The sequence below is a fragment of the Plectropomus leopardus genome, chromosome 19, assembly GCF_026936395.1.
Source record: "Plectropomus leopardus strain MGB_pleo_1.0 chromosome 19, ASM2693639v1, whole genome shotgun sequence".
Taxonomy (NCBI): domain Eukaryota; kingdom Metazoa; phylum Chordata; class Actinopteri; order Perciformes; family Serranidae; genus Plectropomus; species Plectropomus leopardus.
Window position 1 is genome coordinate 8028779 of NC_142194.1, and position 108488 is coordinate 8137266.

Consider the following 108488-nt stretch of genomic DNA (forward strand, 5'->3'; position numbering starts at 1 on the left):
AGGCTAAATGTGAAGTTAATGAATACATCCTCTCTCCGTGTCACTGTTATCAGTGTGACGATAAAACATTCAAACTGAACGAGCGAAACGCTTCCAGACTTCACTGTCAACAAATGCTTTAGATTACAATTTGTGAAAATATTTTGAACTCATGGAGAACCAAGGGAATACTTACTGGGTACAAGTGAAGAAGTACAAATGTTTAGAGCTAGAACTAAATCACTCTGTAGGCACTTTTTAAGTTACCAAAAACATTTTAAATTCTTACATGGAACAAAAAGGAACCAGCAGATTTAGCTGACTTTATATATATATATATATATATATATATATATTTTTTTTTTAGTAAGTTTTTTCATTGGTAACTGTACTTTTCTAAAAATATCAGGTTTAAAAACATCCACGTCTTTGTTTCTTGACTCTAAACGCAGAAAATGTCAATAAAAATGACCCTTTCTTACAAATCCTGCTCGGTATTGTGGACACAGACAGCTCCTCCTTACTATACTTTCCTTCCTTCCAAAAGATCAGATATTTGTACAGGAAAAAAGATCAAAAATCCATCTGTACCTGCGTAAATCCAGGCTTCATGTCAGGCCAACAAGCTTGTCTTAATTACAGCGGTGTGCTGAGCCCCTTCTCTGCTCCTCAGCCATGAAAAGACGTCCAATTACCTTGAACTAAAAAAAATACGGGATCAGTAGCAGAGCGGAGGATTAAATCAATATTATGGCCCAATCTGAGGCAATGCTCCAGTAACAAAGCAGACAGTAATGGAAAAATCAAAGTGCTCAATGTTTGGACTCTCCAGCATCACTCATCTGGCCTCCTGAATGGACTCTTATCTCGTCATGACAACAGCACAGAGAAGAGTAATTGCCATGGCAACAGGTCACCTTGAAACAGAGTGTCTTATCTTTATCGAAACTTGCTTCACGCGACGCAAGATTTAAGATGCGCGGTGACTGCGACGCCCTCAGGTTCACCTCACCCGACAGAAAACCTTGTGAAGAGTTCAGAAGTTGTCACGGAAGATGTGAAGTTAAATAATAACATCATGGCCGCTCGTTTCAGTCCGTGTTTTTGTGTCAGTCACCAGCTGACATGTGACCCCAAACAGCAGGAGGATATTCCTCCAGGACGCTGCAGCTGACGACTGACCTGCATCTGACGAGATCTGAGAAGGAGGCTTTGGTTACAGCTCGGTCACAAAAAGATGATGTGGACATTGTACGTTTCTGCAAACTACTGACATGTTAATTTCTCACATTTTATACATATTATATCCAATTTTCTAAAGTGGCATACTGTAAAACTTCAATTAATAGTCCAGACCTTTATTTTCCTAAATCACTAAACTCAACAGGCGTGTAAATGGGACGGGCTTTAATTTCCTTTCACCTAGGCAAATGGCTGTTTTTTTTAGATTTTTTTTTCTTTCAGAAACAGGGGAAAAGGTAATGAGCAACAAATTAAGAAATATCCCAGAAGTTAGAAAGAAATCTGTGAAAAGTAAAAAAAAAAATTATTTGAAAATTTATCCAAAAAAACGGAGAGAGAAAATAAAACAAAAAAATCCAAAGTGAGAAAATACTTTAAAAACATTTTAAAATGATATTAAATTAGTACAATAATTTCAAATATAGAAATATGAATATCCACTGGACAGTTTTACTTCTTAAAAAATGGTCTTCATCTAGTTATTTTTCATCAGTGAATCAGAGAGGGTCGTCAGCTGGCGAGCATCTCGTCATCCGTCACCTGCACCTCATCAAGACAAAGTCAGCTCATTTATTACATAACATATTTGTGGTTTGCAAAAACGTAAAGTGCCAACATTTTCTTCTACACTCTCAGAAGTGAAGGGGCTAAATAGAACCATATAGAGTTCTATGGCCTTTTTCTTTAAGAGAACCATTTTTGTTACCCTATGGAGCCTTTTATTAAGGATCCAACTGGAATACTTTCAGAGGGATCTATCTAGAACCCCAGCATCTGTGGAAGGTTCCACTCTACGAGAGGTTCTACAGAGAACCCTTCTATCATGTAATGATTCCAACCAGAACCCTATATCTTCTCACTAGAACCCTTTTATATTCTAAGGATTTCATCAAGAACCCACCAAGGGGGGTTCCAAAAATAGTTATTGACTACATTACCCATAGATCTCTCTTCCAATAAGCGTGATTTACGTTCTTTGTGCTTCTGCTAGTCTTACAAAGAACCCTTAAAGAACCCTTTTTTGGGTTGTTCAGAAGCAAATGGTTTTGGGTAGAACCTCAGCCCTACAGGATGAACTATTTTGTAACCTTTATTTCTAAGAGTGTAGGGTCTCGGCTGTGTTACAAAGTAAATAAGTGTATTTCGAAAAGTGTCGCACTGTTTCTTTAAGACCAGCAGTCACACGGTACATTATTTTTCCTCTTTACGAAGCAGATCTGGGCGGAGAGATGAAGTCTCTACAAAGAACAGTCACACGTTCATGTTCATCCAAAAAGGCTCTTTAATTGGTCTAAGTGATTAATTACAGGGTGAGGGAGCCAGGTAATATAGATACTAGAATAGCTTTCAATTACCTCATTTAAATTTGATCACTGAACAGTTAGAGGGGATGAGGGAAAACAGGGGGGATAATGAGGGAATATAAAAGAGTGGAAATGAGAAAGTGACGAAAATCTTAATATAGGCCAACCGATAGAGTTAATACAGTAATAACAAATATTTAAGTAAATCGGCGACAGCTTTACAAAAAGAAAAATGTGCTAGAAGTGTGATTAGAAAATTTTAAGAGTGACTATAAATTCCTATCATATGTAGAATACATGAATATGACACTATCCAGCCTGAAATAACACATTTTTGTTCTATATTGATATAGTATTAAGATGCAGAATTTATTGATGGTGAGGCCCTGTGTGATGTTGTGCTGTACTGCAGCCTCGGACTGAGACCCAGTGAGGAACAAGAGTCCATGGTTTAAGACACCTAGTGCTGGTCAGTGCTGTCCCAATACTTTCGTCATTTTGCAGATTGTGTTCATATGGACTGCTTTCAAAAAATCTCTGCTTCCTCTGACTCATCGCTTAAAGACGACTTGAAGGGTTTAGCTCCAAAACATTATAAACCTTTCAAAGGAGTTACCTGAAATTTATAAATGGATTTACCAAAAACGATCATTTTTATTCTAGAAAACCGCTGCTCTTCTGTGTCTGGAGTAGGGATGTTATTTTCGGTTAGTCTTGGTTTAAATAGCCTGACATCTAAAGTTTTGAACCCTAATAAAAGTGGTGTGATCTCTGTTGAAAAAAGGCAATTACTAACGCAGCAAGAAATGTCACACAAATTGCAAGATTTTGTAGATTTCAATTTTTTTAAGCTAGGGGGAAATGTCAAAAAATGTATTTCTATATTTATTGTAATAATAATTTTAAAAAATATTTTATGGACTTAACCAGGTAATTTCCTATGTAGTTTGTTTCGTACTTTTTTGTTTATTTTCCTTTTTTTCTTATTTATTTATTTAATTGAATGTTTTATGATGTAAATGCCTTTTACTTTAGTTGGTTAACTGACAGACAGCTAGCTGCGTTAACATGTGAAACATATAGTGCCCACCACCTGGTCTCCACTGGTGAGTTACTGTTAGCCAGGGCCGCTCTGCACTGCTGATGGGAGCCAGCTAATGGCGCTGCTCATGTGCGATTACCGTTGGTAATTTAGTCTCGATGGCGGGATGAAGTTACTGTGGAAGAGCTTTGATGGGGTCGAAAAAACATGAACATGAACATGAACAGTTTCCGTCCAAGCCCCACCCGAGCTCGACCCACTGCAGCAGTTTTGGGCTGGAGCCGCACCTGTTTGGAAATGGAGGCGTATTGTTTTGTTCTGAACAAATGTATCTGCTCACAGGAGGTGACAGTAAAATAAAAAAGGTAGCAGAAAACATCCTGAGGGTTCGACCTGGCCTAAAGCAGACCAGAGGTTTGGCAGTGGGCACTATGTTTCTGCATGTGTTCTGTCTCCTGACATGTGTAACATGTCAAAAATGTTTTCAGCGTTCAAACCGATTAACAGTTAACTGTTGAAATCCCGAGTCTGGAGTTAAAATGTTATAATATTACATTTTGGAATTAAACTCTTCACTTGTTAGTCGCAGCTGTCTTCACAAATCTTGCTACAGTGGCTGCTTGTTTTTTTTTTTGGTGGCTGTATTTAAAGAGACAATCTCTTTTTCCTCCGCTACTTCGCCCAGCTGTAAACAATTCATCAAACCCGACGACACCCCGAGACTGAATCCCAACCATCCACGATAAAATATACACAACACACACACAGCATGAAAACTCTGGTTATAGTTTAACCATGCGCCAACACCGTGGACGGTTGTAAATCTTAGTGCACATTAAAGCACGGAATAAACACACAAGCGTAGGAAAGTAGCAAGTGAGTAAAACCTGCCAGCTCCAGCTTTCCACAGCTTTCCAGCATAACAGTGCAGTCTTCTTATCTTACCGAAGTGTACATCAAAAAAGTCCTAAACGTCTGTAAAATCTGCCGACCCAAACTTCTATTTTTCACCACAGTCACATAGAAAATAAACACTTCAAGTCATGACTTCTGCCTGTTACATTAATCTAACCACCATTTCTAAGAGTCTGTCACTCCACAGTATCCATCTTTTTTTTTTTTTCAGGTCCACTCACACCTCAGACTCCAGACTAGACACCCGTCGCCAGGGACGGAGTACGCAGGGGCTCCCCACAGGCTGCCCCCCTGCCCCCTGACCTCCTAGGGCCTCTGATCCAGTCTGGGACCCCTGATAGATCCCATAGGCCCCGTACACACTGTCCTGGTACAACAGAGCCCGCTGGCCTCCACATCTCCCGCCGCCGCACGCCAGCAACTGGCACACTGGGCTCGGGTGTCCGCTGGAGGCTTGGCTGTGGTGCTGCAGGTCCAGGGGCCCGTGGTAAAGCGGTAGCCCCGGGTACGAGTTCAGGTAGTGGGCGTACTGTCTGCTGAGCAAGCTGGTCGCTCTGCGCACCATCCCCCGCCCTAACCCAGCCCCGTGCCGCACCGCTTCTCCGTACGTGGGGAGGTGGGTGGAGTGGGAGTAGCGCAGCCTTTGGCCCTTGCGCCCGTTCGGCCTCCGCTGGTCCTCCCGTATGTGGAGGTAGGCCTGGTTCCGCGGGAGGCACAGGTTGTTTCGGAGGTGGGCCGGGTTGTGGGGCTTGGCGGGTATGGTCGGTGTGAGGATGCATGGGAACAGGTCCGGCAGGGTGGACGGTGATTGGCTGGACAGTGACGACTGAGACTCGTCCAGCTGGCGCATCTGCTCGCTGCCCCAAGTCGCTTTGAGGAAAGAGGGGCGGCGGTGCCTGCGTCTCCCTCTCAGCACCAGATCCTCTGGGGGCCAGGAGCTGTAGTTCTCCACCCGGGGACACACCCCCTCCCCGGTGTAGATGTTGTCGACGCTGGGGGCGGAGATGTGGTTGGCTTGGAGGTGGTTGGCTTTGAGCTCGCTCATATAGACGGGACTTGTGTCGTTCTTTTCCTGTGTTCTCCCGACATCGCCGTCCTCGCCCTGGAAGCTTTTGGACCTCCTTTTTCGTCGGGAGAAGCCCGCTGGGACATGCTGGTTTTGCGGCGAGGAGAGCGGGTGAGAGGCGTAGATGTCAGGGAGCTGAAGATCGGTGTAGGGGATGAACGGCGAGTGAGGGTGGGTGTCTACGTAGAGTCTTCCTGTCGTCTGGTAGTGGTGCGGGTGCTGATGAGGCAGCGGCTCGCCCACGGCCAGGTGCGGGCTGCTGAGGCTGGACACAGGAAGCGGACGGTCATACAGACATGAAGTGGAGCGAGTCGGGAGCGTATAGCGCAGCGGCGTGGGCCTGGTCACGCCCCGCTGCTGTTTCAGAGAGGTAACAGCAGTCAGAGGCGGACTCAGGGAGCAGTGATTCTCCGTAACATACGCAAATCCGCCCGGTACGGCCTCAGTGGCGACTTGCGGAATTCGAACAGGCAAGCTGCCGCCATGACGACTCAACTGCTCGATGGTCTTGGTGGCGTTGTCCAGAGAGGTCTCAACGTTGGCGGTGGAGACGAGGTCCTTGGCAGTGCGAAGCATCTTCAGCATGTTGGCTTGAGCGTAGTTGGAGGTCAGGTCAGGTTTGGCCAAACCAGATGAGCGCCCAGGATCCTCCACGCCGTTAAAACAGCTGTAAATACCCTGAGAGACAGACAGAGCGACAAAAGAGGAGAAATAAAGAATTAGGAGAGCACAAGAAGTAGTAAAAATGTGGAGCTAGAACAGAAGCAGCAGTCAAAAGTTTGGGCATTGAAAATAAAATTTGGCACTGAAAAAAGCTCCAATAGATGCCCCTTTTGAATGATTTTCAAATAATTTAAGACATGTCATTCTGCATTTTAATGAAACATATCCTGTGAGGTTTGTAATGATTGGACAACCAATCTCTGATTTATAGTCTGGTTTGTGGTATGCCACACCCTTTATTTTCATTTTTAGTGCCCCCTAGTGGTCTATTTGAAAGATATTTTCAGGATTCGTTTTAGGTACAAGTTTCAGTTTGATGTGGGTAATATTTTTTGGGCAGCATTTTGAAAACAAATTCTAATCACTGTTGAAAATTTCACATCTTTGATGTACAATCCTATAGGACATTTGTGAAAACATTTCTAAATGAAAATAATAATAACACATTCACACAAAGACAACATTGTTTCAGCCCTTCGGGCTTGAACCCCTAATTAAAATGAAATAAATTTCAATTCCTGTGTTTTATTTTTCAGTGGAACTTTTTTCAGTGCCAATGCCTCCTTTCTCAAAGCAAAATTTTACTTTCAACGCCAAAACTTCCTGTCACTGTTCTCGCTCCATATAAAAGAGACAAGGAGAGAAGAGGCGTATAAATCACCTAATCGTTTGTAATTAAATCAATGGTTAGCCACAAACTGTTTAACCTTGAATCAACCTAGCGCTCCTGAGGGGACGATTTCACAGACGAAATTTCAACCAATTTGTGCATCTCAAAGTGACGTTCCACCTCCTAACTAATAAAAACCCCACTGGCAGTTAAATAAAAAAATTCATTAATTTCTCATTTTATCACTGAGGCAAGACTTAGTCACAAATTCATTATGCATTCTCCCGGGACTCAAAGAAAAACAGTTTAAGCTGAGAGGATTGCCCCAATAAAGGCACAAGGACACAGAGACGCCTAAAGTCCCGTCTCTGACTGCATGGACAAACACGGAGCCAAATCCCATGACTGCTCTCTGCTTACAGTTGGCTGGGAGCTCCTGAAAGAGCCAAATTTAATTTGGCCCTTGGGGCCGCCCCGTACGGATTAATGATCAGATAGTCATTTAGCCGTTAATCTGATAAAACTCCAATCCAGGCACAATGGTGTAATTACACAGCGGAGGAGGCTGGAGTCCATAGACATTTCCCCGGCTGCAACTTGAGCCACAGCGTTACGCCTCAGTAACCACATCCCCAAACAACGGCGTCGACACACTGGGTACTGATTCAGGCTAATTGCAAGTGAACATTAAGCAATCAAAGTTAAATGCTGAGTAAACAGCAGAATTAGTGCTGCTTTTTTTGTTCCTTTTATCTCTCCCCTCCCCTCTCATTCTGTATAACAATGCGGTGACATTTGAGCTAATAATTTAACAAGGCCCTCTAATGATGCCGTGTAATTACATGCAAACTGTGCTTATTTATCATCACATAAAAGCCCCTTCATGTAAAACGGCACATTGCTATGAAAAAAAAGCAAACAACGTCAAAATAATCAGCCAATCTTTCAATCACTCAACTGAGCTGATACTCAACAGATCCAATTACAGCCAGCCAATCAGCCACTTCACTAAATAATCAATGTATAATCAGCGGAGCAGTTTCTCCACCCGACTTCCATAAACCACGCAATCAAACCAGCCGAGTATCCATGAACAACATGCTCCCCTGCTTTTAAAAAACAACTAATCAATCAAATGACTAATGTGCAAATCTCACCCTGCTGATGGCTAACAGGAAGTCAAGTTTGTGAGACTTGCGGAGGGCGTGTCGCATTTTCCAGTACAGCAGGTGTTCCCAGGCAAAGACCAGCAGGCTGAGGCCCATTGCGACCAGCAGCATGTAGAAGACGCCCGCCATGTTGTCGATGTCCAGCTTGCTGCTCATCACTTCGTTCTTCTCGTTCTGGCAGATGCCCGACAGCCACACCGTCTCCAAACGCTGAGTGTCTCCTGGAGGGACACAGAAGAAAGAGAGAGTATGAGATGACCGCACAGAGGAAGGATGAGAAATAAATGACTAACCTGAAGATTCGCAGCAAACATTGAGATCTTGAATGACAGATGTTTGATCGTCCAATTAAGACGTCCCGATATGGTTAAAAAGCAGGATTTCCCACATATTCATTTATCCGTTGTAGCCTTCCACAATTAAAATGTTCCATAACATGTTCCATGTTTCCATAAACAGATTTTCTAATTTTGGAGCTAAGAATCAAACAAAAGATTGGCACACATTTAAAGCTCCTAATGAATTTTAATTTTGCAACGTTTCGATAAGAGATCTTCGTATTTTTGGAGCTCGACCATTCATTAGGAGCATTGTTGAAATATATATATACCGTTATATACGGTTATGCATCGTACCTCTCAGAGCATGGAGTGCACTCTGGGTACAGATGGAGCAGCAGAACGTCAGTCGGATTGTAAGTCAACCGTTCATTACACTGAGTCTAAAGTTTCCATTCACTCGCAGCAGCTGCTCCTCTCGTCTATTAATCCAGTCTGATCAGATGTAAACAGATCAACAGATCAAATATCAACCTTGCAAGTCACAAACTGCTGCTGAGGAAAAAAAAAACTTATGGAAAGCTCCACCTGTGCTGTGTTCATGGACCCGTTAAAACCATTGAATTTAGAGAGGGGACACAGAATGAAACAAAGGGACATACATGCACTTAATAGAAAAAAAACCAAACAACTTTGCTGCAAAGACATAAAATTATCAAGATTTTCCTTAGCGTCTGGATTTTGGAGGCATGTGAAAAAAACAAAGTTTTCTTCACAAATTCAATATAAAAGACAGGGTGAGTAATTGATATACAAATGATTATTTTTGGGGGGGATGGGGGTTAAAGACAGTAGTTAAAGAGAATCTCCAGAGTTTTGAAATTACCAAATATGCTGATGTTTGGGGAAATGTGTATAAAATGATGGAGAAAACATTTACAATGTCTTTCCATTCTTTGGTTCTCATATTATTTCACCCCCTTTATTCTCTCTGGCTCAAAGCACCTTTTGAATGAGAAGTATTTACAGTAGCACATCTCCATTAGCGATTATTACCACATAAACGACTCCTCCAGGCCTCTGAACAGGTGGCCACCTCTTGAGCTGCATCCTCCCAAGTAGCCTTCAGGGAGCACGGCCCGTTTTATCTCTCCGTTAGCGTATGTTGACCATAAACACATTACTTCTTATATCATCATGGAAAGCTCAGAGAGAGACCGTGTGTGTGTGTGTGTGTGTGTGTGTGTGTGTGTGTGTGTGTGTGTGTGTGTGTGTGTGTGTGTATGTGTGTGTGTGGGGTGTCCTCTTAAGCTCTCAGAGGAGGGAGGATATTAATTCCACACCGGCGGCCGTCATGGTGAGTGTGTTTGTGTGTATATAGGTAGCAAGGATGTGTGTGTGTATGTGTGTGTGTGTGTGTGTGTGAGAGTGTGTAATGGAGATAATCATATCCCTAACACTCCCTGTGGTTCTGCAGGATATTAACTCTTCCCTGTAAGCCTACTTCCCTGCTGAAACAGCACGTACTGAAGTGGACTAATGCCAGTTCCAGGTTTCACATACAGCGTCAGCAAGACAGACAGAAATAAACACAAAAAGATAAAACGCAGGAAAGTGTACAGTAAGTGTGTGTGTAGGTATGAGTTGTGTATTGTGGATCACCGTCTCCGAGGAACTGCAGCAGCCCCAGGTCAATAGGCCGTTTCCAGCGGGAGTCCTTCTGCAGAGCGATCCCGTATCCTGTGGTGGCGAACACTTTCCCGCTGCCGATGGTCACCAGCTTGCAGCCTTCATCCTTCCCGGCCATGTAGTTCAGAACAGCGGCGTCGTAGATGAAGGCGTCCAGCTTTCTGCATGCACACAGATCGACTTGGTATAAGGGGTTGTTTTTCTCTAACAAAGTTCAACAAGTTCTTTCACACATGTTGGAACTGTATAAGTGTGAATTTGTCTTAAATGATCCTGCAGTGTCAGCGGTTTTGAGTGTTTTAACCTTTTAAAAACAAATGGTGTAAACTTAACATTGCTGCTGCCCACTTTCAAAAGTTTAACATATTTCAGCCTGCTCTTATTCTCAGGTCATCAAACACCAACGCTTTGTCAAGCCTCCTGCCGTGTGATTTGGACACCTGCGCTCTTTAAGCACATTGCATTAACGGTTTGTGTTGCATGCTAGATATGACCAAAACAGTAGTAAATGTTGTCATATAGTTTTTAAAATACTGCAGTTTATTTAACCAAAGTAAAGCCAGGAATAACTAAAACTAAAAAAAGATGTAATTTCAAAAAGCTGGGGTAAATAAAAGAATAGCTTTTTAAAGGGCACTTTGTGTAGCCATGAATTTAACATCATGAAATCAAAGCACAAAGTTTTAAAGTTGCATCATTTCAATTCAATGATAATTTAACTGAGACGAATTAAAGCTCCGTGAGGCCTGTTCGCTATTTTAGTTTGCATTTATTGATGAGCAAATGTCATTAGAGGATTTGAATGTCTGCAGATGTTTGGTCATAAAACCACAGTACTGAACTTAAATTTTGACCCACGTGTTGTGCTGTGGTGACAATGAACGTACCAAAATTATAATTATATTAAATTATATATTCTTCACCAAATCTTATGACAATCAATCTTGCTTAGATGTTTCAGTCTGAATCAAATGGCTGATTCTTCATCCTGAGAGCCGCACTGCTAGCGTGGATAAATTTAAAGGTGGCAAAATGCTCAAAATACTGTTTAGTATCTAGAAAATCTTGAGTATACACAATTTGTAGTTAATGGGCTCAAAAACTGCACTTCAAGTGTTTTGATCTGGGTAAAGTTTGGATGTTTGACAGCACTTTTAATACAAAATAAGCTGCACTTTTCATCTAAAAATACACCCATCACATTGGCATAAAACACAAATAGATGCTACAACACAAAGAGCATCAAATCTCTGCTGTATCACCCAAATTGTGATCATCATTACTGTAGCGCCCTGTGTCCTCACTGACACGACGATCAGTTAAATATAAACGCTTATCTAATTATGTGATACAGTTAAAATGTCAGTGAAACTTTACCCGGTTTTGAGGCTTTCTAGAGCTTCTTCCACCCCCTTCTGGTTGTACTTCATCATGTGTGTGTGCATGTCGGGGTAGTTGCTGCGGATGTTCCTCTCCGTGCTCCCGTTTGGGACCGTCCCGAAGCGGAAAGGAGGGTAATGCTCGTGTGGTTTCTGGAACTGTAGGGAGACAAAGGATGAGAGGGAAAGAGAGGGGAGGAGAAGATATGAGAGATGAGGAGAGGGAAGTAAGAGAAGAAGAGGTTTGATGTGGAGAAGAGGGGAAAGAGAGGGAAGGAAGAAAGGATAAAAAGGAAGGAGAGGAGAGAGACTGAAGGGAGCGAGAGCAGAAAAGGGGAGGGTGGGTAAGAAGAGGAGATGACAGAAAGGAGGAGGCAGTAAAAGCAAAAGATGAAAAAGATGGGATGTAGTGAGGAGAGAAAAGATGTCAGATAAGAGGGGAGAAAAAGAAAACAAAGACGAGGAAAGAGATTTAAAAAGGAGAGAGGGAGCAGGTAGAAGAAAGTAAAGATATGAGTGAGAGAAAGAGGAGAGAGAAGGGAGAGTTGGATGAGGGAGATAGAGGAGGGGAAGGGGAAGGGAGGCAGGAAGAAAGGGAAGAGGGGACAAGAGGGGGAAAGGAAGCAAAGGAAAGGAAAGAGATAAAAGGAGATGAGAAAAGAGGGGAGGTAGAAAAGGAAACAAGATGGCAGTTCAGGTGGAAAAATAATGAGAAGAAAGAAAAGAGTTGAGATAAAAGGAGGAAAGAGGGGAGGAGATACAAGGAAATAAATAGGCCAAAGAAGAGGAGCACGAAGAGGAGAGTTAAGGAAAGAGGAGATACAAATGGAGAAAAGCGGAGAAGAGAAAAGAGGGTAAGAAACGAAACAAGGAGAAAACAGGAGGAAGAAAAGAAAATGGAGGCGAAAAGAAGAAAGGAAAAAAGAGTAGCAAAGAGGTGAGGAAACAAGAAGAGGAAATGAGAAAGGGGGAGAAAAGGAAAGAAAAAGAGAAAAGAAAAGAGGAGATAAAAGGAAAGGACAGAGAGAGATGAAAGGAGAAGAGGAGAGGAGAAAAGAGGGAGGAAACGAAAGAGAGGAAAGGGAAAAAATTGAAGACAGGAGATGAAATGAGAAAAGGGAAGAAAGGAAAATAAGGGAAATACACAAAAGAGGTACAAAGATGAAAGGACAGGAAAAGCAAATGAGAAGATTTCAGGGAAAAAAAAGGGGTAAAAATGAGAGAAATAGAAATGATGAGCGGACAAAACAGTAAAGTAGAGAGAGACAAGGAGAGAAGAGGAGAAGAAAGGGGATGAAAGGAGTGGAGAAAAGAGAGAAAATGACAAGAAAAGAGAAGAAGGGAAGGAAAGATAAAAGGATGAAATAAGACAAGAAGAAAGGAAATAAAAGGAGCAAAGACAAAATGAAAGGAAATGAGAAATAGTGGAAGGAAAGGAGAGGAAAGAAGGATAAATCAATGGAGAGGAAAGAGAGAGGAGAAAAGAGGAGATGAGAAAAGGGGAAGAAAGTGAAGAGAAGAAAAGGAGAAAGGAGGAAAGCAAATGAAAAATAAGGGGAAGAAAGGAAGGGAAAAGAGGGGAAAGGAAAGGAAAGGAAACCAATGAAAGGGGAGAGGAGAAAAGAGAGGAGAGTCGTATAGGAAGTAAAATAAGAGCACAGACAAGATGAAAAGAAAAAAATAGAAAAAAGGAGAACAGAAGAGCAAAAGGAGTCCAGAACAACAAAGGAATGAGGGAGAGAGGAGCAAAGAGGGGAGAAAAGGAAAAGAGATGACAAAAGAGGAGAGGAGAAAGTAAATAAAAGGAAAGGAGAAAGAGACAGAGGAGCAAAAAGGGGTAGAGAATGAAGAAATGCGGTGGGGAGGAGTAAAGAGGACGAGGGACTACTCAGTTAAATGAAATCCATTTTGGAGTCAGAGTGATTTAATCAGCAGTCGGACTCGCTGCTGTTTGACCGGCCGGGACACCATTCAGCTCACCTCAATTAGATTAAATCTGATATCAACCGACACAGTTTGAATCATCCCGCTGCCCACACATGATCCTAATCCAGTTCAATCTGCGCCGATCGAAGCTGACGCATTAATGCGGGCTGAGGCAGAAACACGTCGGTTCGAGCTCAATTAGACTGTAAACAGGAATGATCTATTCATCTTACGCTACGGCATTGACCTTTTGAGCCGAACGCGCAAATGAATGGGCCAATCAGAGTGTGAGCGTGTGAGTGGGTGAGCGTGTGTGTTAATAAATTCGCTTTTCAGCTGCAGCTGGAATAGAGTCAGCTGAGGTGTTTTTTTTAAGAATCAGCTGTTTGAACAGAAGCTAAATGAAGATTAGAAAATAAAAAACATGGTCTCATTTTTACAGTCCACCGTAATACAATACTCACACGTTCATGTGGACACTGACAGCAATATTAGTCGCTGTAATTGTTTGTCCTTTATATTCTGGGAAAGAGGTTATTTTCAAAAGAATTTTCATGTGATGGGGAACAAAAATACACTCTCCTCGATTGGCATAGAAGTAAAAAGTAAACTCACTATCATCACGTCAGAGGACGCACACTTTTGTTTCCTGGAAATTGTCACATTGACGACGACAAATCTTTGTTGACATCAGTAGAAGGAGAGCTGGTTAAACCTTTGAAACATGAGCAAACTGGCTTGATTTCTTTAAAAACATGATAAGGCGGCAATGAGCAATGACACTTGCAAGAAATTAGTAAAAAGTACAAGAAAACTACCTGAAAATTAGTTTGAAAAAAAAGAAAGACAAAATGATTAAATAATAATAATTATTATTATACTTAAAATTATACTGACTTAAAAAATACTTTAAAAAATACTTCAAATTGTATTTCTGATCACTATAAATACTGTTTTTCTCTGGCTTTTTTCTTTTTTTTCTTGATCTTTTTTAATGCAGTTTTCTAAGTCTACTTATTTTTTGCAATTCTTGGAACATTTCTTACCAAGTTGCTCATTGCCTTTTTTTCCATGATTTCAAATCAATCCAGTTTCCCTGGGGTTCAAAGGTGAAAGGTGTCTGAAAGCAGCAGAACAAAATTGTGCAATATAAAAAAAAACTTTGCTCAAGGCATTCTTGAGATACTGCATTAACAATAATGTGACAGATGAGGCCACAGTGACCTTGACCTTTGACCTAGGACAACCATATCTAGGGAATTTGGGAAATCCTTGAGTCCAGGTAGACGTGTGTGCCAAATTTGAAAAAAAAAATCCCTCAAGGCGTTCTTTAGTTATATCATTAACATGAATCCATCAGATGAGGTCACGGTGACCTTGACCTTTGACCTATGACCACAATAATTTAATAAGTGCATTCTAAAGTCCAAGTGGACATTTGTGTCAAATTTGAACAAATTCCCTCATTGTGCTCTTGAAATACTGCATTATCAAGAAAGCAACAGACAAGGTCACGGTGACCTATGACCACCAAGTCTAGAGTATTAGGGAAATTCTTGATTTCAGTTAAACATTTGTGCCAAATCTGAAAAAAATCCCTCACAGCATTCCTGAGATGTTGCATTAACAAGATAGATACACACTCAACCTGAAACATAATACCTCTGGCCATGGCCAACAGGGAGGCCTAAAAATAAATAACAAATAAATAAAATAGATCTTTTGAAGGGGTGACAGACTAACACATTGACTGTAATATTTCATGGCATTCATTGACAAAATGAAAAAAAATATAATTTGCTTTATCCTGCAAACCTGCCAGATGTGATCCCAGCCAGCGTAGGACCTAAACCCGCCTAATCCTGCTGTGTAGGTTCTCAGAATTAAGGGGCAGCTGAGGTTGTGTTGTGCCGGATAATTTATATTAGTCCCTCATGCTGTGGGACATAATGCATCTGCATAAAGTTAATATAGTCAGCTAATATAACCATACATCAGTGAGGTGGCGCTGCTGCTGATCCCTGCCGGGGAGTTGTTTTCGCTATCTGTGGCGAATGAAATGCTTTCTTGTAAAGCTCCTCCGAGGCCCTATTTCCAGGTTTAGTGAGTGTGTGTGTGTGTGTGTGTGTGTGTGTGTGTGTGTGTGTGTGTGTGTGTGTTTGTGACATATTTAAGTGGTAGAGAGAGTCAGTGGGTGTTGTTTTTCCTCTTGTGGCTCGACTGTTTTTAATCGCCTGACATTTGGCGGTCTTGTTTTAACAATGTGAGTCGGGAGATGGAGACGGCACAGGGGGAATATTGATAGACAGACCAAAATACTGACAGGACAAGTGGAGACTCAGACACCATCTGTATTGACAGAGGGCGGTAATTGATTAGTCATTCATGCCACTGGGCTCCCCACTGATAGGAAAGGGACAGAGACATTCACAACAAAGTCCTTTTACTTGACTTCATCTTGAAGGCTTTGGGCAACTCTTTTGTCTCTCTTTCGTTCATGGTTTATTAGTCGATGATGAGTGATGCAGGGAGAAAAGACGAGACGATGTAGCTGGATTTAAACACAAAGACGGGGTTTGCTTCGTATCTCCCAGCGCCACAAAAACAGCCCGCTTTCTTTTTTTACGTCTGTGTGGACTTTCAATAACCGTCCCGCCTCATAATCGCTCTGAGGTTATTATTGTGAGTGTTGTTTATTCAGTCTCTTACCTTCTTGTCAGAGAGCCCGGACACTGTGTCGATATATTGCTCCTGGATCATGAAGGCGGCCAGGTTGGCAGTGTAAGAGGCCAAGAATATGACAGCAAAGAAGGCCCACACCAGGACCATGATCTTACTGGTGGTGCCTTTAGGGTTTTCAATGGGGACTGAGTTGTTGAAGACAATGCCCCACAGCAGCCACACTGACTTCCCGATGGTGAATGTTGGACCACCAGGAGCTGAGGAAACACAAGGAGGAGGGAGTCAGAGAGGCTGTTTCTGTGTAACTTAGTAAATAAAGTAAATGTGAAGAAATCTTTAGCTCAAAGTGAGAAAAGAAGGGGCTCTGTTGAGGAATTTCTTAAAAGGTCTGGTTCAAAGAATCATATCCAAAAAGAAAGTATTCAAGAGGTGTGTCATAAGATACACTCAAGACAAAAACACTGATACTCTTAAAGTTGTTTTCATAAAAGGGGAAGGCAACAAGCAACTTAACAAGACATGGCCAAGGCAAATTACAACAAAATAACCTGAAAATAAGCCAAAAAAAGGGGGGAAAAAAACGACAAAACAAAATAACAAACAAGAAACTAACACATAAAAAGCGCTGGAATTATAATATTTATTTTATATATTTTACTATATTAAAAGAAGTAAATTGTAGCTGTGTTCACAGTTCATTCTTTGTAGAAGTTATTAAGAAAATATGTTTGGTGAAACAACCCTTTAAGTCGACAGTTTTTGCCATAGATGAACCAACCGACTGTTAGGTCACATATTTGTTTCTACGCGTTCCCTCATCAAGCAATGTCCACTGTTCGCCATGTAAGTAGTCACGATCCATCTCACGCCTTTCTGCAAACTTCCAAACAACAGAACAATTTCACAGCCTCAGCCCGTTTTCCATCGCTCTCTGCCACCGCTGCTCATGTGCAGCAACGGAGGGTGCCACCGCCATCAATCACACTTCGATTAGCGTGGCGACGAATGCTAATTAAAACAGGAAAATGACCTTTCGGACTCAGAGACGCGGCACGCTCTGTCAGCGCTGCATTCTGGGATTGATTAGCTCTCTCCCCAAAAAGCCTGTTGAGGAACTCTTAACGTTGCAGGACGCAAATTAAGTACATTTCATGGATCTTTGTTTCATATTTGACCGTTTCTGGCTATTTTTTGGTGCAGCAAATTAAAATTTTGTCTGTGCCAGAAAACAGCAGACAATGAAAAATGTGTGAATTAACAAAATATAATAACCATGGGAATTTGTGGGATAAATATGGACGTTTTAGTGATCATCCGCCCCTCTTTCATTCACTATACTCAGGAGGAAAAATCTCTACCTGCAAAAGTGAAACAAAGAGGTTTAAAACTCACCTTTGGCGCTGACCAGACTGCGGTTGTAGCCGACTGGACTGAAGTACTCAAACACAAAAACTGTCACTGCCACCACGGTCAGGCACATCACAAACATCATGACCCAAACCGCCGGGCTGTAGGGCTCTGGAGGAGGAGAGGAAGTGAAGGAACAAACATACAGGATTAACGTAAGGCTCTTTTGTACTTCCCGCTTCTAAACCTCAGCCTGTCATGGGGGTCACCATATGTGGTAGGAGGATAGCAAGATGAGAAAATGAGAAGACAGAAATACACTGTTCGGGATTTTGCGCTGAATTTTGTTGTTTGGGGTTTTGGAAAAGGGATTTAGGTGTGTGTGTGCAGCACGTAAGGGGATTTAGTTGTAGGCTACAGTTATCGGCGGGATAAAAGCTTAATGGGAAGTTTCCTGAAGCGTCGGCAGAGACAGAACTCGGTTAAGTAGGCCATCCTGGGAGAAAGTGGTGAGGATAAAGATGGCAGACATGCACTATACATCAAACTCCAGGATAATAAGTGTTAAGATGGGTTTGAAATGAAGCTGTAGAATTCGGTGGGAACATTCGGGACGTGTCCCTACAAACTTCCAGCAACTACCAAATATTTTTATCATTTTGACAACTAGAATTACCAAGTTGCACTTACAGTTTACATCCATGTCTGTGAAATCATGGATGCTTCACACACATCTTCCCCCCAGCAGCACAGAAGTTTTATGAGATCACCATGACCTTGACCTTTGACCTTTGGCCACCAGATTCTAATCAGGTCATTCTTGGGTCCAAGTGGACATTTGCGCCAAATTTGAGGGGACTCCCTAAAGGCCATCTTCAGATATTACCTGTGTATACCTCTGGGTCATCTCTTCTTTTGGTGCTCATTACCTTCCCATGGTTTTGAATAAATAAATGGAGCCCAAGTTTCAAAAATTAAATAAATAATTTGATTGGATTTCTCTCTTTGCTGAGAAAGTTTGTGTGAAACAAATTAATAGCCCATCCCATATAGACGCCTATCCCAAATATAAGCCTGTTGAGTTCAGTGATTTAAGCACTTAATAGCCTGGGCTATTAATTGAAGTTTTATGGTAAATAAAGGCATTTCCACCAAAAATTGGTGCATAAAAAGTAACCGGAATGCAGAACATGAAGTGTTTGATACTCTATGTGACACTATATGTGAACCCCCTGGTTGAAACAAAACCTGCGTCCTTGGTTTGATCTAACATTGATGTGGAAGAAGAAGCAGTTGTTTTATTTTTACCAAGGAAGGCAGATGGTGAAACTGTCCCGTTGCTGCGGGCCACCATAACGCTGATGCCTGTCTCAACAAACGGCACGGAAAAGTCGATGATCTCCGAGCGCTCCTCATTGATAGTAAGAGAGCCGATGGCCATGTCAGCTCGTCTGTACACAACCTGAGAGAAGAAAGACAAAGACAGAAGATGAAAGTAGAGCGCTGTGGAGAAACAGTGAGGCACTGATACTGGGCAGCAGTGTAACAACATACTTTCCTGTATTTATTCTGCATTCAAACCAAACTATTTTTGGTTACTGTATAATTCTGTAAAATAGACCTGAGCGAGTTTATTTCATCACAACAACTTCACAGCGTCCCAGAGGAGAGGCTGCCAAGCTTTTCTTTGCTGAAAAGAGAGCAAACTCTGAATTTCATGAGCAATATTTTTCGAACATGGAAACCTCAATGCAGCAAACACTTTGTGCTCCACACTGAGGCGTGACTCTAATGACGACCGTCTGCAGAGAAACGAAAAAATATTTGTCTCATCATTCGAGCATCCAGAGAGAGAACATGCTGCATCTCAGGAGCCTCACTTCCAAGCCTGCTTTTCTGAAAAGAGGGAATTTTTGCAGGGAGGAATATGTTTTTATAAATGTAGCACACACACACACACACACACACACACACACACACACACACACACACACACACACACACACACACACACACACACACACACACACACACACACACACACACACTGCAGATACAGACCCAGAGCAAAGCGCCTGCAGGCACAGAAACACAAGCAAGAAGGCTCTCCTGAGGAACACCTGTTCAGGGTGTTTCACTCTCAGATGCAGCTGCATTTGATGTGGCTCTGTGTGTGGGAGAAAAGTGTGTATTAGGCTCCGTATGTATATGCATGGCCTCACACCACTGACCTAGATAAAAGCCATCAAAGAAACTCTCTCGGCCACGCAACGCTCCTGTCACTTAAGACACTGTGCATCATTACTGCTATTCCCCGAAATGTACTGGAGTGCAGAGGTGGAGAGAACGGTTCTGCTATGCAGGTTTCCGAGAAGTTATAACACTACATCTGTGTGACAGCGGTACAAATTACTTTATATTTAACAACTACAGCATATATAGGCTGATAAAATATGGATGCTGTAAAAAAAAAAAAAAAAAAGGGTCTGACATTTGCAACCGCCACAAGCAAGGGGACGAAAATGGGGAAGGGACCAAAAAGGGACCAAAAAGGGACCAAATTCTAACCTACAACCATCAATAACGATGCCCACACTATGGCTTTAGTCAACTGAAGCACATCTTTGTCAACCTAAATTGTACCTACTAGTCTTCAGCCAATCGACTGGTCAATGTGGTAAAAAAAACCTGCAAGTTATCTCTGGATAAACTAAATCGCCACAATACACTAAGTTCTCCCTTCTTGATGGTGTGTGTCTACTTTTTTTTTTATTAAAAACGGGGACTATTAGAGGGTGATATGTAATGGGAAATTCTTTCGTTTAGGTATGAGAGAGTGTTGACTAACGACAGATTTCTTTATAAAGTTATCTGCTCCTGGCACATTACTGCAAGTGTTTACATTACATAGCCTACACTACTACATGTAGCTACATGCTGTAATTACGAAATAATGTTGATAACTGATGTTGTTAATTTCTCACCTATTTCAAATCATATGCTAAAACATGTCCCATAGTAAGAATTTAGTTTTGAAGCTTTCATTGTGTTTTTCATGGGAAAAAGTGCCACTATATGCAGTCATTGCGTGGTTACAAGTACACAGTTACATGTAGCTATATGCTAAGATGAGCAAAACATGTTATCTATGTAGCAGATGTTTTAAATTTTCCCCAATTTTGGATTATATTCCTACAGGAACTTGTCTGGTTGTGTAAAGGAGCTTTTATTAGTGATTTTTAATATTCATATTTTTTACTTTTTTTGCTAAATTTAGTTGCTACAGTAGGTACATTTTTAAAAGGTATTCTTTAGTTTCCACATTCTTAAAAATTATAACTAGTTTTTATTTTTAGTTATTCTTGACCTTAAAGGGTTTTAGTGTTCCTAAAACCATGGGTCAACATTTCTTGGTCAAATCTAGCACACTGCACTTACCTCTAATGCAATTAGGGCATTTCATAGCCTAAAGCTGCATTTATTTTCGTTAGATCAGTGGATGAACACTAGGCTACTCAACCAAGCAACTCCAGCTGCTGTATTCAGGGATTTGTCTTTCTTTAAATAGCCCTCAGTCTCACCTCCCCAATCATGCCGTTCCAAGTCCCACGGACCAGTTTGCCATGTTTCCCGTTGGTAACCAGGTAGAGGTCATAGGAGAACTTGATGGTGCGGGACAGTTTCTTCAGGATGTCTATGCAGAAGCCCTTACAGCACAGTTTGGTGTAGGACTCTGAGTGGCCGATGATGCTGCAAAAGGATGAGAAAAAGCAGTGTCACACATAGAGTAAAATACTATTTAACATCTTGTGATCAAAAGCAGCCTCTCTGGCAGCTGAAACTATCTTTAGACCAAAGCTGTTGTTTTTGCTTTGTTTCAGAGAGTGAGTGCTAAATAGTCGTGGGCTCTCATACTGACAGTGACCATCGTCTACGGCAGCGAAGTGAAGGGCAGGCGATGGTTGGTTCATTAGCTAAAATCAATGTCTGTTAACAAGGTGTCGATGGAGACGGAGGAGATGCCGAAAAATTGCAAACACACACACACAGCGGCAGTGTAATAGAGCCCAAAGTGGGTGGTTGAGTGACTCTGATGGCCTCTAATCAAAGGCCATTAAGGTGTGAAGCATGTGAGAGACACTTACTTCCTGTCTGTGGCCTCGCTACTTAATGGGGTGTGGAAAAAGAGAGGAGAAGGACAGGAAATGGTGAAAAAATAGAATTAAAAAAAACAAATAAACTGAAAGAAACAATGAAAGTTAAAAGACGACAGACCAAAAAGGACAAAACTTTATGGAAACTAGAAATAACGCCACAAAGTTGTATGCCTCCGTGCACCAGTCAAGATGCACTCACAGCTGACATCCATGTCGGTGAAAGCACACACGATCTATACAACTTTCAAGGTGGACACCCATGATTATTGTCACCAATTCAGTATCTGATCAAATGTCTCCTCTTCTGTTCCTGAGATACTATGTTAAGTAATGGTCAGAAAGGTGTTTTTGCAGAACATTATGATGTCACAGCTGACCTATGACCTTTTTGGATACTAACTTCATCATTATAACCTATGAGACATTTGTGTGAAACTTGAGCATATGAATTCATAAGTCATGGCCAAGAACATGTTTTATGAGTTCATTGTGACCTTGACCTTTGACCATCAGATTCTAAATATTTTATTCTTGAGTCCAAGTGGACATTTCTACCAAATTTGAGGACACTCCCACCTTTACTGCGTTCATGAAAATGAGATGTATGCAACTTCAGAGTGACCTTGACCTTTCATCACAAAATTCTAATCAGCTCATTATTGAGTCCAAGTGAATGTTTGTGTCAAATTTGTAGAAATTTGCTCAAGGTGTTGTTGAGATTCCATTTCACAAGAATGAGACTAATGTAAGGGCAACCTGACCTTGACCTTTCACCATCAAAATCTAATCAGCTCTTCCTTGAGTCCCCTCGAACGTTTGTCCCAAATCTTAAGGAATTCCCTCAAGGTGTTCTTGAGATTTTGCATTCAAGAGAAAGAGACAGAAAAGATCACAGTGACATTCACCTTTGACCTTTGACCACCAACATCTAGTCAAATTCTTGAATCCAAGTTGATGTTTGTGCTAAATTAAAAAAAAAAAAAAATTCTTTCAAGATTTTCTTGAATATCTTGTACACAAGAATAGATGGGACGGACAGATAAACCGAAAACATAATGCCTCCAGCCTCCAGCCTCAGCTATCACTAGCACAGAAGCATAAAAATAACATAATCACTAAAAGAAACACTAAAAAGTTAAAATTAGAATGATCAGAAAGGATGAAACTTCCTGGGGAAAAAAAAAAAGGTCTGTATGTATGATTGCGATAACCTCAGCATGTGTCAGCGTTAGAGCAATGAAAAAAAGAGCATGTAAGTGAATAAATGAGCGAGGCGTTTAATGAAAAAGAGTCAAGTGAGTACTAAGCATTCAAGTTGATTATTTTCAACAGCTTAAGAGTTCATTTCAGGCAAATTTTAAGTGTTTTTGAAAGGCTCACTTCTTTCACAGGAGTCAATAGCTCTGATAAACGCTGCGTTAATTAATTGCTGCAGGAGCTGGCCACCTGTCGTCATTATACACACTCCACTAACAATACACACACACATAAACACACTTAAATTGGGCCGTCTCTCTCTGCCACACACACACATGTAGTACAGTATCCTTGGAGGATTAGCAGCAGTTGTGTTGTGTTGAGTGTGTTCTCCATAAAATGCCCCAAAACTGGTGCAGCATGGAGTGAGGCACCATGAGGGAGTTAGACCGGAGAGAGAGGAGGATTCTCAGGTGAACAGCAGACAGGAAACACACGGCGATCAACCACCAGACGTGGCCTGACAGGGCGGCAGCTTCAGTTTGGAGCGAAAGGAGGGCAAGAGCAAAGGAGGACAGATGGAGGAGGAGGAAGGAGAGGAGGGGGATAATTGAAATAACCACCACTGTGATCACGTAAGAATGACGAGGGAAAGTTAATGTCCTACAGTCAAAGCAAATGGGGACACTGTCATGTTGAATTCCTGTTGCCACAAAGATGCAAGCAAACTATTGTCCAAAAAAATAATTTTATGCTCCTAGCATGACAATTTATCTTAATTGGGCCAAAGGGACCACACCATTAAAAAGAGCCCCAGAGTCGGACCGAAAGCACACAAAGGCTGCATCCAAATGTTCACACTTAACCGCAAGTGCAGACTCGTGGACTATACAGGCGGAGAGTCTGTGAGCACTAAGGGCCATCCAAATCCCGATTCACCCAGTCCACAAAGGGCCTGAAGCAGACTTTCTGCAGACCTCCGGAGTGTCTGTTTGGGATACAGGCTGCACTAGACTTTAAAGATTTAATTACCAACAGTTCATAGTGATACAAACATAAAGTTGTTGTTTTTCCAACTGCCAACATAAACAAACTTGTCATTGTATGCCTCCTTTTGTCTGTCTAGACTCATCATATATGTAGCGAAGACTTTGAGAGAATCCAAGAAAGGGTATTAGGTGTACCTTTGGTGAAGTGTTGATGTTTCCAACACATCTTTAAGTTGGCATCACAGAAGATTTAACCACAATGTCACCAAAGTGTTAGTGTCACCAATCATGACCAAAATTCTCCCCTTCTGTTAATGACTTATGACATTCAATAGTAGCCATAAAATATTATAATATCATATATTATAATAATATATAGTGAAATTGACATTTAATCCTAGATATAAAATGTCATGACTTCACATTTGCGCGATTTTTTGGCATAATTAGCATAATAGTTCTTGAGTTATGGCCAAAATCGTGTTTTGTGGGATCACAATGACCTTGACCTTTGACTACCAAATCCTAATAAGTTTTTAAGAAATACTGTCTAGGAATTCATAAAATGGGATTGACAACCCAAAAACAAAATGTCTCATATAAACATACAAAAAAAATAAAATAATAATAAAAATAATGAATGTGTATAACAACAGCTGAACTTCGGTGTTTTTTGCTAAATCATTGCAAAGTTTTCCAACAGTTTTTGTGCTACCAAACTTGGGTGTTTTCAGTCAAAACATGTTTTTGTTTAACAACAATCAAGTTATTAGTGCCTTAACAGAACCACACCTTCATCACAGCGTTGTTAAGAAACCTAAAGTTTGAATGTATGCAGTACAAAATAATAAAACAAAATGTAACATATCCATGGTTTACAAAAGTGTATACTCTGAAAAAAATTCTGGCAAATGAGTTGGGTCACCTGACATGTGGCTTATTGGCTATCACCGACCATAACATTTAATTTTTGCTTTTTTAACCTTGACCATGATCTTTACCTCACCCTTACTATGGTTTACTTGCTAAAACCAAAATGCTTCTTTAACATTATACATAATTTCCAGATATTGTAGACAAATAACAATATAATGTGTTTGCTTTACACTGATATAAAACAGAAAAAAAATCTGAGAAGCAGCAAATTTTTGGCATTTCTGCTGGATAAATTGATTAAAAAAACAAGCCAATTATCAAAATTCTGAGCAATTTCATGTCAACAAACAATCGGATTATCAACTAATTTAGCATCTGTTTAGTGCATGTCATGCTAAAATACAACATAATATATAAAGTAGGATTTTTAGAGTGCAATTCCAGCTTTTAATCGGCGCAGAGAGGTAGGCTCAGCTTTCTGGCAAAGGAGGCCATCATCTGTCCAAAGAAAGGATTTTTAATGAGCAAGACAAAAAGTTCTAATCACGCTAAACATCTGCTCTGCGGGGAAGCAGACCACACAGCAAGATTAACTGATTTATATAGCAGCAGCCCTCTCTCTACCCCTCTCTCTTTCCTTCTCCCTGTTTGTTGGTCAACGTCCAAATGGGACATGCCAGCTTGAGAGAAATGGTGAAAGAGAAACAGAAAGCGGGTAGGATGGGATAACATTGTCCCATGCTATGACAGATGTCCCCATGTTGGACAGATAAATCTTCTTTACTGGCAATCAATGTGCCATCGCACCCAACAACAGCCGCTACATATCTCTCTCTATAATTAATATGCCAACCATGGTCAGCTCTGCAATCTGCATGGCCGATACATACACACACACACACACACACACACACACACACACACACACACACACACACACACACACACACACACACACACACACACACACACACACACACACACACACTGATACATGTGGAGTCACTGGAGTGAGCATGAACATGGCATTTACAGCTTGGATAGTTTGTTTTCTGTTGTTGGGGTGATTAAAAGTTGATCAATCTGTGCACATTAATTTTTATAATGGATGTCTAATAATTCAGCACAAGTTACGGTGCTACATGTGGGGCTGACAGGGTAAAAGTTACCACACAGTCTATAACATCACTTTCAGTGTCAACACTAAAGCCTGGCATTCCCGCTGTACCATTTGAGCTTGTTTCTGACCTGATTTTTGAGCTGCATGTTTCATTTTAAAGGCAGACTGAATTTCATCGTCAGGCCCTACACAGCTGAAGCAGAGCCATGAGTCGATTCCCCAAAATCAGTGGCCTTTTTAGTCACTCAATACAGTGTATACCCAGGTAGTTTTAAAGCTTGTCTCTGCAACTAACTTTCTAGCTATTGTGTGTGTGTGTGTGTGTGTGTGTGTATGTGTGTGAGAGAGCAAGACAGAGAGCAAGAGAAAGAGAGAGAGAATCAAAACTTGGACTGATTCTTTTAGCAGAAAAATAGACTTTTAAGATCTTTGTTTCTACATACTCCGTACTGTAAAATTATAAAAACTCACCGTTTTTTTTTTTGCATTGCTTTTTTTATGAGTTGAAAGAAAAGATTTAAGGCTTTTTTCTATCTGCACAAAAAGACACAAAAGACAAATCAAATTTTGTTCAAAAATGTGTTAAAATTCAACATTAATGAGTACTTGTGCCTTTGCACAGACAATCTATCCACCTGACAGGTGTGGCATATGAAGACGCAGATTAAACAGCATACCTGTCCACAAAAAACTGCCTTGGGATGGTTACAATGTAATGCCACTCTGAAATGTGCAGTCCTTGATCTTCTGTTTCCTCATAAAAAGTGGGAGCAAAATCAATACATATTTTTGTTTTTGTTATTGTATGTTTTGTGAAGCAGTTGTTAAAAGTAGTCCTGGTTATACAATAGTATGGCTCTACTCAGGGGTAAACTTCCTGCTACAGGTAAACAACATAACAGCATAAATACATAATAACATGATCAATATCAAGCAGAGAGCTCCATCGAGAATTAAGTTAGAAATAATAAAACTCCAGAGAGCAGAGAGGAGCTACAGCAGGTGAAGGTCGGGGTGAACCCTTAAATAAATTACCAAATCAGTGCGGTGAGATGTGGTGGGTGCAGTGTTGTTCACACTTCACATGAGCTCAAAGGTCAGTAAACACATATTAAAGTGAACTTGCACACATCCATAGTTCACAGTTTTAAATTTTTTAACTTAGTTCACAGTCCTAAAAGCTGAACTAGTTAATTTCATTATTTTTTTTCTATCGTTTTAAATTTGTTGCTGATATTCTGAGTTGTTTGTTCAGACCCAGTGGACAAAATTTGCATAAAAATGAGAGTTTTTTTTCTGTTGGATTAATACTGCGCTCTTTTATTGCATTCATGCACAACATTGTGTGAATGTGGCATTAATAGGTAAAGAACTGGCAACAAATTTCATGTTTTGTCTCTTCTATAATTCCTCAGTCTGTTTTCATCTGCAGGTTGACAATTAAAATGCATTTCTATGCCCTTTGACGTGTAATATCGATGCCAAAGTCACCTTTTAACGTCTTTATTAGACCCTCCGGCTTTCAAATAATTGCAACGTAAACTCATCCGGGCTAGTACTTAGAGCGGAGGTGGACACGTTGAATAAAATTGTACTTTGACCAGAATACCGCAGTTTGTGTCCCACGCGAAACCAAGGGTGGAGGTTGCTGGTTGTTGCACATTGACATCACTCACATGATGTATTTAGGTCACATTATGTTATGTAGAAAACATACTTAGTTTTAGCCAAAATATAATCATTTTTCTAAATCTAACCAGGTAGTTTTGTTGCCTAAACCTATCGCAATAGTTTCAAAACATGAACCACAGGTTGAAATGTGTTTGCGTCACATAGAAATGCCAAAGGGTGCCCTGTGCGTCACTATGAGACGCTAAAGGGCATGACAAAGAATTGGTATTGGACAACCTGGGAATTGAAACAGGTTGGATTCCTGCCTCGCTTGCTATGCTGAACAAAACATGTCCTCTGCACATAATCACACATGATTAATCGACCCTCAGAAGGAGTACTTTTCCTCTGGTGTGCTATACATCCACATACCAGAAAACTGCTGAGAAGTCATTACATAAATTGATTTTATGCAACGCCTGTTTCCTTAAAGTCCATAATTCAAGCTGTCTATTGGGGGAATCAAATCTCAGTTTCTCAGGCGCTGTTAGTTATTGTCCACAGAAAATGCAACATGAAAGCTTTTAGAAACCTTGTCTGACTCTGGTCTCAACGGATGTCTCAAAAAATCTTAAAATATGCACACACATCCTAAAGAAACCCATAAAAAGACTTTGTAATCAAGAATTAGCATTTCATTTCCTGACAATGACGAACAAAGAAAATCACTTGAAATTATTCATTAACGCTAACTTGGCGGATCCAAGAAGAAACACAGTAATACGTCTGTGATCAGAAACGTGTGTGCCACCTCTGACTGATTATTCCAACATTATTGACAAACAGCAGGTCTGACGCATCACACTTTGTCTCAAATGTCATTCACAAAAGAACTGACTTTTAAATGTAAATGAGAAACTGCAGACAGAAAGCTCCTGAGGTGTTACTGGGTGGGAACCTCAGGTACAAGTTTTTGAGCAAAAAAAGAATCTGTTATAATATTCAATAAAAAGAAATCCATCTGAATAAATAAGGTCCAAAACTAATATCACATGCACACTTAGGGGTTCAATCCAAAATCAAATTTAATTTTTTTTTTCTGTAGTACTATTTATCAATTTAGAGTGTTTTAGTGTGAGTTGCAGAGTGTTGGAGATATCAGCCATACAGATTTCTGCCACTCTTTCTCCATTATTATGGAAATAGATTTGGCTTGTGAAGCTCAAAGAACCAAATAAATAATCCACAAACCTTGTTGTAAACCTTAAAATTTCATGTAGGAACTATTTTCTCTCAACTGAACTGCAGCCGCCAAACATATCGCAGAATTACGTCTGCATCTACTGTTAGTTCACCTAGCACCACTGAGCCCGCTAATGTTACAGCTTTGCCAAAGACGGCGCCATTAAAGTTTACATCTCGCGCTGTCACAAGCTCAAGCCACTCGTCCATGAGTATATGCACACTTCCTTCTGCGTAGTAATACAGTTGGCCAACACATTCTCACTTCTAACTCGTCACATAGCTTGATCAATGGCCCTACACTTCAAACTGTGACACTCTAGGTCCCCCTTTAGCATCAGGTTTGGACGCTTAAGGACAGCATGTCAATTTCCATTTGTTACATAAATAGTGACTTTTCAAAATAAACTTGGAATGTTGGCTTCCTCATCAAAACTACTTGGGCTTAGGCATCAAAACTAGCTGGTTGGGTTTTGAAAAAAGATCACAGCTTGGCTTAAAATAACTGCATTTGTCAGTTAATGACTTGTCACATGATGTATGTGATGTGACACATATGCCATGTTATGTTGCATAAGAAAATGAAACAAAGCTCAACATTTCACATGGCACACAGACACCAGTCTCCTAGGTGAAAGTCCTGTGTCCGTTTGACCCATTTGACAGCCCAACCTACGTCAAACGCTCTTTATGCTATGTCACTGCTGCCTCTCATACAAAGGCTAAAGAGTGCCCTGTGTGTCAGAATCAGACGCTGATGCTGTGTTGGCGCATCTATTTTGGCACAAAGAAAAATGTTCCATCATGAAACTACTCAAAACAGGGTCTGTGGATTTTCTTGAGTAACTGGATCATGATTTCTGGATGGAGATGTTTGTTTTTTTCTGTTCTTCTCTTACATACCACTACAAGTAAGATCAATAATAGGGTGATCAAATAATCAATAATAGCAATAGTGTTTACAATAAATCTGAAATTTGCACACAATAAAGACAGTAAGTTAAGTTTCCTTTGTCAAATTAGAAACAGGATATAACTGAACAAGAAAAGCTTGGCTCGGAGTGTTTTAGTCGTACTTTGAGCTCCCATTTTTCATCTCAAAGAACATTCACTATTGATTTTAGAAGGATTTCAGAAATACCTTCACAGATTTGAAATGAGAATCAATTACAACCAAAATCGGTTGTAAAATATATTATGTGTTTTGTCAGACAGCCTTTGTTGTCAGTGTGGAAACAATAAAGCTAAAGTAGTTGACACTATTTTAACAACAGAGTGCAATTAAATTTATGACAGGCTTGAACTTCTATTGTCTGCGGTTGTCTGAACATAATGAAGATGCTGCGTATTCCTGACAAGCACCAGTTGTAGATAGTCAGAGGTAATAGCTGTTTAATGGCTGTTTTCTGCCATGCTGCAATCTGTGTTTGACACCAGAGGTGTGTTTTTAAAGTGCTTAGACACTCAGCACACACAATTACTCTGTGTTTAATGAAGTATGGAGGTTTGCAATGTCTACTCAGAGCTAAACTGGGGCAGAGACACAAAGAGGGAGGGTGCAGATGTCTGTGTGTAGGACTGGGGATCATTTGAAATGTTTAAATACTCGCACCCATATGTTAGCTAAGTTTTTGTATCTGTACTAAAATGACACTTTTCATTAAGAAACACATTATATATTTCTCTTATATGGAAGCCTGGACCCTTTTTTCCTCAGGTTTCCTACACATTCATTTGTTTGTGGTGACCTGCCATGATTAAAACATCTGCTACCACACACAGATTGCCCCAGGGATTAAGTTTTTTCTGTAGGATGACGTGGAAGTTAGCATCACCCTGGTTCCCTCGTAAAAAAGCCTATTTGACTTTTCTGTTGGATTTTGGATTAATATAGAATATAAGCTCTGTGGTAAACAAAAGTTTGTGATACTTAAACATTTTGTCCACCATAATTTTCAAAAGTGAACATTACTTTTATGATTTTTGAATAATAAATGCCATCACAAGAAGTAAAAAAACATTAGGTGATAAATGAACTACACTACAATTGCATGATTTAACGTTGCCACCACAACAAGGCTACAAAGTCGAGTTCAGTGCAATGACACTCTGAAGTGTGGGGTATTTACTGACATATTTTATGTTGTAGAAAAAAAATGTCAAAATCTCTTAAGCTTGTGTTAACCACAGACCTTATTTCAGGCTCCTAACCAAAAAGCCATTCAAAAAACCCATAGACTTTGAGACGAGGGAACTAGACGGCTCTCTGGGTTTTAGGACTCATTACAGGGACACTCTTTATATTTCTGGCACTGGACCCATTGTTTAGGAGCGCTGCTGGCATATACATACCATGCAGTCATTAATTGCACCTCTCAGAGCACAGAGCGTAGCCCTGGCACAGACGAAGCAGCAGAAAGCAAGACGCTATGAAAGTGAAACTTAACCATTCATTGTGCTGTGTCTAAAAGTTTGCTTTCACTCCTTCAGCAGCAGCTGCTCCTCTCATCTATCAATCTGATTAGGTCTGACCAGACTGACAGATCAATTATCCACCCCATGAGTCAAACTCCTTAAACTGCTGCTCAGGAAAACAACAACTCATGAAGCACTCCACCTGTTAGGTGTTACAGACCTGCAAAACGTCCACATTTACACACAACACACACAAGACAACAAAAAGGGAACCCTACCACCACCAAACTTACATTGCAAAATCCAAATTTCATGATGCCCTCTCCTTCCTGTACCAATGCTGCATTCCATTTTCCTCGGGAGTCAGTGATGGGAATCACATCTGAGTAGACCACATTTCAGCAGTTGCAAAACCAAGACAATACCAGTTCTAGCCAGGCGAGCCATAATTAGAAACACCAGTCCATAACAACACACTACGCTATATTTCAAACACTGAGGAGCAGCTATCTTAGATTTTGAGGTTGGGGTTAATAAGGTTCTTCCAATTTTCGATTCAGAAACCAACTTTATCGGTTATTCCAGTTGAATCTACAACCCAGAACTCGGAAATTACAACTTTCATGCTCAGAGGAATGCACCACAAGAATGGCTTGACAGTATCCTTCTCTTTGTTTAAAGAGGTCAAAACTCCAGGAACATTTGTCAAAAGGACAATTTCACAGTGAGACCAACGTGTTTCGGGTTGCGGGACAGATGTACAGTGCAACACAGATGGCAACCAGGACTTAGGGGGACCTTGAATAGAGGTTGTTTTTATCAGCCAATAAAAAAGGAGAATCTGACCAACATTCAGTAGTTGTGTAGTTGACAGTTTCCCATACCCTAAAGGGTTCAATACCAAGCCCTACCTGTGTCTGCATGTCTGTGTCTATGTGTGCATATCTGTACAGAAGTATGTTTGTGTTGCTGTGTGTACCCCTCTGAGTGATTGGACTGGCGCCTGCAGGGTACTGTGTTGCGGACACATGTGCCGGTGCCCGGGTCCACGTTTTCCACCATGACAAAGGGATGTTCCTCCAGCGTGGCCACAGTGAGGTGACGGTCATCGGACACCTGCTCCAAGAAGCTGCCGTACCGAGGCCAAACTGGGTAGCGAACTTGAAGGATCCCTCGAGCGTATGTACCCACCTGGAGAAGGAAGAGGAGGGACAAAAATCATCGTTAGCATGCACGAGTTTGAATCTCAGATTTGACGTTCTCTGCATATCAACGTCTTTGCTCTTCACCTGTCTTGTCTTTCCCTACTTCACAGGATGATTTTTTTTTTTTATTTTAAAAAGGGAAATTTGCATGTGCTGACCTGGAGGAGGAGGATTAAAAGATGAAAGCAAAGTTCATTAATGTACGAACGAGGAGACTTAAAAGTGTTTGAGTAAGACATTTGGGGAAAAAAAGAGCCAGGATATAAAACAAAGAGCAAACCAACTGAATCACATTAATAATACACCCCAGCATGTGTTGCCTTCAATCTGTATTCATTTTCCTGACTGATTATTCAATTATTAATTTTCCTTTTTCAAATGAATAAACAAATTGAAATGTCACTGTTCATAAATGGGAACTGTTTAAGTGATCAGTGCTACACATACAGTCTGTGTCTAGTCGTATTAAGGGTGTTTTGGTGAGGACGGAGAGGGCGAGGGGGAAAACAGTCATTTATTCCTGCCTGCAAATGCTGTAAAGCTCGATTTTTAAATTGACTTGAGAGACACTATTGCATTTATCATTGATATGATTAATTAAATTTATCATGATATCAATACCCATCAACCATTAACGCTATGATGTAATAGTCTAGCATCTAGCATTAGTGAAGTCCATGCACCCTTAAAATCAGTATATCAGCGACAAATGATACTAAACACCACAGGCCTACATTTTGATGATGTGCTATGCTGATATCAAGCAGTGACTTGCAACTTCAAGCTACTGGTTCTTGGAGCCTTACAACATGTTTACCAGTGGCTAAACAAACTGTCATGGTTTGGATAATCATTTTTGCTAAACAAGAGACAGCCACATCACCATCGCCAAACCCACCACACTCCATTTAGATGTATTGCATGTATAGCACAACTTATGTTCACATCTATTTGGGTAACTTAAAGGTTTATTTAAGCCAAACCAGAACTGATGATGGTTGGTACAGCAGAAAGATGAATAAAGATTGTTTCTGTTGAATTAAGTGCTTTTTACGGTGATAAATTCACTGTCTATTCACATGGACTCTGGTGGTTTTTACTGTAGCAATTTTGGGGGCTCTTCCCAGCTAAACTTACTCTTTGACAAAAGGACAAACTGATCTAATCCCTGTGAATTCTGTGAGACCTTGCAATTTCTGCCCAATTGCTGCAACTTCACAAGATTCTTATTCTGTGGGAAACACTGAAGCCTAATAATAATGAACTCTGAATCCATCACAACTTTTTTTTTTGTAATTTTCACTTGCCCCTGCAATTTCATATCAAGTAAACGCCCATAAACATTGCAACAACCATCGCATTTTTTTTCTTTTTATAAAAGCTGCTGTGAAATATGGCATTTCAGGGCACAATTATCCCAAAACCACTGGACAAAAACACTCTATCTCTGTAGGGATCCTTTCAATAATGATGTCATACATTTATAATAGCAATCTGGGTGTTTACATTGGAACTGGCCCACTCCGCTTAATACTGGACCACTTTCAAATAATGTTAGTCGCTTAAACACAAAAACATGGTAGCATAGGCTCCAGGTTGACAAAAAAAATCCTTAGTTCTGGATTTTTAGGTTTATCTGATGTGCAGAAAGCAACACAGCAACTGTTCAGCGTGGTCGCAAAGAGTTTTCCTCCTTGGTGTCAAGGATGCAATGCTTTGTGGGCGTTCCCATGAAGACTGACTGTATCTAGTTATTATCTGTGTCTTTGTGTTTAAAATATTTGCTTTTTTAGAACTTTAGTAATGAGATAAAAAAAAGTATTTTGTGTGAATAAAGCTTGTTGAACTGACTGGAACTGACAGACAGATATGCTGACGGATGAAGCGATACTGTAGGGAGGTAACAGTTGAAAAAAAAAAACAGCTTGAGTTTTTCAGTGTCAGAAAGAGCCACTTTGGAGCAGAATTGCTGTATAATATCACATCACACAATGAATAATCCCATCGATGTCGGCACTAAACTCAGCGAAACCCTCTCTGTGAGTGCCAAGACTGTTTGTCATATCAACCCAACCTAATGAGCCATACTGAGCTCAGCCAGCACTGACTCACTGCATGTGAAACTCGCTCCCTCACAGCTTTAATGAGACCTGTTTTTCATACCAGCTCTTGATTTGTTCTTCGGCTCGCTCATACTAGCGCTCTCCCTTCGTCATACATGGCCGATTTACAAATCCGCATGAAGGTACAGTGTGATGTGCGAGGCGACGATTCATTTCTCTGAACCATCTGTGAATGACAGAGTCGCAGAGATGCCAGTTGTGACAATCAATCATTTCAATCTGTCTTTTATGGGATGTCTCATCCACTCATGGGGCATCCTAGGAAGAAAATCTTTCATTCTTACACTGTTGGGAAGCAGTCAAAACTGTTATTGATTACTGAACACTGGGTTAAAACACAGTTTGAAAATCTTGGAATTTTCAGCACTTCATGTAAAATATCAAATTAAATCCATTATTAAACACATATTTTTAAAACTTCTTCCCAGCGCAGCCAATTCAAAAAAATGAAGTGCTCCACCTGAAAGTACACAGCTGTTGCTCTTTTGATGGACGCCACGCAAATGTAATAAAACATTTATAGACCTATACGCCTGATTTACTGAAATTCATCTTTTCTAAATAAATGTTTTTCATCACTTCTAACAGATGCTGTGATTATGTACTCTTCTCATCAGACCTCTGCGGCTTATCCAGAATGAACCACCACTCTTCTCTGTCCACTACACTGACTCCCTGTTGCTGCTCACATCCTGTTCAAACTGTGGTGCTGGCCAACAGGGCAGTGAAGTGAACCATTATTCAGAGGACCCTGTGGTCTCTCATCTCGGTCACGGCTCTTCTCAGTGGTGGAATGAGCTCCCCACTGAAGTCAAGACAGCAGAGTCACTGCCCTGTCTCCCTCCGCAGGCTTAAAACCCACCTTCTCAGACATCTCAACAACCTTTGCAAAACAAAGACCCATCTCTAAAGCACTTGAAAGCAACTGAACATGTGTTTAGTTATTTCTTTAAAAGGAATCCACCCCAGAATTTGTTGTTAATTAGTTACTTCTTAACTGCTTTCAAAGCACAAACTGCAAGCCACTTTGGAGGAAAGCACCTGCCAGATAAATGTAATGTAAAATGTTATGTCTCCACATGTTCAAACTTTTCATGCCTAAATACATTCAGCAAGTAAATGGTAAATGGACTGTACTTGTACAGCACTTTTCTAGTCTTATTGACCACTCAAAGCGCGTTCACATTACATCGTCACATTAACACATTCACACACTGGCGGCCAAGGCTACCGTACAAGGTGCCACCTGCTACTCATTAATCATTCACATGACCTCAAACGCCAATGATGCGGTATCGGGAGCAGTTTGGGGTTCAGTATCTTGCTAAGGATACTTCGACATGTTGCCCCTAAGTACGTAGGTGTAGTACAAGTAGGGACGGGGTTTGCCTTGTTTCAAGCCGATCCAACTGGAGTGGAGCGCCCGGTCAGCTACTTCTCCCAGAAAGTTCAATAAACACCAGCTTTGGTACTCCACTATCAAAAAAGAGACTATCACGCTGTTGTAGTCTCTCCAAAACTTCGAAACGTACATCGGGTCCAGCAGCCAACCACTTGTTGTTCACACTGACCATATCCTGTTGGCGTTCCTGACGCGTATGTACAACCACAACCAACGGCTCATTCTTTGAGCCTTGTTAGTGCAGGAATACAACCTTGTGATCACGCACAAAAAGAGCACAGATAAGGTTGTTGCTGACGCTCTTTCTGGGATGTAGGAAGAGTAGTTTCTGTGTATGAAACCCAGATCTGGAGCAATCGATTCATGATTTCTAGCAAATTTGCTTTGTGAGAAGATTTCCTAAAAAGACCAGCAGGCACCTGCAACTTATCCTCAATTCAACCGCAAGACCAAAATCAAAACACCGCCCACAACATCCCAGTTCTTTAATCTCTACACTGGGAACCATACTCTTCTCTTTTTTTTGTTTGCTCTTTTAAATTGTGTTGTTTTAACTTCTTGTACAGCACCTTGAAAATAAAAATGCCTCATTGGCTCCTAAATACTTCACTATGATCACCAGCTAGACGCTAACTTTGTCTTTCTGCCATTTGGTGCTGGGCAGGAAGCCAACAGACACTTTGTTAGAGCTTGTTGATAACTGCAGGTTTCAGCCTTTTAAAGCATCTTTTTTCTCTGTGTTGACTCTACAGGTGGAGGAGTAGAAGTGAGAACAGGAGAAGGAGAAAAGAGAGGAGGAGCCCAGCAAAGAAAAAATGGTCCAAAATGCCCAAAACGTCACTCAGCTGCACCCTTCAAACATGATAATGAATAACATGATGTTAAACTGTCAGGATGTCACAATGAAGGCCTTGAAAAGAGCAAGTACACCACAACCTGCCGTCATTATGGATGAGCTACATGACGCGAAGAGGAGGGAAGAACAAGAAGTGAGAGATCAGAATGTAATGAGGACGCAGTGAAGAGGACTCAGACTTTAGACACGCAGGATGTCTCGTAGTGCTGAACACACCTGAACATGACGACATGAGGGAGGGATGAAGTGCCGGCTGCTGAAGTGCGACTTAAAGATCTACACATACACATATACAAGCCAAGACCCCAGTTCAGCACAATTACATGTCTACGTTCATACACACACACATACATACACACCAGCCAGGAGGTGACATTGATAAAGTAGGTTGGTCTTTTCCAGGCCAGAAATAAATGAGTTCAACTGTAGCTGTGAGATTACGTTTCGGGGCTCTCTGTTTAGTCGCACTTTTTCAATACACCCTCGGGCTTTGAAAAGAGTGTGTGTGTGTGTGTGCGTGTGTGTAAAGGGAGTGAAAATACTCAAGAAAATTGGCAAGGCACGGTGACGATGAAACCGGAGTTAAATGAAGGTAATAGCTTCAGCAGGAAACATAGACACATATTATTGATCTAAAAACACGCCTTGTACCCTCAAATGTCTCTACTGGTTATGTTCAACGGATTATTTTGTGATCAGTTGTTTAGGAATAGATTTTTCTCCACATTCCCTCAACCAGCCTTTTATTTTCTGCTTTAAAAAAAATGCATCTTGACGTCTCCGATGCAACAGGCGTAAACTTGTTGCATCCAGCCGGAATATAAATGCAGGTCAGAGGGTTTTCAAGCTGTAGGACGCAGAGGGAGAGACGTGAGGCAAAGGTGCATGCTGGTGTTCTAAAAACAACAGGAAGATATTGTTTTTGTAGTCAGCCCCGCTGATTTGGCTCATTTTCCAACACGGTCAGCACAGTTGGAGCTGCAGACGTGGATGTGACACGCAGCTTGCAGAGGCAATTAAGAAACATAAAGACCCTTAGTGTTCAACAGCTGTAATTTGCATAAGAAATCTGCTTTTCTGCATCATAACTAGCCAAATTTGAACGCACAGATGTGATGCACATATTCTCAGATTCAGTGTGACTTAAATTTTAAGATTTTCATTATCTCGAGTCCATAAGAGATCATAGAAAAATAGATGCTTATCAGAACTGTGGAACTTGCCTGAGAAGAACCAAAGTAATCCAGTGACAGCTGTTTGTACAACTAGGGCAATATTGTAAACAGGAACTGCTAATAGCTAATTTGGCACATAATTAAAGGAGTACTTCACCCCACAAATTTGTGTATCAGTTTCTCACCCTGTGTTTTTCTTAGTTTTTGATAATTTTCTGATTATCCTCCCTCCCTTTTAAAATTCATCTTCAGGTAATTTTCTTGTCACTTTTTACTCTTTTCTCACTAATGACATTCACAATTCTTGTTAAGTTAGTTAATTGCCTTTTCCCCATGTTTTTGTGAGAAATCAAACAAATCTACTCAGGTTTCAAATACTTATATATAAATATAAATACCTATGAAAGGCGCCTCAATGTAGCACAAGAAAATTTATGTCGATATAGGTTTCAAAGGGTTAAGTTGCCCATCAAAAACATCTTTCTGTTTGGAAAGTACTTAGTATACTACTGGATAAATGAGACTTGTATTATCCTGGGAGTTTGTAAATGGATGTTTTGATACACTTTTACTGTTGTTATACATATTATACACATTTACTTGAGTTCATCAAGATTTCTCACCATTTTTGGATTCTTCAAGGCATTCGATTCAGTAATTGATATACAAATGGTCACTTGGGGGCAAAGTATTCCTTTAATGGTGTCAATTTGCCATATGTAAACAAAACCTAACCCTAAAAACCCTGAACCCTAAAAATAAAACTTTCAGTATCTCCTCACAAATGTCACTGTCAGCCTCAATAATCTGTGGGTCCATAGTGTGTTTGAGCCCTCTGTGTCTGCAGTAAATGAGCATGTAACAAAACAAACATCTAACTGTCCCTGTGCCGTCAGTACCAGCATGTTTTGTGATGGTGCCCAGTACCTTGTCCCAGAGTCTCTCCCGGTCCAGAGCGATGATGACCATTGATGGGTTGGAAAGGAAGCCTTGGCTGTTAAATGACAGATCTCTCCTCTCCCATGTCACATTCAGCATGTGCCTGCAACCCACAGAAAGTCGTACAAAGTATGAAGCGTGCAATCAAGGACTTGATTCTAAACTTAAACATTTGCATATTCATTTACAGATAAACACACACAATGATAACCTCCTACTTCAACCTAAAGCTCCCCTGGAGGGCTTAATCTAACGTGGGAGACAGGAAGGAGCTCATTAGGGGATGTGAGAGGCAGCTGATTGGCGGAGGGCAGAGTGTTCCAACAGAGTGACTGCGCTGTCTGTTGAGGTATACATCTTTGACAGACTCAGCCTGTGAATAATGAATCCAGGTCACTTTGCATTTCAGAACATGTAAAAAAAGAGGCGTAACATACTTTCACTTCATGTCGTGCAGCCGAGGCTGAGATCTTCTATCCATGCATCACTAACATTTGCCCTTTTTTCAAAATTAATTTAAATTTACTGACAAAAGAGTGACTCACCTGAACAGAGTGTTGTTGTCCGAGTGTTTAGCCAGTTTGGTGCAGTCGCCGTGTCCCTCAGGAATAAAACCAAACCGCTTCTTGAAGCTCTCAGCCCCTTGAGCTACAATGGCAACACCCTCCCTCACCCTCTGCCGCAAGCTCTTCCTCCACTGGTCCGTGATCACGCCAATAACACCGACGGGGAAGCTGACAGGTGGAGGGCTGTCGGGGTTGCCCACGGCCTGACTGGGGAGGATCCAGATGTAGCCTGGACCCAGCAGACCCACCTCAGCTGCCTGACGGAACAAGTACTGCGCCTCCTCGTAGGAGCAATAAGCCAGCAGGACCCGGGAGTCCACCTGCAGATAGAAAATAAGTCTGTCAGAGGGAAAACAGCCTGAACATGCAGCACTGCTGGAGGTCATCAGGAGCCTGTAGCACCAGCTGTTCCTTCAAACTTCAGCCTCATTAGAAATAAAGTAGAGACTTTAAATTTACTAAGTTTGCAGATTGCAATTGATCAAATTGCACAAAGTTCTTACATAGATATTAGTTGTAAATTTAAGTAGCAGGACAGGTTGCCAGACTATCACAGAGCTATTGAAATATAGCATTCATAACAATGTTTTCTAAATGTACAATGACCTGAATGTAAAATTGTTTGTGTTTTCATTAGGTTAGAATAAGCCCCTCATGTCAACAGGTCCACTTCCACAAGAGCCCAGGACGGACAAACCAAACACTGAGTTAAGTGACAACCTCCAAGGTAAAACATGAAGTCATCACAAAAGTGCCAAAAACAGCAGTTCCTTTAATGGCAATTTGAGGCTGGCTCCATTGACCCCCGTGTTAAAATGCCCAACTTTACAGCACAAATAAACATGTTTACAGCCTGGTACAAAAAACGATTTTGGTCTCTATGGCTAACTTCAACATTCATGACCAATGAACACAGGAAGAATTTTTGTATAAATTACCAGTTTAAATGTTATTAATGCTGAAAGGGATGGTTTGGGATTTTTGAAGTGGGTCTGTATAAGATAATTATGTACAGTCAGTGTATGATATACAGTAGCTGGTGGTTTGCAGAAACAGACAGGGTGCACACTCCACAGGGGTTGATATCAAAATGTATTTTAGCTACTGTAAAAACTGTACTGTAAATGTCTTTACCTCGCCGTCACACGGCCTTTTTCTTTGACTCTAAATTTCTCCACTGCAGGTCAGCTGATTAGTGTTATCACAGTTAACTACAGCTGTAAATACCCTGTGCTCATCAAGCTAGCAACTTGGATAAAGATTATCTCCACTCCAGTCCAAACATGGTCACTTCTGGCTCTAAGATTGCAACAGTCAAAACACCAAACTCAAAAACTACAACATGGTGACTACATCTTTCATTTCATTACACATTTTCATATCTCATTATACCTGCTGCAGCATGCGCTTGCTCTTCACGTCATTGGCTCCAACAGACATTTCCAGAGAAAGGATATCCTGCAGATTCCACAAGAAATAGGAGGTATCTGTGTAGGACTGAACTATATCCACAAAGGTGTCGTAGCCCGGCAACAAGCTGGTGATCACCGCAAACTCGCCCCAATCGTATTCCTCCATGAGCTAAAACAGAGAAAGAAATAAAGAAATGAAATAACAGTACCCAACATAATGAGGTTATAAAATGTGGAAATAAAGAATCAATGCAAAGGTAAAACTGTCTTTATTGTCTTGTCTTTATGTTAACCAACAGGCCATTAGGTAAGTTCAGCTTAGCATATAAAGACCAGAAAATGGAAGTTGTTTTTTTTCTGACGTCTTTTTTTTGTGTGTGTTGTTTTTTTTTTTAAAAAGGGTTAAAATATGTTAAATAGTGTCACTGATGGGCAGATTGTGTTATCTTTGGACAGAGCAAGGCTAACTAGTTACTTCTGTGTCCACTCTTTATGACAAAAGAGGCTAAACTAACTGGCTGCTTTCTACAGCTTTATTCATCGCAAAGAGAGAATTTGGTAGCAGCCCGATAGCGTGATTTCTGTGTAATCTGGCCTTTAGTTGTGGAAATGTTCACACCACATATTGACGTACAGTAAAAGTTTTGGTGTCACAGACCAAACCGAGATTATCCCATTGACTCACAAAGCATCATAAGCGTTAAGCCCTCTGATCTCATGAGAATTTGTACAGTTTATAAATACAGATTTTACTGGTTTGTGGAAATCGGGCCAGAACTTCAGATCAAGGATTCCCCGCTGATTGTTGTCCCTACATGGTGTTAATCATCCTGAGCGGTCCCAGTTGTCAGGATTGATCCAATAACCATTTGGAGTCACAACCTAGATTTTAATCCCAAAAATGCGGTTTGATTGTCACTTACTGTAAGTCTGAAATGTGTTACTGTACCTTGAACATGCAGACTATCTGCTGCTCCAGAGACGCTCCCATCTGCAAAAAGGACGACCCCTCAGCCTGTGAAAAAAACAGAGTCTCATTTATGGATTCAGGTGGGGAAAATCTGTCATGGGGTGAAATGACGCAACAACATCTTGGGAGCTAGTTTTGCTCAAAGACGCATCAGCAGGTTGGATGTTTGCTGTCAAAAGGGTTTGAAGCAGTTTCTTGACATCGATGTACAGTTTTTTCCTCTCACATTGCTGCCATCTTGCACATGTATTTCCTTCACATCTAATTTTATTTTAAGACTGTCACACATGCTCCTCTGAAAATGCATCATTAGCTCTGAATGGGTTTCGTGCATCAACATGTTGAATAAATCAGCAAATGAACATCGCCGTTAAACTTTCTGCCACAACGCGAGCCAACTTACAAAAGGTTTTTTAAATTAACTCCTCTTCTGCTCTTCATTTATGCATCACCTTTAACATGGTTAGTGCTGCAGAAGATTTAAATTCAAACTTACTACTGCTAGGACAATGTATTTAAATAATTTGTCCTCTTGTTCAAAAAAGCAGACTATCTCTTGTTAAGCAAAAAGAACATCACTGTTAAAAGCCACGACACAGTGGAACGGCTTCCCAAAACCAATTAATTTGATGGGAACTGACAAACGGGGGAAATAAGAAAGGACAAAATTTTATGTGAGCTATGCTTGGACAATGGCACTTCAATTGGCTTTATGAAATGTTATCCACAATGTCCTCAAAAGCATTAGTTGTGAGTTTATATAAAGTACAAAGCATTAAAAATTGAGAGCGATTGCTACAACATGCAGCTGTCAAACACACTTTGAACCCTAAAGTAATAAAGATGCAGATGCAGAGTGATGTGTCGTATTAGGAGCAGTTAACATGAATATTTACATTACAGTTTCCACCTCTGCCGTTGCTCACATTCACATATAGTGCTTTGATTGTCCATATTTAGCCCCGATGTGATACAAGCGTCTCCAATCTGCAGAAATCAGTTCTGCTGCTCTCTTTCTGTCATGAAGGGGTGGTCCAGTGTCGGATGTGTCTGTGTCTGTTAGCATACATTTGCATACCTACTCGCTGTGTGTTGACAGATAAGATGGACGTTATTAGAGCCCGTTGAACCCGCGTCCTTCAAACAGCATTCAAATAAAGTAGGTTACAGGGATGAGAGGGGCTATTGGAGCGCGGAGAGACTGAATATAGACAAAAAGAGCTGAAATCTTCAACTGATAGAGATGATAAAGACCTTCTTTTTGAGTTAACTGTAAGATCTAACCTTAAAGGAATACCTCACCAACAAAATGATTATTTGTATATCATTTACTTATTACGTGCTGAATATATGATCTCAAACTAGGAGAATGACAAAATGTCCTTAATTACAATATGCATTTAAGATTTATGCACAAAGTGTCTTGTGTTTCTTCTTCTTGCTGTTGTTTTTGCTCTGTTTAGTATACTGATGCAACAGAGTGTGCTTTGTATGATGAGGTACAAATCTACATGTTATAATAATAGCTATAAAAGTAGTTTGTTTGTATTAAAAAATATGTTAATTTTCTGAAGTGAATGCATCACGCTTTTGTACTACAGTCTCTGGCCTCAAAATGACCAAAACTGTGCCTTATTTGCAGATCCACAGATTCACCATATGTGCACATATATGCACATGCACAGAATACAAAAACCTGCATTTAGGTGTTAACTAACAATGAAAATAGACTCAGAATTTAACAGATTCAACTGAATCTGTCCCGCAGTCTTGATGCCCCGTCCTGCCTTTTTCATAGATGGGACTGCGTAATAACAGAGCACGGATGGAAGATCTGAGGGGCCATAAAGTGCTGCAGGGCATAAGTGGACCTGTGATGTAAGCAGGTGCAAGACGCTGGGCTTTAATACAAGTAGTAATATTCTGAATTTGATTCAATAACAGACTGGGAGCTGGTGCAAGAGGGCGAAGATCGGGGTAATATGGTGTCTTTTTTAACGTCTGTACAGCAGCATCCTACACTAAGTGGAGAGAGGAAGTTTGGGAAATGTTAAACTACAGCGACAGACATGCATGAAGATAGAGAAGTCATGCATGAGACAGCGAAGCAGGAGAGAGAGAGAAGATAGTGTTAAACTGTCAAGTGCCATTTGGGACCAGGTCTCAGATCTTCTCAGTCTGTTCTCGTCTCAGAGGTGACTAACTGTCATATCTCCTTCCTGTTGCTCTTCCCTCTCCCACAGCTCAGAGGCTCCGCAAAGCCCCAGAGAGCCGAGCAGCCTGAGGAATACCACAGGAGTATCACAACTAGACTCTCCTTCACTCAATTTTAACCAGTTTTATCTCCGTCTGAGCTTGTTTGAGTCTCACCTCTGGAGGCTCAAACTCCAATAGACCACTGACTGGGCTGCGTACCAGAATATCTTTAAAAATAGCAGCGCACAACCATGCCAGGCTGTCACTGCATAAATAAATACTGGCTCGGGATTGGCAGCCCCGGTTAGCTATAGTGTCCCACTTCATGCAGGGTTCAGACACATTTTTACCAAAAAATTTCCAAAACTTCATTACTATATAATAGCTTTTTAAAATATATATTATTTTAAAAGATAATTCAGGATGACAACTGAAAACAGGATGACAACTGAATATTCAAAAATAATAATAATTTATGGGGGGTGGGAGTGCAAAAGGTAAAGGAATGTCAATTTTTTCAGCACTTGGGAGGGAAAAGTTTTGCGATTTCTTTTGGGTGATTTTTTAAGAAAAACAATGACAATTTTTTTCTTTAAAAAATGTTGGCTTTTTCCCCTCTTTAAACATTTTTGGCGATTTTTAAAGAAAAAAAACACTGCGATTCTACTTAAAGAAAACATTTTGGTGATTTTTTTTTAAAATCAACAAAAATCACATCATTTATCACAGTCATAAACTGTAAAAACAATAATTATCATTTCTGACCAACAAATCATGTGTCATTATACAAGTTTGTGAAATAAAATTCCATGACTTTTCCAAAACTGTCAGGTCATATTTAGTTTTCCAAAACTCTTTCGGGCCTGGATTTAGCTATTTACAAATTGCATGACTTTTTCAGTTTATTCATGATCATACAGACCCTGTTCATGTGATATGACGAAGAAGTGTTGATCATTTTGGGAAGTGCAATTAAAATCCAATTGGTTTTGTCTGAGCTATTAAACAAGCAAATAATGTGGTAACCTCCCTGGGGCCGATAAGTGTTTGATCATCCAATTAGCAGCATCTTAAATTGTGAAAACTGAAACTCAAAAGTGATGACAGATACCCCAACCCCCCCTCACAGTCATCAAGAATTACAACAAAATTATCTTCTTTTTCCACATCTAACTCTCACGCTCACATGAGAAGACAGAGTTTGCCCCCCCCTCACCACTACCACCACCACACACACTCTCGTCCTCCACTTCCCAGCCGTCTTGTTCTCACCACCTTGGCAGTGCGGCTGTCATACACAGACGTAATTAGCAGTCCTGTTGCAGGAGCGTATGGTAATGTGACAGGGAGATGGTGGACATGGTGGTTGCTCACAAACTCGTCTCCTCCCACGGGGAAAACTCTGTGCCGTACCTCCCCTCTCAGAGGAGAGACTGGTGCGGGTCAAATAGGAAGCAGGTCGCGCGCACACACACACATATAGACACACACGCGCACACACACACACAGATGCTCATTCACATCATGTGGACTCAGATACATCTCCACATGTACAGTACATGTCATTCTACACTTCTTTTGTGTCATTTTACACTTCAGTCGGTGCAAGCTTTTATCTGTCGTTGTGGAAAGGAAATTGACTTAACCTGTTTCATTTTTACTGTTTTCTGCTGTTGCTAATTCTACTAAATCAGAAATATATTCTAGTAAATTTTGTACTGTTAACTCTGCAGCCCTGGATCTGACAACCATATGTTTTGCATGTTGGGGTTTTGCTTCCAAAGCTAGTACCAAGTAGAAAATAAACAGGGTCCATACAGACATTACAAAATGAGATTCAAGTACATTTTCAAGCATTATTTTCATTTTGAAGGACTTCACTTGAAGCAACTCACTAATTTTCCAATCTAATTTTTTTGTTAAATATAGATAAAATTAAGGGTTACTTAACAAAATATTTCAGGCATAATTGTGAAAAATCCTCAACAAAACAGTCGAATCCAGAGAAAGTCTCGGTGAGAGTGTCAACGTAACCATAGAAGCTGTCTACCAATGGGCTGCGTTCAACCCCAAAATGTCTTTGACTCACTGTGATGTCTAACGTGAGACACTAGTAAAACAAAAGACAAAGGCATGCTCGTCTGCTGCACAGCTGTGTACACAGTTCTGGTCTACTGGCAATGGGAGTCTATAGCCTCCCAGTTTTTTTCGTGTTGAAAAAACAGCGCTAATTTTGGTGGAAAAGAGGTATTTAGAATGGCTCTTTCTAGAGCCAGTGTTTGGTTTGTCTGTTTTAGACTATGTAGAAAAAACATGGTGGACATATATGGTCCTATACATATGGTACATCAGTTTCTATTTGTAGTGCACACATTAAGTATTAACTGTACAGTCACAGATCTTTTTTTTTTTTTTTAAATGTCAGCTTACTAAACTATGCCGAATACCACACCATGCAGTTGACAAGTGCAGATGCTCCTCTGTTTGGTTGCAGTGCTTTGGGGTGACACAACTATATTGCTGGTATTTTTAAAGCAGATATTTCAGCGCCTTTGCACACAAAGCTAAAGTATCTCCATGGGTAGTGCAAAGAAGAATGATACTTTGGGGTTTTTTTTTTAAGTAATTTGAGTGAACTCATCCTTTAAATAGACAAAATCCAATCAGTGTGGGTAAATACATGTGTTACATGGCAACACTGTTTTTTTAAAGATGATTTTGCTGTATATAAAGTGAACATTTTGTGTCCTAAATATGTTGGCAGAAGTGCTAAACAGATTAATTTTCAACCGTGGAGGGAAACCTTCCCGCTGGATATATAATCAAACACTCCCACAAACAATTTACTTCTGTTTTGATACCCAACAGAATTAGTGGCTTGACTCAAAACTCTTATTGAAATTATTAGGCCAAGCTGTGAAGCTCGGAGGTGGCCCGACCATTAACGTGCTTTCATTCCCAGCGATAAAACCAGTTTCCAGTGGGGATACTGTGCAGCGAATCTGGGCTTCTCGTGACCTGTTTATGGAGTTTCTGGACCATGAGGCCAAGAGAGACAGATTTGAGGAGGGAGACAGAAGTACAGGAGGACAAACGGAGAAAGCGGGTCAGTCTGGTCACAGAAACTGTGATCCAATGAGACACGTCTGGCTCATTGCAAAACTTCGGTCCAAAATCACAAACAGAGTGTGACCTTAGACTGCAGCCAGGACTGAGACTGTAACTCCTGAAATATAATCTTCCGCTGACAGCTTCAAATTGTAATAAATGACGTTATACGCTCGAATACTCAACCTCAACAGTTTCTTTGCTTCAAAAATCCATCATGTGCACGCTTAAAAGGCACTTTTGTTCCTGTTTACTGGCAAACACATAAAGCTGTCGACTTTGTTTATTCCAGACTTTATCACTGTCTACAACAGCGATCACTCATTATTTAATGTTTGTTACTGTAATGAACAAAAAACTGGCTTGTGAGTGATCAAACATTTACTGTGTATTTCCTCAGAAACAGAGATTTACTGTAATAGCGCCTCACAATAATAGATAGCAGTTGTCATTTGGAGTCAATTAATCAGATCTCTTCCAAAATGTTTCACAGCAGCCATAGCCAAAAACATTTTACTACACCTTCATTATTTAATACATACTAAAGACTTAATTGGTTTTTACAAAAGCAATCATGTTCTTTTATATGTCCTGTTAAAAACTCAAATATTTCAGCTTAGTGAGAGCTCAAGGTTTTTCTGAGAAAGTCCAGTGTGATTTCTAAAGGGTTTTACGTCACATCATCTGACTGATCTTCGCCACTCGTATCCAGTCAGAGCTGCACTAAAAGTTATTCTATTGAATTCCGAAAAGCCTTTTCACAGTGAGTCAAATAAGCTTCAATCAGAGTGTAGAATTTATCTGGCACTAACAGGTGTGTGCAGTACATTTTGGGCTGCTATCTGTATATGACAGCTGTCTTACATATATCTACTGCTTACGTTTGATGCTTTTGGTGATAATGATGTCACACTGTGATTTTTTTGTATTCATTTTTTTATTTTCTATGGATGGCAAAGTCAGTTGGTTGGTAAGACCTCCAATGTTGTCCAGACTAGGAATGTCAATGGTTAACCATTATTCGTTTAAAAGTCAAGGAATAGTTTTTATGTATGTCGGTCTATAGGTTAATTTTGCTACTCTTCAGTTTGCTGCACTGCACACCATCTAGGTGCATCCGAAACAAACGTTAGCTAGTGGTGGCGATCATTCAGCAATTACCCAAACCAAGACATATTGTAGAAAAAAGTACCAAACACATTCTCATCTCAACTCGTCACATGGTGCCACTTTGTCAGCGACCTTCTGCGTCTATTTATGATGTTATAGGTATCCTAATGCGTCAACTGTTTACACTTCGGGATACCGTTACCATGACGTCAACAAATGCACATGGAAGGATGAAGCACAGTCCTTGTGTTTACATGGCAACCAACGCAGACCGTCACAATGGGTATGATTAGGCAACAAAGTTACGAAAGGTTAGGTTTAGGCAAAAGAGGCACATAGTACGATGTAGAAAAAAAACAACGCCCCCACCAGCCCACCAGCCCACCCTATAACTGCGCTCACGCTCCCTATATTACGTTGTTACCTGCATAATTGCCTAATGCTGTCCTTCAGCATTGCATGTGCATGCAACCGGCGTACAATAACACGTCTAAGCATGTTCCCATCTGATGCCGTTCAGCTTCACAACTTCACAACTCCGCAGCTTCACTTTCTTATCCAATAATGGTCACTTGTGGCTCCAAATGACAAGAATGCAAAGACCAAAATGCTAAACTGGCTGGCTGTCACCAAAGCCAACAGAAAATAAAAAAAAGAACATTAAAACATCAAAGTTTTACCACCTCCAAATGGACAGTGCTTTGAAATGCAGCACTAAACCTCACTGAGTCAACGGAGCACCGGACTACAAGAAAAAGGTGTCTTTTATTTCACATCATTTTGCATTATGTCTTAAATAGTAACTGGTTAGTTGCTTGTTAGTGGTTGTCGGGCTTTGGAAATTTGTTTCAGATAGCCGTGGTAAATGCTTCCCAACTTCCAGGACCTGTCTGTGTCTGTGCTCAGGTGCACTGAAGACATAAATCTTTAAAATGGGTCACAAATATTTGCTTTTTCTTTTCTTTTTTTTAAAGCCAAAATGATTCCCTAAAACAGCTGGGCACTGTAGTTTTTAGAAAATGTTACTCAAACAGGGGTAAGTAGTGCATTTGTTGAGGACTATTTTAAGCGTTGGATTAAATACAAACTTGGTGCTCTAGTGAATATTCACAGCTGCGGAACAGTGTTTGTGGGGCTGACTCAAAATAATCTGCAGTGCTCATTTTCATTGTAATAAAGAAACCTGTCACCCACTGTAGCAGTGTGGTTCAGTAATGTGTTTTTAACATAGACTGTATAAAAATAATAAACGTAGCCACCATGACATCACCCACTGGACTTTGGACTCACGTTTTGAAGCCTCAAGTCTGTTATTTGGCCGTTGCCATCTTGGATCTTTGGAGTGGACGTTAAAACAAGGTGACCATATTTGGACGAGCGGGTGGAGCTGCGGAGGAGCCAGGGGTGGTTTGTGGGGCGTCACATGTTGTTGTGATGCCTCACAAACAGCCTGTTCCTCAGCGTGGCCAAAACCTTAATTATGCATAACTTCACAGGTCCAGTGTGTAGGGTTTAGTGGCAAATAGCAGTGAGGTTGCAGCACATAAACTTCTCTCGTGTGCCAAGTGTGTAGAGGAGCTACCGATGGGAAAACACTAATGGCCATGTTTAAGAATTGTTTTACCTTGTCAATATGGACTTCATAACTGTTTTTGTTTAAAAAATACTTTTAATTCTGCGATTAATCGCACCTAAAAATATCAATCATTTGGCAGCCCTATACAGACCACAAAGATATTTTAGATAATAGTGTGCTTTCAGCTTTGTGGCAACATTATGGGTTAGGTTTTCCCATTTCTGTGTGGAAGATCTTGACAAGCCTGCAGAGAGCGCTGACCTCAACCTCATTCAACACCTTTGGGATGAACTGGAGCCAGGTCTTATCACCCGATATGAGTGCACGACTTCACTGATGCTGTTGTGGGTGAATGGGAGCAAATTCCTGCAGCTGGTTCAAGAATCTTGTTAAACCTTCCCAGAAGAGAGGAGGCTGTTACAGCAGCAGATCAAGGTTTTGCAATGACATGTTCAACATCATATGGATGTAATAATTTCGGCCATTCAGTGTGTCAGCCAGCTGGCCAAGAAAAAACACATACACACGCACACACAAAGAAAAAACACTCTCAACCTCTGATTCCCAACTCCTCAGAGAGACACGTTGCAGTATTTTTTCTCTTTTCCCTCGCAGGCCCTATTGAACAGTCTTTATGCCTTTTCTCAGCCGTTCCTCGCGCTCTCTCATTTCCTCCTCCTCGCTTGAGCTTGATGTGTGTTAGTGTGTGTGTGCGCTGTCTGACAAAAGACACACTTCCTCTCCTCCCTTCCATCTTTTCATCTTTGTCTCATTCCCTCCTTCCTTGTTGTTTGCCATAGAGAGATCACTGAGACAGGAACCATAAATAGGCAGCTCGGGCGGGTGCTGCTTCTTTTTAAACCTGCCATCAAAGATATTCATCATCATCAGGCTATTGATAATCAAGCACTATTGAGCTCTTTTATCCCCTAAGAGAATTATGCGCTCACACATATGTCTTTCTCCGTCCAATCCACCTGTCCCATTGTACCAGACACCTCTGACAAGCTTTTTTTTTTTTTTACCCCCTCCTTGCTAACAACAAAGGAGTGTATAAGAGGGAGAAAGAGACCGAGGAGGAGTGTGAGGAGGAGGGCTGAATGAGGCCTTCGACAGGCAGGCCTCAGAGGAGAGTGCTTTACTCTTTGTGCTATATAGAGAACTGTCACTCAACACTTTTGGGCTCGTCAGACAAACGGTCGCTCAGTATGAGAGATAACGTCCCATTTGCAAGTTTGTCTTTTGCCGCTGTTGAGCAGGGAGGTTAGATAACCCAGACTGAACCCGCCACGACCAACTCTGCAAATTACAAGCCAGACGTTGCTGATAAACTTTGCCCCGAATATTTTGGAGGCTCAGAGATACTTTACACATTGCGGATCAAAAGCACAGCTTGGGTAAACACCTCCGTGCCAATTTAAGGTGAAGCAGCGACAGGTAGGGGGAAGAGGGAGGTTATGCAAGGCAGCAAAACAGACAGTCCCTTCAGGATTTCGCGTGCTGTTTTTGTAATTGTTGTGGCCTGATTTCGTGGCAGCTTTTCTAAAAATTTGCGATGCAAGTTGCAATATTTTTAGGTCTTTTTTTAATCACAAGAGCTTGTTTGTTTGTTTGTTTTTAAGCAACAATTGCATAGGATCACATCATATGATGCCTTTTCAGAGCCAATATTGGCGTAAAAAAAAGCAAGTATAAAAAAAAAAAAAATCTTAGCTGGTTTACTTTGTCATATAAATCAGAGCCAGTCAGGAATATTTAGAAACAGCGATTTTGACAAGGTTGAAATGGGACGACCTGTTTGTAAAGCGAGTGATTGGCAGAAAGAATAGACAGTGTGCTTCTTGGTTTTACTGCCATGCGAGGGAGAGACATTGTAACTCTCATAGCTACAGTATGATAAACAGAGAAAGAAATGGGCTGAGCGGATCAGTACATTGCACACAGTTTTCAATGAAATGAGTCAGATTTGCTGTAAAGTTGTGGTGATTGGAAAAAATTGAAAGGTCGTGCATTAGGGCTGTAGCCAACTTAAAATGTGCCACTGAATTAGATTTGGCTGTTAAAAATAAATATTTGACAGTTCATTTTGTTTTCCATGAAAAGTTTAAAAGTTTAAAAGAACAGGCTCCGCATGACGTTCAGAGTGACAGCGGCAATCACGTCATATAGTACACAAGCTAACAAGCACCAACAACGGATTGTAAATGCGCAATGACTTTTTTCACAGACACTAGACTTAAGACAAAAGCCAGAGACTGCTGTAAAATATAACTACTTGCATGTCCACAGCTGCAAAGAGTTAGTAAAGAGCATTAACTGCAGCAAAATCTGGGGACCAACACGTCCCCATTAGTACACTACACAGAAAAACACGACTGCTCACCTTGAAGCAATCTCAGTTGACTGAGAGTCTCCAAATAATGATTTGAGTCTCCAACTTTCCCTACCGTTCTGAATTCACAGTGATTGGCTGAATTCGCGAGAATTGTTGCAACGGCAACATTGCAAAGTCCTGGAGGAACTAAAGAGAAGATGGAAAAGAAGAGTGAATGGTGTGTATTTTTTGTTAGTGAATGATGAGTGCGGTAGGGGGCCTCAGCCTCCTGAAGGGTCTAATTAACAGTGTAATGGGGTCCTGGAGCTCAGAGAGAGCTGAAAAGGAGAACAGGCCTCTTGCTTCTAGCCACAGCGTTAATGGATTCAGCCGGCGCACAACAGAGAAAAAAAAAACTGGATTGAAATGTGTCAAGGAGTAAAGGTGGTGGAGGGAAAGATGAAGGAATTGCGAGACCAAAGGGGAATATGGAGACAAGGTGAGAAGTGGCCAGAGAGTAGAAAGAGAAAGAGAGTAGAAAGACAAAAATGGAAAAGGAAAGGAAGTACAAGAATGCCTATTTCGCTCATGAAAGAGGGTAAAGAGAGTTATCTGTGAGGCAGTAAAACACTGCCTTCAGGCAGCTGTCAGCCAAGCTTCATCGAAGCATCTTTCCCCTCTCTCTGTCTCTCGCTCACTCACTCCCGCTCCGCCATCAAAATACAGCAAATCAATCACCCTCCTGCAGCTACAACTCCTCCTATTTAATACCCGGCTATGACGTGACATCTGCAGATACTTTTTGATTAACAGGAAGCTGATAAATACAACATGCTATGGTTTACAAATGTTGCCTAGAGGTGAAATCCAACACAAAGATACTATGTTCAATTCATTTTGAGTGCTTCCAGCATTGCATAAGTGTAGGAATGCATCTATTTGTGTGTGTTCGTGTGTGTGTGTGCGTGCTGTAATATGTGTGGATGTTCATTTGCATGTGTGTTTCTATGTGTGAGAGTTGGCTCTATAAATACAAGGTGTTGATGGCAGTTAAGCAATTAAAGGAAGGAAAGGGAAGACGGAGCGTGAGAGAAAGAAGGGATAAAGCCATTTTTGCAAAAGCGGAGAGAAAGTATAGATTAAGAATCCGTCTGGTGTCATCAATCTCCTCTTTACAATCTAACTACACAGCTCGCTGCTCCCCCTCGCCATTCATCAATGAGATACATGCTAAATCATAGCAGGAAAAACCTGCTGCTCTTCAAGAGCGCCCGGATGATTGATAGAGGCGCAGATCGCCCGTAGCACTTGTCTCCCCTCGCAAAGTTTCCTTTCCCACAACTCAGACTTTTCCCAGGAAGGGATTAGAGGATCTGATGAGGGTCGATGGCTGCAGTCATCGCTGATAATTCACCCATCTGTATTGCTCATATCCAAATATTTGCATGCAGCGAGTTGCTTGCCAAAGTAGGTTTCACCGCTCTGACCTACTTAAGTTGTTTTAAGCTGAATGACGCCGGTGTGGAAGTGCTCTGACTAAGACAGGAGGCTGTGAGCGGGTGCTGCTGCTGCTGACAGGGTTTACATCACAGGGTGTTGTTCATCTTGTTACTCGAATCTGGTTTTCTCCCTAAATTGCTAATCATACTGTTTGTTAGAAATGATATATCTACACCTCTGGGATACAACGTGCATTTATGGCATCACTACTGTATAGCAACAAAGCAGACTACTCTAGTTCAAGCTCCTGGGTGGTGATGGGCCAAAGCTGAAATGATACGATCATTATTTGGACAGTACCTTGTATGGTATGACAACTGCAGAGCCGCCACTGATGCCCACGATTGGCAGAGCTGTCTGAGTGGAGAGGAAGTCCAGGATCTGTGCCACTTCTGCCACCTGATGACACAACAGACAGATTCAGTGTTTGCATAAACAAAGTTGATTTTTTTGGACCAGTGATAGTACTGCACTACTTTTTTATCAAGCTGCACAGTTTGACTTTAAATTCAGATTAAATTCTTGACTGATTGCCATGGTGACACAACCATGCCAAAATGCCACTCAAGCTGAAAGCTCATTCCACTCACAAGTTTTTTTTGAGCTTTCAATCATTTCACAAAATCTAATTTAATCTAATTCCAGACTTTAAATTTCATATTTCAGGCTCAACTTTTGAGGTATGATGGAGAAGAAGCTCTTAAAGGTATCTGGCAAAGTTTTTTAAGCGCTATGGAGAAATGTTCTGAGGTCCTTGTTTTGTTCATTTTTGTGAACACACAAGTGCATGTAGTTTACATAAAATATAGTTCTGCCTGTGATTTCACACTGTTAAACTTATCTAAAGATGAATGTAAAGCTTTAAGAAACACAGCAGTGCCCCAGCAAAGAAGAAAACTGCTTACAAGTGAACCTGGATGTAAACAATCCAAGAGTCAAAGCTTTTATGGAGAAAAGGCGGTTTCATGAGGAAGGAAATTATTCTCTTCTTGCACAATATAGTGTGATGTATATCCATTTCACAAAGTGAACGTCTTTTCTTCCTCTTCCTGTCAGCTCCACAAATGATGTTACCTTTGCCTCTGACCTCAATGATCACAGTGCTTTTTCATCTGTGAGCTAGTTACTTCACCTTTCAGTTAGCCTTGTATATATTGTTAATAGTATTTACTGTTCATTTTTGCAAGAGACTATTAAACGTTCATCTTTGTATTCAGCCGTTATTGATTAAAATCATTTTTGTAATCACCTCAATGTCTTATTAGTCTGATTCTCAGAGCTTAGCTAACGTCAGGTCGCTATGGCTCGGCTCTTTTTTTACCTTGGTGCGTGGAGGAGCTGCCACAAAATAAAAGTGACTGCTGTGCTGACTGGCTAACTTCACCATTAAACTAATAAAAAATATATACAAGCCTACAAAAAAACCTGTAAAAATATTATTAACAATATGCACAAAGCTTATTTTGAAATGTAAAGTAACTAACTTCAGGATAAGAAAGTAGCCTATGTTATACTAAGGTCAGAAGCAAAGGTAATGTTATTGTAGAGTTGACAGAAGTTCAGTTCATAAAGCAGATATACATCACTGTACACTGTGTAAATGGACAAGTCAGGAGATAATGCTGCGTTCCATTTACCTCAAAAATCAGACGTCGGAGCACCAGTTACCCAATTTAGTTCTTGTTAATGCTACCAGTTCATAGCAGCACATGATGCTTTATTTGGTACATATAAACACTTTAGCAACATTTCCACAGATAGAGGTTGGAAAGTTCTGTGTGTACAGCTGGTTTAATGCCTCACAAATAAGAGAGAAGTGCTAATAAACATTATTTTACTATAGATTTCACCACGGCTGATGCAGGCAACAGTCATACTGGATACTGAAGTCGGGGTTGGTGAAGTTCCTCCAAAATTACCAATCGTAATTCCGACTTAAGAGGGCATTTCAGTTCAAAGGAACTTGGAAATTCTGCCTTCCCAGTGCAAATAGAAGGCACCATAAATTTATCCCGTTCTCACTCCGAACTCGTCAAATAATGCTGCTCTGTCAGTGTTTTGGCGTATAAGCGTGATGCCAAAAGCCTCCTTCTGCATCCAACTGGAAGGTGTCTGGCAGTGTCAGATGAGAGCGTGCTTGGACAAAACCAGTGTTGTTGTTATGATACGCTGGAGGACGGCACCGAGTGCATCCACATGCAATGTGCATTGGCGACGTCATTTGAGAACGCGGCTGGATGGAACTGATCGCATGTGCATGAAACACCGAAGGATAGCATCAGGTTAGAACGCTGCTGGTAACCATGTTAAATGAGGAGCACGAGTGCGCTTTTAAGTCGGGCACGTAGATGTGTCCTACAAACAACTGATTTTCGTGCAGGAGTCTAAAGTTTCATCATCACTGTAACGGCATCCTGGAGCGTGAGCAGCTGACGCAGAAAGATACCTAAAATACCATAAGTAGACGCAGAAGGTCACTGACGGAGCGGCACCATGTGACAAGTTGGGATGAGAATGTGTTGACAAATTACGTCTTCTCTCGTTACGGTCACACAGCAATCTTGTGTAGAAATTTTCCAGTTTGGTAAAACTTATTTAAAATGACACTCCTTCCCCTAGTAGGAACACTGTTTAGGGGACTATTTATATTTTTCTTTCATGATCTGATGTCACTTCTTCTTCCTTTACGATCAGAAACACCAACACCATAATTTAATTTGAGAATAGATGTACGTGCTTGACATCTCAATTATTTCTTCTTTTTTGCAGCCCACTTTGTGATTTAAGCTGACAGGACAGGTGGTTTTTACATAAAAATGTTGCCTTGTGCAGCTTTAGGAAACATGGATGTGGGTGACTGAACACCGTGACTCTGGAGAGGATGTTTTATCAGAAAACCCAAAAATGAATAAATCATTTTTTTCTTTTTACCTGAGCATCAGCGCCAGAGCCCACATCATCCTCAAACACCACGCCGTGTAGCTTCTCCGTTGCCATGGTATCGCAGAGGCGTGTCAGCAGGTCGCGGGGGTTAGTGTCGTTAACCAGCACGGTCACTGGGCTGACCACTACAGGCATGTCGACAAAGTTTTCCCCACTGAGACGACCTCTGACCTCATTCTGGTAGCTGGAGCCGCTGAACACCACCGCCACGTTGATGGACGGGTGGAGGAGGAGCGGCCGGGCCTGCAGGGGAAGCGGGGAGGAGATGAGGAGCAGGAGGAAGAGGAGGAGGAGGAAGAGAGGAGGCCAAGGAGAAGGAGGAGGGTGTCCCCTGGGAACGGCCATGTTGGCAGCCTACTGCCTGGAAAGGAGGGGTGGAGAGAGGGAGGAGAGAGGACGGGAGAACAAAAGGAAAGAGAGCAACAGTCAAACATACAAGCTGATTTACTTTTATGATGTTTTTGACATAATTCATCATAATCCGTCTGTACACATCCATCCCTTATTTCTCTCTGCTAGTCTGTCTCTCTTTCTCTGACCCTTTTGTATGGCAGTATTAGCCCTGCATTTAGACTCTTGTGTCATAACGAAAACTGTGTGTGTGTGTGATAGTGTATGTGAGTATGTGTGCGTGTAATCCTCCATAATCCAACCCCCAGTGTCATGACTGTAATCACCTCTCCATCTCAACTACACATCTCTGATTCAGCAGACACACGCGCGCACACACACACAAAGACCACAAGCAGGAAGCCAAAACTGTCACACAGGACCTCGACCCTTATCACTGAGATTACATTACATTACATTAGTTCAGCCGGCCCCTCTTCACGTGGGGTGATGTCATTGGCTGATCCACAGAGTGAAAAAGCCGCAATACTAACTGAAATCTGTAAACTCGAGTGGCTGGTGCAAATGTGAAACTCCAGTTAATTTAATCAGATTTGTTTTGATCACACTTCGAGGCAGGTTTAACACAAACCTATAAGTAAACAGACACAATCTAGTCTATAGATCAGTAGATTAAATATATGAATTAAATAAACAGTAGTGGAAGAAATTAATGATAATTAAAAGTAGCAATAGCACACTAGAAATACTCTGGTTCAAGTAAAAAAAAGTCCTACATCCAAAGTTTTACCTAGGTGCAAAACAAGTATCAAAAAATACTTTAAGTACCAAAAGTATAAGTACTCATTATGTAAGACGGTCTCTTTGAGAAAATTGCAAATTGGATTGTAATTACTGGTGCATCAATTAAAACTTTAATGTTGTAGGTAGCAAAGGTAAAGCTAATTTTTATTATTTAATATACTGCTGGGTAGCCTGTGAATGTCCTGTAGGGGATAACTGAAGTCTTATCATACAGGATAAGTTCATCCACAGAATAATTATTTGTATATCAGTTATTCACGCCTTGTTACATTCCTTATGTGAAGAAAAATTCGCTTATTTCTCATGCTTCTACAGTGAGTGCAGAATTCAAAAACAAATTAAAATTCTAATGAATTGCAGTAAAGGGGTCAACATATAAAAACAACAAAATTATGTCAATAATGATCTGCTAACAAACTCTAACAATACTTGTGCAATATAAATGTCTAATTAAAAAAATAAATTATAAATATTAATTATACGAACTTATCAATAAAAAATGGCAAAAATTTTTTTAAAAATATGTGTATGTATATAATATATAATCCAAGTTGCATTAATCCCGTTGCATCCTTACTTCTTCCCATTCGCATGTATTTTTGCTAAAATATTACGATGTGAAACCTGGTCAGACACTTGGTCAGTGGCCCTCAGCATCACAGACACTGGTGCACCGAGACACCCTAAAGCATATAAAGAACAAGACAGTCTAAAAAAGGGAAGGCAGGAGGGGAGGTCGAATGGTCAAACAAATTCCAGACTTTCATCTAAGAGACCGCTGTACATGTCCCGCGTGAAAGCAAATGTCAGTGGAGTTATTTTTGCAACAACATACTGTGCTAGCAGCATAATTAGCTTGTGACATACATCATGTGACCTATGTGACATACTGTTTGTCACATTACATTACATTACGTCAGTAAAAAATGTACTTAATTTAAGCCAAACCGTGATGTGTTTTTCTAAACCTAACCACATGTCTTTGTTGCCTAAATCTAGAAGTAAACCTAAAAACTGTGTTCATGAAACAAGCAGAAATTGTACATTTTCTGTGAAAACGGAAGTTTATATTTAAAAGACATAATGCATGGGTTAAGCATAAATTGACATGCCATCCCTGATTATTCAAAACAAAGTAACATGTGGTGAGTACTGGATATAAAACTCTTCACCTGGGATGGAAGAATTACTGTAATTTAAAATAAAAATTAATTTACTTGTTGATTTTTGTACTATTAATCTTAAAGTGAAAGTTGTAACTAAAATTCAGATAAATATTGTGGAGTATCCCACACATACACATTAATGTGTCAAATATGCATCATATTATAGAAGCTGAAGACACTGTCATATAGATAACAAGAGATATAACATGAAACCCTATGCTAAAATTATGTCCAAAAATGTCTCAGTAATCCCCTTTTTTCTATGGCCACTGACAATAATCAGCACTTCATGTTTGGTGCATTTTCAAAAGCAACGAATATACCTTCAACCTTTGCATTTGGAGTGAACCGCTTCAATCAAATGGTCTCCTTTTGAAGATCTCTCCTGATTGATCAATACCTTTGAAGCTTTGATAAAGGCAGGTGGTCTTTCTTATAGCAAATGAAGATCTCCACATACAAACACATATTTGATTGTTTTTTTTTATATCAAGTGTCGGTCTCATCTGTGCCCATCAGAGACACCATGATAATTAACAGCACCTCCCAGCTTTGATTCAAAGCTCCGTTCAAAGCAGCACTGGGTTAAATGTGTCTCACCTCCCCTCACTGTTCATGCTCCTGGCATATCAATCATTCATCTTAATAATGTTTTGGGCTCCAGGGCTTTAGGTGCCCTTAGAAATAAATATCTAGTTTGAACCTTTGAAACACAATACATGCCTGTTATTGGATACGGCTGATAGATTCACCATTAGTCAATAAAGGGTCATAACTGGAAAGATGGACAAGGAGCTGCCTTTATTAAGGATTATTTCACAGTGTGTTTTTGATAAGTATATATGTTGTGGGGAAGATGACATTTTAGATATCTGGGTTTGCAAAAGATAAATATAGTTGCACTTTTTTCCTCTTGTTATATACTAAATTATGTAATGGCCATATATTGTGCAGTGTCGTCCGCATATAGTGACATTTTTAACATTGGGCCTGTGTTTTCAAGTCCACATGCACATGGGTTTATTGGAGGGTACACATAAAACCACATCTTAAAATATGATTGATGTAGATCCCCCTGGGGAGTTCATGCAGATTTTACACACTGCAGAAGGCAGTTTTACTCTATTTCTCTTGTAAATCCTGGAATGGCTTGTTTTGACTCACTGCGCTGGCTTTAATTGTCTCCAATGAATCATTAAATCTTGATGTGAGCACAGAGCAACTGTTAACCCACCACCCACATGTGTGAGGTGAAGATTAAAACAAACAATCTCCCCACACAGCAAAACTCAAAAAGAAACAGATTATAAGTGGCAGACATGACTCAAAAAGCATCCGATTGTATTTTGAATAATTTGTGGAATAAAAGATAAATAATTAGTGCTTTAAATATCAACCTTTGTCTACAGCTACGGCTGAAAAACAACAGGTAAAATCCTCAAGCCACTCTTTCATTTACCAAATTCTGTGCATATAGCTAATTTTACAACCTGGGAGGTACAGAGTGAGATTTAGAGACAACTTGATATCCTGAGGGCTGTGAGATGTTTTTATTTAACATTATTAAAGTCTGTGGGCTCAGAATATGTTCATATTCTGAGGTAGCTTTATAAGAGAGCTGCAAATATACACAGTAATTACCCCATGTCTCTGCTATCTAGAGGAAAAGTATCTAAAAATAAAAGGTTGTGTGGAGATACTTGGATATTGGTTAATAAAATTTTACATCTAGGTTTCTTTAATAATTCAGTGTTTTTGCAGAAATAACTGTTTGAGTGTAAAATCACACTCTTCAGTGTTGCACTACCACAAATCCTTGATGAAGTTTAATTTGTTGATTCAAATCATTTTGTAAATTACTGCTTATTTTTCAACAAGCGGAGGAAACTGGGAACAGTTTGCAGTATCTTAATTGAATTTTACTTGTTATGAATCCAAGCTCCCTGCATTTGCAAAAAGATCTAGGCAAATTAATTTGGGAAAAGCTGTTAAAAAAAGAAGCACGAGCAAAAGTCATATTTTAGAAGTTATTATATAACTCAAAATATAACTAAAAGCTGGGATAGGCAGTTGTATTTTGGCATCAATGGGCTAATATCCTATAATAACCTTTGAGTATACTGTAATTTAAGTGGACAGAGAGAAAACAAGACTTCTGCACCTCCTCTTGGCTCTCTTTTCAGGCTCTAAAAAATCTAGTCTGTGACGGATGACTTTGGTAAATCATAGGTCATTTCAGAGAAAGGGTTTTCCAATTGGCTGTTCTACAAATGCAGATACGCTTGCACATCCCAAAGGTGAAAGCCTGATTTAACAGGGGAGAAATTGGCAACAAATGCCTACACTGCAAATCAACCCAAAGAAGGAAGACGGACTTATCAAAAAGATCTAAAAAAATAAAGTATGTGTCAATATTGGTGAAGTGTTTAAGAGACAAAGAGAAAATGTTGCCAGTAGTTTAGCCTTCTGCTAATCGGAATGAAAGACTCATGGTTGCAACACTAGCTAGAGCCTCAAATCACAGTGTGTCCTTCTGGCTCTCTCCCAGTCACTACAGACCATCTCACTGGGACCAGAACTGGCAGCAGCTCTGAAAACTGACCCACAGTCAGAGGCCACAGCAACTCAAATGCAGCCAGCACAAACCCCAGCCCTGACTCCCCACCTGATAAGCAAACTTTCTGTTCTGTTACCACAGTTTACACCCAGGGCTGCCACTGGCCACCAGCCTGCTGTGACACCTGGGTCGGAGGGGGGATTGCGCAGTTTGAATTTCAGCTGCTACAGCCGCCAACTAAAGATCCAGAACTACTGCAAACTCTTCTCCCATGGCGGCAGGGAGCAAGGTGGATGGGCTGTTAGGTGGCTAGCTAGCCAAGTCCTGTCTAATTTGTGGTCTAATAACCAGAGAGAGAGAGAGAAAGAGGTGCATTGAGGGGTTGAGAGTTTGCACTGTGGGCAGCTCTACAATTAACATTAATATTAAATTAATCAATGTTTGGGAGACACTGGATTACTGTAAGAAGCACATGCCTATGGCTGTTTGGTGTAAGGGAGTTAGGGCAGAGAAGGGAGAGCTGCAGCAGGAGGGTGTTTTATTCTTTTGTTGCCTTTTTCAGATTTCTGCCGACCAAGCTTTAAAGCAACAAGTGTGATCGACAAAAAAGGTGATTCTTATCGGGGGTGATTGCGAAAGATAGCAACAGTGATAGAGAGAACATGAGACTGGGCGGATCATATGACTGGAGAGGAGGTCAAAGTGTTCATTTAACAGTTTAATCTCTGGAAAAAGGCACCGTAATGGGGCCTCAGATTAGCAGTGTGTGTGCAGTGTGTGTGTGTGGTGGGGGGTGGTGGTTGGGACATTGACAGAGTGGGCGTGTCTGCTCCAGATTAGCAGCAATATAACGGAGTATGACTGCAACACAGAAAGGATGTGAACACAAGGGACACTCCACAATGTGTAGCATCGGAATTTCAATTCACAAACACACTTCAACAATCAGATTATTATCTTATCTTTGACTAATTTCAAAAATTAAATAGATTTGATGAGACGACTAACTGGAAGCCAGAGAGAGACAAACAAAAAAATCAGACTCCATATTATCAAAAATTGTGTAATCTTTAAATCCTGCTGTGTCTCTGCACTAATTTTCCAAAATTATATTCAGACGTGCAGTCAGTGGTGGTGCATGCACAGGTTTTCTATTATTGTAGAGATTTCCAGATGGAGTGCAGCTCTGCCATGTGGGTTAAACTCTCTCACTGGGACCCACGTAAGACTCTACCTACGTCAGCATCAATATGACTACACACATCCAAATTCATCCTACAACGTGCTGTTAATGAAAACAAACCATCCAGTTGCAGTGATGAATTTTGGCGGGGAGGACTGGAGAAAAGAACAACAGGATTACTGTGTGGCACTGAAAACAAGTGAAAGAAAGGCATGACAAAAAAAGTCAAAACCTGAAGCATCAGGCGTGTGCAACACTACTCTATCAAGTGTCAAAACCCCTTTACACTGGTTGGAGGTTGATTTAACAGCTCAAAGGAATACTTCACCTGCAAAATGATCATTTGTACATCAAGTACTCAACCCATGTTACGTAGACTTTAGGAAGACTTTGTTTTTCTTGCATGCCTCCACAGTGAATGAAGATTCCAAAAACAGAAATAATTCTTGACGAAGTGAAGTCACAGGGGTCCACGTTTAACAACTGAAATCTATATCAAAACGTCCATTTATAAACTCTTACACAACTTGTGCAGTATAACTCAAGCCTCATGTATCCAGTCGTATGCTCAGGGCTTCCCACACACGGATTTTTGCTAAAGGCGTGCTACTCGCCATGTTCGTGAGACGGTTTATGCAGATTTTCCTTAATAGTAAGGTTTGCAAAGTACTGAGTATACTGGATATATGGGACTTGGTTTATACTGCATGAGTTGTGTGAAAGTTTGTAAACTGATGTTTTGATAAAGTTTTGATTTTGTTAAATGTGGACCCCTATGGCTTCAGTTTATCAAGAATTTCCTCTGTTTTCTGAGTCTTTGTTCACCGTGGCAATAGGCATGCAAGAAAAAACATTTTTTTCTCACTAATTCTACCTAACACAGGGTGAGTAATTGATATACAAATTACGATTTTAGGTCGTAACCTTTAGGTAGGTTAAGTATTAATTTAAAAGTTCTGTATGTGACTTAAAAGAAATACTTGATGTTTGAGTCTCATTTCCAGGTTGTCAATTACCAACGCTTTGATTCAAATTCAGATTTACTGTATTCTTGCATCTTATCATATTAAAAATACAAAAAGAGTAAAATTCTTGGGTCTTACCCCCTTGACCAGCACGATGATGTCCCACACAATACAGTGGTATTGTGGATACAAAATAAAGTGCACAGGGGCGCCTGTTGGCTCAGTGGAAAGAGCAGCGCTCCGTATACAGAGGTTATGTCCTCGCCGCAGCAGTCGCGGGTTTGATTCCGACCTCGGCACTTTGCTGCATGTCGCCCCCTCTCTCTCCCCCTTTCACTCTTAAACTGTCCTGTCCATTAAAGGCAATAAAAGCCCCCCCAAAAAAGATTAACAAATATATATATAAAGTGCACAGTATAATATTAATACCAATATTAGAAAAAATAATCTTAGTAATTATCGTAATTATCGTAAGAGCTATACTAAAACCTAAATAAAAACACTTCATAATCATAACAACAGAATCTAAAAATATGTCAGTAAGCTTTCGGTGCCATTGATAGAAATAGAGTCACTGGCGGTTCGGTTGGGATACCAACCCAAAGCGTCTGTATTTGACAGAGTTACCGACAGATTTATGCATGATTTATTGATCAAAACAAATTAGTTTTTTCCCCTCAGAATATTACTTCATATATTCAACCTCTTGACCTCTGACAATTTATCAAATGCAACATCCCAAAAAATGTAAAATCATTTTCACTGAACTGTTGGCCTCTTTGCTGATGCAACCTGCACTGCATGCACTGATAAAAGAGTTCACAGTTGGGAGTAAAAACCGACTAACATGTCACACTTTCAGGTGTCTTTTGATTGCTACACAGTCTACCACATTTATCCAGAATTAACAACATCATTGTGTACATAATAAAATATTGTACATAATAAAATATTAAACCCTCTAATGCATGAATTATGACAACCACAGTCAGAATGTTTTTTCTTTATTTCTTTTGTTTTGTTGTTTTTTATTCCTCTTAAAGCATGAAAAAATTATACTTTTTTAGAAAACTTTTTCAAGGACATTTTCATGTCCCCGCAAAGGGATGACATGCTTTTGAGTTTTTAACTTAAGAAATATGTATTTAATAAAAATGATGTATTATGTAAAGGCTAAAAAAAAATATATCTTTTAAAATGCTGTGGTGAACTAGTGTGTTCACATACTTTAACAAATTCTAACACTACAATAAAAATATGTTGAACCTTGCACCTGACTCCTCAGCCTTTCTCCTTTCTCCTTCTACTCCTCCTTCTTTCCCCCTCCTCCTCCCTCAGTCAACTGATCTTCTGAATCTTCAGCACCACCTATCTCACCCACTCAACTGGATGTTTTTGCTGCAAAAACTGGAGGTTACCATCCGATAATAAAAATCAATTGATTTACAGCCCAAAAAGTTACTACAGAAGAAGTATTTTCAAGAACAATAAAGTTGCAGAGATAATATTAATTGTATTTTAAATATAGCCAGCAATGCATGACGTCAAATTGTAGTGGACAGAAAATCGAAATTTTCTCCCAACAAAAAATCTGTATTTTTAACAAAAGTATTTCTAAATAATTGTTACTTGCCACCTAATTTTATTTACCTGAAAGGGTGTTCCTCAAATGAAAGATTTAAAAGATATTCATTAGCTGCCCTCGAGCTGCTAATTGACACATGAAGCAAAAAAAGCTCTTTTTCCGAGGGTAAAATCTTCGGGTCTACTGGCTCATAAGGCACGTGCACTAGAGACTTACGGCGACTGAGAGAGCCCAAGCAGGTAACTTCCACCTGCAGAGCGACTAACTTAAGGTTTAGGCCTTCGCTGGCTTGAATGGTGATCATAAAAAAAGCTAATCTTGCTGCTCTTTTAGACTTTCCAAACGTTATCAAACTAGATGTCTTATATCCAGATAGTGAAACTGGTCGTTTTGCGGGAGGTTTTCATGCTCACAAAAGATTATTTACTGATTTACAGATGTAAGTCAATGGGGTTAAGTCTTTCTGGGCCAGCTGGCATCACGTGACCGACCCGGATGTTGTATTTCCACTTTTGGCCACTATGTCAAATTTGCATCAGAAGGTGGTGCACTTCTTGGGGGCTTGTTTCTGCTACAAAAAGATTTTAAAGATATTTATTAGCTTCTCCGTGTCTCTGGCCATCCTTTGGCCATCTTGGTTTTGAGATATTTGTATGGCATTTACAGCACTTGGCCAGTGGGTGGCAGTACAAGGGATGATGCACTTGGCGCTACTATGGTGGCTGATGTGCAACTTCATCATCAAAACCCTCTACAATGCATGAAAGGGTTGATGGACCACATGTTCAGCTGATGCAAGCTGTCAAAGTGCCACATTCCTCCTGGGACACACAACATACAGAAGGCAGCATTCAGTCATTTAACTACTTAGCTGGGATATGATGGGGTCCCTATGCTGAGTCCCCGGGGGGTGAAGAGAAAATGAGCAGAGAGGATCTAGTTGATGGGATGAGCATCACCACCAGAGAATTATCAACATGCCTTGAAACTTGTTTTATTTTTTTTACACAGCACCTACGAAGCTGATTTGATTGCATTAATTAGGGAGCTAGTATTAATGTAGTAGACGGCCTTCCTCTCATCAACCTGCGGCAGGCGCGGCGCTCTGACAGCTGCATGAAACATCAGGATTCTCTAGAGCCTCATTTATGCAGACTTGAGATCAGTCCACGAAATCCCAGTGTGAAAACTTAGTCTGCAGCAATGATTTCATTTCCTGATGCTGGTTTCTACCTGATACTGGAAATTCTAATTAATGCTTGACTTTAAGAGATAACTGTAGTTAGCTCTGATGACTGGAAGGTATTTTCAGTGGTGTAACAACTAATCTTTTAATTGAGTAAAAGTTGCAATACCACAGTGTAGAAATATTCTTTACATGTAATTTACTTTACAATCATACTAAATCATTTAGCAGCTAAAGAGCTGATTTTTCCCTCAGGAGTTGGTGGAGACCAAAAGAATGAGAGTATTTATTAGATTTAAGATTCATTAGATCATCAGGAATCCCATTTGGATGCTAAAATCTCTTGTCAACAAGAAACCAGTATTGTGCATGTTTACGTTTCACAAGATCAACTAGTTCAGTTAACACGGATTAAAATTAACAAGTTCATGTTTGTAGTTCACAATTTGAATTTCGAAAAGTCCCCAAAAATGAACTGGTTGTATGATACAACTCAACGTGTCTTTTTAAGTTTATTACCAATGTGGCTGTCGTTAAGACTTATTTTGTCAGACTGGGATGACACAATAAGAAAATATTACTTTAACCTTATCCTGGCCTGATATTGAATCTCTTTCTCCTAAAATGTTGTCAATAGAGTACTGCAGGGATGAACTTCATTTGTAGGCCAACACGGAAGGTAATATTGCCCTGGTTCCTGTGTCAAAAAAGGCTACAAGATTTTTCCATAGGATTTTAGATTATTGCAGATCATCATAACGGTTCATCAGGAACGCATTTTTCATCATTTTTGAAGCCTAAATTCATTTGCCAGAGGTAAATACGTAAGTTCCTTCAGATATTACTAAATTGTCCTGGGCTTGTGGACATATGGTTATTAAAATATAATTAATTGGGTAGAATATCAATATATTTCAGTTCACTTTGGATTAATGTAACTCCACTTAATAAAGCACCTCAATCTCGTTTGAAGTCATCATTTCAACAGTTACATTAACTGTTATGTGTATGACAGCAAACACACCACAGAGACACTCTGTCAGTGTCAACCAGCTCAACTGCTCCTCCCTAATTTTCCTCTTTTCATCCCTCCATTTCTGCTCCACAGGAATAGAGAGCAGCTCTCACAAGTCTGTGTACACACACATGCCCCAACACACGCACAGGCACAGCTAATAAACCTCTCCACATACACATTAAACCCACAATATGAAAAACCCCAGAGCTTATTATGAAACATATCACATAACATCTGCCACATACATTCATCATAATTAGAGGTTTTAACTGCTAACATCTCAGCCCCGTCTCTCTGTGGGGTCCTGCTCTCGCACATAAAGACCTGACAGCTTTACAGGAAATCGTTGCAGGCCGGACGTATCAGTCGAGATGAGTGACGTTGACGGGACGGGGGCACTTCGAGATCGGCTTGGCCCCCTGCCAATCAAACGTAAAGCAATCGAACTCTCTGTGACACCCAATCCCAATCTCACATGCTCCCTGAAACATACATGAAGGGATGCATTCATTCACACGTTCACACACATATTGTGTGTCAGTAGCTCCCACCATTTTTTGGCTTGTGTTCCTTTAACACAAATCACAGTCTTTCATCTCTTAATTAGTGTGTCAATGAGTTGTGAACATTTTTTTTGTTTTATTTGAAGCATTTTTAGGAACTTGAAGGTGTAAAAAAAAAAGAAAGTTAGACAAAAGTCATAAAAATAAATTGAATTTTGTGTGAGAGACATTTGTTTTTCTTTTAATATCCCATCACCCTGTCATATTGTGACCTCTAGGGGTGTTCTGAGCCCCATTTTGGCAGCCACTGGTCTACTGGTCTGTGTAACTATCCCTGCATTCATGTGGTGTCTGAATAATTCACGTGAATAACCCCTCAAGTCAATCAACAACCCAAAAAGTTGGCATAAATTTTGGTTCACAAGTTGATGCAATACATGCAGAAACACGATGGACGAAAGTAAATGTTTAGTTAATTTTTTTTGGCTTTTATTGCATAACATAGCTACGATGTGAAAAGGGGAGAGCGGGGAGAAAGAGGGGATGACATGCAGCAAAAGGCCGCAGATCGGAATCGAACCAGCGACGCAGCCTTTGTGCACAGGGCGCCTGCTCAGCCAGATGAGCTACTGGGTCACGTCATCTTGATAACGTTCATGTTGTTTTCACATTCTGACTTAAAACTCATGAACTCACCAAAATCAGAATAACAACTTCCCATCTCGGGAAATAGGACCCTCCGAGGAACACGTAAATGCAGCATGTGATGTTTAAACGTGATTCATTTCAGCTAAAGTGGTTTGCAGCCTCTGAAATAATTTCAGAAGCTTAGAAGGTTAAAGTAGCCAGTATTTAAAAAAAATGTTAGAACTGGACAAAAATCTGAAAATCCATCCTAATTATCACTTATAAACCACTAAAAATTTGTGGCGGTGTATTTTCTGTCGAGACTCTGCCCTCTGCCTGTATTGTCTTATTTCCTTCTTATTTTAGATATACGGACATATACGTTGTCTTGTCTTATGGACCTCTCTATGGAATGAGTTTTGAACTGAATTAAATCGAATTATGGGCGTGCAACCTGACTCTACTCAGGTGAGGTCGGAGTTTTATAAAAAACAAGACACCGAAAAAAAACATGAAAATATAGTAAGGAAAAATGCCAAATGAATTTCGCTGGCGAGCATTTTTACAAACAAAACCAACAATCCTGCAAAGTACACCTTAAATCATCTTATGACCCTTCAGGTTTTTCTTGTGAGCCCTGTGGGGGCCTCACACCCCATGTTGGAAACTGCTACTCTATGTTACTACTCACTTTGCAGCTGAAAGAAACATGATGCTGCAACATGATATATGTAAACCGGATCAAAAAAGCTTCTGTCACTAATGTGGAAAAATGAGACCGTCTGCGTGCAGCTCATGGGACGAATCAATGAGCATTACCAGATAACTGATACGACAGTAAAACACTGCAACTGTAACATCTATAATCCGTAAGTCATATTGAGTAATGCAGGTGTGGAAGGATTGCGCACACAGACACACTTACACACACACACTCCACACAGGCAGCTAAACCTCTGTGTGAAAAATGCTAATATGTCTTCTTACAGTCGTTCCTGTTATAGTAACAACTGGATGTTCTGTTTCTGTCAGCAGCAGATGGGAGCTTTCTCTCGAGGAAACTCTTCACTTATGAAAACTAAAAGTATGACTGCACGCATGCTGTGTGTCATATTCCCCCTGAGCTTCGTCTTGTCGAATCTATTGCTCCATATCACACTTATAGATCAGTGCTTCCCAACTGGTGGGTCGCAGTCCAAAAGTGGGTCACAAATCCATTCTGCATGGACTGCAAATGACTTGCGACCATGTCCAGTTTGTGAAAAATACACACTTTATTTTGAAGTACAGTTAATTTCCAGCACAGAGCCTTTATTTTAAACTGTGGTTTCCTGCAGTAGAGTGAATAGAGTATTTTTTTTTTTTGCTGTTGTTTTTTGGAGAACAATAGCTACTTTATAGCCCTGTTCTTGGTTTTATTTGGCCTGTTAACGTGTTGTGCATTGCTCTGGTCTTGAAGCAATAATTAGAACTTCTTTTTTTGGAACATTGGAAATTTTAAAATCCAATGGTAATTTCTGTTTTTACAGTTTCTAGCTGTGATAAATTGTCATTTTGGCTATCTTTTTTTTTAATTGCCAAACATTTTTATTTAAACATTTAAAAATCACCAAAAAAAAATATTAATAAAAATCACCAAAATGTTTTAAAGAAAAAAAAGGCAAAAGTTTTGAAAAATTACCCAAAATTTTGAAGGAAAAAAACAATTGCCAAAAAATTTAATGAAAAACAAAAAAAAGAATCACATCCAGCCCGCAGGCTCAGTAAGCATGTTTTCTTTAAAACATTTTGGTGATTTTTTTTTCTCCACAGACATCCAGGATAAGTCCCCAATGTCCTCAAATCCTAGATACACCCCTGGTTTGAACTAATTTCACATTATTCCTGTAATATGTTTTATTTAATTGTGTTTTAAGCCCACGTGTTATTTACATTTTTACAAATACAATTGAATATGTGGTAATTTCTCTTATGTATGGACCTTGGACTAATGACTAAGGAAAAATCTGGCCCCAGTGGCTGGACCAGTTAGGAACCACAAGTATAGATAAATAGCTGAACATGAATCAGTGACAGACTTACCTTTGCTTTCTGCTGTCATCCAACTTGAGCTCCTGCTGCTCCATCGCTCCCCAGCTGCTCTCCTCCAAATGTGTCTCTCTATTTCCTTTTCACCTGGTTTTCACCTGCCTCCCTCAGCACCTGTAGGAGTACGCATTTAGACCAAGTCTCAGTGTGAGTGTGTGTGTGTTTGGCAGCTTTGGATGTCTGCACACTCCCCTGGAGGACTTGACAGCGAGCGTATGTTATTCCTCCCTAAAAAATCTCTTTTCCTTCACTTTCTTTCGCCCCCTTCTCTCACTTTTGTCTTTTTTTGTTAACAAGTGGTCATGGAGGTGAGGACAGGACATCAAAAACGGGAGAGGAAAGTGAGGGAAGAGAGGACGGGTGACGGCAGACGAGAGGTGCGGGAGCCCCTCAGAAGAGCAGCCTGCGTGTGTGTTTGTGTGCGTAAACCCGCTGTGTTTAGCTCTCTGTCTGTATCCCTCAGGCTCCCTGCTGGTCGGATGAGGAGAGGAGCGAAAGAGGGGGGAGGAAGAGTGATAAAATGTCTCTTCAGCGGAGGAGCACAAACGCCGGTAACACTTCAGCAGCAGTGGCGGCGGCGGTGACGCTTCCCCGCTGTCTCCTCCTTTCTCCCCCTCTCCACCTCCTCTGTCTCCTCTTCCCTCTCCCTGCTCTGGGGTAACGGGCACGACACATCCATGGGAAGTTAGAAAATCTCACACACGGATGAGGAAGGGTCCTGTGTGCACCTCTGCATCTTTGGAGCAAAAGTTTGTCCCTCCTCTGGTCCAGTTATCAGCCCCTTATGGTACTCCGCAGCAAGGGATCCCCCCTGGTGATGACGAGCCTCCTCGGGTCCTGTGTGATCAAAAAGGGTGAAGGGAGGACAAGATTTTTTGCGCCTTTTTTCCCATATGGATGCGAGGTGATCCAGATGTTTGGTGGGAGCGTCGGGAGAGAACGGCGGGACAGATGGCAGGTCTGCGGGGTTGGGGCCGGCTGTGCACTAGCAGGTCCTCATCCTGTTGCACTGATTTGTTTTTTTTTCTCCTCTCTTTCCACCAGAGTTTCTCTCTCTGCCTCACCGTTGCGCCACCGCTCATCTGCCGGTGCTGTCACACCAGTAATCCTGCTTTCCATTTCCTCTTTAACTCCATCTTTTCTTTATCTCTTTCTATCTCCTCTCACTCCATCACAGGAGAGGCTGCATGTGAGTCCTGATGATAATGGTGTGAGGATTTAGCCTGCCTCCCTTCCTCTCCTCCCTCTCGCTCACTTCGGCGCAACCCCTCCTCCTCTCCCAGCCCACTTTTGCTCCCGTTTTCTCAGTATTATTCACCTTCATCCTGTCACGTATCCAGCCTTCTTCTCCTTAAATCACCTCACTGTATTGCTTTGCTGTTTCATTCCCCGTCTCTGCCTTTTTTCCCCCGCTTTCACTATCAACAGGTCCAAAATGAATCCCATTAATAGCATTTTTCCAGTCTGGACCCCTCGGGCTATGTCCATTGTTTATCAGTGTGAATGCATTTTCACAAAGTCAATAGCTCAACAAGCATCTCATTTACCTTGGAGTATTGACAGAAAACACACAATCCAGTAGCCTAACAAAGAGACAGAGCAAATATTGCAATTATTTTGGTGAAAACAATTAGACCATTAACCCTCTGAAACCTAAGCTTGATTTCTTTAAAAACATGGGAAGGCAGCAATGAGCAAAAAGCGCAAGAAAATTACCTGAAAATTAGTTTAAAAAAAAAAAAAAAGTAAAAATGTATAAAAATTCTGCAACATAATTTTAAATATGTATTTATGATCATTATGAAAATTATTTTCCCTAGATTTTTTGTCTTTTTTCCCTGGGCATTTTTCCATACCTTTTTTAAAATCAATTTCATGATGCACTTCCTGGAACATTTCCTACCAAGTTTCTCATTGCCTTTTTTCCCTTTTTTTTGAATAAGAAATCAAACCAATTTGCTCAAGGTTCAACGGTTTGAATACTCATGAAAAGTATCTGAAAGCAGCACAAGAAAAGTGATGTCGCTCCAGGTTTCAAAGGGTAAAAGAGGAATTTCCACCAATTTTACACATGAAGTTTAGCCAGGGTTCCTACAGCTTACTGCAAGTTTGATTTAATAGTTTTTAAGGTTTCTTAATGTCACTCAGGATGAAATTTAAGACCAATTTTACAATAAACAAAACTGATAAAAAAAACATCAAATTGCCCAAATGTTTATTGTGTCATAAAACATGGTCCAGAAAAAAAAGTTACATCTGGTTAAAACCGGTATTTACACTAATTTGTTGGGGAGTTTTTTGGCCAATTTTGCGTGTCTTACCTAGCATGTAAGATCCCACTTCACGACAAGTTTAACTCTTTGAAACCTGGATGGACATTACTTTTCTTGTGCTACCTTCAGACGCCTTTTACAAGTATTTAAAACTTTGAACCTCGAGAAAATGGGTTTGATTTCTTTTTGAAAGTATGGGACAAAAGGCAATTAGTAACTTGGCAAAAAATGGCCTGCAAATTGCAAAATTTAATAGATTTAGAATTCTTTTTTAAGCATGGGGAAAAACTATATTTATAATTATCATAATTACATATTAAAATTAATTATTTCCTTGTTTGTTTTACCCAATTTTCATTTTTTTTATGACTAAACTCTTGCTAATTTTTGGTTAGTTGCTCATTGCCTTCTTGATATGTTTTTGAAAGAAATCAAGCCATTTTCCTCAGGTTTCAATGGGCTAAGAATGACCAAAGTTTTTCAGATATGTCCAATTATTTTGAGATTTTACAATGTAAAGTCAGAAAATATAACCATTCACAAAATCCCTCTCCCCATGTCTTGCATTTTAAAGACTTGAAATACTAATTTAAGTCATTTCAATAGCCTACAAACTAAGGCCTTGTTTTTATATTATTAATTCAATACATTTTAAGACTTTTTAAGGAACTGCATGAACCCTATTAGCTTACAAATAACAAGGAGTGTTCAGACAGAACAAAAAGCAATTTTCTGTGTGTGTTATGTGCATGCTGAGACTGTTTATAAAGTCTGTATTTGCTCAAGCAATGTACCAACTGTTCAGACATTTGCTATGGCTAGCGAGCAACATGAGCACCGTGTGTGTGTGTGTGTGTGTGTGAGACACAATTCAGCCTCTGACAGATCTCAAAAACTCACAAGGAAGTTGAAAACAAATTGTAAAATGTTACTTACTTAAGTTACACCCGCCTAGCAAAGCGCTTGTTTGAATCCTCCATTAGCTTTGAGTGCAGTCATGCCACTTCTCAGTTAGCTTAAGTCATATTTCGCTAATTTTCAAATAGCTAAGTGTCATAACACGGTGGGGAGTGCCTGTAAATGAACTATGGTAAACTTACCTTCATATTACCAGCACCCATACCTCCGTGCTCGGTGTTTTTAGCTCCAGCGAACCCTTCGCGAGCGAAGCCCCTCCCCTAGAAACCACTGTCCAATTCTACGTTAGCAACCGTAACTATGCCCGGGAGGCGGGAACCTTTCAGCTTAAGCTAATATGCTGAAGTGCTGTGCATTTGGTACCTGCGAGTCTGACATCCGAAACCGAAAAAGTTTGGAGGGGGGTGTCGTATTTGTCGCCTTCCCAAAGCCGAAGACCCAAGAGGAAAGATATCGGATATGTATAAAACAGTATGGACGACCACATGAACGGCTGAATTCATCAAAAATAATTAAAAACGCCTTTGTTTGTTCCCAGGTAAGACGCTAACTAGCGTTAGCTAACGCTAGCTTTGTGTGCTAAGTTAGATAACGTTAGCAAACAAAGACGGCAGAATATTAATACTATTATTAGGTTACTATAATGCCTATTTTAGCCTAACATGTTTTCAGAAACACATATTAGTGCACTTTTTAACTCTGTGGATTTTTAAACAGGAAGTGGGCGTTGTATTGCTTCCTGTATTGTAAAAACAAGTTGTTGGGTTTTTTTTTAGCTCAAATACAAAAACTAATGTTGCATTCATGTGATGTGGGATGGTTTCCCACAGTTGGTAAGTTGTTCTTCCGACTTCATTGTGTAAATGTGTTTTGAGGTCATAAAGTAGGGAAATTTTGGATGCTACAAAGAAGCTTGGTTGCATTAGATTGTTTCCAGTTTATTTATATTTTTATTTTTTATTTTCTTTATATATTTTACACAGGCCTATTATAGATTATATTTTTATATCTCATAACTCTACATGGACAGCAGTCAACAATTATACTATATTACACTTTATATGTGATAAAAAATTGATATTTAATATGTGAATCAATTTGAAAAAAAGTTTATTACCATTGACCAAGCACTGACTTTGCTCACCATGTTTATGCATTTATGCATAAAAATGGCATATCAACACGCCACGTCAACACAACACGCTTTATAGTTAAAAGTTTGCTTGCTAGTTACAGGGAATAGTTGCATATACTAAAATATGCAGCTACTAAAAGTAAATGATAGCTACTAGGAAAAAAAATACATGTGTAATTTTTTACTGTCAATTCTTGACACTGTTTCCATGCATTTCCGCTGCTCTGAAACATAACAACTCTGCATCTCTGGTATCATAAAAAATTTCCCAATTTCCCACTCATAATTAAGACTTTGAAGGGCCGTTCAAGTGCTCTTAACTTGTTAATATGGTAAATTTGATATTTTCAAGGAGCACATGCAGGCAGCATAAGCAATGTTGATCAAACAGGAACCAAGTTCTATTATGCTATGTTATGTTATGTTCTATGTTGTCTATTTCTTTCCTTAAATGTTTTAAGAAACATTTATTAGCTTACTGAGCTGTAATTCCATGTTTTTTGTTACTACAAGGTTGCAATATAGTTTCCTCTGGGCCAAGCTCACATTGCATTAGCCATTGGGGGGTGCAGTGCATTTTGGTAGTTGGAGGTTTTCTACCTCTTGAGCAAAAGCAAATGCCGCAGTCCCTTTTTTGCTGTTTTCTCTGGTCTTATCATAAATTTCAAAACTATTTCCTACTGTTTAGACAGTTCAGTACATATGAAACATGCAGTTGTAACATATTTGTGGTTTAAAGAAATGTAGAATGCCAACATTTTCTTTTGGTGACTAACGTCCCCTAGCAGTATTCTACGTGTCATATGGGTGAAAAAGCTTTCGTCAACATTTTATGGCCTAAGTGAAGTCAAAGCTTTTAGAGTATAGAGTTTAATACAAAATTTACATTGCTGACGCTTGAAATTTTTGGGCTTCGATGTAACATCTCTGGTCTTTATCTGCTCTTGAATGTACTGTAGCGAGCAATAGCGATCCCAGCATGCCATTCAACAGTGTCTACATAACATATAAGTCACGCAGATCTCAAAAGCTTGCACTCAATATTGCACTTCCTTGGGACCTCAGCTATACAACCGCCAAGTGAGAAGTCGATCAGATAAACGGTTGTCAAGAAAACTGAAGGACGGAGACTCCTTCCATTTGAGTGAGATTATCGACAGGGCAAACACACAAGCCAGTGAAACCAAAGAGACAAAGCAAATATGACAATGAACCTGGAAGTGCTCCATCCATACAAATGTGTCTCTCAGCATTGTCCGCTGTCTGTCTCATTCACGGATCAAAGTGCTTCATTGTGGAGGCAATCATCTGCCTGAGAGGGAGCTGAAAAGCAGGAGGGTAAATTTAAAAAAAAAACCTCCAACGTAATTCTCACTCCTTTCGTTCTGCGGAGAGAAAACACATTTTTAAGTAATGTTGACTGGAATCGTGTTGACATGCATAAGTGTGTGTCTGTGTGTTGAGAGGAGAAAGTCATGCTGAGTGTGAGAGAGAGAGGAACTGTCTGCCTGCCTCTCACTTTTTTCCCTCTCTTCATGGCTTACTTCTGACAGTAATTTCACGAAGGAGAGACAAACAATTTCTCTTTGCTCTCCTCCCCTCTTTCACTCACACTGTCGGACAGGCGTTTCATACTTTTAAAGAGCGCTGTCTCTCGCAGGTTACCATCACTCCTAATAAAAGCTGTTTTCTTCTTTTGCTCACTAGGCAGCTCGGTCAGGTGACAGGCCTTTTAACACAGCGCTATAAATACAGACGAGTGTTAAAATAGAGCGTTCGAGATGTGAGACGTGTGACTGAGGCGTCTATATCTGTATGGGATGTGTGTAGTAGATACAATGTTACCTCGGATGAATGGAGTCAGACAATAGAGGACAGATGTTTCAAAGGATAGTCTCTTGCTCTCTCTCAGCAGCTGGACCGTGCGTAAAGCAGCCAGCTGAGAACATATGTTCTCCGGCCAGCGGCCCGATCACATCCACAGATTAACTCAGACTGATTCAGAGAGAAATAACATTATGTTTGCGGGGAAAAGCTTCCTGGCAAATAAGTAATCCTACAATTTTGAGTGTGGTCAAGGAGGATTTATGCTATATATGTCTTGGGAGATGTGGATCTGTTGAGAAATACTGTGTGCTGATGATATGACATTGGTTCTTCTGAGATTGTCAGCAAATCCGCCTTATGTGCAGCTCATGCAGGGAACAACGGCAGCTCTACATGTAACATACACAATGCAAAGAATCAGTATATCAGAGGTTGTCACGTGTAGACATTAAACAACAGAAAATTTACAGTTTTGATGATCAATTATTTAAAATTTTAGCCAAAATGTCAAGCATTTGAAGCTTCTCAAATGTGATAATTTGTTGATTTGCCTGTGCTATCGCTTTGTCGCTTAAATCACTGAATGCAACAGGCTTATATTTGGGACCGGCATCTAAACTATATGAGACAGGTTTTTAATTCCTTTCATACAAAACTGTTGCATGGCATAGATGGAAAAGCATGCATGCATTTAAACTTCTCTTTTGCTTTTCCTTTGTTCACTGTGGCAGTGTAGTATTACTGTCTTCTCTGGTGCTCATGAACTTAATGATGAATTGTGGAGAATCTTACCAAGCTAACAATCTGCATAGCATATCCATATTGACAAAAGTTTAAGTTCAGTATTTGTATGCGTGATCTAAGCAACTAACTAAAGTTATCTCCAGCAGGTAGCCAACAAACTTGTTTTATACATCCTATCCTAGAATTTCTATAAAAATTAACTGCATGACAACTAGACCAGACTTTGAATTGAGACAGTTGTTTATCTGTAAAAATGTGTAGCCACACCAGGCTAGTAAAAAGGACTGGGCTTTTATTTGAAAGTTTTGCAGCATTTGGGTTTTGGGACGTTGGCTGAACAAAAGAGACAATCTGAAGATGTCATCTTGGCAGAAGTAGGATACTTAAGTCACACTAACTGACTCAAGTCATGTGACTCCAGTTCCAAACTTTGAGGTCTTGTCACTTGCTTGACTAACTGAAAGAAGACTTGACTTTGATTTCATGACTTGAGACTCGACTAGACTTGAAACAGATGACTCAAAGACTTAATTATTTTGATAAAATATTTGTATTTTTCTACACATTGAGAGGTTACATTTCTTTTTAAAACATGGTTGGGTGATTTGTTGTGCAACGTGTGCAAACGTGGCAACTTAATAGGATGTGGCACACCAGCAGAGGCCAATACATGAGGCAATTATCATGGAGGGGGCTAATCCAGAGATGATAAAAATTGGGGTGTTAGGATGACGTTGTTGATGACTTTAGTATGAAGAGAACTACGGTATCACTAACATGACCACTACAGCATCCAAATTCATCTTACATGAATGTGTCAAAGCTTATGTTTGCACCACAACATTAGTATGTTATTTGAATTTAATTGTGACTTGCTTCCCCTCAACAGTGACTTGACTCGTCTTGCTTGACTTTTTGCAGCGCCTCCACTAAACATGCTTGATTCACACCACAGCAACTTAGGACCTACTTTAGACTTGAAGATTAAGACTTGAGACTTGCCCGTGGCTTGCATATATGTGCCTTACTCCTGCCTCTGCATCTTAAAATCTGGGAAATTGTGATTGGCATTTTTTTTCCAATTTTATAATATTTTGCAATTGTCCTCTTTCCAGGAGAAAACAATAGGTAGTGTCTACAAATGACACAACAACAATTTTAATTTACTTACTCTGTAGCCATTTAATTGATTTAACAAGTAGCTAATAGTACAGATTATAAGATTGTAAAAATAATCTTTATCTGCAGCTCTAATCATTTGTAAAACACATGGGCAAAAGCTTCAGCACCACGGACAGCGCTTCACAACAGGTCATTTTAAAGGCATTTGAACAAAAAACTGATGCTGTTGTTTTCCTCAGGAGGAAAATCTCCAAATACTCTGCTCTCATTCGCCTCTGCCAGTGTGGCCAATGCTTCGTTGCGCTCCGCAAGTATCTCTGCCGCTTAGCTTTTAATCAGCCCCACCTCCACCCAGCATCCACCTGTACACTCTGACTCTTCTAGGGAGAAGATGTCTGCTATCATCACTCCCCAGTCTCTCTCTCTCTCTCTCTCTCTCTTTCTTTCTTTCTCTTTATGTAGGCTGCAGGGAGCAATGAGGTCATAGCCAACATGCCCGACATTAATAATATGCTGTGCTGTGTTCTCATATCAATAAACTTTTTTGACTGTACATTATATACAGACAGAAATAACCTCACTTATTAAGTTCAACTGAAAGTGTGGAAACTAATGAGTTTTTCATAATAAAAGATTGTAACTGTAAACCTAGTGAAGTTGGTAATCATGCATCATCTCTGAAGTAAAGGATTAAAACCAAAAATAAAAGAAGAAACAAGTAAAAGAGGTGTTGACATAACAAAACAGCATAACATTTACTTAAGGTTAGATAAAAATATGCTTTTTAAAAGAATTTTAAAGAAGTCACTAACTGACTTGGCAAGGCTGAAAAGGAAATGCTATAATACCCTGACTGCTAAAGCCTGGTTCCTCTTGGGCTTTAAGCCGCAGAGGCTCTAACTGACAGACAACCAGTAAAGACAGGCAATGATACAGATAATATGATCCATCTATGAGATAGATAAAAGCCTCGCAGGGATGAAATGTCTTTGATAGTATGGAGTGCAGCGAGTTAGAATAGTCTGTGATTAAAAGCTAAAAAGATAAAAGAGGAGAAAACCTTCTGAAGTGCAGCCTAAGAATGAAACCCCTAATTTTAGAGATGTTCTACAGCTAAAAGAAGACTGAACAAGCATCAGGACAGGACAAATAAAACACAGCTCCAAGCTGAGAACGACAAAACACTTAACCATCGAGACTGTAGCTGACGTTTTTAGTCATAATGGTGGTAAAATTGAAAGAGGAGGACCTGTTATGCTCATTTTAGGTTCATACTTGTATTTAGATTTTCTTCTAGAACATATTAACATGCTTTAATGGTCAAAAAACACTTTTTCCTGAAACTGTCAGTGTTAGAACACCTGAATTTACCCTCTGTTTTAGACCCTCCATTATAGCACCTGTCTCTTTGCTTAGTCCATTTGCCAGCCTATAGAGCCCGTTTGTGAAGCCAGAAATGTTGAGTACTCCAAAGTTTTACGTTATATATACAGTATATACATAGTATGGGTCCCAACATTAGGAAATTGCCGGATGCTAACTTGCATATGTGGGGCAATTTGCATAATGTACATCATTTGCATTAACTTGCATATTTTCAAAATGTATGTTTTAAACCAGACATCTGCATATTTTAATTGAATTTGGGCTGATTTTGAATTAATTTTATTCTGAGGACGTTCTGAGAAATTCAACATGTAATATCCAAGAAACAACAAGCTAGTACTTATTTCAGTTACCTGTCAGTAACAAGATAACAGCTGCAATTACTTTTTGGCAAATTGAAAATTTCATTTTATTTGTTGCATTGGTCATTTTGAGGCAGAAACAACCTTTCAGTAGCAAGATAGGAGCTGCAATCACTTTTTTTAATTTTAAAGCTATTTACGCTGGTAAAAAGGACAAATGAGCTAAAGTCTGTCAAATATAATCACCATAAATGAAATCATGTAATTTTGATGCAGAAACAACCTTCCAATAATAGGTAACAGCTGCAATCAGTTTTTGGCAGGGTTGTATGTGTTGTGTATGTGTCTTTAAAGGTATTTCAACAGCTAAAAGGAGGTAAAAAGGACCGGAGTGGTTATAATCTCGGGCACAGAGCAGGTGGTTTAATGCAGGCTCATAAGGATAAAAGCAGATAATACCTTTATTTTTACATTACTCATCTGTAAAGTATGATAGACTACTTTCCAAATGTAAACAAGATTTTAAATATATTAAACACATACAAACAATGCAAACAACAATATTGTCTATAATCACGTAAATGTTATGCCTGTCACCTTGTATGGTAGCAGGCCAGCCATTGGGAATTTGGGCAAGAGGACAAATTTTACCAATGTGATTCCCTCATCCACCCCCATTGCGGGGGGTGTTAAAAATATTATCTGATTATCTGAAGCACCTCACCTGTTTTACATTACCCTCTTACCCTCTCCCCTCACCAAAATTTAGCGCAAATTTGCAGCATCATTAAGCTCCCTTCCTGACATCATAGCATGACGTGGTTGGTACCAATGCATGCTGTCATCTAGTTTAATGTGATATCTGGGTCTTCTGGATAGCTTTAAAACTGAACCCACGACAGCAGGTTTTATTTGCCAACTGAAGTGTTACATCACTTGTTGGAAAACCCGCTGATTTAACACTAAAAAGCACCCGATTTTGGTGGCACAATCACCGCTGAAAATGCTGCAGATGTTTTACTAAACAGCATGATCGCTGCAAATAATACAACCGATGTCTCTCTACAGACATCTGCTTTTGGTTGCAAAATCACAAAAGGAAATGCTAGTGATGTGTTGCGAAAAAACAGCCATCCACCATTCTCTCCGCCCTTCTATATATGCAATCTGAATTACGTCACTTTCGAAACATTGATGATGCACAAGAAATGTACAAATGGAATATATCAGTGGTAGCAATGCCAAAATTTCTCCCTAGCATCTACGCTGGTGAATCACTGCTCAAGAAGATGTTTAAATCTTGAAGTCAGGTCGACACTGACGTTACGGGCTGTCTGGGATACAATCAGACATGGCTCTGCGTGGTGTTTGTGTGTGTGTGTGTAGCTGTGCACACTGGTGCGGACAGATGTTTAAACAGGCAATCATCACTCAATGAGTAAACAGGTCTGAAGATTGGACTAACGTGTGTCTGACTGTGGAGGTGAATACAGAGAGTGAGGATGAAAAGACAAAAGGAAGAAGACAGAAGGGAGAGTAAATAAACTCCATCAGCTTGTGTTAGAAAGCAGCCATCAGGGCTGAATGCAGATTTGTGATTAGCCCACATTTGTGGTATTTTTATCACCCGATGCAACTCTTTGATCACAGCATTGTGTCAGAGCTGGAAGACTCATCCTGAGGGACTTTTTACCCGAAGTGCAGGTTAAAATACCAACTCCTCAGGGCTTTGCTGGCTGATCTAGTTGGCCACCGCCGGCCCGCACGCCTTTCCCAGCCCTCGGTCAGTTTGTCTGTCTGCATCTTCATCTCCATCCCTCCTCCTCCTTCTAAAGACACACTTTGAAAACAAAAATAGCTCAAGAACAGAGAGACATGAGAAGTGTCAGATCCATAAATAAATTGGTTCTTTGTGCACCTTGTTTGAGACTGGCTGACATTTTAAAGCCTGCCAGGTATTAATACCATTTCTCATGAGACAAAGATTGTATGCGTGAGTGTGCATAAGTCTCTGTGTGTGTATGTATGTGTGTATGTGCGCGCGCATATGTGTACAATGCATGTGCATGTCTGTGCATATTTTGGTGCGCTTGGTTGTGTGTGTGTGACGGGGTAGAGAAAGTGTTTGGTTGGTTTGTTATTCATGTGAAACTTCCCCCTCCGGCAAAGCTGACAGAGATTTTACTGTTTTATTTTGGCTGAAATTCACCCGTCATCCTGACATGGTCATAACCAAACAGACCTTTTTATACAGAATACATTTGGACTTTTAACAGCAGGACAAGCATAGGTATACGTGATGAATTACTGATGTCTGAATATCAGTTAACTGATATGATTTTAGATTCCTGGTACGTCGCACATTCTTCTTCACTGGCTCTCTCAGCTGAACAGACAATAATACTCCGTTTACACATAAAAATTATGTCAATTTTAATACCTCCATGCATCCTTTAAATACAGCCAATAGATAATGCAGAAAGTCATAATAATGTACCTTTTGATGGGGGCATTGTCATAGCCTGTGAGGTCATTAAATGCATTGCAACATGTTGACAGAGAACTCTTTTCACAATTCCTCCAATTCGATCCATTATGCTGTATTTTAAATGTTTTTGTCATCTTCTACGGTCGTATCATGCTTGAACTATGCTACAATCCCCGATAGATACTGCTTCTTTTCCGTAAGTTTTTAGAAAAGTGCAGATAAAATGAACACGGAGTATGGACAGGATGCTCCATCCATCTCAGTATGCATATCTATCATTGAGCATTTTTGAGCCTTAAGGGCTATATTTATTATCTGTAAAAAATTGTGGGACAAGAATTTGGTTTCAAAAATGTTCTGGTGTCTGTCCGTAGTCCGAGTAACATTGACCAACCACGTTTGATTGACTGTAAACAGTCTGTGTGGAGAGATGGATCACATTGGCCAAAATGCAGTCTCAGAATCGGCAGGCTATTGTTTTACAACGAGATGACTTTTTATCAGCTTTATTAGAATTTATCTGCATTCATTTGCAAAATGAATGCAGGAAATCATCAAAATGTCTGCTTTTAAAAAATGGTCAGTTGTCTTGTCTGTTTCTCAAATTTCAAAATTAAATGAACTTCAAGTTACATTTTATATTGATTGATTGATGGATTGATTGATTTGTTTATTTAAGTGTCATGCAATTGTACCCAGCCCACATGGGCTTATATTACACTGACGATTACAATACAAAAAGGATACAATGATAGTCACGTAGCCCTTTCTAACACGTCCACAGAACAAAATATAAATTATACAAGGAGCATTTCATTATATACAAACCAATAATAGACAATTATACCAGATGCAGTGTTTTCTGGCGTAATTTCCATGCATTTTCAATGAATCTATAATTAACAACAATTTTGAGATAATCTCGATATAACAAATGCACTTAAAAATACTCAAACAAATTAATAAAGTGAAATACAGATTGTCATATATATTTCGTTCAAATGTTGGTATTTCGCCCCTCCCTTCAGCAGCCCTACGTAGCAACAACACTCCACCACTGACCTAAATAAACCACAGAAGTCGCCTCTAAGACAATCAAATCAATGGGATTTATCAACATAAGACATGCAAACAAGGCAATAAAATCTAAAGTTTAGAGGCAACGACCAGCTGTTCTCATGTCAGAGGCCTCTCTCTGAGCACCTCCTCCCCAGACCAGGTGCACCTCGGTGAGCGTGCACCTCGTTAGGAAATGCAGCGCACCTGAGCAGAGCTTAAGGAAAGGGGAAAGGGACAGCAAAACAGAGAGCATACAACTGTGACTGGGGTGATTTTTTGGCAGGGTAATTATTAAATTGATTATTAGCAATGAAGAGATTGTGAAAAAAAGTTGCTGATTCATTGAGTATGCCAAATTTACAAAACAGAGGTAATGTATGACTTGGATCTTAGGAGGCAATGATTCTCACAGCTCATCATTGCAACAGGAGAACAGCTTGTAGTATAGTTTGGTGAGTACTGGCCCAGGCAATATTGCAATTACTTATGAAAGGAAAAATTATAGAAAAATAAAGATTGAGGGAGACTTTTGTGTTTAGGAGGGGAACATGTTCTTGAATATATAATAATGAAGCCTTGACAGTTGATCCTAAAATCAAAAATGCATACTGGGGAAAAAGTGAAGCACTTTAATGTTCGCTCATTCGTTAGTTTGCATCACATCGAGTCAGGATGAGGTGTAACAATACATGTAAATATGAGTTTTAATAAGCAGCTTCTACAAACAACATTTAAGGTTGTTTTTTGGGGGATGGACAGTTTCTAAATACTGTTTATGTAGAGTGATGACATCATACTGCTTTAACAGTAATACTGTGTGTGTGTGTGTGTGTGTGTGTGTGTGTGTGTGTGTGTGTGTGTGTGTGTGTGTGTGTGTGTGTGTGTGTGTGTGTGTGTGTGTGTGTGGTTAGACATGCTGACAGGTTTATGAGTCCAATCAGCAGAATATGGCTCTGATAACCATCCTGCATGTCCTGCAGGTACGAGCAGAAGAGAAGAAGACTTAAAGGAGGTCAAGAGGGTGCGAAAGAGGTTAAAGGCTAACACAGAGGGAGGCAGCTAAGGAGCTTTGAAGAGGAGGCCATAAAAGATGACCTAAATATAGTCGAAGTTTCAAGGTAATTTCTCCCCTTCCTCTTCAGCGCCACTCGCCCTCTCTCCTTGGTTGATTTTACGAGGTGTGGGGGTCACTGGTAATTATCTGCTCTTGTCAAACCTAGGAGGCTCAGCAAGACACCAGGTCACCTGTGATTCTGATTGAGGTCCTGGACAATCACACACACACATACACACGCACACAGATACACACATGCATACGAAGGGATGCAGCAGCAGGCGAATGTGCGGCGTTTCATTACGCTTCTGATTTGGTCATTCATCATGTCACAGCGAGGTCAACGCAGCGGCAGACACATGTTTATGTCTGCAGAGACTATGTGTGTGCCTGCAGGTGTGTGTGTGTAGATGTGTGTGTTTGTGTTGGCATGAAAGGGCGCTTTGTTTTCCTGTTTATCCTGGTCTGGTTCCTCATTCTCACCAGACAAAGAGGAAGTGGATCCATAATTGTCAGACTAAAATCAAAGAGGGGCAGGTGGGGAACATTTCTACTTTATCCTTCAGAAAATGTTAAACTCATTTGCCTTAGTAGCATATAATATAATAAGTTTTACATTTAGAGTGTAATGAGTCCAATATTTTGCTCAGAGGGTGGTTGAGACCAAATTAGAGTTAAAAGAGGAGTAAATATTGGACTTAACATAAATCGTGTGGTCTAAAATACAAATCCAGGGCTTTGTTCCCATTTCTGCTGGATGTGTACATAGTTTTTAACATACTAGCAACTTACATGAGGCAATAACATGTTCACACCAACACTATTCACCTGGTTAGCTCTTTAGGAAATTGTTGCAGCACCTTAAAAAACCCTGAATTGTTTACTTCTTCAGACCACCTCGCCAGGAGGAGAGCAGGGCAAACTGTTCTTATTCTAACTCATCAAATACTGCCGCTCGCTCAGTGATTTCTGTGTCAGACACCAATGAAAAAAGCCATTCTTTTCACGGCAGTATGATACACTGTCAGTTTATAACACTGCAGGACAACAACGTAACTTAAGGAGCTGGGAAGTCCATATTGGGCAGGAGAGGTGGATGTATCAGTCAGGCCCTTGTGCGTTTCTTGCATAAGGAAATAACTGCAAATACAAGATGTTTTACCAACATTTTGCTTTCATTTTTAAAAAGACTATGCATATATGAAACTCTACATTTCCTGTGAAAAAAGGAAGTGTATTTTGAAAGTATGTTATTTTGTGAGTTTTAGAGGTGCTTGTAGGCGAGTTAGGCTAGCAGTTTTCCTCCACCTCCAGTGCTTACGCTAGGCTAAGTGCCTCCAGACTTTAGCTGCAAGACAATGATATCAATGGGAAAGTGTATTTCCCATTATGTTTGATTGTTGGTTGGACATTGCGAGCTTTTTAGTGCAATTAAGTTAATAGAATTTGGTATTTTTTAATGTTTTGTCTTCAATTTCTCACTTAAAAGACTCATGTCTTTTCTACTGTGCACATGCAGGCCAATAATTCCTGCCAAATGTAAGTTATAAATAAAAAAGTCAAAGGCAGAAACAGATAATGGACAAAATGTACAAATCCTACCGTGCTGTGAGACAGAAAAACACTTATTTCAGCTTTAAAACCTTGCTATGTATTTATATGTTTTGAAAAGCTTATTCAGGTGTAACGGCAAACACCAAGGGCTTCATTAAAAGAGTCCAACACGCAAACATATTTTAATATATGCACACCTCGGATGAATGTTAAATGTGTTGCATAAATTCCCTCCGCCTCACTAAGCTAATGTATGAATGGACTGAGTGTGGACGTCCCTGTGAGGGTATTGTGAGATAGCGATCGGACAGCTCTGCTCAGAGACACCAAAAACACACAGACAGATCAAAGCTGCGCTCCGGCCTCAGTGCAGTAACCTCACTGATGGCACAAATGATGTTGACTGCTTTTTTATGTAATCTGTAATCTATTTGGACAGCAGATTGTAGTATGATCCTGTTCACCTTTGTTTATGTGGTAATTAAGTATCAGCATATTCACCATAAATACCCCCAAGGCCTTGCTATAGGCTCTGTTTATTAATTTTTCACATAATGTAAATAATATGAGAAACATTTGTGTAAAAATTTTTCCAAAAGATTTTCTTTTACTATTCCAGGTTTCAGTGAAGTGATGCATCTGAGTCTTTGATTCCTATCCAGCAGCTTGCATTACATTATGAAAATGTTGCCTTGATCACATTGCCATTGTTGTATCGCCACCTAGTGGAAAATCACTGCCATCACCACTAACTGAGGCTGGAGAGAAATATTTTTGCACATTGGAGACAATAATTAAGTTAAACAGAAAATCATTTTAAGGGTCAATCCACCAAAATTTACTTAAGAAAGTTTGTTTGTTAATCAAGCAAGTTTAACAGACTGATTAAAGGACAAATGTCTTTGTCCCAGACCCATACTGATTCTGTTTTTAGTATGTTCAATATTAGGAAAGTGACAAAAATGAAGTATACTCATAAACGTCACACTAAAAAAATCCTTCATTTAAGTTTACTGTTGATGCAAATGCAAAAGTGTTCAAACTGTGGACATGTAGCTTCCTCCTGCCTGCAGTTACACTGCCAGTGACATCCTGAAGACACACAGTATGTCCCAAAAGCATAACATACTTATTCTATACTATTGATTGTGATTAGTTTTCATTGGAACTACTTTTTAATCAAAGAAATAATCACTGTATGTAAACTGCTAGATTATCCAGTGCAACCAGGACACTGTTTCTAGAAAGAGACACATAAATACCATTCATCTCTGTTTTTTCAAGGGGAGACAAAACAATCTGACAACCTGGGTAAATAAAACCCAAACTATCTGCATGTCCAAATAAGTGAGCAAATAAAAGGTGAACCCCCTTTAAATGAACATATATGTTATGAAGAAGCTGAACCTTTTTTTGTTAAGACAGTCATTTATTGAGGCACTTGACACAAGCCATGGAATGTACAAATCAAATACAACAAATTCAAGGTATTTTTCACATTCTTGCATCTGTAAACATGGTAAAGATTATACATTCAGACAGTTAATTCACATTGTAGTGTTTTCCCCCCGCCTCCTGTTAATGGAGAGAGAAAAATATCGACACCTCGCTCAGAGTAGTGCACAGTACACGACAGCTACAAAACAGCAGTAGAGCCAAATACAAAACTATCACTGACCCCCTCTGTTACTCTTCACTCATGAAGACTGTCGAGAGAAGATTGGCAAAAAAGCGAAATGTAGACAAGCTGTTCATGTGCTCCCACTTAACCTGAACTGCATCTATTCGGTCATTTTCACAAAATGTGTGTAAGAGGTAAATTGCGGATGAGGCATCTAAGTCTAGCAGCACAAGAACACTTCTCTACTTCAGAAAACTGATCATTAATCAATAAATATATAAATACATTATAGTTTAAGCAGGCATGTGCACAGGCAGAGTTCAAATGTGTCTCTTTGCTTTGGCTTTTCACTCTCTGGGATGTAAACATTAGGGTTTTTTTGTATTTATGCTTATTGGCAATTGCAAAAATCTCCATTTACATTTTTTCTAATCTTGTGTCCCTGATGTCTGTGCACATACCAGCTCCGAAAAAAATATCTGAGGCCACAAAAACAAAATATTTCAGGTGTTAAAAGGTGAATAAGGCTGCTGTCCGGCTACTGTTTGTTCATAAATACAGAATGAGGTTTGAATGTGAAAGCTACAGCTCAAGTTTTCAAAAACTCGTGTTTACACCCTGTTTTCCTCTGGTAGAGCTGCGCCTCACAAAAAAACTATAAACATCCAACCTAAACAGCTGGCTCAGCTGGTGCTCACATCAGTAAGGGTTAGTGTCAATAAGGCTGTGAGTTAAAGGAATACTCCACCAAAAACAGTATCAAACACTTAACTGCCTGTTGGCTTTGCACCAAATGTGCCAAAATATGGTTGAATACAACTTTTTTTGCCGTTCCATAAACACTAAGATCATGTTGTTAGTATTTTGCCTGGGGAATATAGGACTTTAGCCCTTTGAAACCCATGCAAATTGGCTTGGTTTGATTAAAAAACATGGAAAAAAATGGGATGTAAAACTTGAAATGAAAAAATGACCAAAAAATGAGTAAGAAATTAGCAAAAGTAAAAGTAGATCACGTGAAAATTAGCAATAGATAAATAAATTTGAAAAGTAAAGACACAAAATAAAACATGAATATTGCCAAAAAAAATGATTAACAATTATAATTTTGAAAAATATTTTTAAATATAATTAATGAAGCTCTCTAGACATTTTTAACTGCTTTTTTTAAAAAAAAATCCCAAACCTACTAATTTCTTGCAATTTGTGGGACATTTCGTGCCTAGTCGGTCATTGCATTTATTCCCCGAGGTATTTGAAGCAATCAAACCAATACGACAGGGCTCAAAGGGTTAAATAGCCTGTCAAAGGCCTCTGAATACATCACAAGAAAACTGATGTCGATCCAGGTTTCAAAGGGTTAACAACCTGAGGAGGAGTTACATTATAAAATTACATAAAATTTACTCATCATGGGGTTTTTTTCTGCTAGAATTATAATCCAGGCTGTGCCAAGAAGGCTTTGAAAATCAGCCCGAAACAAACATAATTTAAAGGGACAACCTGGACCTTATTATCTCAATGTTTTCAACAATTTTTGAAATTGGTTCAGTATAGATTGAGACTGCTGCACTGTAAGTCCTTGGGGTATTTGTACTCTGTCAGTTTACCTCCATTAAATGTGCTCATTTTTGTCACTCACAGATTATTGTTATTATGAGTGTCTGACAATATTATGGAAAGGATTCCTACAGAGATACACCTTTTTTGTTAAAGAGTAAGATCCTTTTATTTAACCAGTGGTCACGTTTTAAAAAAAGGAAAAACAAAGTCTGCACACTAGACCACGCACCCGTACACATAAATATTTAATCCAGTTACCACCAATGTGCAGTTTTGAGCCACATGCTTTTTATCAAACATTTTCTCTTCTTTCATATTATCAATTATCCAGCATCTAGTTTTGTGTCATCTGGATGCTTTTGTGAACCCATTAGTCACAAAAACATGGAGGATTAGCATCCATGTTGAAAAACACCAAAGTTTCTCTTAAAGAAAATATCACTGGACGGTAAAAGAATGAAGAATAAAATACAAAACAAAGACTTTTTTTAATCTCTAGTCAAACATTTCTTCGGGTGGAAGTGTCGCACTGGAGGATTCAGGACTCAGTGATAAACAGCTGTGGAAAAGTGTGCGTATTTAGCCATATTTTGGAGAAACTGTGTTGGAAAATACTGAGCGTGGACAGTGGAGAAGAGGATTACGCTGCAGCAGACATGAAACTGGGTCTATTCAGGCCCCCAGGCAGCGCGTGTTTGACACTCTTAACATTCAGTAAGTTTCCTTTAAGGAGTTTAAAGTTGGACACAGTAAGTTGATGCTCAGTCTAAACAGCCAGCGTCCCCGAGTGACCGTTTCGTGTCATGTTTGGTATTGATGTAGTTTGTGACCTGGTGGTGAGAGTGAGGCCACATTTACACAGAGATTTCCCCCCTTTATGCTCCGTATGAGATCTTTTATCTCTGTGAGAACATAGAGAAAACCTGCCTGCTCAGACAGACACAGATTCAAACACTTGTTTTTATTTTATACTTGCGTAAAATGCAGCCGATTAGCCCGTCCCGTTCTGTGGGGTGAGGCTCTCCCAGGGACAGATGATCTCTTTGGCTCCCACTTCTCCCCGAGAGGCGGCCCTGCTCTCCTCGTCCTCGTCCTCAGACTCTATGGGGTAGATCCGGCACTCTGGAGGAATATCCACTTTAATCTGGAAGAAACTGCGGAGGGTTTGCAGAAAGGATTTGGTAAAACATGTGCCTGATATGCGTATTTGGTTGAAATACAGTGCAGGCAGAAAGCATTAGCTCTAATGCAGAACATTGGATTTGGAAATGTAAAATTTAATATGACCTCGAAGTGCACACTTTCAGCTTTGATTTAAGGGTGTCTTCCTGCACATCAGATAAATCCAGTCTCCTATTTTTTCATTAGTTTGTCTGCTTTTGTTTTCACTTGCTGGGCTTATTATTAAGATGTTTTCTTGGTTTTTGGGTTTCAGTTTACTGTGTTTTCTCCTCTTGTGTTCCTGTGGTTCCCTTTCCTCGTTTACCTCCACACCTGCGCTGCATCAGCCTCGTTAGTCCTTCCCTGCTCCTCAGTTTCAGACCTCTCTGCTCTGTTTCTCCTCCTGCACTTCACCCCCTTGTCAGACTAGTTTATTTAAGTCCTGGTTTTCAGTTCAGTCTTTGTTGGCTGTTTGATTTATTTGTGTGATTTTCAATTATTGTGTCCTTGGAACAAAGGGTGACATTTTTGAGTCCCTTTTGAGAAAAAGCAGTTTTTTTCCCAACTAGGATAGTGACACAAAAAGCACCTGTTTGGGGTTTTTTTGACAGACATTTCTGAATTTTTTGTCAGGAGAGTGGCAATAAAAGGAACTGTTTTTACAGAGACATTACTGCATTTCCTGCCAAGACAGTGTCATCATTAATGGTTGTTTTATAAAGAAGCATTGCTGTTGTTTTCCACTGAGACATCACTGTATCTCCAGTTGTTTTTTTTCACTAAGAATTCGCTGCCTTTCCAGCATCTTTTCAGCCACCAAACTGTCACTGTGTTTCCACTATGGAAAGCACCACAAAAAGTGGCTGCTTTTTGCACTAAGACATTGCTGCATTTCCTATAGGGATAGCGCAACATGTTCTCATCCCAAATAGTCACATTTGCCTCTTTGCAGAGGACTTCCACGTCTACATATTAAACTCTAAATATCCTTCTGCGTCTGCTGTTGACATTCCAGGATGGTGCATGTAAACAAATGCACATGGAGGGCTGACAATGCATGTGGTTGTGCACCACCAAAAGCTGTTTATTTACCAAAACAACGCTGTGTTTCCTGCAGGAACAGGGCCACAAAAAGGCAAATAACGTAATGCTTTTTTGCCTAAACTGAATTACAGTTTCAATTATCTTCTTATATAAAAACGTACAACTGTAAGGTACCCATGACTCGCAGAAACGTACAATGCCAACATTTATTCTGGCAATAGGGTTAATAAAATAATCAATATTAATTAATAAAATAATGTGATCAAAGAGAATCTGACTGAGCAGTTAGTGAAAGGACCGTTTTTGTGTGTGTGTCTTTTTCTCACACTCACTTTCCAATCCGTCTCGGTGGAGCCTGGCTGGGCTGATCGGGGCTGATCGGCTGAATGCGGCTGCTGGTCCCGGCAGCTGAGTGGCATTTGGGCGACAGGCTGGCGAACATGGTGGCGGGGGTGCAGCCACGCTTCAGCAGGCGACGCAGGGACAGAGCCATGCGAGACTTGGACACATTTCCACCCGCGGGGGCCCGAGCAGCAGGTTTCCCCTCGCCTTCTCCGTCACTGGCCTCCACTCGGCGCTCAGAGGCCGAGGTGCTGTCCAAGGCCACGCTGATGGGAGAGGGGCAGGCTGGGCTGTGAGCCAGGAAGGGGAGAGGGGGTGAGGCGTTGGCAGCGGGGAAGTCAGTGATGCCAGAGTAGACGGCGAGGTGGGGGACGGGAGTGGTGAAGCGGCACAGCTGTGAGGTCAAAGGGCAACAGACACAAGTCAGAGGGCATCGAGAAAGAAATATGTGTGTGCATTTTAAAAACAGGTTCGTTTAAAATGATTTTTTTTACTCAAACTTCATGATGATCAGAACACGTTCATACAGAAAGGATAGAGCATTTATAACCGGATATTAAAATGTACGGAAGCTAAGAACGGACATTTACCATTTTTTTTTTAATTTTTTTTTTTTAATAAGATCAAGTTCATTATTTTGTTATCTCGAGAAAACAAAATTGATTTTCCTTTTCGGGTTAATTTATGACGATTATAAAGAAAACAAAAGGCCAGTTTCACAAGATAATGAGATAATTTATCACATGACTTTTGTTTCTCGAGATCAGGAGATTTTCATAAACAATGGCTCATTTGGCTGCAGTATAATTATTCCAAGATCTCAAGAAAATAGGCCAATTCCTCAACATATGAAGATAATTTATCACTAGAAAACAACATTTATTTTGGTATAATTATACTGCAGTCAAGTTAGCCCTTGTTTATAAAAATCCAGTAATGTAAAAAACGCTTTTTTTATCTCAAGTAATCTGCCTTTTGTTTTCTCGAAAAATGGGCATAAATTAACCCATTAATTAGATAGATAATAAGATAATTCATCACAGATGAACACCTTTTGTTTTCTCAAGATCATTAATTGTACTGCAGTCAAGTACAATGTTGAGAATGGACATAAAATAAGTTGTAATCACAGAAAATGATATCCCAGGATCATTTGCTTAAATCCTGTGACCTAGAGAAAGCAAATGTTGTTTTCTTGTATCAAATTATCTTTAAATTCAGGTAATCTGCCTTTTGTTTTCTCAAGAATCGACATAAATGAAGCCGTTATCTCCAGAAAAATGAACTTTGGTATTTTAAGATACATTGTTTTTCTTAGCCTCTGTAACAATCATGCTTCAACTGACTCTTTTTCTCTGATGAACGGTCCACACAAAAACCAAACCACATGAAAACAATGAATGAACGACAAACAGATAAACATGAGGAGGTTTTTGGGTGTTTTATTGGTGAGCGATGACAAAGAAAACATACAGAACACCGTGAGTGGAAACAAACGGGACATGTGTCATGAAAAAACAACATGAGAGACAGAGTTACAGCTGGTATGGACAGAAATGTCACAGATGGCAACAGATGTCTCAACAAGCCTGCAGTCAGTTCACCACATGACTCGTGTAGAGACATGTGAGTAGTTATGTGTTTAAAGGTTCAGTTCAACCAAAATCTGTTTGCATAAAAGTTGCTTATTTACACGGAACGACATTAGCTTTCATTTGGAGTTTTTTCTGAACATCAATTTTCTCTTCAATATTATTATTAATATTATTATTATTATTATAAATATTAAAACCGAAGACTGTAGAACCAAAACAGGCTGAGAGATGCTACACAGCTCCCTAGAATTAAGGGGGTTAAATGCAGTCAGGTGATAAATCTCAGTAAGTTTAATACTATGAGCGACCCCTTTCACATTAAGCATGATCATTTGATCCACTGTCATTATACAGCGACTTTAAACGCATTCAAATGTAAACATTATTTTTAAGAAATAAACTGCAGCATCTATTTAAATGCCAGTAAATTATTCAATAAAATCTCTGAGCATTATGTGTTAATGTTCATTTTTTAGGAGGAGGAGGCGGGGCCTCCTTGCCCTGTTTGCTGAGTTTGCTCATGACCTGCGTGATGTCAACGTTGGCGGCCATCTTGGCCCTCTGCTCCTGCTCCATCTGCCGCAGGATGATGGGACTGAGACTGGGCCGTCGCTTCTTTGCATTCTGCTCCAACTGGGCGTCACTGGAGGACAGAGGACAGAGACACAGGAGACAAGAGGAAGGGGGGTAAGACGAGATGAAAATTAAGTTTTGGAGAGTGATGGATGTGGTCGTTTCGGGAAGCTACAGGGACACTAATATCAGCCAGAGAGATGAGAAAAATAAACTTTGTTAATGTTAAGTCATTCTTTTCAGAGAATAATCAATTCTTTGTTCAATTTGTTCAATAAGCCCTTTGAAACCTGAACAAATTGGCTTGATTGATTGACATGTTACGAGTTAAATAACATGACAAGTAGCACAAAAGAGAAAAGAAAAAAAACAATTTATATGAATATAGATATAGATCAAATAGCTATTATTAATACTAATAATAATAATAATAGTTTTTCTGTTTTTTTACCCTATTTTCTATCATTATTAACTAATAATTCTCCCTCCCTCTCTTTAAATACTCATTTTCAGGTCATTTTCTTGTCTTTCCTAATTTCTTACATTTTTTTTCTTGCTTGCAATTGTTTATCTATTTTTTAATTTCTTTTCTTTATTTTTGTTTATTTTACCTTTTTAATATATGTTTAATCTATTTTATTTCCTTTTTATTTCTGGTTTGATTGCTTTTATTGTTTCTGTTGTTTGTTTTGGTATTTCTCTTTGTATTATTTTACACTGATTACACTGACGTTATGCATCCTGCAACTTGCGTTATTTATGCTCTGGTTTTAATTTTATCCCAACTCGGCCTTAGTTTCTTCTCGCTTCTATTAAATAGGACTGTTTAGCTTTCTGTTGTATCTCCATTTATGTATCACACTTCTGCTTTGCCTTGTTTGTCAAAACACTTTGTAAACTCTGCTTGTAAAGGTGCTATATAAAGGTATTTCACGTTCCAGGTTTCAAAGGGTTAAAGCAGATCATGGCTCAAAATTGTCTGAAGAAGTACCATTAGTTAAATGCATAAATGTGTGAATTAAAAACGGGCAGTTACGTGAAATGATGCTCCTCAGGACAGACGGCCTTCTTCATCGTTTCCTTAAACACGGGAGATTTCTGGTAGCGGCCGTACGAGTCCTTTTTCATGAGCATGTAGATGTGAGTTTGGGCTGCGTCCAGGACGTATCTGTGTGGGTGTTTCAGGCCCTTCACTGTGATTTCCATTGTTTTTCCGTCGATGTTGATCCACCGCGGCGCTCCACGAGCCAGGAACGTCCTAAAATCAGAAAGGGTTAAAGAAACAGATGAAACACAAAGTGAGTCAAAACAGCCGCTGAATTCTTCAGTGTCAAAAATATTCCTGCAGCTGCTCAAAATATGACAAACTTTGATGATATATTCTTTTTAAATTTAATTATCAAACAGTTTTCAAAAACACCAATTTTACAGCTGCAGTTAGCTACGGACAAAATTTTGATTTAAACTGTGATTAATATTAAGATAAATCATTTCCAATAATGAATGTAATAAGCAATCATTTCCAATATTAATTAATCTGCAGCTTATTTTTCAGTTAATAAAATCTTAGAAAACAGTGAGGAAATGTCCATTATAACTTCCCAAATGTCTTGTTTTGTCTAAACAATAGCCTAACACAAAACAATATTCAGTTTACAATTATATATGAAAAATACAATTAATAATCAAAATAGCTGCTGGTTATTATTCTGTTAATTGATTAATCGACTAATTGTTTCAGACCTATCTCCAAACTCAACATTCACCAGTGAAGACAAACACACTCTGCACAGAGCATAAATTAAGACATTACTTGTATATATGCTCTGCTTTCTCTCTCATCGTCGCAGCTTCGCCCCACTTCAGATCTTCGCAGCCTTCCCAGAATGCCAAGTTCTCACCTAAGATGGATCAGAATAGAAAAGAAATAAAATAGAAAAGAAAACACATTCACCACACTATTCTTATCCCCTTTTAATGGCTGAAAAATTAACATTGTGTGACCAAAAATAAATCCACAGAAAAGCAATTTCACAACAATAAGCCCTCTGCAATCAGTGCTGTTCCAATTATTTTTTTCTCACGTAGTCTTATTATAATAACGACCGTCATACCGCTGAACTCTTTCTTCAGGAAGAGTCTGAAATCATCTCGTCCTCGTGGGTCTGAGAGCAGCTCGGCGAAGCTGAACGTCCACCTCTCCACTCGCATTTTAGTTGGTATTTCCACACTGACACGCATACACACAGATAAAAAGAATAAAAGGGGCAATTTATTTTAAATTATACTCTGAATAGCATGCAGATTATGTATTGTCCACAGCTGACTCACTTGGGCATGTTCAAGGTCCAATACGTGACATCATCAGTGAGCCAGGGGTTGCTGGGAAGACACTTGGCGAGGAAAGGGTCGTGGTTGTAATAGGTGGCGCAGTATTTCACCAATCTGCGAGAACGAGGAGAAATAATTTACTGTCTGAATCTTACCAACAATGACACGACGCACAAACTGCATTTACTTTTTAAAAAAATCTAGTCTCTGATCTCTAAAAAATGTAAGAAAATATAATTAGTCTTAATGTATCTTAACTTTATATCTAATTGTTAAGTTTACTTAAAATCGAGTTATATTTACTTTATTTTGTGAAGTTTTTGCAACTTAAAATAACAATTAAATCAGTCTTTCTGAGTTTTAGCAACTTCAGTAAATTAAGTCTACTGTGCTATATATCTGTATTCTGCTGGTTACAAACAAATCAGTCATATTTGTATTTGCTGGCGCGGAGGCATTTTTAATAAATAAAACAAGATTTTAAAGTCTGGGTAAAGTAAATTCAGATATTTGTTTCAAAACACATTCTAAATGTTAGAAACTGATTGTTGAAAACATGTTACAAAAATCCTTTACTATATAGCACTGAATTGAGTTAGACGGTTGACGGTTTTATCACCATTTTCCTGTTTTAAGATTTTTTGGGCGGGCCTAAAACCATAGCTCGATGACACACTGGAGCTATACTCAGCATAACCCGCCCCTGACAATTTAGCAGTATAAAAACGAGAAGCATCGTTAGCATAGTCCCGCTCCTCCAGCGGACACACCCCCAGCGTTTCAGATCAGAGAATACTGTGCGTTTTTCATGATTTTGAGACCTTCTTTTACATACTTGGCAATTTTTTTGGTCAGATGTTTAAAAACACATCTTTCTGTGATGTGACTAACTCAGAACACATTTTAATTATCACTTTACCCAGACTTTAAGGATTTTTACAGTCTTGGTGAAGGTGTTTACTCTCTTCACAAGACACTAAACCTATAGCTGCTGTATCTGCATCATCTGTGCGTGACTTTCACCTGTCCTACCTGCACGTGTGGAGATGCTATATTGAGGCACTTCTATATGATGAAAGCAATCAACAGTGACTGGTCTGTCACAGATAGAAGCACACTGGGAATATGATGGACAATCTTACGCGCCAATGGACACAGATGACTTCACTCTGGGCCTCATGATGGACTGCTGGGTGAACATCATCTACAGGGAGACGGGGGAGAGATGACGGCTATAAAAACGTCAAGAAAACAGATCTGTCTCTGCGGATCACTAATGGTTAACGCAGCTGTTGGTTTAGATGAGACAGGATGAGAAGAAAAAAGTTGGAAAAGAGAAAAATCTCACTCACGATTCTGTTGTAGAAGTCGGGTGTTTTGGCCTGCGGAGGAAAAAATATTAAATGTTACAATACAGATTTTCTGCCATATAAAAAAAATAATCTAGTAATCTACATTCTTATCTAATTCTTATTTTTATTGCATTTATAACACAGATCCCATTTCTCATTTTTTATTTACAATCTGCTTATATATTGACTATGATGCACATATTTCTCTATTTCCATATAAATATTGTTCTGTATTGTACCGTAATGCAGCAATTTTATTACTTCTATTTTCTACTTCTCTGTGCTTGAGAGAGCGGTTCGAACATGACCCAATTTCCCTCGGGGATCAATAAAGTATTTCTGGTTCTGACGTAGACACAGAGGGATGCTTTGCTGGCTTTGTGCTCTATTTCTTTTTGAGGGCCATTGTGAGTGTTAGACCTCGACAGTGAGGACATTTTGGATAATTCTGACTTCTTTTAACAGGCGTTTGAGAGTTAAAAAGAGCATTTTAATGATTTAGCATTGCATTGCTATAACGTTGTCGGATTAATGATGGAAAATTTAAACAAAGGATCAAAACTGATGCAGCAGAAGAGATTTTTTTTTTTTTTATTCCAGATGTTCTTCTTCATCGTCAAAATTTGACGCCGACATTACCAAAAACTGCCAAAGGTTTGGTCAGGCATTTTTGAGTGAAATTTACTTATTTATTTTTTGCATGTTTCATCTCGTCCCGCTCTTCTGTGCTATGCGCGGCAGGATTAGGACAAAGAAGTTAGGTTAGGGTTAATATCAGACAGGAGATCAGCACACTGTATTAATGTTCCAAGTAATTTTAATTGTCTTGATTTTTTTGACAATACGTGAAGTTCAATCGAAACCTTGCTCATTTAAAATTACTGGGAGCTTTTAAAGCAGTGTGCAGATCTCCTGTGTGATTCTTGTCTTTGTCTGATTTTGTAACTGTAAAAGTGTTTTTAATAAATAATAATAATGGACGTAGCTGCTGTGACGTCATCCATTGGTATGTGGATTCCCATTTTAAAGAGTTTTGCCTTCGCAGTTTTGTTTTTTTGGAGCCTGTAGTGACTGCAGCGACGCCTCGCAGACAGCCTGTCACTCAAAGTAACCTGCTCTTAATTATGTGTAACTTTGCGCTTCAAAAAAATGTCAACGGATGACTTACATAAAAATTCACTGCCATCAATATTAGCTACAGAGACCAAAACGTAAGGTTAAGAATTAGGTTTAGGATGACATCATCATGTGATGATTCAGTCTCTCTATTTCTTTGTGTTTTGCCCTCAGCGCTGACCTTTATTTCTATACAGTCTGGTTTATTTTGGAAGGCTAGGGGGCTGTGCTTTTTGTGTTTTTGAGTTTGTTTAAAAATCCAGAAAAAAAAAGTATTAAAGAAACACGAATTAGGTTAATGTCCAGGCTACGTTAAGGGTTAAGCATGTAGTTGTGATGGCTAAGGTTAGAGTTAGGATGTAGAGAATGAATTATATTAAGCACCAACACGAGGGTTTTCTCTGTGTGTGTGTGTGTGTGTGTGTGTGTGTGTGTGTGTGTGTGTGTGTGTGTGTGTGTGTGTGTGTGTGTGTGTGTGTGTGTGTTAATAACCACTTCAAAAGAATACAAATAGACAGCCAGGGGAAAAAGCCTGTAGAAGAGCAGAGAAGAAAGGAGAAGCTAATTTTAGTGAAAGACGAGTTAAATGATTGACACAGCAGACAAACGGGGAAAGAAAGAGGTTGAAGACAAACATCAGGCATCCTTTACTGCGAACGTATCGATGCGTTAAAGCCTCTTACTGAATATAAGCTGATTGGCAGGAATTATGTTCATACAGGTCACACAGAGACTCACCTGTTACCTCGTCTGCGTTTGGATCTACTAGTCGATCCAGTCCGTAGTCCATGGCGCTCACTGTCCCTGGCTACACACACAAACACACACACACACACAGCGGCAATTTAAAAAATGATCTCACAATGTGTGTTTACCAAAGGACTCATTAATTAAAGCAGATGGCTGTTTTATGATGCTAATCACAGGCTGCTAATGTGTCACACTATTCCCAAACATCCGAGAGGACCGTCACATGGAAAACGTGATTTTGTGAATTCACTGTTGGACGTTACAGGTTGAAATAATTTGTTTCCAGCAGATGCTTTAAAAATGCAGCGCTGTCCCTCGACCATGATATTATCTGAGACAGAGAGCTGACTCATTTATTTAACTCCTTCATACGCAACTTCTAAGTATTCGCGCTGTATTTTAAGTAAGGGATGAACTTTCATTTATAAAACCTCAGGGAGCTATTTTTATTTATTCATTTTTTTATTTAAATTTTCACTGGCTACAAAAAAATAGTTGCTGGGAACTTCTTGCACATGATGTTGAAAGTTTCAGTTTTGATTAAATGTTTGCTAATGGCATTTTAACAAGGTTATGTGTTGGAGTTTGTTATATTCCAAATTTGAAATATTAACCAAAATATTTTCATTTTTATTTTAAATGCATATTGTTCCAAATATCAGTTATCAGTGTCATTAACAACTAATAATCAGTATCAGTATTGGCCCTGAAAAAACAATATCTGTCAACCCCTAATTAATAGAGTTTGACCTGAAATAATAAACATCTGGACATCAAGGTTATGTAATAAGTTATGTTGTATGTAATAATGTTATGCCAGCTGATATTTGCTTGAGTGGGATATAAAATGACCACACAACAAAACGGCACACAGTGAACTTGAGTCTTTCTGGGAGTTTTGAGGAGCATCGGGGCTGATCCGTAACGCAGCGTCATCCTCAACCAACGGAGGGAAACTCAGGATGCCGCAAGAATGAGGTGCAAACCGCTGCACCACATTCTCCTACGCAGTGTGAAATATTAATCAGCGGTGCCCTTTTCCTCTGACTGGACATGTAATGGTAATGAGGCATCATGGGTAGAGATAATGAGATACCCTGGGAAGTATCGAGGTGGAATGCAATTTATTTTCAGACGTCTCTGTCTGCTGGAAATCCACTGTTATCTACACGGAGCTGCATCCTGTGTTTGTGTGTCTGATAACTATCTGTGTGTGTGTGTGTGTGTGTGTGTGTGTGTGTGTGTGTGTGTGTGTGTGTGTGTGTGTGTGTGTGTGTGTGTGTGTGTGTGTGTGTGTGTGTGTGTTTGTTTTCTCACCGGAGGTCTGTGAACCACCCAGTACGCTCTCTCCTGGCAGTCAAACACCACACGATCCGGTTTCTTCCTCTCCTTTGCAGCCCTGAAAGTGACACACAAAACCCCGGAGCATCGTAACACCTTCTCGACCTCCAAACTGAGCGATGTCTTTGACGCTCACACAAACACCTACCTGTACTGTTCTTTGGCTTGCATCACGATGAAATCCCATTTATGATTCATCCACTTGTGAAGACGGTTATACTGCTCCTGAAGACATTAAATAACAGCTCAGTAAATGCCAGCGGACAACGTGAATCACTCTCGTTTCGCCCTCAGCCTCACCTGCTCGTGCAGCTCCAGGACTCCCTTCTTACGGATGTTTCTTTTCGCCAAGTAGATTGCTTCAGTGATGATACAGAAAGTGTGAGTTTTGGTAACAAGATGTGAGATACAAAGCGTATTACATGAGTCACACTCACCATAATCTGTATCCTCAACAGGCCACTGCTGTGTGGGCCAGAAGTACGGTGTCTGAAGAGGACAAAAGTCAGAAGTTTTACTGTGATTTGTTTGTCACAGACCAGCATCAAAGATTAATGTATCTTTGCAAAGGAAACCAAAGCAGACCAATTTAAATGGATAGCAGTGGGTATATAGTGGGGCTGTATGATATACTTATTTGTAGTCAATGTATCATCTATTCCCACCAACATCAGTGTGTGCATGTAAGTTTTTAAACAGGACTAAATCTGCTAAATATAGGTGATTGACTGCATTCCCACTGCCAGTGAACGCACAGCTGCATCACACGAGTCTGCCTTTCTGTCAGCTAGAATGTGTGTGTGGGGGGTGGTTGTTTTGCTGGTGTGTCTGTGTGACATCACAGACAGGCAGGAGAACAGGTGAACAGAAGACAGCAGGACGAACAGAGGTCTTTGAAAACTTCCCAGCGGTTTCTTCTCTTTACATGTCGCCTACTTATTCAGTGTCTGTTTCAAACTCAGTGCAGACTAACTTGGAACAAATGTTTGAATGCAGCTTGTGAGGAAACGGAGGGTAATTAGTGACAACACATTATTGCATCTCGCTGGTTAAGGAGCTGAAGTTACCGTGTTCACCTGGGTGTTGTGTTCCCATTAGTGCCAACTGGAGCCGAATAAAAAAGCGATAAAAACCCGTATCCACTGCAGTCATTTGACCCTGGTGTGAATGCCGATCATATGCATTCCCGGGTGTAGCAGGTTTTTTGTGCAGTGGGAATGATGTTTTACATACAGTAGCCGATGGTCAGTGTGTGCAGAAACAGACAGGGCGCACACCTCACAGGGGTTGAACATATTTTAGTCACTTTAAAAAAGGCCTATCTAAAAAACTCTGTAACTGGCATGCAGTTATGCAAAAATTTGCAAATGTTAATTTTAATGCCAGAAACGCTCCAGGCAGCAGCGGAGTGGGACCAGTGGCAATATATGGAAATGTGAAATGTGTGTTTACCTGGAAGCGATAGAGCGATGCATCCGGTTTGATCACTAAGCGTTTGTGGTCTTGTAACGGGTAGATGTATCCTAACGCCACCAGCATGGAGCCCAAACTCCTCGCCTCTGAGGACAACACGCAGAGAGACAAGCAGGAGTTTAACAACAAAAGACACTTTCAGCTGACTCATCCTTCATTTCATGAACACACATGAAAGACTTGAGCTGTCTCTTCTCTCACCTTGTGTGTCTATTTGAAATCTGTCAACTAACCACGAAATGATGTCCTCACCTGAGGAGGAGAGATGGAAACGATAAGTCAGGGGTAACCAAGTGTCCAGCACCAGTTTTACAAAAGCAGCTCTGACAGGAGAAAAATGAAATGAATGCCTCTAAATGCCAGAGCCCTGATAGTCCATAGTTGACTGTCTGTATGTAGTTCTTCCAAAAAAAAGAAAAGGAGAGAAAGATGACCGCAGAGGAGAATCTGTTGTCATGTTTGCTCCGTTTCATTCACTCAGCTGTTATAATATGCATTCAGAGCTCAGCAGTGACGTAAAAGTCGAGGTTTTCTCTCCTCCTCCTCTTCCACCTCCTCACCAGCTCTCTGTTTTTCTCTCGTTCCCGTCTCCTGTGTTATTTGCTCTTTTCCTCTCACCCGCTCAATCATCATCCTCCTCCTCCTTCACCTCCTACTTTTTCCCCTCTCCCTGACAGGGAGACGGCGGGGGTTGTCATGGAGATTAAATCTGTAGCTCTCCAGTTTGCGCCCGGAGCTCTGGTGTCCTCCAGTGAGACTATGCAGGCACAATCACTCCTGGAGAACATCAAGAGTGTATACGTGCACTGTGTGTGTGTGTGTGTGTGTGTGTGTGTGTGTGTGTGTGTGTGTGTGTGTATATTTACCAGTGATAGCGTGTGGTATTGTTGTGATAACCAGTCTCTGAGGCTGCGACTTCACTCCTGTTTTGGGGTCCTGCATCTCCAGCAGCACTTTCTCCGCCTGCAGAGGAACGTTATGAATATGATGATTAAAAATATTCTGAAGGGGTGAGCAGAGGTTACTACAAAAACTGATTGAGAGGTTTAACAACAGGTTGTGGGGGCAGCCGTTATGGAGGGAAAATCAGGGCAACTCATACATTTGTGGTTAAAAAAGCAGGTTAAATGGATATGTGGGTGAAATAATTTACTGACTAGGACATAATGGTGATGGTAATTATTATCTTTATCATGCGTAGCATTTCATTTAACCTGTTTTCTGTGTAGCTTTTTGAAACCTGAAAAATCTGCTTGATTTTACTTAAAACGTGAGGAAAAAGTTACCAAAAAAATAGCAAAAAAATTGTAAAAAGTACAAGAAAATAACCTGAAAATTAGAAGAAAAAAGAAAAAAATTAAAGTAAAAGAAATCAAACAAAGCAAACTAAATTTAGAAAAAGGGCTTTAATTCTGAAATATAATTTTAAATAAAGAATTATGATAATTACAAATATAGTTTTTCCCTGTTTTCTTCCCCTACACATTTTCTCAAGCCTTTTAAAAAAATCTATTTAATGAAATAAATATAGATAATTAATAAATTTAATAATTATAAAAATTAAATTTAAGAAATGAAAATTAACTTTGCCGCTCCACTGGCTGCTCTGAGTGTGGCCCTGCTTCCACGCTGTATCCAGATGTTTTGAATACATCTATACTGTAGACGAGGACCTGCTCCTTATGTAGATATAAACGGCTCATTCTAAGGTGACAAAAACACAAAAGTTTTTTTTTTCAGGTGAAAAACCCTCAAGAAAACACACTTATAATATTATATTCAGTTTCTGCCAATATATCCCCTTAAATCCTACACACAGGACCTTTAACGCTGCACTTACACGAGGTGAGAGGTTTGTTTATGTCACGGCTTTTGTTTGGCTGGTGTGGGAGGTTTTCGGTGAGTCACTGCCCTCTAAACAGTTCTTTATAGTTATCGAATCATCTGAGGCCGCAGCTCACACACATCCCACGGCTCAGGTGTGAATGGGGAAGGCAAGAAATCACACTGAACATTAATTCAGTTTGTGTGAAAGTGTGTTTGTGTGAGAGAGAGAGTGAGAGCGTGTATGTAGCTGACTCCAGGGCCTGTTTGAAGTGGCTTTGTGCTTTGAAGTCATCCTGGAGAGGCTATAAGCCTTCAGCCTGAGCCCGACCAAAGTGGGCTTTCATGGTCCAAAACACGAAGTTGTCCTGGAAATTGAGTTATCAGAGAGGATTCCCCTGGAGAGCAGGACATTGTGAGCGCTACATTTGGGCACAATAACAATATTTGCCTAATTAAAGTCATAATTATTTCATTTCATGTGCATAGGTCTATGTTTGTGTGAGTCTTAAGCGCACACACACATATACTTATATACATTTTGTATTTTTTATTCTTATTGTGTTTATTCTTATCACTGATCAGGGAGGTTATAATTATTTCTTGCACAATTTCTCTCATGCCAAAATTACTTCATTGTTATAGATATCCAGTTCTTGAAGTGGGTATATGTGATCACTGTCATTATTTTATTATTAATTATTTATTATTTTTTCAGTATGTACAGACTATTTGTTCTTCTGGTGTACCACTGACTTACACACCTATTCACGAATTTTTTTATTTATCATCATAATTTTTAAAATTTTATTCAATATTTTATTTAATGAGTAAGATACATGAAATGATATGACAACAAAATAAAAAATAAATAAATTCTTAATTTTTTTTTCTTTAAAATTTCTATTGTGCCAAAGGTTACTTCACTGTGATAAATATCCAGCTCCTGAGGTGGATAAAATATGACATAGTGCCGTTCTGTTGATGACCACAGCGGCTGGATTAAGTTCTCTGCAGCGTCTGGTTGGTGTAGACGAGAGCGCTGATACTGATCCAGGCTTAACGCTTATTAAACTGAATGACCTTATCACTGGGAAAGGGTTGCAAGAAAACAGTCTAACATTTAGTGTGACAAACAGACACTGAAACCAAGATGACATTTGTTTCGATGTCTTATCATTGTGTTACATCTATCTCTAAATGCTTGGTTCTTAGGGAGCGTTCGTTATTTTTTAGATGGGAGGGAATGGTGAAAAAAAGGGGAAGGCGTGTAAACTTTTTAAGCCCTTTAAATGGCTGTATCTTTTTTTTTTAAACCATGTATCAAAGCCATAAACTGTACAAGCAGACCTTATCATTGGATTTTCACATTTCAACAGTCCTTTAACACACATTGTGCGATGAACGCTTTTGTCAGTAAAAAAAGACAAACAAATAACAAGGCTGCATTCAGGTCTGACAAAAACGTTGCAAAACAGTTATTTAAACAGAAAGGGTGGTGCGTTGAACACCTTGTTGGACAAACAAACGAAAGAAGTCAACCCCGAGCTACCCCCTCCCCTGCTAAATCAAGAACAGTCCCTTATGAAACTATATTTTTTTCACTAATTATGATCATTCGGGTAACCGAAATTCAAATTTGCATGCATGTTACTGCATTGAAACCTAGATTTGCATTACTTTTTGTGCTGCATTTAGATGCCTTTCACACATATTTAAACCTTTGAACCTTTAGCAAATGCAAAAAAAAAAAAAGATAACAAATGCTGTGTCTAACGCTTTTAAACTTGGGCGACTTGATTTCTTTCAGAAACATAGAGAGAAAGACAATTACAACTTGATAAGAAATGTCTCGCAAATGGCAAGAAATTAGTAGATTTAGATTTATGTTTTTAATCTAGGGAAAAAAAGGTCCAGGGAACTATATTTCTAATTATTATTTTTAGAATTATGCATAGGCTATTTATATATTCAAAATTATGTTACAGAATTATTATAATTTTCAAGTATTTTTATGGCTTATTTTCTTTATTCTGTTTTTTTCCGTTTGTTTGTTGTTTTTTCTTGTACTTTTCACAAATTATTGTTGATTTTTATGTAATTTTTTCTTCAGTTGCTCATTGCCTTCTCCCCATTTTTTGAAAGAAATCAAGCCAAGTCAAGTTTTTTGTTTTTGTTTTTGTTTTTTTTTTGTTTTTTTGCTTTTCCTAAAATCACTCTGCCACCTGTGAGCTTTGCTGTTTTTAATCTAGATTAAAAAAATATATAGCCTACACAAAAAACAAATGGAAACAAGCCTTCCTCTGAGGACCTGCAATTCACACAGACAGTTTCAGAAGCTAGCAGTTTATAAAAGCAAATGCAAACACAGCCAGGGTGAATGAGGATCCAGCAGACCACAACAGCCAAAGCATTGCGTTGGAAAATCCACATAAGTGACCATCTATAGGTGCGTCTGCAGGTATCTACCAGCCTGAGCAGAGCTGCGATCATCTCTGATATAAAAAAGAAAAGACTACCTTCTTGAGACAAGCCATCCGTGGTCGGTACCTCTGTCCATGGTCCCGGAGAGTGTTTCTGATGGTCATGGTGTCTGATGATACAATGCTGCTGTCGCCTGTGAGCTCTGTCGTGTGGGGATGCTGGAGGGGAAGTGCAATGATAGATACCGATGCTGCCTTCAGGTGTTCCCAATAAGCTCCTGCTTGGGTGTTGGGAAACTGAGGATTTTATGTTACATTGTTAATTTTCGTGTTGAAGTATACGTCATAATTAAATTAGTTTTAAGCCAATTTGATATATGATAAAAAGCGACCATAAAACTGTATAATATCATGAGGTGGCGTGAAATTGTAATGAAAAAATCTCGAAATAATACGAAAGTTACAGTTTTTTCATTAAATTTAGACAAGTGTTCGGCGATATTAATGTTATGAATATCAAAAAGGCTGTTCTTACTCACTACTAATCGAATAAATGAATTCAATAGATAAATTAGTCAACGGTTTCCGATTGCATTGATTATTTGCAGTGCGTTCGGGATTGATTTATCATGTTTCCAACTACAATTGAATGCAGCATACCTAAAGGGGAATCAACCAATCAGAGCGCGGCGTTTCTATCAGTTACGCAATTACGTAAATGAATCAGCAGAGGGCGACATTGTACCACCAGAGCAGCTAAAACAGTCAGTTTGGGGATTTGTTTTAAAAAGTTAACTTGGACACAGTGGTGGAAGAAGTATTTAGATCCTTTACTTAAATAAAAGTACTAGTACAACCTTGTGAAAATACTCTGTTACCAGTAAAAGTCCTGCTTTGAAAATGGTACATGTAAAAGAAGCCTAACTAAGTCTAATCAGGAAAATGTACTGAAAGTGTTAAAAGTATAAGTGACCAATGCTAGAAAAAAACAACTAAATAAAATAAAATATTTTTTTTAAAAAAGAGAAAATTGTGGAAAAAAAGAAGGAAGAAAAAATTCATCTAAAAAATTAAAGAGGAAGAAGAAAAAAAACAAAAACTGATAATTATTAAATAAGGGGGAGGAAAATCAACCAAAACCACAAAGTTATTAACAATAAATTAGAAAAAAAAACCCAAATGTGAATTAATAAAAAACAATTCTAAATTATTAAATTATTTTAAAAAATAAAGGAGAAAGAAACACCCCAGACACATTATTTATTTATTAAAAATCAATTACAAAAAAGAATTAGACTCAAAATTTATATCAAAACAAGAAGAAAAAAAATTATTAAAAAAGTAAAAACAAATAAATTAAAAAACACACACCCTAAGCTCAAAATTAATATTTTTTTAATCATTGCAGCCATACTTTGATAAACTGCTGGATAATTTAATTAATAACCAAAAATATTACATATTCATATATTTCATAAACTCCTCTTTGAATTTGTATGCAAAAATCTTACTTTGTAAGGTAACTAAAGCTGTCAGACAAATATAGAGAAGTAAAGAGTACAATATTTCCCTCTAAAATGTTGTGGGGTAGAAATTTGAAGTAGCTGAGCATGAAAAGAAAATATTCCAGTAAAGTACAAGTACTTCAAATTCACACTTAAGTACAGTACGTGAGAATATGTTGCCTACTTTTATAGGCCTGCATTACAGCACTGCTTAGAAACTGTGTAT

At 39.7% G+C, this 108488-nt stretch overlaps 2 protein-coding genes and 2 long non-coding RNA genes across 9 annotated transcripts; 2 read left to right on the forward strand and 2 right to left on the reverse strand.

Moving 5' to 3' along the window:
• Positions 1-2485: 2485 nt before the first annotated feature.
• LOC121958842 (glutamate receptor ionotropic, NMDA 2C-like) lies at positions 2486-73877 on the reverse strand. Of its 3 annotated transcripts, none has more exons than XM_088070198.1 (17): positions 73760-73877; positions 70381-70500; positions 56342-56714; positions 53711-53809; positions 41586-41651; positions 40617-40805; positions 39204-39544; positions 38647-38761; positions 31938-32149; positions 20933-21101; positions 18660-18813; positions 17397-17522; positions 16032-16261; positions 11395-11555; positions 9991-10178; positions 8039-8271; positions 2486-6226 (listed from the first exon to the last, which is right to left on the reverse strand). In XM_088070198.1, the coding sequence occupies exons 3-17, from the start codon at positions 56696-56698 to the stop codon at positions 4700-4702; spliced, it is 4167 nt and encodes a 1388-aa protein (XP_087926324.1). In that variant the 5' UTR covers positions 56699-56714; positions 70381-70500; positions 73760-73877; the 3' UTR covers positions 2486-4699. The 3 variants fall into 3 exon arrangements, with proteins under 3 accessions (XP_087926324.1, XP_087926325.1, XP_087926323.1); XM_088070199.1 differs by lacking the exon at positions 73760-73877 and adding an exon at positions 73596-73744; XM_088070197.1 differs by lacking the exon at positions 73760-73877 and having other exon boundaries at positions 70381-71621.
• Positions 73878-73921: 44 nt separating this feature from the next.
• Positions 73922-85633, forward strand: LOC148186299 (uncharacterized). The gene is made up of 3 exons (XR_015775013.1): positions 73922-74115; positions 84621-84758; positions 84861-85633. It is a non-coding gene; the product is annotated as an uncharacterized LOC148186299 (long non-coding RNA).
• Positions 85634-87655: 2022 nt separating this feature from the next.
• On the reverse strand, positions 87656-107000 carry rgs9b (regulator of G protein signaling 9b). Of its 4 annotated transcripts, none has more exons than XM_088070534.1 (18): positions 106854-107000; positions 103377-103473; positions 102712-102762; positions 102490-102596; positions 101338-101526; positions 101186-101262; positions 101014-101095; positions 99692-99754; positions 97831-97860; positions 97621-97682; positions 96479-96592; positions 96262-96377; positions 95961-96048; positions 95184-95405; positions 94100-94217; positions 91970-92373; positions 90409-90586; positions 87657-90262 (listed from the first exon to the last, which is right to left on the reverse strand). In XM_088070534.1, exons 1-17 carry the CDS (start codon positions 106920-106922, stop codon positions 90424-90426), a joined length of 2052 nt encoding a protein of 683 aa, XP_087926660.1. In that variant the 5' UTR covers positions 106923-107000; the 3' UTR covers positions 87657-90262; positions 90409-90423. The 4 variants fall into 4 exon arrangements, with proteins under 4 accessions (XP_087926659.1, XP_087926660.1, XP_087926661.1 ...); XM_088070535.1 differs by having other exon boundaries at positions 90405-90586; XM_042508071.2 differs by having other exon boundaries at positions 87658-90586; positions 101338-101396; positions 101475-101526.
• On the forward strand, positions 94124-99427 carry LOC148186300 (uncharacterized). The gene is made up of 2 exons (XR_015775077.1): positions 94124-94261; positions 97585-99427. It is a non-coding gene; the product is annotated as an uncharacterized LOC148186300 (long non-coding RNA).
• Positions 107001-108488: the final 1488 nt, after the last annotated feature.

What these genes read in the sequence shown, in the direction of transcription:
- LOC121958842 (XM_088070198.1), bottom strand. Translation starts at nt 56,698, where the DNA reads ATGGCCGTTCCCAGGGGACACCCTCCTCCTTCTCCTTGGCCTCCTCTC. An exon ending in GCTCTGGCGCTGATGCTCAG is followed by an intron (nt 53,810 to 56,341) that starts GTAAAAAGAAAA and finishes TTGTGTCATCAG; the next exon opens with GTGGCAGAAGTGGCACAGAT. An exon ending in CCGGGCTCTCTGACAAGAAG is followed by an intron (nt 11,556 to 16,031) that starts GTAAGAGACTGA and finishes GTCTCCCTACAG; the next exon opens with TTCCAGAAACCACACGAGCA.
- rgs9b (XM_088070533.1), bottom strand. Translation starts at nt 106,922, where the DNA reads ATGACCATCAGAAACACTCTCCGGGACCATGGACAGAGGTACCGACCA. An exon ending in GGATGGCTTGTCTCAAGAAG is followed by an intron (nt 103,474 to 106,853) that starts GTAGTCTTTTCT and finishes GTTCCTCTGCAG; the next exon opens with GCGGAGAAAGTGCTGCTGGA. An exon ending in TCCTGGAGCTGCACGAGCAG is followed by an intron (nt 101,263 to 101,337) that starts GTGAGGCTGAGG and finishes TAATGTCTTCAG; the next exon opens with GAGCAGTATAACCGTCTTCA.